The following is a 144,179-nucleotide window of genomic DNA, read 5'->3' as shown; positions in this document are numbered from 1 at the left end:
GTCTCACATGAGTCTGACTGATAAACCCATGCAACACCCCAAAATATGGGAGCTTGTATTTGGTCATGGGGTAAGAGAGAAAGCATCATAATAAGCGTTAAACCCCAGGCTGAGATGGAGTGGTACCATGTGAAAACCAGAACGGTGTGCTGAAACCTTCAGGATACTTTTGGAGCCCACCTTGTTCACTTGCTGCCCAGAGAAGATGGAGGGATAAATATTTACTGCCCTTTGATAAAAGCTTCCCATTGCTGACTTGTCCTTTTCACCAAGTCAGGGCTCTGCCACCATTGGTTGTAGATGTCAAATTTTTTGGCACTTACATGCAGTGCAACTGCCCTCCAGCAGGCACATGGGTTCTGCTGCTGCTTTGGATAATTTTATTTTGATGGGGGAATCAGCATGGCAGACAAGAGGCAGGGACAGACTGCCCAGGACAGACACTGGGGTGTGCTCAGCTGCTACAGGCACAGCCCAGGCAGCACCAGCTCCTGGTGAAGGAAATGATGCTTTGGGGGGAAAGAAACAAACAAAAAAAAAACAAACCCAAAAAAACCCCCCCAAAACAAAACAACAAAAAATAACAAAAAAAAAACCTATCAGAGAGGAAGGAAGCATGAGAAATAAAATGAGCATGCATAGAAGGACTGAAACAAAGCAGAGCTCCTTCCAATGGTATTCCCCTAGCACCCAGAGGCAGCCACAATTGAGGGGAAATTGGGTGGTGGTGTCTTTCAGAGATTTATCCTTTGAGGAGAAAATCAAATTGATGCATTTCCCAGGGTAAGGAGAAGCCTACCATCAACACCAGAGGAATTTGATCATAGCAGGGACAAGAGAAGAAAACCCTTTTATTTTTTTACTTGATTTGAGGACATGTCTTTCCCTGAAAAAGGAAGGGAAATTTTGTTGTTAAGTTACATCAATGCTCTCCTGGGGTCCAGTAAAAGCCTTCTGCTGGCACCCATGACCTGGGTATGGGTCATTTGGGATGCATCACAGCCCAGGAGAGCTCCCCTGGCTGGGTACAAGCCAAAAACATTTGGGTGCCCCATGGGACCCTTGTGCTTTACATTTTGAGTCTGAGGAGGCTCAGCCTGTGTGATTACTGTGCAGGGTTTTTTTGGACAATTTGTTGTTTTTCTATGGAAATGGAAACTTTATGTCTTGCTTCCAGAGCCGGAGCAGCCTTCACTCTTTGACACATCCCTTGTTGCCTTGGCACTTTTCTCAGAGCTCTGTCCTTGTATGTGCTACAAATTACTGCTTATATTTCTTCTGATTTGTGTTGGACAAGGTGAGGAACACTCAGATTTCACCAAGGTGTGTAACACACCAGGGTTAGAGCAAGAAAACTCTGCTTTAGACAACAGCAAGAAAACATCTCTATTATATTTTCACTTGCCTCCAATTCCAGCTTTTCAAACACAAGGCAGAAAGCAAGAGGGGCTGGCCTGCCTCAAAAACAACTCAATTTCTACCAGCAGTGGAAAGCTGCTTCTGAACCTTGCTTTTGCAATACAGACAAGTAACACAACAGAAAGCTGAACCACCACTGAAATATGGTAAAAGAAATAAGGTCCAACATGTCCTCAAGAAGGTGTAAAAGAGTGTTTAGGCCCCAGTGTCTCTGGACATTGAGCCTGTGGGAGTGGATGCAAAGATAATTTAGCCAAACCACCCGGCCACCTCTTCCCCCATGCTTCTTTACCCTCAAGAAATATAGAAAGAAAAAAACAGTTTAAGCATATTATGGCAAATTCATGGCTCTCATTAGATTTTTATCTAATGAGAGCCAAACACAGGCTATTCATACCCCATGGCTGAATCAGAAAGCTGCTGCAGGTCAAGCTGGTTTCTCATGGAAGAGCTCTGCTGAGTTTGGTCTCGAAAAGGATTAAATTGCCTTTGTGCACCTTCCATGTGGCTACACCCTGCTGTGGTGAAGGGAAACACTGGGCCAGCAGTTTTCATATTCTGCCTTGAAATTCAGTTTTGCTTAAATGGGTCCATTTTAGAGGCAATTGAGCTCATGTCAGAGGCACATTTTTAGCAACGTCATCGTTCGCAAAGAGCACTGGGGAGGCTCAGCCACAAAACACACATTCACCCAATGTCAAGGATGCCCAGCACTAAAAGCAAAGCAGCTCCCCAAAGGCACCAAGCTCATTTGCCTGAGGCCACCCATTCGGGCTGCTGCAGGCGGCCGGGTTCCCAAACAAGCACGGGGCTGAGGGAGCAGAAAGGATTTTGCATGGTTCATGTGTCAGCCACGGCTCGGAAAGGTCAATCAGTTCTTCAGTGGGACTCAAAGGAGAGAGAAAACTGCAGCTGATTAGGGGGAAGGGGGGGGAGAAGGAATCTGCGGCCGTGCCAAAACCTTTGTAAACAAACTTCGCTGCAATGTTGCAGATGAAAGAGCAACGCCTGGCGAGCGGGATCCAGCTCCCAGGCATAAATCAGGAGCCGCTCCAGCAAAATCAAGGAAGTCACGCTGGCACAAGCACGAGAAGAATCACCCCCTCCTGCTGCTGAACAATAGCCCTGGTCCCCCAAACACGATTCCCCCCTCCCACACGGGAGCAGAGCTCTGGGGTGGCAGCACGGCCGAGCGCCCGCGGTGTCGGAGCAGGCAAGGCCCCAAAGGCCAGCCCGGGTTTGGGAAGCCAGGTTGCATCCATGGAGCAGCAGCCAGTTCAGGAGGAGGGGGCAGTGGATTCACCTCCAGCTTCTGGATTTCCTTTGTTCCTCCTCTCAAACAAATCCCCTACACACACAGGGATAGGGCAGACAGGGAAAGGGCGGTCGTCCCGAAAGGAGATGAGCAGCAGCACAGACTGCGGCTCGCTAACAGCACGCTGAGCCGCAAGCCACTTTTTACACCCTTTTCAATAAATATTAGCTGGAGGGGGCTCTGCTTTTCCCACTCTCCTGCCAGCATGGCCTCTTATTGTTTACTCTCCCCCAGCAGTCCAGGCGTTCTTGTTAATGTGCTGTGATTGAGTACTTGGGAGAGGATGGGGTTTGGAGTTCGCTCCCGGCTCCCTTTGGAGAGCTGTTTACTCTTTCGTGGTGCCCATGGCCCGCTGAAGACAGCGCTCCTTCCCTCACCCCTGCTGCGTCCATCTGCTTTGTCTGCCTGTTTTCCTGCTGCCACCGGCAGGCAGCTGGCCTGCGCATTTCAGCTGGCTGTTCCTAAACCCCTGGAGGAAAAAATAAAATTAACCCCGTAAAGAAGGAGGCTGGGAAGGATGGGGAGGAAGGAGAGAGAGGAGCAGCTCTGCTGCCCAGCACTGCTCCCCTTGCACAGCTGCCTGCAAGGACTGGTGCCAGCACAGGGCTGAGCCTCAGCTGACATCAGAATGCTGCTGGCACTAGGTGAGGATTTGGCTAGGGTTTTTTGTCTTGTTTTGCATTTTCTACCTCCAGCAGGCAGCATGCAAGCACAAGGTTTTAGCTCTTTGTGGGTCCTGATGCTGCTGCCTTGCAGCAGAGGGTTTCAGACTCCATTTCTCCTGGCCTTGCTGTTGTGGGTCTCTGCTGATTCCCTGGCTGAAGACAGCCCTCAGCCACACCTGACAGCCCAAGTCACCAGCAGGCACATTCCCCATCGTTCCCCTACAGCAGCCCAAAACAAGAACATGACACTCAGATACCATGGGGCCAGAGCTGCTCCCACATATTATCACCTCCACTGTGCTTCTGTCAATGCCCTACCAAAATCCTTCACATTGATGCAGCCAGTAGGAACTCACATTTGGTCTCAGGGACACCAAAGATTTTCCAGTACAGCTGTGACCAGAGTCAGTCAGTACAAGCCATGGGATGGCAGTCTGTGAGAGCAGAGATATCCTGATTGATGCCTTTTTAAAGCCTGTTTCTGCATCCCCCTGGAAACCAGACCCTTGGAGTTCAAGTGAGGGCCAGGGTGTCTCTGTGGTTTGCAGCATTACTGGACACACCAGGGCTCCCCCGTCCCTCAAGGACTGTGCTCTGCCAGCAGCCTCAGAGGTTGCCCTCTGACCCATGGGGATATTTTGTGGCAGAGCCAAAGATCACATGGAGTCACTGACTACAAGCTGACCCTGCGGGGAAGGTAGGAGACATCTGGCATAAAGATGGAGCAGTGCCTGGAGAGCCTAGTGAGGGTCCTGACATTTGGGTACCAAAAGGGGCCAGGCTTTCAGTTTGTCTTTCATCAGACCCCCTGCTACCAGAGTATCCAAACCCTTTGGTCTATCCCAAAACCCTCCCAAACACAGCTCATTTCTGCACAGTCTGACCTGATCTGGGAAGTATTTAACCACTAAAAGGCAGAACTGATAAGCAAGCTAACATGATAACCTGCTGGGTTATGCAAATACATTCCTGTGTCCATGCTCCCACCAGGCAAAAAAAGCCACTCTGGGCATAAATACACATGTGACACATACAGAAATCCCCACAGAACTCTCCAGCTGAGGGGTACTCACACAGAGCTTTCCCCACATCTCCCTCCTCAAGCTCTGAGTAGCAACTGGGGCCATTCCTGGCTTGCATTTGACCTTCCTCAGCTCTGCAGATATAAACAAGGTCTGCTCCTCTTTGCACACAACACTCCCATCTAACAGGAAAAGCAAGTGGAACCAGAAGTTAGATACAGTTGTCAAGCCAATATTATATGCTGGGGAAACCAGCAGAAGTTGCAAATCTCCAGGGTAAACTGGAAGCTCTCTTGCACACAGGCTCCTGTGGATAAGTAGGTATCCAGGATTTAGCATCCCCCAGGGACCTCAGCTACTAAGTCTGCTCCCTGGGGAGTCTTCAAAGCATGTTTTCTTCTTCTTCACACCCTAAACCTGTGGGAGGCAGCGGTTTTAGCCCCTGCTCAGCCACACCTCTGCTGCTCCAGGAGCCAGCTCTGGCAGGGGCTGTGCTTGGCACAGGTAAAGCTGATGCCAGGTGCACATCGGCAGGGAGCTGCACCTCAGGATCTCACACGTGCTCGCTGGAGCTGCAACCAAAACCCTCTGCAAGATGTGCCCTCCCACTCCCCACCCACCTCTGCAGCAGCAGCTGGGAGAGCAAAGCTGCATCGCCTGTCTGGCACGTTTGCCCTCATATCCCTTTCTCCAGGTGTGCACAGCTTTTTTTTAACATTAAAGAGAAATGCTCCGGTGCTCCAACAGAAAATAGATACCCCTCATTTATAGTCATAAAAGTCAAAGTCTCTGTAAATAATCATTTCATGGATGTTCTGCTGTTGGTCTGGGTCCATTAGAGACACTTCTTTTTCTTACCTTCATTTCCTCTCTGTTCTTCCAAGTAATTTGCTTTGCTGGTGCTGATTCCATGCTGCTGCTCCTTGAAATAGATGTAGGTGAGAGAGGATGAAGATGTTCACTCTCCAAAGCCTCTGACTGTACAGCAAGGAGAGAAAATGCCACCTGCTACCTGATAGGGACTAATTTCCTACTAGGAAAAATGGTTGCTAAACATCTGGCCCGACAGCTGACTTCCAGCAGAGCTGTAGGAGGCAGCAGAATATGCTGGACTGGAGAGCCTGGCCACAGTTCAGCAGTACCAGGCTGCCCATGGTGATAGCAACAACAACAAAAAACTGATTTATCTTAAGCCTCTGGTTACCAGAATCCTCTGCAAATAACATGCAGGGAGCACAACAGTGCCTGTATGTAGAGGAACACAGCACAATGAGGATTTTATGCAAGCCAGGACCTCAAGCAGGTCTGATGGAGTTTAGCCCCATCCCACTACCAGGTGCAGGTGCCTGGATCTTCCAATACTAGCCCCTAGCTAACATAGTAATAGCCACTCTTACCCTGACTGCAGTGCAGTAACTCCTGACCTGAGGAGAAGGTGCCCTGAATGTTCCTTTTTCTCCCCAGAGCCTTTTGACTGCTAACAAGTTAGCTGTGTTACTGGTTCCCTTCCAGGATGGGATTTGGGGTTCTACTTTTACCCTGGGCTCTGTTCAGGCTGTTTCTGGGAGCCCTGGTCAATCATCTTATCCCAAATACCAAAGGGCACCCAAGCAGCCCAGGATCTGTGAGCTGTGATAGTGAAATAAACTAGAAAGAGAACACACCTTTTGCATTCCAGGGAATCCACCACATTTCCAAAAGTGAGTCCAAAACATAGCTATGGGATCTTTCTCACACAAGGGAGCTGGAAGTGGACCTGGATGCTAGAATTCTTCCTTCCTGGAGGAAAGGAGAGAACTTCACTTTTGAAATGGTGTGGAAATGTCCAGGGGGCAGAAGCACCAGCAGTGGAGGGAAAGCCTCAGGGTAGAGCTGTTGTGCAGGGCAGTCTGTATTTTGCAATGTAGCTTCACACTGAGAAATTAATTATCTTGAATTATTAAGCAGTGTGTTGTGAGGAGATACTTTTAGGAGAGAGAGAAGATAAAGGAGCCCTGTTCATGGCCACAGAAGAATGACAGCAGGAGGACATCTTGGAGCTCAGCCTCCTGCTTTTGCTTCTTTTTCTAAGGCACGCATCAGAACAAGACACATGAATTCCATCCCAGGTGAAGAGCCTGATCTGATAGAGCTGTTGTGCAGGGCAGTCTGTATTTTGCAATGTAGCTTCACACTGAGAAATTAATTATCTTGAATTATGAATCATTTCTGGTAAGCAGTGTGTTGTGAGGAGATACTTTAGGAGAGAGGGAAGATAAAGGAGCCCTGTGCATGGCCACAGAAGAATGACAGGACATCTTGGAGCTCAGCCTCCCCACAATGAGGATTTTATGCAAGCCAGGACCTCAAGCAGGTCTGATGGAGTTTAGCCCCATCCCACTACCAGGTGCAGGTGCCTGGATCTTCCAATACTAGCCCCTAGCTAACATAGTAATAGCCACTCTTACCCTGACTGCAGTGCAGTAACTCCTGACCTGAGGAGAAGGTGCCCTGAATGTTCCTTTTTCTCCCCAGAGCCTTTTGACTGCTAACAAGTTAGCTGTGTTACTGGTTCCCTTCCAGGATGGGATTTGGGGTTCTACTTTTACCCTGGGCTCTGTTCAGGCTGTTTCTGGGAGCCCTGGTCAATCATCTTATCCCAAATACCAAAGGGCACCCAAGCAGCCCAGGATCTGTGAGCTGTGATAGTGAAATAACCTAGAAAGAGAACACACCTTTTGCATTCCAGGGAATTCACCACATTTCCAACAATGAGTCCAAAACATAGCTATGGGATCTTTCTCACACAAGGGAGCTGGAAGTGGACCTGGATGCTAGAATTCTTCCTTCCTGGAGGAAAGGAGAGAACTTCACTTTTGAAATGGTATGGAAATGTCCAGGGGGCAGAAGCACCAGCAGTGGAGGGAAAGCCTCAGGATAGAGCTGTTGTGCAGGGCAGTCTGTATTTTGCAATGTAGCTTCACACTGAGAAATTAATTATCTTGAATTATGAATCATTTCTGGTAAGCAGTGTGTTGTGAGGAGATACTTTAGGAGAGAGGGAAGATAAAGGAGCCCTGTGCATGGCCACAGAAGAATGACAGGACATCTTGGAGCTCAGCCTCCTGCTTTTGCTTCTTTTTCTAAGGCACGCATCAGAACAAGACACATGAACTCCATCCCAGCTGCAGAGACTGATCTGATTTTGCTCATTTCTTTGGTAGTTGGGTGAAACTGAATGAGGTTTTTTAGCAGTCTGACAACAGAGAATTGGCATTGTCATCATGAAGCATGAGAAAAACCATGAGCCAGGTTTGGAAATTGTGAGATTGGCTTGAAAAGCAGAAGATCTTTTATTATTATTATTTTTGCATCTGTTTAGAAACAATGCACATTCTTTGTCTTCAGCTACAGTTCACTGAAATGTCAGGGTCTGGCTTTTAAGGAAATCTATCTTTTTCAGCCAGAAGGAATATGAACATTTTTTTTCTCATTAGTGATTGTTGTGCAGTTGTATGACACTGAACTCCAGGCTTTGGGGTGGGGGCAGAAAGCTCCCAGCACCTTTCATGGGGCTTGCTGTCAAATTAATCAGTGAATTTGCTGGTCATTGACATGCATATAAATGCAGGCCTGACTCGTGCTCCCACCGTGCCTGTCCACTCATAGAGTTCACCTCCCGTGCTGCACAACTACATGAGCCAAAAGCAGCCCCTCAGCTGCCAGAACAAGAGACAGCAGATGTAAAACTTGGGGTCTGCCTTCTCATTTGTCTTCAGCTCTCACTAAGCAAAGTTATCCCCCTGCCCACTCCAAATTTCTAAGGTTTGACTTGAGCCTTTGGACATAAGCACACAGCCAGGGTGCTCAAGTGTCAAACACTAGGTGGTAAAACCTTTCTGCTTTGAGATAAGTCTCATGGCTTAGAGTCCTCTTGATGAAATGCAAAGAATTAACACCAAACATTTTTCTGCACGAGGAAAACCTATCCCCTGATGCCTCCTCCTGCATGTCTGGTGCAAGCAAGACTGGAATCAGGCCATTTATCAAAGAAATGGGCAGTTTCCCCCTAGTACTGCAGTGGAAAAAAGGCCATCAGTTTGCATTAAAAAGAAACCACAAACTTGGTACAAAGCACTCAGCCATGGAAACGTGCTTATGCGGCTCCCAGGATCCCTTTCTCTCCGTCAGAATTCGCATGAAAAGCCCTCTCGCTGCTTTCCGTGTCAGCATTAACTCTTCCAAAATGATTGGCATCAAAGGTAGCAAACAGTCCCTGCTAACAAAAGCCCCCCTCTGCCTGCCTGCAGCAGCCCCCCGCCCGCCGCCGCCCCGCTCCCCAGCGCTGACAGGTCCCATTGTGCCGCTGTCCCACAGCAGCTGCACGGGCAACAAAGACATCAAGGCACAGGGGCAGGGGCTTGTTGGAGTTGTGGGAGGAAACACAAGCAAAGGAGAAAAGTGGGGCTGAAGGGAAGGGATCAACAGTTGGTGACTTACCGGCGCGCTCGGAACACGTGAGAAGCAGCTAAAACCTAAAGGTTTTCTGCAAATGTACCTGCACAGGCATTTCTGCCTCTGATTATCCACTGCTCTGGCTTCCAACAGCACCAGAATCACTCAGCTAATTGCACTGTAAAGGTAACGGCCTATGAAATTTTTAATGGAGCAGATTGCACTCATAATTTTTTTTCCCTCTGTGGTTCAATATATTTCAATATCTTTTCTCTCTTCTAGCATTTGATTCAGGATGACGGTGGATTTATACATTGCCATTCTCCTCGCCATAAAGCCTGAACTGCAAGACGGGTCCTTTTTCCAGCTGGATCCAGGCAGCAGAGGGCCACAGCTGGATGATAAAATGTTCTGAGGAACATTTGAAAACACATCCTCACCACCAAATCGCCAATAGATGCATGGAGCAATCACTTAGCAGTAACAGAGCCTGGGCATCCCTCTGCTGTGGCATAGCACAGGGTGAGGACAAAAGGCAGTGATCCTTGCTCAGGAAGGTATGGATGCTGGGCTTCTACTGCTCCTCCAGGAATAATAGAACTGGGGAAAGGAAAGGGAGAAAATATTTGAAGAGTTAATGCTAGGGATGGAAATAAAACAGTATTTAAAGCAGGATGAGGGTAAATTCTAAAGGTAACGCGGACCAATGTGATAGAAAGCAGCAACAAGAGCACCAGTGGGGGCCAAACTCAAGGGAAGAATACAGCACCTTTCTGCAGAGCATTTAGGTACAAAACTCACACATCTCACATCCACTGCCAGCCCCCAAAGCTGACAACAGCCATTGGCTGGTGGGTGGCTGCACCTCTCGAGCAGAAATGAATCCTCCTGTGCTGATGCTGATGTCCAAAAGAGCATGAGACATCCAGCTACAATCACATCCTACAGACCCATTTTACCCACCCTTATCCTCAAACCCGTGAAGTGCCACCTTCATGGGATCAAGGATATCAGCATCCACCTTCTTTCTGGGTTCACCACTCATCCAGGATCCAGGCATTCCATTGCCTGAGTTGCCTGAGGGACACACTTGGGGTTCGTTGCTTGCCTAGTGACAAAAACCCTGCACAAAGCACAGCCCTCAGGATCACACAAACACACAGACATGGCTGAAGGAGGAGAAGAAGGAAAGGGATAATGTGATGTGTTGGAGCTCTGCATATGGAGCAGGGGGAGCCAAGAAGCTCAGGGATCCACAGATGTTTTTCATAAGACATCAAAATGAAACATCCTCTCAGCTGTTTCATATCAATATTGTGAAATTCCTATTCCCTCGGAGATAACAAAATGGTCCATTTTCCACATTGCCTCAAAAAATTCCTGGGTGAAAAATCCCAGCACCAGTCAGTCCTAAATATTAGCAGACAGGCTGGGAATCATCTCCAGTCAGTAGATCACCTACCACGGTCTCACTGGGTTCAATCCTCCTAGAAGAGATGGAATCCCCTTAGTGGACTACATCACATGAGAAAAAGAGCAAGCAGAAGAGATGGAGGAAGAAGCCCACACCCCAAAATTAACAAATATCCTAAGGTGCCATAAATTACTTGGTTTCTTGACTGAGCCCACCCTTAAAGTGATCATCCATGGTCTGCACTGAGCAGATCATCATCAGATGAACAACCTGTGCTGCATAGATGCCACCCCCTCTCACGTCTGCAGAAAGTATCAATTTTAACAGTTTTAGGGGAAGCTTTGCTTAGCACTGCTAACTCACACAAACACATACACTATTCAGATATATCCTAATAGACAGCTCTGGCCCATGACATTCCTGCAGGTCAAAATTAAAATAAAAGGCAGAGACTCGGCATGCACCTCTGGTTAGACTGCTGGCTTGCTCAAGGCAGAGGCTGCCTGCAGTTAATCAGCCTTCTTTCTCCACTAACTGTCACTGCAAACAAAGGAATTAGCAGAAGGTCTGTAGGGAGCATTGAGATAATTTGGCTGGCTGAAGAAAAGAGAAGGAAAAGAGAAAGAAAAGCAAAACGAAATTACTGAGAAATTTACTAGCACTGACCTCTCCATAAATATTTAGATATAATCATCATTACCTTGGAGTAAATTAAGTTATAAACAGTCTCCACAATTGCACATGATGAATGCATATCGGCATCAGAGAGCACTTTATTGCAAGTTAATGTGGAAACAGAACACCTCAATCAATCAGGATGCAGAAGAGCTGTCTGATCATATCAGCCCATCTCAACCTATTCATACAGGACACCGTACACTTGCTCACTCACACACATCCACCTCCCCCCCCATTCTTATTATATTAACAAATGCATATGGAGCTGTGTTACATGGAGCCCCAGAAGATGGTAGGATGTATGTCTGTGGAGCTGGAATAACGAGGGATGTACAGTACGTGCCCTCAGTGGTGGTGGTGGTGGTATTATTTATATCACAGTAACATCCACGGTCCCCCCCCCATTCTTATTGTATTAACAAATACATATGGAGCCCCAGAAGATGGTAGGATGTATGTCTGTGGAGCTGGAATAACGAGGGATGTACAGTACGTGCCCTCAGTGGTGGTGGTGGTGGTATTATTTATATCACAGTAACATCCACGGTGACTGAGGATACGGCCCCCCTGTGCTGAGCTCTGTGTACAAACACAGCCAAAAGCCATCTGGGTAGGATTCATCTGACTAGACACAGATATCCTCAACAGGGATGTTGAGCTAATCACCATCAGCTCCTTTCACAGCCAGCCGAGGGAAATCGGCACTTCCCAAGTGCAACTTTCCAGACCTATTTTAGACATCCAGTTTCAGAAGAGATGAATCATGCCCTGGACTCCTTCGGCTGCCTTGGCTCCGTCCCCACAGAGCCTTTGGGAGCCCCGGGTGACTGCTGCTGAAGTCAGCACCGACACTGCGGATGCCAGTTTGATGAGACAAGTCCCATCCGCTCCGACCGAGAGACTTGAGGGTTTAGGAAAAGCAGACAAACACATGGCAGGCGAAACGGAATCACATCTGAGGTATGTTTTTGGATGTGAAAACATGTAGCCTCCCTGGGCTGATGACTTCTCTGGCTTTAGAGCTGGGCTGCTGAAGAGTGGAGCAGAAGGAGGAGAGGTTGCAGAGACCTGTGCTGCTCACACCTCCCCTGCCCCTTCATTTTCAGTGTGAGAGCTAGAGATGACAGTCCCTGAGCTGTGCCTTCCCTTCAAGCCACAGAGGCTCATCCCCTGGCCCTGTCTGACCCTTCCTCTCCAGCTCCTGCCCACACCAAGCTGGGGCAGTTGTGAGTGCAGAGAACATTATCCAGTGAGCTCTGCCACGGCACTGCCAAACAGGGACAGGCTTCAGGAATTGGCTTCTTCATGTCACCTCCCCATCACACATTCTATTGCCACCTCCCAACACTCCAAAACCCAGATGTGCCACACGCACAAGACTAACAAGGGGTTTTCATCCTACAAAGAATAAAGGGAGCTGGTCTAATGAGACAACTGATGATGAAAGCCTTTCTCAGGAAAGGAGCATGATTAGAGATTATTAAGGCTCACAATTTCAGCAGGGTCTTTCAAGAGGACAAAGACTTTAACTGGAGGGTACATGTGCCTAAACCTCTTGAGCAAGTCACTGAAATAGGTCCTAACACTGTAAAGTGCTGGATTTAGGTCAATTCAGGGCATCAGTGCATCATTCTGTGCTAGTGACCTTAGGAAAAACTGGCTTCATTCTGTTTTTACTTCAGGGTTTTCTCTTATGAGGAAAACTTTCATATGAATTTTCCACCATGCACTGGGATGTCCAGTTCACAGTGGTGCTCAGCTTTTATCTGCCTTTACAAAACATCAACAATAGACAGCTCAACAGGTGAAAAGTGCCAGACAGAGAAAATAATTAAAATGCAAACCAAGTGGGCTGAGAAGGTATTTATAGCAAGAGGTGAAAGTGAGACAACATAGCACTGACTGTCTCTATGCTGTTACAAGGTGAAATAAAAATAAATAAAAATATTTCTGTTCTTACCCTCCTTGTTTATAGTCTAAAAAAAGTAAATGTTGGTCTGTAGCTGCCTTGTTCCCTACGCTGTGCGACCTTTCAAAAAGAGGTACTATAGATGCCTTTGCTGCTTTTGCACTAGCCCTGTCAGATTCTTCCTGGGACAAGACTCCTTCTTCTGTCAGTGCCTTCTCTCAGTGCCACAACACTGACCCTTAATCCGATAATTACCCGGCCCAGTAAATTATTGCAATTAAGGCCAGCTCCCAGCTGCAGCCTCCCGGCGGGGCTCCCGGCACAGCCCAGCAGAGTGGCCAAGCCCATTTTGCCAAACAGCATCTCATCCCCACTGAGACTTAGTCTGAAGGGAGAGAAGGAAATTGCTGAATCTTTCAGTGCAAGGCCAAGATTTCTATAGATACCAAAATCTTTTGATGGGCTCAGATCAAGGGCTTTTTAATTGGGTGAAGAACATTAACTAGTAAATTTACTGACTTCTAAACACAGCAAGACCTAGGGCTTCAGATTGCCATTGTGCAAGGACAAAGCAGCTTTCAAGGTCTAGAGAGCTTTTTCCCTTTTCTGCCCTACCCTCAAACACGAGAAACTATCTCAGTTAATTGTGGAGATAGTTGGATTATTGGATGGTGCAGTGGCAGTCAGACACAGCTTCTCTTTAGCTGAGAGAAGCATTCAAAGGGGTCATCAGGGATGATTATCTCTGAAAGGTGAAAAGGTCTGAAAAAAACACAAGGTGTTGCTAGAAAACAGAAAGATCAAAGTTAAAAGCATTTGGATGGATAAAGTGGTTGCAAAGATTATTACTTCTTAATATATAAATTACTCAAATCATTCCCACTTATCTGCCTTCATGACCATATGAAAGAGGAGACCAAAGGCTTAGGTCCCAAGACGTTAAATCCTGAAAAATCCACCCTGTAATACATGAAGCATTTTTCCTGGAAAAACTGTCTGCAGACCAGCAGCAAAGGCTCTAAAACATGTTTGTTGTGGAATCAGAAAAAGAAGAGATCAAACTGCAGCAGCTCAGCAGAGAAGGATTGCTGGAAAAGCAGAAACTAAAAATGTAATAACAGGAAGATGAAGACAAGAGGAAACAGCTCACCAAAGGGAATGGCTTTGCCAGGGAAAGGCAGCAGAGTTTATGGCCCTGCTCTTTATTAGCTGAGGAAGTCGACGCACGCTTCTGGGGAAAAAATAGGAAAGGAAATAAAAAGGAGTTTAAGATTATTTTGATGGCTTGAGGCCAAATTCGTAGCAGACCTGAGTTGTGTCTGGGGATCTCTCCTCTATTTCTAACATTCCCTGATGTTTTCCCACGAAGTGATGGCTGGGAGGCTGGCAAGCACCGTGTTTATGGTGTGCCACTCTTCATCCTTTCCTGTGCACCTGCCATCCTGCCAGCCCACAAGATCTATCCAGCAGCACTCAGCAAATGTCCAAACCATCCTTCACTTTCACAGTTCCTAACTCACATTCCAGAGATGTGGGCAGCCCTTTCCCCAGCTGGTCATTGACACACCATGGCTACATTTTTCTGCCCAGAGACAACACTTTGGCCAAACTGTGGTGTCCTTGTTGACCAGGGACAGTGACCTTAGAAGCCAGATGCAATTTTTGACCATAAGTGCAAAACATGAGAAGGTTGGGAGTGTGCAAGGAGCCCAGGGAGGGAGAAGAGGGGCTTCAGCCACAATGTACACTACCCAGACAGCTCCTTTCCTGGGAGCAACAGGATGGTATTTTGGAGAGGTTTTAGCACCCAGGGAGAGCTACAAATCAATAGGCAGCTTTTGGACAAGTGCAGCAACATCCTGCTTACCCAGTTTTCCCACATCTGATCAGGAGATGCCAGAATATTTTGACATGAAACTTGTGCAGGGATGTAGATAGGTGGGAGCTACGTTTCTAACTGTGTTAGGATCTAACAGGATGGCAGCCTGAGCATCTCTAATGGCCTCAGACAGGGAGAAAAACTTTGCATTTCACTTTGTAGAGCAGTGACAGAGCAGGGCACTTAGAGAGAGACTGCACACGTTTGCATATTTCTGTGCATGGCTACAACACATTATGCCCCTGGCCCCTGAAAGGTCAGCCTTCACAGAGCACAGTGAACAAGGTGACAGTCCCACAGTGGTACCTGTCCTACATGCAGTGCTTGCAGCCATCCATTTTTGCCTTGGCAAAGTGAAGCCCAAGGTGAGTCAAGATACCTCCTAAGTTAGGAACAATTTTCAGCCTCTTATGGCAGGGTGGCACATCACTAAGGCACACAGACATTTTTTTTTTTTAAATCCTTCTTAATGGGGTTTATTGTGCTGTCCAGAAGGATGGACCTTGGTGCAGCAAAAGGTTCTGCTGGCCTGTTTAGCATAACCTGGAGTTTAAATAGAGAAGCAGCATTTCCTGCATCAGCTCACTGCTTCAAATCTCACCTGAATCCTGCATCATGTATGAGACATCTGCGCTGCACGCTGGTGGAACAAATCTGTCAGCAGAACAAACGTGCAGAGACAAATCTATCCCTGTTCCAACAGCCACGGTGTTAACCCAGGGGACACTTTTTGACCTGCCAGAGTCAAATGGGACTCAGAGCAAGTAGGTCCCTGTATGCATCTTGGAAGAAAAATGAATGACTGAAATAGCATTAGAGGAAGCAGGAGTGCCTGTTCAGTGTGCTGAGGTACGCTGGCTTGGCCGTGGCAGTCACACTGCATTTGGATTCAAATTACCACCAATCAGTTATGCCCTATACAAATCCATCCCTTAGCTAAAAAAAAAAAAAAAAAAAACCAGCAAAAACAAACCTTCTTAAAACCTATCTTGTGTTATGCCTTCAGGGCAAATTTGCTTTTATGAGCATGAATAATTCATGCATGTTCATTTATTATTAATTAATATTCCATGAACATGCATGGTTTATTCACCCAAACAAAGCACTGTGCCCCAACAGTCTCCCTGCAGCCTGGCATTAGCTACACACCACAGCCCAGCTGACCAAGGCATTCAACCAGTACCATTTATCACCTCTTTCTCTCTAGAATCCAGAAAGAACATTTTGATCTTTCTTGCTAGTCACTTACTTTCTCCTTTTCCAGAGCTGGAATAGGACAATTCAGCCCTACTGAGCTTAAATATTGGGAGAAGTTGAAAATGTGAGCAAGAGGGAGGCAAGAAGTTTGATTTTTTTGGTATGCTGTGCCAGACCGTACCCACTTCCATTTTGGAGAAGCAATGCCATGCTTACTAGGTCATCATAGGATCACTTGTCAGCTGGACTGTTTGGGGGGAATTATTCCTCATTCTGTGCTGTGTCACCAATAGCCACAGCAGCATTTCCCACATGGAACTGTCTTCTGTCAGAGATACTTCATTACTGATATGGCAGAAATGCCATCAGCCATATGCCCATGCCAACCACATTTTCCTGCTGTGCAGGCATTTTGCTGAGAGCACACAGGGATCCCCAGCAAAGCCAAGAAACTAATGAAAGTCTCTTCCATTTCAATATAAATCCTCATGTGCATTGACTCTGGCATCAGTCTGCACCATGGAGGGGCAGCTGGATTTTTCTCCTCAGCATCCATCCTCTAAAGAGCACACAGTTATTGGATTTTCTCCCAGTGCTGGATCTGCACCCCAACACATGAGCAAGGCCTGCAAATCCAGCACAAATCATGATCCATAGCTTTCCAGAGGAACCCCAGGTGAGCCCCTTCAAGCCTGGTCAGACCTGACACTCACAGCTCTCTGCAACCATCACCATCTACAGACTAGCAATCCACATTTTTATGGCACAGGCAGAGCAGGATTACTAATTGCCTCACAAAAAATATCACCTGCAGATGTCACCCACCACTGTCCTCATCATTGTCTCCACACCAGATCCAGGAGGACTTCAGGTGTAAGTAGACTCATTTGGGTCAAATCACCACCTGGATCTTCTTTTCCCTCCCAGACAGTGTTCACAAGACCCCCCACCAAGGGATGTTTAGCTCTTGAGTCTTCACCTGATAGGAGCAGCCCTGTCACAAAGCATTCCTGGAAGCTCTGTTCCTGTCCCAGGTCTCAGAACCATCCCTACACTTGCATCCTCTGTGTTACAGCCATGAGAGTGCAGGACCAAGAGCTGGATTTCCTTTATTTGGGCTAAACCATTGCAATCTCTTTATATGGTGCTATGTGAGTCCTGATTTTCAAGCACAGGAATGCCAAGAGGAAATAATAAAAAACTCCCTGTGTGTTAGACACTGGAACAGCTTCAAGTCAAGAGTTAGCTGAAGCAAACAGGAGAGACACGATTTCAGCATTTATTAAAAGCAGAAGTACAGCACAAAAAGAGGGAGAGGAGAAAGCTTTGCTTACAGGAGATGCTCACATGGTAACTCAGCACCATGGGGTACCAACCAGAACGATTGACAGTCCCTTGGTATTTCTGAAGTGGCATATGGAAAAGGAGAGGAATTAAAAACAACAGTCTAGTCGGTTGTAAATAGTTCTGGGTCCAAATCACATATCCAAAGCCAGATAAACCCATCTCTGAGGGCCTGGAGCAGGGAGTGGAGAGCAGGCACGAAGCACCCCATTTCCCTTGCCTCTCTGTAATGGCTGGAAGGAAAGAACTGGCCCAAATTCCTCCAATTGTGGAGTGTTTTAGACCTGGACATGAAGTGCTTGATTGTAGTGAATACCCCGGGCACTCTCCTATTGCCTCAGATTGTTTTACCAATATAGATAAGTTCAGAAACACCCTAACAGTTACAGACAATTTAACACACAGGGACTGCTCAGGGAAAACTTAAAACTGTCATAATTCATCCTCCCCTTCCCCCGGTCCAGGAATGAAAGATTAAACCTAGGAAGATTTATTAAACTGACATTTTAATAGAATTTTTAGACTTTCCATGTTAATAGTTTAAATATAATTGAATTCCATGAAAGAGAGGAATACAGGATGGAGCTGGTGTCCCCCAACAATAAGAATGTTTTAAACACTGGTGCATATCACTAATGCATAATTTAGTCCTATTTGCATGGCCCTTAGAACTGGGAGTAACGAAAACACAAATCTAATTAACAGAGTGAAAGAAATGCCTCCACCAGCAAACTTCATCACAAGCTCCACTACCACACACCCACCCTCTGCAAGTTACAAACATGAAACAGATGGCAAGGAGGAGGAAAAAAAAAATAAAAGACATCACACATCAGCTCTTGGAGAGGAAGAGGGGAGAAAAAAAAGAGAGAGAAAGCAGAAGGAATAGGATGGATAACCATGCTACTTGACGATGCAGCATTTAACTTGCTGAGGGTGGAATAATTCTTGCAGTGTCTCTCTGGTTGAAGCACTCTCCCAACTTAGCTAAGTAGATGTACTGAGTGCAGTGGAGAGTAAACCAGTTTCCATAAATCCCAGCAGGAGTCCGTTTCACTTTATAAGATTCATGTGAAAAATTGAAAATTCAGGTTTTTCCTAATGCATCCATAATCAGCAGGCTGAGCCCTGCAGGTCCCCAGAGGTAACTGATCACAGCACAAAGTAGGGTTTCACAATCATGCTGAGATTCTCCACTGCATTTTCAAAGGTTAGACATTAATTCCTGATCAATACAAGGAACAGCAGGCTGCCCCCTACCCCCACTCCCAGAATTGTCTTACATTATTAACTGAGCCTTGGCTTTGTCCTGGAATTACTTAAAATCACAACTCTGAGCTGTAAGACACAGAGTCCCTCCAGATCCAGAGCAGAGGGGGGTGAGAAAGACCTTCCCCAGCACCTTCTTCCCCCATGCAGAGACAAATCCACCCTGCCCTAGGTCTGACAGCTGAAGGTAAACAGGATTCATTGTGCTTAGCACGACACGTTCAAAAATAAACACCACAATCTGAAGTTTCTCCAGGTCTAGTTGGACTCTGTAGAAACAGGTCATTCCAAATTAATCTTCATGTTGAAGTCTACCTCCCTTAACAATGTGCCACACTTATTTTTGCTGGATTTCTCTGTGCCATCACCATTACAGATTGGCATCAAGACATCTCCCTTTAGAGCTGTAAACAAACTCAGTGTTTCCCAAGCACCAAGTTTTCCAACAGAGTTAAAAATAAGGACAAAAAAATAGTCCAAGCTACTCAACAGTTTTTGTCATAAAAAATGTTCTGGTTTTCTCCAGACATGCATGTTGGGCTGTCATTTCCTTTCCATTCAGGTGGTGGCTGCTGGTTTTGGTGATGGAGTTTGACATGGGCTAGGTCAGGGACAGGGTGCAAGATGGTCCATCAATCAGATTTAGAACCAGTTTTTGATTACTGGTCATGCTGGTTCTTACCATGTCTCGATTTCCCTCTTGGTAACACTCCTGCAGATTTGAAGGCTTCAGCTGCTAGCTGTAAGAGGTTCCTGGACTTCAGGCAGCATTTTGGGGAGATATTGGATACCTTCACAGTTAGGCAGGTTCATTAGCATGCGCTCATGGTCTCATATTTTTTACTGCCTCTCTGCAGGGCTCATTTATTCCACTGAAATCAAACACAAGAATTCCCCCAAGGCATCCTTGTCAGATATGAAGTGACTGGGCTGCACAACACACTCTTTCCAGGTACTGCAGCAGGTACAGGGAAGCTTACAATGGTTTTTGGTGTCGTATCCATTCATTATCAAAGGGGAAATTGATTAATATCCACTTTTGCTGAGTTAGAATCTCCTGATGGCTAATGAGAGTGAATAAAATGTTATGCAGATTAGTGGCTGAGAAGGGAATTCAGAACTGAACTTGAATATGAAATAGGTCATTAGTACAACACATCTTTAACATCTGTTGATTGTTTCTAATGTTACGTTTGTGGCAGAACTGTCTGTGTTGATATTTAGTGAGAACTGAAGATGACTCCACACTCATGCATGTATACCTTTTGAACTTTGTGCCACACTTGATGTCAGGAAGCAGGAGTGATTCTGGGCAATTCCCCACTCCTGAATAAAAAGCACCATTTATGGCCTAGATTGCTGTCTGATCACCTGCTCAAGACACCTCTGTGTTATGTGTGCCTAGGTGGCTGTGCAGAGTGTCTCATAAAATATGAATACTTCTTCCAGATAGGATGGTGCTTAATGTGCATTTACTGTATGAACACTTATAGGTTTCTATTATTATTTATAAGTCTACAGTGTGAGAAGCTTTTCTGTAATGCTCAAGAAGTGACAGTTTCCCTCTTGCCAAGGACAGGCAGAGAAGAGGACGCATCAAGCGAAAGGCAAACAGCAAACACCATGTATAGACAAGGAAAACTAGATATTCTCTAAGCTATGCAGGCTGTCTAGGTGTTTAAAAGGAATTAAAATTGGAATGGATTTGAGCTTTGTGGGCTTGGTAGTGTAAGGTACAGTTTATGTCTTGTCCTTTCAGTACAATCCAGTTTGTCTGGGCCCCTGCATATGGGCTTGTTTGGGGCTTGGGGTTTTTTTTCACAGGTTGAAGAAGGAGTGATGAAAGTCCTCAAGTAAAACAGGAAAATCTGTCTTTCTTTGAAGATAAGCTGCCCCAAAGGGTCTCCAACACATCACAAGACAGGAGTGGCAAGTTAATGTCGGAGGCAGTGTTTCAGTGGTCTTTAAAAATGAAAAACTAATAATGTGACCAGAAAAAAAAAAATCCAAAAAAAAAACAGTGTCAAAATGAGGGGAAAACAGAAAAAAACAGTGTCAAAATGAGGGAATGTTTCTTTGTGGGAAACAGACACTGGGATCCACAGATGTACTCACATCCCTCACCTCCCCTAAGGCAGGATAGAGACCTCCCAGGATGTCTCAGTCCCATAGGAAAGAGTGATCATTACAGGGTGTTTTAAATCAGGGTCTGCAAAGAAGAAACCATTGAATCTTGTGACATTCAAAGGGGAGATGGAAGGGGGGACAAAAAGAAGACAATTTCTTTGCTACTTTCCTCCTGCTGAATGGTTCTTCAGCTATCCATGTGAAGTGGGAAAGGTGCAAGAGGAGAAAAGTAGGCCATGTGCAATAAGCAAAAAACTGTGAGCAAGGCTAGAAGTGCAGGATGCAGAAGTTTCAAGCCATGGTATTGCTGTGAGGTTCAGTTTCTCTTCTCTGGGGGGACCACCAAACTCATCCCACCTTCAGGTATTCCAGATGAGGATATTTCTCTCTGGCCAGAAATTCTGCCCTTCCAACATGAACTTCCTGCTTCTATGACCTACTTTTGACAATTCTATCAGAAGTTTCTACACAAACTCTGCATAGGACAGCAACAGGAGCCCCCATTTAAATAAGGTCCTTCCTCAGAAGAGGAAGTGGTAAAAAGGTGGTTTGTTTCCCCATTTTTGCTTTAAATCCTGCACTTCATTTGCAGCCCCTGTTTATAAAAGAAAAAACAAAGCCTTGTGGCAACAGATTGTGGCCCACCCAAGCCATGGTCTGGAATTTTGGTCAGCAGTAGGAGAGCAAAATACAAAGGTTACTTCAAGATGAGAGGCATACCCAAGGAGAGCACAGTCAGGGAAACTGCCCAAGCACAGAACAGACCATGCTTCTTCAGAAACAAAGGCACGGAGTAGCAGGGAGACAGGGATACTGTCTAAAATTTCAGTGAGGAGAAAGGATATAGCACAACACTTTCTGCTGAAGGCCTCTGCCCACCCCAGCCATTCTCTGTGTAGTGTCTGTACTTGCTTCTTAGGTATAAAAAGTCACTCACTGCCTGATGTAGGAGCTCTGAAACAAGAGACTGGTGTCTCTGGATGTGCAAAGCCTGCTGTGTCACAAGTCAGGGATCACAAAGCATGCTCTTTATCAGAGCAAGCCAAGTGAAAAGGGAGCAGTGCAAGTTCTCTGGGCTTAGAGTTCTCCAAGCAGAGGAGTCAGGGTGTAGACATCCTCATCAATGTCCAGAATGGTGTTTTCACACCTTTTTCCAGATCAGAGCCACCTCTATAAACAAGGGGCAAGGAAAGACAGTAGGAGTTTCCTTATCCAGTGTGCACTGCAGCCCTCTGGACCGGAACTCAGAGCTGGTGTAAGGAATGACAAACCACAGTGGGGTAAAGAAACCTGGAAGCCTTGCAGCTTAACCTCAGCTCGGGGACTGGAGGTGCCTCAACATCAGGCTATCAAGAGTCACCAGATTTACTGAATGAGGACCCACAGCCCTTACCCAGACCCCATTCATTACATACTAATAAGTGCTAAAATTCACCCAAACATCTTCACCTCCCTTCTGCAAGCCACACTGGTGGGCTACTACATTTATTATCCCATCACAATTAACCACTTCTGATTAGTTCAACTAATTACTGGGTGCTAGCAATTACTCACTGACAGGCCTCCTCAGAGCCTTTAATAGCTGTTCCCACAAGAGCAAACAGGTGAAGGCCAGAAGAAAAAAGCAAAACAACTAAACAAGGGGGAAATGAGGGAAAGAATTAAGAAATCCCTGGGCAGACCCAGGTCCTTTGAGATCCAGAGCAGCAAACAGCCCAGCTAATTAGCATGCCTGTTGCATTGCCAGCATGCACGGAGATTTTCCCTCCAGCCCTTTTTCTTGCAGAAGCTCATGATTTGGGATTTGTCCACAATACAAGCACTAGACAGGATATGTTTGCACATTGTCGTTTCAACACTGCAATGTCTATCAAAAACGCTAAATCATGCCTGGGTAATTTTGTTTAGAGGGTGAATTTTGGATCCTAAGCCACCAAATGGAGGCATTTTCATCATAGCTGACTGAAGACCTCTGACAACAGGAGGATTAGGAGAGAATGGAAAATATGACAAAAGGGTAGCCTTAACTGATTTGAAACACACTTCTTTTATGGATAATAGAGGAAAAAAAATCCTTAGAAGGATGCTCTACATGTTGTAATAGCAACTGTATGTTTTCTGTTTCAGACCTTGACAGCAGAACTTAACAGAAAATAAGTTGTTAATGACACTCCTAGAAGCAATCTTTATATGTATTAAATTCTACAGCATGCAGGGAAAAAAAAAAACAAAAAAACCATAGCTATTTATCTGATGCTTAGAGAATGCTCTTGCTCCTATTGTCATTGAATTTTAAGGGGTTTCCATAAACAGGAGAGCATCCAAATAGTGTCTTTGTTTCCAGGTGCTGCATGCTTCACCCCCGTGGCTGCAGCACCTGGAAGGTGTCTGGTTCCAGACATCCTACTCCAAACACTTTTGAATTTAATAATACTGACCTAACAAGCTTTAAGGGAGGATTTCAACGAGTCCACAAAGCACTTGTGTTAACTTCAAGATGGGTTTTTAACCAGTAGCCAGTCAGCCACAGACAATATTACCACAGATTCTGAAGTATCTCAGCACCCCAGAGACAGTCTGCAAGCACAGCTGAGACTTTATCAGGAGGTCTGTAAGCCTGGGGAAGCTGCTGGAGAGCAGACATTAAGCAGCCTGACAACAATAAGCCTGGTCCAGTGCCTTATCCCTCCCTTGCTCAAAACATGATTTTCCAAAATGATGAATTATTGTTTTCCAAGTAATGGTTTTGCACTGGGAGCACACACTATTTCCCAAATTGCCCTTGCAGTCTGGAAAGACTTCAGTGAACATAGGGGAATGTATCCAACACTTTGAGCCTTGCTGTGCTACCAGTGATGATGAGGGGACTGAGCACGCTTGTGTGGAGACTGGTGGAAAACATTATTCCCATGGTAGAAAAGTTTCCTGAGCATAACACCTTGTCCCTGGGGTGTTGGGTGTCTGTGTGGGGTGGGGTGAATCTTCCTCAAAGCCCACAGATCCAGACAGGATCACCTGCACACCACAGATGGAAGAAACACATTTTAAAAAATTATTACCCAAGTGCCTTCCCTGCTTGAGGAGGAAAGGACAATGAGCATGGTCAGGAGACCTCTCCCACCCTGACAAACAGCACCGTGCAGGTGTTTTCCCTTTCCAAAGAAAAACAAGGCAGGGAAGAGGGGGAGGGCCCAGCTAAAGTTAAATTGTGCCATAAAACTTTTTTCTACAACAAACCGATTAACATCTGACTCTGCTATAGAACTCGAACAATGCTCAAGGCTGCAAAACGCTGTCTGAAAAGGCAATAAAAAAACAATGGTCAAACAAAGAGCCCTCCCAAGGCAGGAAGGGCCCCCAGACAGCCCCTGCCCAGCCGTGGTGTGCTTTCATGCTCGTGCTGAAAAGGTGCAGGAAAGGTGTTTATTTTCAGAGTGAAATCTTTCTGAATGAGGTTGCACTGCAGAAGGGCAAGGCACATGATGGCATCTCCTTGTACAGGATTTACAAGAGCCCTTTGCTCAGAAACCCACCCCAGGTTCTGCTTTCTGCCCTCAAGGCACTCTCTGCTCTCAGCTCAGCCTGGGATTCCCTCCTGTTCTGCTCATGTGGAGGTGGGAAGCACATGAGCATGTGTGCAGCTGGCCACACAGCCGTCTCCAGAGCTCAGCCAAGCTCCCGTACCTCCAGTTCTGCTGCCTTTCTGCAGCTACATTCAAGGTATGCAACTCCCATTCTTCTGCGGTTCTGGATGAGTTTTCCAGACCCCAGGAGATTATCCTGTGAGCTGCATGAGAAAAGACTAAGTTTTAACTCTTGCTTTTGCTAATACATTCACTGCTGTAAATCAGCTGAAGTTCAAACAGCCATGAATATCTGTAAGGTTAGATTTGATACTTCTAGTCAGCAATAATTTTTCCTGCAGACACACATGCACATAACACTGTTTTTTCCCTTCAGAAGTCTTCGTACATTTCCTTCACCTTTTTGTTCTTTTCTGCTTGTTTTCTATGATCAGAGCAGACAGCACATCTCCCACAAAGCCTTTTGGAGATTTCAAGAGACATGGAGCTCCTGGAGAAGCTCCAGTAGAGAGCCACTAATTTGGTCAAGGGTCTGGACAACCTCTCTTATGATGAAAGGCTGAGAGAGCTGTTCAGTGTCACAGAGAGGTGACTGAGAGGGCACCTCATAAATGTGTACAAATATCTAAAGGATGGCTGCCAAGAAGACAGACCAGTCTTTTCTTGGTGGTGCCAGCAATAGGAAAAGGACCAATGGGCAGAAACTGATACTGAGCAAGCTCCGCCTGAACATGAGGAAGAACTTCTATGCAGTGACCAAGGACTGGAACAGATTGACCAGAGAGTGTGGAGGTTTCATCACTGGGGGTATTCCAGAACCATTTGGACACAATCCTATGTCCTCTGCTTTGGGATGACCCTGCTTGAGCTGGGACATTGGACCAGATGACCTCTGTGGTCCTTCCAACCCAACATATTCTGTGATTCTGTGGTTCTGTGGTCTTGCTCACTCTCCAGAGTACAAGATGTTTTGGTGTCCCAGGCTCAAAGAGAACTGATAATTTGACTTGATGATCCTAAGGATCTTTTCCAACCTTAATGATTCTGATTCTATGAGCAGGGCTGGCATCCAGGAGCAGTGGAAAAGGTGAGTGCAGGAATTTCCAGAGAGGTTGCTGTGAGAAAATCAACATCAGGAAGGAGCCTCTAGGAAAGGGAAATGTCAGACCAGCTTGTCAGTCAGTAGGGAACGACGGACAAAAGTTCCTGCCATGTTTTACAGAGACTTTATTTTTTTTACCTGCAAGAAGAAGCTCTGGCTCTCCCACTCTCACAAGAAGGCACCTACAAAGCATCTTCCACACTCCACCAGGCAGCAGAACAGTGGTCAGGTGTGACCAGCCTTGCAAGAGCCACCAGAAACCATCCCCAGCCATTGTGAGCAAGTCAAGCAGTGCAGGACAGGGCCCGTGTTTGGGGCTGTGAGCCTGCAGAGGTGGGGCTTGGTTCAGAAGGGAGATGTACCCAAGGGAAGCCCCACTGCTCCTCTGCACCAGCCCTGAGGAACAGGTGGCCATGGCATGGATGTCCATGCTGGTCTGGGATGTTTAATATCAAATCAAGAGGGAATTAATTAAGGTGCTTGGGTCTGTGACTGCTTTACACTAATTCTGGATGGTATGGAAATGTAACCCACTGGTTTTGCCTTTATGAGCAATACTTGGCTTGCTCTGTTCCTGAGCTTGTTTCCTGTGCAGTGTATTTCTTGTGCTGATAAATATTTATGCTCCATGATTTTGATTTATACAAGGGGTTTAAATATTGTAAAGCTGGATATAACCAGCATAAAACAACATAAAACAAAGCACCAGTATCTGGAATGGGGTGGACTAAAAAGGGATGGCTCCTGCAGCAGCCAAATTTTACCCCAGAAATGACCTCTTCCCCTCCCAGGAGCAGCACAAATTGGCAACATCCCCCTCTCTGCTTTACAATTGAGATTCCCAACCTGTGTGTATCAAACAGGAGAGCTGTTTGCAGTATTGCCAAGGTTACTAGAGTGAAAACATTGCAAATGGCATTTGCATGATTGTACTTTCAAATCCTAACTTGTAGCAACAGTGCATTTTAAATGAAGGGGATTTATAACTCAAACCAGAACACTAATCATATTCTGGAGTAATAGGATTTATTTGTTGGTTGTTTGGTGGTTGTGGGGTTTTTTCAAGCTCAGAGGCAACAAGCTATGTTCATGAAAAGGGGGCTGGCTGGGCTTAAACCCTACTCCAACAACATTTTGAAAGGATTAGGAAAGAAACATGAATGTGCTCCATTTTCAATATGTGGTTCAGAGCCTGTGTAGCCTTTAATGCCTCCCTGCTATGAGAACATCCTAAATTGCTGAACGAGTTCAGACAATTACCATTTTAAATGTGAAACTCAGATCAGCACAAAAAAGAAGGAGTCGTCTGAGGATCAAGAATGGATGTTTAACAGCACCCAGATGTTCTCCAGCTATGAAATTCCTTACCCAAAGCACACTGGGCACATTCTGAAGCAATGCTCAGTCCTCCACCAAGGCTAGGATTTACAGCTCAATATCAAGTCCAGCTAAAGCTAGAAGCAGCTGTCATGTTCCCCACAACACTGGATTTCTGGGACAGGCTATTAAGGTTCTGGAGCACCTGACTTAAAATCATGAAATATTTACAGGAGAAAGCTCATTTAGGCTGTAATTTAGGAGGTGCACTAAATCTCATGGCCCATATCCTTACATGGAAGAAGTGGATTAAGTCAGTGCACACCACCCAAAGAGCTTGATTTTAATCTCCATGCCCTGCTCACACCAGACTTACGGGAACAAAGGTGCTCCAAGAGGGTTTGATGGTTACCAGAAATAGGTCCAGAAAATTCCCTGGATTTTTGACAAAAAGGAACTTTTCCAGACATTTCTGAAATATCCCTGTAAAACACATGTTAAAGCCACCTTATGGGGCTTGTTTTAATATAAAAATTCTTAGTGGTGGGCTGTTAAGCTGTCCTGTCAGACTTAGAAAACCAGGAGTGCTGTGTGGTCTGTTTCTGCAGCCATCTGAAGAGATAATAAACCTCATCTGGCCACTGAGAACTTCATATAACATGTCACTTAAATTGCATGATCATATACTTGCTGGCAATTGATTTTAGACTAGTCAAAGGGTGTCAATTTAAGCGGTTAAAACCACCACCTAAAATCTCCAGTTGTGCTTGGAAATTCTGGCCTTCAGCATATTCAGGCACACACTGATTTTATACAGTGTGTGTATATATATATATATATATGTATAATTTCACACACACACACATTCATACATCTATAAATGAAAAAATTAATCTGAAATATGTCGCCCCACAATCTGTCAAATAAAGCTGATATAATAAATATGTCACTTTATTTAACAACTGATGCTGAAGAGAACTAGGCAGGATGAAAGAAATGAAGACAGGGCTTAGTAAAAACACTGAGGAAGGCAGAAATTAAAGCAATCAATCACATTCTCGTGGAATGTCTACACCACTCGAAATAATATTTTATTGTCTGCTATTGATTGGATGCCACTGAACAAAATTACAAACAATGAATCTGGTGTTATAAACAAGAATTACAATAAGAATAACTTATTTCAAAGCCTTGGCCATACACTGTAGACTTCAGGGTCCTGGGCATCTGCTTTCTATACCACCACAACCTAAGGGACATCCTTGCTCCCTGACAATGGGGAGGCCACACTGCAAAGGTGCTGAAATAAGGGAATACTCCCATTTATGCTCTCCTTGGCATTTTAAGCATGAATGTTTAAAGCTTGCAAAATTTGGCAGGATTAGAGGACCCCACTAATCGAGACATGAGAGAAGTGGCACTGTTTTTTTTTTCAAACAGTGAGGTCTCACTTTAGGAAGGAGAAGGAGAATACCTTGAATTTTATTCTGATGCAATCATAGGAAAAATTAAAGAAATTATGCTGAATCAGAGACTAAAGTTGTGGTACTCAGCAGCCAGTACCAGGCATCATTTTGGAAATGAAAGAAAATTTCCTCCATCAGCCAGCATCCCCAAGTCTCTTGGCAGGTTCCATGCCCTTGCTCCAGTGGGATGCTGCCACTCTGATCCATGCAGGGACAAGAGACATGGGTCAGGACACAAGATGAGCCTGATGGGGAGAGCACAGGACATGTCTCATCCTCTTGCTGCTCACCAAGCCACAAGTTACTCATCAAACACTTCACTAACAGCACCAGGACAACCTGGGAAGAAAGGTGTTGTGTTTGCTGAGCACTGGTCTGAAAGATTCACCTCCAGAGAGGATGAGCTGATGCAGCAGTGAGAAGTAGGACCCACAGCTGCTTCAAAAACCCCTCTGAGCCTGGCTTGTTGTAAGGAGCAATGAATATGTGGCAGGGGGTTTTTAAGCAGCTGGAAAGTCCTTTCTCATCCCCCTGAAGCTCAGAGGATGATAAAACATTGTTACTAAAACTTGTAGAAAAATCAAATTAGCCGTTTAGATAAGCCAGTCATTCCTGATGCTATCCACACTCTAAAATAAAAGTGGGCAAATATGAATGCAAAATGCTGGATGAAGGAGCAAGCAGAGAGGATGGGATAAAAAACATATTTCCCCTTCCTGCATTGTTCTGTGATGGCACTGGTTTGTCAACATTAGCCATTTACAGACACATGCAAATGGCATGAAAACACTGGACGAAATCCATCCACAGTGAAATTCATTGAGTTCCAGCAGGTCTATACTGGGTTCTAATTAGGCTTATTATGTATAACCAAACATAATTCTAATTGGCAGCTTTGATTACACCCCACATCATTTTTGCTCTAATTTACCCACATGGGGCAAGAAAGAGTTAACACACATGTCTGGCTCCAATGGTGAAATGGTGACAGCAACAGGAGGAAGAGGGAAAGCCATCCCTTGAACAACGAGCAGGAATGGAGGTGGAGGTATTCCCCACTGAAGAAATATTTATCCTGCTGGTGTGCTGGAATCAGGTTGTGTCTAATTTACCTTTATGCAGCTTTACCTACCAAGTAGTTTGCCACCCACCCCTGCAATATCCAACCTCTATACTCGAAATTTTATGGAGTGGGAGTCCTTATAAGCATTTGGGGAGTAAAAATTCTGCTTGGAATGTGAGGAAGAGTGTGTTTGTGCATGGGTGAGATTGCAGTTCAAGGGATTTGAAGTTAATAATTATTTCCTCCCATCTGCCTCATATACTTCCCCTTCTTTTATAGACTCTACAAGTCTCAAATTAGGAGACAATCTCAAGCTTACAGGGATCAGCAATTCCAACCCCACTTTTCTGGGAAGGAGAAGTACTTCCAAGAGTTTCCAATTAATGTGGATGAGAGTTGTGTAGACTGAACACACCCATCAACCAGTTTGGAAGGAAAAGCTGCTGTCCTCATGAATTATAGTCACTTCAGAAAGATTGGCCTAGATCCCCACCAGGGTGAGATTGTCTTTGCAGGACTGGGACTGCTCGATAGAGTCCATAGGCAGATCCATGTATCCTGTGGATGTTTTGGGCCCAGAAAGATGATGGCCCCAGGTTGCACAAAAGCTGTGGAGGTAAAGGCACAAGTGGTTGAAAGACAAGATACAAAGTGATTAGTGATGCTCACTCCCAAAACTGCAGAGGTTTGCCCCAGATTTGGGTCTGGCCAGCATCTTGATTGATGCCTTTGATGAAGGGTGGAGAACTTGCTTGGAAAATGCCTCCTGGGATCAAGTTCTAAAGGGCTGCAAATGTTCAAGAGGACAGGAGCAGAATTCAGAAAGGTCTCAGACTGAAAGCAGCAAGAAAGAAATCCAGAGGAATGAATTCAACCTCCTGCCTGGACATCTCCAGGGCACAGGAACAACAAGAGGTGCTTGTTCGTGGTCTGGGGGACAGGGAAAAGGGCCACAAAGAGCCAGCAATGAGAGGAGCATCCCATCAGAGGTATGATGCACTGACTGGAGGGGATCCACAGGGAAGCACATGAACCTGCCATGGCATAATGGGGGTAATCCCCAGCTTTCCTGTTGTGACTCCCTATCCAAGACCAGGGAAGCCTCTGGGCTCCCTATTGAAGACCAGGGATGCTTCCTGCTATCAGGTCAATGCACACCCTACAATGAGACCAATTTGTTCTTTGGCCACTGCTGAATTTCAAGGTGCAGCTCTGGCTTTGGGCCCAAGCCAGGCTCTGCATAGGAGGACACCACATGTCCATGGCACGGTTTTCGGGGTGTAAAACAGTGCTCTGCACCTGGTTAGCAGCGATCCTGAGTGCACAGAACGAGCATTTAGGGGGTGGAAGGAGCCTTCAAGATGCACAAAGCCAAATGTGTCCAAACGTGAGCGAGGGAAAGCAGCAGGGTGGAGGAAAGCCATCTGGCACCCTCTAGTGTGACACTCTGAGAAAAGCTCGTCCCTCCTCACACAGCACTGTTCCTCACAGCCTCTTTCCTCACCCCCACACCGACCACCCGTGCCCGCAGGCTCCATCTCATCAACCCCCTTTAATTACCATCCACTGTAGCAAGACACGAAACTCATTAGTGCGAGCGGCATCTCCCGGTGATGAGCCTGTCGTGTCCCAAGACATCCAGCGCGTGTGAGCCCGATCAGAAGGAGATGCACAACCCAAAGAGGCTTTAAAGGAGATTTTCAAAGCTCTGGGGACCTGGCGTGGCTGAGGGTAAAGTGCCAATGCCAGGGCATCAGGGCCACCATCATTCGCAGCACCACTCGTGCAGGGTTTGGCATGAAAACAGATGTGTCCCAGGGCACATGCTGGGAAATTAGACCTGTTGCTGTTGGACAGCATTACCTGGGAGAGAGCAGATTCAGCTGACTGTGTGGTATCTGGGGTGGGACATTTGTATTAAGAGAGTCTAAATTAAAAAAACAAAACCGCCAAGGACAGGCCAGGGTGTCCCAGTCCAGCCCGTACCCAGCAGCGTAGGCACAGCCACAGCCACCCAATCACATTTCATTTTTTATGATTTGGCTCTCAAGTCACTGGAAGAAAAACAACTTTCTTCTGTTCCTAATCACCTTCACTGTCCTGCAGTGAACTTTTGGGTAATGTATGCTGTGTCATCGGAGCAGCACTGCTCCATGAATGGTAAACAGGCACCCTTGTGTTTCTCAGGATGACGATTCCCAACCAAGGAACCAACACAGAGCACAGGAAAGAGGAGATAAAACACCCCAACCCAGAGAGCGCCATCCCCTCCAGGCACTGGGACCACCTCACAAACACTATGGAACAAAATGTCCTTCATTCACAGGGCTTTGGCAGCAAAAGGGTTTTGGGGTCAGGCCACGTGGCAGTGGGACAGTGGTTGGTGGCCTGATCTTCAGCACCTGTGATGGTGTAGGTGGGATGTAGGTCCTGGAAGCAGCTGCAGCTATCAGAGACAGGACAGGGCCAAGTCCCAAAAGGCCATCTGAGTGGTACAGCAACTACATTATTGTGAATGTCCCTGTTGTCCTTGAAGACCTGGAATCTAGCCAACCTGTGTGCCAGTCAAGGTCACCCCTGCCTGACACATCACTGCTGGCATTTTGATGTGTTGGAGGTTTCTGTGATCTTCATAGAGTTTTGTGTTTGGTTGAGGGCCTGCTTGTCAGCTCAAAACTGTATCCTCATCCCTCATAGAATCATTTAGGTTGGAAAATACCTCTAAGATCATCAAGTCTAAACCTCAACCCAGCACTGCCAGTTCCACCACTAAACCACGTCCCTCAGTGCCACATCTACCCATCTTTTAAATCCCTTCCAGGATGGTGACTCCACCACTGCCGTGGCAGCCTTTTCCAATCCTTGACAGCCCTTTCAGTGAAGAATTGTTTTACCACTATCCAATGAAAACCTCCCCTGGCAGAAATTCAGAACATTTCCTCTGGTCCCCTCAAAGACACTGACACTCACCTCTCTACAAGCTCATGCTCTTCCTTGTCCTGTTAGTCCAACACCAAAGGACTCTACCTGGGTAGGGGAAAACCAGGGCCATGTGTCTCCTGCATCACCTCTTGCATCCTCACCACCCTCCTCCATGTCCTGTGCTACTCTGAACCAGGAGGATATTTCCTATGAAAACCAGCTGCCAGTAATGCAAGCCATGGATCTGGCTCAGCTCTGGGAAAAGCTGGATCCAATTTTACAAAATCCATCTCACAAGTAAGTTCATCTCCTATAAATAAACACAAAACCTGGAACATTTGCCTGGCCCCTGAAACAAAAGTAATTTTGCTACACGGCTTAAATTTTTATTGCTAGTTAGTGTAAGAGATGCAAAAACACAAAAACACAGGCTGAGCCAGGATCTGTGCAAGCTCTCACAGGCAGATCAGCCAGTGTTTCCCCTTAATAACCTCTACAAAGCCTCTTGCCTGTCATGCAAAATTGCATGGCCATTTTATGATGTGGACACATGTTCACAGAGCCCATCCATGAGACAGACTGATCTCAACTGATCAACATATTCACAAAAGAGTGATTTACCCCTCCACCTCTTAGAGATGTAAGATTTCTTCTTAAAATCAACTATCATTTTGAAACCAGAGACTACCTGAAATTAGTATACTGAGTTCAGTGAGCTAAAGGTATCAGAGGTGATTCAAGCCATGTTCAAGGCTTCAAAGTTATGACCAGATCACCAGCCCCCATCAGAACCAGCAGGTTTTTTGGGAGGCAGGGCAGGAGGATAAACATTAAAACAACTCCTTTATATCAGCCCGACACGTGATGCTTGAATCTTTCTGGGAACCCACAGAAAGATAATTTTGACATAGAAACATGACAGAAGCAGTGCTTCAGAGGGCATCACTTTGAAAACAGGTCTGGCTGGTTCTCTATCCTGCCTGCCACAGCAAGAACTTAAAGAGTAGCAAACAGACAACTCAGTGTGTAAAACTGGATTGTATTTTCTACAAAACAGAGAGAAACTGGTGTCCAAACCTGATACTTTATCTATGTTAGTGCAACGTCACAGTGATCCACACCCACAGCTGTTCAGTGCTGCTGCAGTAGGAGAAGTGACACCCAAATCAAATGGCACATCTTTCATCTTCCCTCTGCCCTTCCCAAAAATTTTGAAGAGTCATTAAAGGAAAGCTGGAGGGCAGGCCATTGCTCAAGATTAATTAATGCAGCTCCCTTGTGGAAATTGCATCTGGCAAAGGCTTGGCCACAGGACCTCAAGGAGGAGGAGAAGGAGAAGGAGGAGGAGAAGATAGAAAAATAGACTGTTTCAGTTGGAAAGTACATACAATGACCACTCTTTTCAACTCCCTGACTAGTTCAGGACTGACCATGGTAAAACCTGTTACTAAGGTACTGTCCAAAAGCCTCTTGAGCACTGACAGGCTTGGGGCATGGACCAAATCTCTGGAAAGCCTGTTCCAGTGTTTGAACACCCTCTCAGTAAAAAATGCTTCATAATGTCCCATCTAACCTCCTCTAGTGCAGTTTTCAACCATTCCCACAGTCACTGGATCCCAGAGGGAAGAGCTCAGTACCTCACTCTCCACTTCCCCTCCTTAGGAAGCTGTAGAGAGCAATGAGGTTGACCCCAGCCTCCTTTTCTCTGAACAGGACAAACTCAAAGCCCTCAGCAGCTTCTCACAGGACATTCCCTCCTCTGCTTTGTTGCTCTCCTCCAAACACATTCCAAGACCTTCACATCCTTCTTAAATAGCAGGGCCCAGAATTGCCCACAATGCTCCAGATGAGACCACACCAACACTGAGAAGAGCAGGACAATCACCTCTTCTGACCAGCTGGTCATGCTGTGTTTGAGGCACCACAAAATGGATTTTGTCTTTTTGGCTGTCCAGGCTCACTGCTGACTCACAGTCCACTTCCAACCAGCATCTCACTGTCCTCACATCTCAGCTGGGAAAAGAGGGTAGTGCTCAAGCAATGGCACTTACCTGTGTTTGTACCATTAGGGAAAAAGATTTAAACACAGCACGTCCTTTATTGGTTTCAATTACTAAAACAGAGATAGATTTTCCCTATTATTCTTCTTGCTTTTTCTTTAGCCATTACTTAGTTCAACTCAAACTTACTGTTAAGTGTACTCCCGTCAATGCCGGTCAACAAAGCATTTAAGCACATGCTTAACTCAAAGCAGAAAATTAAGGGACATTCAGCAAAACTGACCCATACACCTCACTTTTTTTCTCTGAAAGGGGCCCTCCATCATTTTAAAAGCTGTATTTCTTTTCAGCATAAAGTACCACAGCCACAAAAATCAATCCACTCTGCTCCATCAGTGTGCATCTGTCACTCAGCTCCCAGCACAGGGAAAAGCAGAGACACACAGAGAAAACACTCACCCAGTCCCTTTCCTTTAAGAACAGCCAAGAGTAAAAAGATGCATAATTTAGCAGAACAGTTTTATTTGTGAATCGGGTTATTTTAAATGTCAGCTGAGGTTACGTTCTTGTCTTCAGTTGCTGCTGGGTGTTGCTTCAAAGTCATTCTGAGTCACTGCTCTCCATCTTCATCTGCTGATGGGCCCCCAGGTAGTGATGGAAACATAACTTCCCTTGACATGGATAACCTCCAATAAAGGAGCGCCTTCCCTTTTGACACGCTGATTAGAATGAACGAGGGGAGGCGGAAGGGAAGAGGAAGGTGACTGCAGCTCTTGAAAAGCAAAGACAACGGGCCACATCCTGCTCCCTGACTCTGTGCCATCAGATTCACTGCAAGTTATTTGCAAAACGGCAAGAAACTCATTAGATTGCTGCTAGGGCTATTGATGGAAATGCAAATCTTTACCTACAAGACCTTATTCCACAGCAAATTAACAGCAGGCTGGGAAAAACCAAAAATCTGTATTCTCAGGGCTGGGAGTCTGTCAGAACAAAGTAAAATATCTATTTTTCAGATAGCAGTCAAAAAAAAAAAGAAAAAAGACAAGGTCTAACTTCATTCAGATTTTCCATTAGTTGCATCAACATTGACTTAAAAGAAATTCTTCTGTGTTTCCATGAGTCTGAATAAGGTGAGGATCAGAGCCTGAGAGTTCCATAAATTGGCCTGGAACCATATGAAAGGGCTGTGCCCAGAGAGACACAGCCTGGCTGGCAATTTACAAGACCAAGGGAAGTCTCCTCCAGAGTCCGTTTTGTTTTGGCTTGACACAAGATTTGACCTGAGCCATTAATTCTTGCCATTATCTTCCATGGGCTTTGGATGAGGCTCCTTATAGTGAATTCAGCTTTGGCTGCCCAACGTGACACCTCAAGATATCATCGAGCTGAGAAACCAGGCAGAAGGTTTTCAGAAAAATCCTGCCCTGGTCTTCCAAGGGATCCTGCTGGGATGGCAACTGAGCCTCTGCATTGTTCCCAGAAAGGCTATCTGCAGCCAGGTCACACAGCCAGAGGCTTCAGCTCTCTAAGAAAGAGCATCAACACCCCCCATCTCACCCCTCCACAGGGCCTGCACTCACTGTCACAAGCTCATTTTCCACCGAGAGCCAAACATTGTCATTTACACCAATAAAAAGCTGAATTCAGCACTCTTTCCATAAAACGGATCGTGAACCCTTAACACCACTTGCCTCTCCTTGGAATAATAAATTATGAGGACAAATGGCAGAATCATTATCAGTTTCAATATCCAGTCATAAATAGTCTTGTAAGAACACTCAAATGATGGTGTTTTATTGCATTAGATATCACTTGCCATTAATTACAGCATGAAACTTTTCTACTTTGATGAAAAGCATTTTAGCCAGCTCAGTTATAAATTTAAAACAGTCTTAAAACAAAAGTCACCCCAAGTTGTGATGTGGGGATTTTTTAAAATCTGTAGATCTGAACACAAAATAGCTTTTTTGTCTTGGAATGACACAAAAGACAGGTTTTATACAAGCTATTTTATTGCCCCCTCATTCAGCTTCAATGCTTTCAGCAAACTAACAGTACCCATGATTGTGTTTTACAATAACATTGTTGGCAGCCAGATTTCACTGTTACAGATACTTCATAGTTCATTTGGTTTAGTGGGGATTTTCTTCCTAATGATCAAGTGGCGTCGTGAATCAACGTGATCTAGTTTACATTTCTGCCCTGTTTCTTTTGTTTGGATCATTTCTCCCTCCTTCTGTTGCCATAACTCACCAGGCAGGACAGAATCACAGCTGGCTGTAGAGCAAGCCTGGCACCACCAGCAGCTGCTGGGTCAGTCCCCAGAAAATCTGGGATACACACAAAATCTCACAGAGAGACAAAAATCTCACAATTTCTGCCCGAGAGCTAAATTTTCAAGCCACTGTGGGATCTGTCTTCAGATTTCCAGTTCAGAGGGATTCAGGCTGAAGCAATTTACCTTGCTGCTCCATGGCATCGATCACAATTTGCATTTGTTTGCAAAAGGGATTAAAGGGATTATCCCAACCCCAATCTGGGCATGGGCAACCTTGCAGCCACCACAGCCAAATTCCCCAGAGACCAGAATTCAGAGCCTCTGCTCGTGTGAACAACAGTTTATCTATTATAGCAACACCTCTGAATCCACGAATGCAGTCCCAAACCCAAATGCACTGCAGTAGTTGTACTGGATCCCATACATTTCTCAGTAAATATGGAGAGCGCACTTTGTTTTCCTTTCCCAACCCTTCAGGAGGAATTATGGGTTGCCCAGTATTTAAATTATTCTCATGAGACCTGGGAGACCAGGGTTTGACTCTTGTCCTACCAAAGGACACTTTTCCCAGGAACACAGGAAAAACACCCAGTTTCTCAGAGGTGTGGTGGGAATCTGCTCAAGCTTAAGAGAGCTAAGTTTAGGAGTCAAAATCCTGTAACAGTAAATGCAGATCAGGCCCCCAGATTCCACAGTGACTTCAGGGCCTTCCCATGCCTGAAATGATCCCCAAGGAGTTTTGCTCTTTGACCTTCATGGAGACAAAGGTGAAGCTGACCAGTCTGCAGTCTTCTTAGGCCCTCCTTGCTTGAGGATGACCTGGACATCAGCCTCTTCCCCAACCACTGGGGACCTTCCATAATCACACTCACCTTTCAGAGATCACATTGAGCTGTCTTGCAATGGCATCAGCCATTTCCCTCAGCACACTTCAACACATCCCACCTGGTCCCATGCACCCAGGGATGCCCATTTTGCTTCACCAGTCCCTAAACTGATCCTCCCCTATGACAGATGGCACCTGGCTCTCCTAAATCCTGCTCCTAGGCACAAAAATAAAGAGGTTTGTCAGCAGACCTTGCCAGTAATGACAAAGGTAAAGAGCACCTCAGCTTTCCCCATGCCCTTTGTCACTAGGTTGGCCAACACCTTCAGCAGCAAATCAATATGTTCCCATTCTCCCTTTCCTGGTGATTTACTTATAGAAATCCTTATTCCTGCCCTTCACACCCTCACCAGCTTCATCTCACTTTTGGCTTTTTGAATTTCATCTATGTTAAAGCATATCTGAGATCTGAGGACAAGTGACATTGGCCAAGACTCATCAGCACCTGTAAAAACAGATGTCATTGTCGCAAGTTGACTGTTTCTTGAAAGGGTGACCATTTGCTTTTTGACACAAAAGTGAGAAATTGAAGAAAAACAGTCTAACTGCTCATTTAAGGCAGCCTGTTTTTTCCCTTCTGCTTAGCCAGTTAAAACCTCATTTGACAATCTGAGAGTTTAGCTCCCAGTGCTCTTGCTTAAAATATAACAGATGGCCTCTAATAAGTAAATTGAAAAGTGCAAATAAGGTTAAAACAATTTTTCTTTATTGAATATCATTAACTTCAAGGCTGTCCACTTTAAAATGCTAATTAAACCTCACTTCCTTTTGCAGGGTTCTAGTGAAGAAAGATTGCCGTGAGGTAAATTCCTCTTGTTTGTAGAGGACCAGCCCAACAAACTGATAGCAAACTGGGCTATTACATGTCCCAAGATTAAGAAGTAGAGTTGGAAGCTTTCCATTATTTGTTCCTTCCTTACTTTTTCCTTCCCACAAACCAAACACAGTCAAGAAGGAAGAGGTCAAGTGTGAAAACCTGCTCTGTCCACAGAGCAAACAGTTTCTCTAAAGGTCACTGTTGGACCAAACCAGTTTTCACACAGGATTTCTAACACCTTGTTACACCCTACAGCATGTTGTGCTGGAGGTGTGGGGCTCTGTATTCCTGGCACCACACACAGAGTACAAGAGGTCCTTAAGTGCCTTGCCCCCACCTCGCTCCTAATTTCCAGTGCAAATTTATTCCCATCAGTATTTGTCACTTGCCCATGTGCCAACACTGTTCTTTGGCTTGAAGAGCTTTCTCCACCCCCAACCTGAAGGATTTTTACTGAATAACCCAATATATAAGTTTTACTGAAATCTCAACTTCTTTGTGCTTCTGGCAAAGCAAGTTAAAGTTTCAGCCTCCTCTCCTAGGACAGCCCTTCCCTTCCCCTGGTCAAGGTACAGCCCCTCCTTCACCTGTTCCAGTTTTAATTCTTCTTTCTTCAGCAGAAGAGAGCAGGTCTGGCTGGGTCTTACCAAAGTTCTGCATGAGCCTATGCTCCATCTCAGCTGGAAAGGCACACAGGCAAAGTCCAGGATAACATTCACCTTCTTCATGGCCAGGTCATACTCACAGTAGTCATCATGTAAAAAAAAAGAGTATGTTTTTACCTTTCACCTCCTTTACTCCTGCTAAAGTTGAACTCTGTTCTAAGGCAGATCCAGGAGGCACCATGACTCAGCCCCCAAAGAGAGCCTCATGCCCAACTGATGCAAAACAAAAAACTTTTTGGACAACAGCCTCAGGATGACAGCCTGTCACCATGAGCAGGGAGCTCTGGGTGCTCCCCCTGCTTGGTGGATGTGACCCCAGGTGCCAGTTTGCAGACCACTTTTGGTAGCCTGGAGGAACCTCAGGGAGGGAGAAGCTTCCATGTCTGCTGTAAACCTGAGCTGCTGTAGAGGAAAAAAGCCAGGATGCATCAGGCCAGAAAAAAAGATCCTCTGAGTACCTGGCTCTCCTCACCAAGAATTCCTGAGTCCAGATGAATTCTCCTTCCCCATCTAAACATGGTCCTCAGTCATCTGAGCAAGTTAATTTACTTTGTCAATTAAAGATTCAGAGTATAAATTACAAAATGCAGAACTTGATACAAATTGCCTGTCCAGTCTCACCTCAGTGATTTCTCATCCAGACAATCTGGCTGAACATTAGCATCCTTCACTTCAAACCACTCATATAGATATGATTAGATATATTATAGATAATCCAACACTGCCTGTCCAGCAAACCTGAATTACAAAAAAGTTTCTGGGCCAAGAGGAAAAGGAAAAGAGCCTTTTAACATTTACCCTGGTTTTTATAGGAAGGCCTTTGTCCCACAGAGGCTCATCTTTCTTTCTGTGGAAGCCCATGAACTAGGAGGGTTGACAACAGGCAGGGGCAGTTGCAGCAACACTTGTTTAACCGGTTCATTTATAAATCATGCCAAAACCACACACAACACAGATCAACACAAAAAATCTGTATTCACTGGACAAGCAGCAAAATGAGTCTGTGCTGAAAGGTTTTTGGGAGAGTCTGCCAAACACAGAATCACAGAATGGTTTGGGTAAGAAGGGACCTTAAGATCATGTAGTTCCAATCCCTTTGTCATGGGCAGGGACACCTTCCACAAATGGAAAACAACAGCTGTATTTTCTCAGCCAAGAATCACTCTGAGAAAAATAAAATACTTTCACAGCAAGGCAGGGCTTGAAATGAAGTTTATTTGCTTATTCATTCAGTTGAACTCTCTGACTAAATCACATATTGGATTAGCTGCATTCAATGTCTTCTCTTTCCTCTGCTTGGGTAGGTGTTCCTTCTAAGGGACAGCAATTGCAGGGAGCCAAATAATTTAACTGAGAAATGGAAATTGGGAAAACATATTGCCACCTTTTGACAAGGTTTTTCTTGATTAAAAGGGTGTTTCTGCTATATGTAACTGTCCTCAAGCAGAGCAGTAACCCACCAAAGAAATTATTCCAGGAGTGACAGGGGAATGTCCCACACTAACCTAACAAGCTGTGACAGCCATGTGAAGAGATGCTCCCAGGTGGCATAAGCTGTGATATCAAAGTTGTTACACAGCATGGCTTCGATGACTTTTTAAGGAGAATTCCATCTTCCAAAACATCAGTATTTATCAGACCTGGAAGAGAGTTGAGGTTTCAGGAGGGTAGTGCATACATGTCAATCAGAGAGAAAATAGTGTCCTCGAACAGCAAGTGGAGCAGACCTTTGTTTTCCTTTGTTTTCCTTTCCTTTCCTGTGCAGACCTTTGTTTTCTTGTGCAAAGATTTTCTCAGTCTTAAGGGAGCTGTCTTTCACTGAACCAGGGTTCTGAGCTTGCAGGCATAACACAAATGCCTGGGAGAGTCCAGCTTGAAGGGATAAACACAAGCAAGGGCATGCAAATAAAGGACAAAAATCAAGAATGTGAGTACCAAAGCTCCCAGACTGTGTCTGCTGGATATCTCCATGCAGGTGCATGGAGAGGCAGTGTGAGAAGATTTGGACAGGTAAGTCTCATGAATTTGACAGTCAAGACAGAGCAGTTGTGGAATAAGGGAGCTTTCCAGCTGTAGAGTGGTAAATGGGGACAAATCTCATCTCCAAAGTTGAGACAAGCCTTCAATCAAGTCTTCAGGAGTTTTGGCACAGGAGAAATCAGTTTTTTCTGTCCTCTTCTCCACACCACTGCCTTTCAACTCAGCAGGGAGAAACTGCTCACTCAGGAGACAAATCACCTGATCTGTTGTAGACATCTGCCACAAGGTAAGATGAACAACAGCCAGAAACTCCTCTCCCTCGTGGTCCTCTCTTTGATTGCTAAAGGAGCCCATATGACAGCAGACAGAGATGTCTACACTGGTCAGATGAATCCCACACCTGAATGGCCGGACTCCTTTTGGATGATGAGATGCTAAAAGAGGAATGACAACCAGATGGGTGAATTACAGAGTACTCTGCCAACATACACCAAATAAAAGCATCTTACGAATGTGTCACAAATACCTGTTATTAGAGCAAAAAGCATCTCACATAATTAATGATATCCCCAAAGTAGTCAGGCTGGTGATTGAACATCATGTCTAATGGGCTGATGGGCAGGCTGATATGTCAGAGCTGACTCAGTGAAAGACTGGAATCAGAGATTGTAGTATCCACAGTAGTAGTGATAGTATCCATAGGCAGTGGCAGCTGCTCCTTCACCCTTCCCTCAGAGTATGTGCTTCAAGAACACTGAACCAAGTCACAGAGCTCCCACAGTGGTTGAGACATTCCCAGAAGCCTGGGATCACCACAGAAACATTGTTCTGTTTGTCAAGGCCAACTTTTAGAAGTGGCAGAGAAGCAGAAGAACAAGAAAAGCAAAATTACTCTTGGGGCTGGATTTCAGCAAAGTGTCATGTAAGAGAAGTTCTCAGCATCCCTCAGAAGTGGAAACAGCCAACAAGGTAAATCATCTACAAGAAAGGGTAGTTATCTGCTGTAAAAGAGGAATAAACTGGTTCTAGGGGGAAAAAATAATCCAAAAATATTGCATTCTGGCAATGTAAGCTGTGATGGCTAAAATCTAAACCACTTGAACTGACCAACCAGAGGCTTGATCCAGACTGCAAAGTACAGAGGGTGAGCAGGGATTACCCAAAGAATTCATTCAGACTTCTTTTGCCTTGCACATCACATAGTGCTTTTGACCTGCACAAAATGAGATTAAAGTAATAAAGAGGTAAGATTCTTCAGTGCAGACATGATTTTGTACCAAATTTGCACAGGAGTATAAAATTTCAAGCCACATGGAGTCAGGACTACAGTCACCTTCAGAGAAGCTTGTTAGGGAAATGCTCCTCACAGAACAGTGATACCCTGGTATCAGATGAGTGAAAGTTCTGCCTATTTTCTTTTGCCATTTGTTTGGCCATTTCAATTTGCATTGAAATGCAAATTTAACATGAGGGTCAAGATTTCACCAAAACCAAAATCAGAGAGGTTTCATGAAAAATCATCAGCCAAGGAGAAGAAAAATCTGAATTAGTCCCTTTCTCCTAAAGAGGAGATTCTAAACTGGCCTGGCATTGATGACAATACCAAGACCAGACAGTTTAGGTCTCTAAAATTTTGGTCTTTTTTCCCCTCAGCCCCTAACCTGCATGCAGCAGTCTGGAGATCAAGGTAATACAAATAAGGATAAAACAAATTATTTGTTCAAAGTCCTGCTTTGGCTTTTTGTGGCTTTAGATACATCCTTCACTGCACTGCTCTGTGATCTGTGGTGGTAGCTCAACTCCAAAGGAAAAGCAAGCTGCAAAACAAAAAGGTCCCCCCGGGATCACACACAGCAGTATTCAGCTCAATTACTTATTAAAGCACCGACACAGCATAGATTTTTTTTTTTCAGTACATTACTTATTCAATCAGAGCTCCAATTCTCTCAGACTGATCCCTTAAGAAAAAGCAAACATCTTTCCCTGTTTGTTTCCAGCTGCATCACAAAAGACTTTAAAGACTTCAGGCTGCAAAGAAAACTGTTTGTCTTTGGGTTGTTGCACAGCAAGAGCTTGTGGGTGAATCCAGTGAAGCTCTGATTGACTGGTGAGAGCACAGGGCCATCGAGCTGGGAAAGGTGCTTGGATTTTTCCATGTAACTCCATGACCCACCTCTAACCTAGAGTAGCTTTACCTGTGTGGGACAGGAGCTGCAGGCAAGACAGTGGGGAACAATCTCTTTGTGGCAATCAAGGGTTTGGAGTTTCTTTACAGGAGGTAAGATCGATTTTCCATCAAGTTATTCTAGACTGGGAATAGTTCATCAGATATTTAAACACAGAAGCTGAACTTTCATCTAGGCAAGATGGGCATGCCATGTTGCTCACCTTGAAGAACAGTAAGGTCCCCTGAGGAGGAGGGAGGGAATCAACCTCTATCAAATATTTAGAGGTAGAAGCTGTTGCCTTGCCTTTAGATTTCTCTTAGCTAAGCTTTAAGTTGTAGAATCACTGAGGTTGGAATACAGCTCCAAGATCACTGAGTCCAGCTGATACCATACCCCCACCTCTGCTCCAAACATCCAGAGTACCATAAGGTAGAGAAGCTGGCAAAAAGCCACGTGGTTTTGGAAACCAAAGGGTACCACATCTTTCCATCACTTTTTTAAAGGGATGTGAGAGCAAGAACCTGTGTTTCCTTGGTGAGATAATGTGCATTCCTAGAAGGACAAAAATAAAAGAGTAGTAGAAGTCTTACAGCAGAATTTCTTCAAAGGACCTTTCAAGGGGGAGATTTATTGAGTCTTATTCTATCAGACAGTAGTCAGTGAACATGTGCAACTTGGGTGAGCTGGGAAAAAAATGAGCTTGTCTATAAATTCTTGTACTCCAGACACTGTTCCTCAGAGGCCAGCCCTAATAAACCCTCACCATAGCAATACTATAATTCAGTGGTGGCTCACTCTTCAGAGCCCTGCATCCCAGTCTTTTCTCAGGGACTCCTGCAGCAAACACACCGTGCATCAGCCTGCCCTGAGGACACAGTGCTTTAATGTGGAACATGTCAGAGAGCTCCAGCCCAGCCCAACAGACAAGGAAATGTCTCCTCTCCCTATCCAGAGAAGAGCTCAGGCCCAGAAAGTAGTTAAATCATCCAGACAATATCCTCCTAGCACCACAAAATACTTTGCTAGGAGCCAAGATATTAACTAGAAATGTTCTGCAATGTGCTATGAGCTGGGAAATGTGACTTTTAATCTTCCTCAGCTGAGTAAGAAACTGATCTTGAGCCTCCCATTTCACAAGCAAATAAAGCCAGAAAGCTACAAGAGACAATAATCATCTCACCCTGACAAAACTAATGAGCTACTCAGGAAACTGTCACCAAAACTGCACAGAGCTGAAAGATGTAGAGAAGGCAGAGTTACTGAATGCCTTCCTTTCATCAGTCTTCACCAACAAGACCAGACCTCAGGAACCTCTGACCCAGGAGCCATGGGTAAATGAATGTCAGGGGGAAGACCTTCCTTTGGTCATCAAGGGTCTGGAGAATTTCTCTTACAAGAAAAGGGTGAGGAGCTGGGGCTGTTCAGCCTTGACATGGACCAGGCTCTCCTTGGTGGCACGCAGCAATGGGACAAGAGGAAAGGGCAGGAACTGATGCCCAGAAAGCTCCACCTGACCATGAGGAAGAACCTCTTTACTGGGCAGTGACCAAGCACTGGATCAGATCACCCAGAGAGGGTTCAGAGTCTCCCTCACTGGAGACATTCCAGACCCATCTGGACACAATCCTGTGCTGTGTGCCTTGGGTTAACCCTCTTGGAGCAGGGAGCTGGGACCAGATCAACCCTGTGGCCCCTTCCAACCTGACCCACTCTGTGATTGTGACCTCCCCAACTCCTTCCCTGTGTGGTTAACTTTGTTTCTGCCTGTAACCTGGCAGAACTTCAGGCTAATGATGATGGTAATGCTGCTTAAACTAGCAGACATTGTTTAACTTAATTAATCCTTCTGCATTTCTCCACAGCCTTGCTCAATGACAAAACAACTGCTGACAGTGGAGACCTGCAAGAAATATTATATGTTTTAGCACTGTACCTTTGGACCCAGAATAATAAGCACATAAAAGAGATATATGTGTATTTCTAATGCCACCTTTTAAAGCAATTGCTTAAAAGAATCCTGCTTTAGCAACTCGGAAATGTAATTCTTGACCTTCCTGAGTAATCATGCTAATATCAGGAGAAGTTGCAATTATTCAGTTGTGCAAAAAAGAAGGTACTGTTTGTACTCAAAAGTGGAGCACTTAAATATAAAGAGAGACCAAAGGAGGAATGTGAGTATTCCCTGGCCACTCCAGAGGTGAGTCATGGCAAAGGGTTCCCAATCTCAACAGGATGTGGCAGGGACAGGGAGAGTGCTCCTATGCCCCCAAAATGTGAAGAACACGAATTTGAGTCATCCAGCTCCAGCAGGGCACAATCCAGATCTCAGTCAACAAAGAGATCCTCTACTCTCTACAATTCCCTGGCTAATTCCCAAGACACATTACAGCTTTACAGGAAGGGAAGAAAAGCTTCATTCACTTTCATTAAACAATCTGCTTTATTCCCAGGAGAAATTTTATCCTAAGGGAAAGATACCAGCTCCACAGAACGCAGTAAAGTGTTCCCACTTGCACAGGGATGTTCATTCAAATTCTGCAACTTCCACACACCTTTGCAGAAAGATCTCCTGGCTCACATTTTCTAAGATTTTTTTAGCTAGAGGCTACTTAATCTGGACTAAAACATTGGGAGTGAAACAGCAGCAACAGAGCAAGACAATCAAGCTGTTCTATTCAAGATCTCCAAGAAAGAAATGGGATATTGGGAGTGTAAGAAAAACTTTGTCTTCTTGCCCTGTGGAGAGCAGAGCATGACACAGAATTTCACAGCCATGACAAGGAGGAGGAAGAAAGAAACTCCAAGCTGGTGTGCAGATGGACTGACTCTGCTTTCTGAAGCAGAAAGGAGGTGTATGAAACTTCCCATGTTTGGTCTCTTTATGTTCTTTTTTGCAAAACTGATGTCAAGTAAAACATTGCACAGTGGTGTCTGTATCACACAAGATCTCAGTGCTTTCCACAATCTATAAACCCCTGCCATATCATGCTTTATCACACACCAGGCTTTCCATAGTATCATGTGACAAGAATTTCCCTTCGCAGAGGATCCCAGGGAGTCTTTAAAGACTTTAATCAACCTCCTCCACATATTAAAGAAAGATGGAATTAAGTCAGTGTGCTTATGCTTTCTGTGTAGGCAAAGATATAAACATCTCCAAGTTACAGATGAACAGATAGTCTCAAAACATTTAAGCAAGAGAAATTGAGGAATTAAGATATTTTGTTAGACAGGTATGCAGAGGCTGGCATGCCAAACACACAGAATCAAAGCTGACAGAGATGGGTAGAGTGACTCACATTCACAAGGAACTTGACTTTGTCACCCAGCTCTCCCAAAACAGCAAGCACAGTCTGAAAAGTGCCTAAGAAAAATTGAGGCCACAAACACACAGAGCAATATGATGCTTTTTTAATCAGGTTTTCAATCACAATGTAATTTTTTGCCCACCAACACACTCAAACACAGACATTTTAAAATTATTTATCTACAAAGAGGAACAAAATGATTTAAAGAGCTCCAGTAAATTCTGAGCAAATCTCTTCTGATCTTCTCCTTGGGAGTCTGCTCAGACACATATAAATTTTATTTGCTTCTATTTCACAAGACAAGAAGAGGCTGGGTTGTAGATAACCTTCTGTTCAAGCTCAGCATATCTTTTCAGAAGTGGACGATAGAGCTAAAAAGGAAAAAGAAATAAATACGTCTGATTGAAAAATTAGATTTTTAAATTACACTGCAGTTAAAAAGCATCTTCAGACATGAAAAATGCAGCATCTTCACAAGTATCTGAAGGTTTGGGCTGGTTTTTCCCCAATTTGCTCATGAAAGTGCTGCAGAGTTTTCCCTCTTTAAATGTCACAATCCTTTTTACCATCACCTTTACAGCTTAATTTTATGGCACGCACAGGTTGTGCTTGTGTGACTGGGTTCTTGCTATAAGCAGAAGCCATTACTTCCAGCAGAAGCAGCTCAGCTAAAGTCACCTCTCCCAGTGTGACATGCCCCCTCAGTAATAGCTGTGCTAATCACCCAGGCAGAACTCCTGTCCTTGCCTCCCTCCACTGCCCCAGGATGGATCACTGCCTCTGTCTCCTCCTCCTCTGCCTCGCTAATCTCCCCACTGCACCCTCCAGCACAGTCAGCTGGGTCCTCCTTGGCCAACGTGCTGACCAGGGCCTTCTAAAATTCACTTCACACTCCCTCTCAGACTCCTGTACCTGTTTGAGCTGCTTCTCTAATACACATCTTTCACAGCCACAACCTTTCCCATCCCCAGGCTGCTCCATGGCCATGTCCTTGGCTCCCCAGACCCACAGGGACAAATGCAGACCCAGCTTTTATCCACAGCTACACCAAGTATCTGAGTATCTTGTTTGTATTTTCCTAGTTAGAATTTTCCAGCAGTTTTTAGCTACAGTATTGTTACAACCATAAAAAGAAGAACCAAGACTCAAATGTATTCAAAACCCCAGACTCCTGACACTTTTGGATATGGGTGAGATCCATGACATGAGAAACCCCGAATAAAACTCTACTCTGGCTCCAACCAAAAACTTCATCTAGATCTTGGAGATGCACCTTTCTCCTTATCTCCTCCCTCTGGTGTTAACTGTCCCTCTAATAAAATCAGTGCTGTGACAAACCATACCAGGACAGCTTTGCACATTTGCTGGCTCCAGCACAAGGAAAGAAATGCCAGGAGCCAGTGCAGGGTCTGGTACAGGCTTGAGCAGTCCCTAGGAGGATGCCATAAGGTCACATCCCTGCCACAGTGAATCCCAGAGGCTGCCAGTCTGGTCTGCAAGCCCTCTGCACTGACTCATAATCAGGGCAGCCTCACTCCCAGCTCCAGGTTCACAGAGGTTATAGAGCCATAATGAATCATAGCCAGCAAACTGAATTACTGCTCTCATCAGTAAGAGAGATCCAGCATTTCAATGCATTTTATCCTTTTCAGGACGGCCAAGAACAGTGTGTGTACATGTATGAAAAATTCAGGAGGAAAATGTTTCAGGTGTAAACTATGGGGATGTAGAGACCAGCTCCTTCCTGGGCAGGTCTCTGTACAGTCCTGCAGTAGCCTCAGTGTCTGTAACAGCCACACTTTCCCAGATTAAAAATTAAAAAAAAAAATCACAAAGTTTACTCACCTAGGAAATAAAAAACAGTGGGTTTTTGTTTTCTGTTTCAGCTGATGGCAAAATACCCAGTTTGTATGTTTCCCTTCTGCTGAATGATAGTTTAAGATAGACCAGTGAAAACTGGATTTATCTCTTCATTCCCATTTCCATGTTCCATAACAGCAGGTGGAAGTGACTTAATGGACAAATTCTGCAGATGGATCCAGTTTTGACCAATTCCTTCCTTTTTACAAACCAGATGCTATAGAAATTAAAGTTTCATTTCTACATTTCTATAACAGAGTACGTATATGAAGGGGTAGAAGAGAAGGAGCATGCACAGCAAGTGGAAAGAAACACTGTTCATTAGCCAAGACACCAACCAAAAAATGGTTTTTAAAGCCATCTCACAGTGACTGAGTCTTACAGTGTCTTCCACTGATTAAAGCAGAGAATCCTACTCACTCCTGCTCTGCAAAAGATTCATTCAGTGACCCCAGGTCAGGCATTTAACATGTGTGTGCCCCAGCTCCTCTTCTCCACAGGACAGTGATACTGAGTTCCTGGAGGTTTATGCAGATTTATGGGGTTAGAAAATAAAATGCACCACTATTATGAAATGTCACATTACTCAGCATGGTATTTTTAAGTAACTACATGAGGGCCTGGAGTGTTCAGAGAAGTACATATATATATTCTTCTCATGTTCCCAAAGAACATGAACATATTGCTCTCATTTCTGGTAAATATGCACATCAGAGTAAACAAAACATTGAGTAGGCAACTATGGCTATACTGGGAGTATCAGTATTTCAAATAAAACCAGCTCCTCTATTCACTGAAGCATCTGTAATGAAGACTGGCTATTTCTTACTCCACTATTCTGTAAATTTGATAAGTGCTAAGTGCTTCTCAGCAAAGATTCAAACACAGCAAAGCTGAATTGGTAAGTGAGCTCAGGCATTGAGAAAGCAGGCTCCATATTATTTGCCCATCAGTATTTTTACAAAATGCACACAACGCATTTACCAGAAGGCTGGGAAGTATTATTGTTAATACATCACTCTAAATTAAAATGTGTCAAAATAAATGAACAACCACATTTACTGACACAGTTTCTTTTCCTGTTTATTGGACTTAAGCACTTAGCTTGCTAATTGAGAAAATTCAGGCATTTGCAATAAGCTTCTCAGTCATTAGTGTAAATGAATCCTGCATTATGGACCATAGGAAAAAAAATTGCAAACAAACAGTTAAGGATATTTCCTGTACTCTTTGGGGTAAAAAGCTGCACTGTTCAGAGGGATAAGCAAAGCCTTAAATTCCTCCTCCTCAGGGAATTTGGCTGTAATACCACCAGTACATCACAGCTGATAAGTGCAGCAGTGCCACAGGCTTTCCACAAGCAGCATTTTTCATGCCAGCCGAGGTTTGGGGCTGGAGCAGTGCAGCTCCCATGAACCACAGGGAAGAAAAGCCAAACAGCACCAACCCAGAGCATGGCCTGAGTGTGCACCCAGGTGTGTCTGTGGAAGGTGATTCTGTCACGACTGAAGTGCCTCCACAGAGCCTTGGGCAGCTCCCCCTGTGCAATTCTGGGAGTCTCTTTCCTGAGGCAATTATATAGATATGTTTTCATAATTGAGGTCCAAAGGGAATAAAGGACTCTCAATAATGCATAAAAAACCAAGGACATAAATTCCCTCTCTGCCATAGCCTCAAACCTAATCTATCAAACCATGATATTTAATAAAAGTAATTACATGTATCGCAACACAAACCTTATTATTGTCCATAATTTAATTGTCCTTGCTTAATTATGGCCCTTTCTCCAGCTTATCTTTATAGCCTACTCCACAACGTTGACAGTACTCTGACTGTTTCATTTACAAACCCTAAACTTCCCTCCTGGGACAATTTGGGCACATTCTGACAGTCCCACAACTAAAGAAAATGCTCATGATTAATAATACATTATTACAGGGAATAATTTAACTTGCCCTCTCTGAAAAATGCATTTGTACAATGCTACCTTGTTCTCTAGAACAAACCAAATGTTTCATCCTGTTACTACATCTCACCACATTACCAGCCTATGTACTCAACTGGGCTTTTACTGTTTAGATTGTCCCTGCCACCTTTTAAGAGCAAAAGCAGCTACAAATTATTACTACAAGTGACAATCCACATGGATCCTCCTATCTCCTGCAATGCTCTGTTAGCCAATCACTGGAGCAATTCAAAATTTACAAATTACAAAGATGATGCTGATGATTATCTAATTTTAATCTACCCGAGTACATTTAATCTACCCTGAATAGATTAAAATTAATCAGTCTTTCACAAACACTTGCTACTTTTGATATGTTCCTTTTTTTTAAAACCAAAGTCAAATTACTCATAGAGATTTGCTGAAGAAATCAAGAGTTCTTTTATTTTTCAAATCATAGCAGTTGTTCATTATTCTTAACAGAGAAAGAATACTCATAAAGCAGAAACAATAAAACAATGTTCTAAAGTACTCTGAAGACTTCTCCAAGGAACCACACCTGAAACAATTACATACTTTACCTCAGATTTCCATTCTGCAAGCCTATCTTAATCAGTTTAAAAAATTATTGGCTACACAAATCAACTTAATCAAACTTCTATCAATACCTGTTATATTTTTGTGGTTGTATTATTATTACCTACTTTGCACTAAATAACCAACCTAAACCAATTCTAGAAAACAACTTCCCCCCTCCAAAATCTAACTCTAATATAATTATTTTAAATCAATAAATAGGTAATTATAACCTTCCTGAGTAATAGGGTCATTTCTATAAATCCACCCACTTACAAGGCAATTCACCAAAGTCAAGAAAACCTGTTAGGTTTACATTTTCCCTTCCTGAATTTTTGCAAGATTAATACATCTCAGCAGAGTCAATAATGCAATCAAAAATCTCACATCCAGAGGTAGTGAGCTGCTCTATGCCTTCTCCCTTGAAAACCCCATAGGACAATATCACAACCAATCTGGCACTCTGTCACACATCTTGGGTAAACACAAGTGACCAACTCCCAGACAATCATGTTCTCTCTCATGTTTTATTTTTGCTTAATTAACCAACTAGCCAACCATCCCTGCTTTAATAGATTACTGAAATAGATCTGAATTCTAATGCTAAAATAACAGATTATTTCTGTCTGTTAACATCTATTTATTGCTGTAGAATCTCCTGGTTATTTTTGTCATGCTTAGTGCTTCTGATTAATCTTTTTCCTCGGGGAAGAGAGGAGGCCCCAAAGAGGTGAAATGACTCTTTAATTTTTGCTATGCTGGAAAAAAAAGGAAGAAGGATTAATCAGATTAACCCACAGATGACTGACTTGAGCTAGTCTGGTTGAGTGAGTGACCAAGGACTCTCACCACAGTGGTTCCCACCAGAACACCTCATGACCCATTTGGGTATTGACAGAATTAGAAATAAGCTCAGATTAATACCCCTATCCTACAAAAATACTGGGAAATCAGGTTCAGCTGAGAGACTTGGGGTCATACCCACAGAGAGGGATTCATCCTCTTTGAAATGGTCTCTTCAAGGCACCATGGTCTGCTGCAGGACAAAGTCACATTGTTGCCAGACAAGTTGGAACTTTTGAGACTTCAGTCTCCACTAAGTACTGATTCATCGCCCACCACAAGCCCTGTGTTCCCCATCTTGTGACTTTATTCCATTTTACCTGCCCATCAGTTTAATTGAACCAGAAGTGCTGCTTTGTGCGCCCTGCCCTTGCTTTTTAAAATCACATTCATTATCACAAATGATCCCTCAGAAATCAAAGAAACGCTTTTTGCATTTTTGGCTCCTGGAAACCCCTGCTGTGGGCATAAGCCTTGGCAAGGAAGGAGAAGCTACATCAAACTGTCCCATCTGACCTCTGTCTATAGGAGGTTTTCCTCTCTCCAATGATCTAACACATTGTCTCCAACCTATACCAGGAAGAAAGGATGAAACCAGAGCAGATTGCTGTGTTATGACCTGTTTTTTCTCCACCCTGCCAAGATCTAGCTGTAGCTGTCCAAAAAATGTAAAGAAGTGGTTGGGGGAATTTCGCATTGGTGAGCCAGACTGTTTCAGAAGAGCTCCTCAGCAAGACAGGACTTAACCTCGGGATGACTTTGAAGTTTATAAAAAGAACTATCATTTAAGTGAAAGGCTCTAACCTCAACAGAATGAAATTGGATGGACAGGGAGATGCAGCTCTGTATGAAACAGAATCAAACTGACTCATTGCATTATGAATTTTTACTGCACTGTTCATGCTAGCACACTGTATTACTGACAGGCCCTCTGGCTCTCTGCAGTTTCACAGCCATGAAACTAGCCAGGGAATCCACCATCAACTGCAAAATTATAAGGCAGAAAGAAAAAAGAAATGGTGTGTAATATGTAATTGCAAGAAGCTGATTTTAATGGAATGAAGCTGGAAATCTAAGCTAAAGAGTAGGAATGGTTATTCCTTCCCATGCTGTTTGGCCACTGCCTCCCTGTCATTCATTCCTATCTACTGGGGCAACAGTTCACTACTGTACATCATTTAAAACCAATAAAAGAGGTGTGCAAGGAGAGCCAGGTCCAACCATGCGGAAAAGGAAAGTATTGAGAAGGAGATAATTAACTCTTTTAGCTTCCAGGCCATTTTATGCAGAGAGCAAAACAGAAAGAGGAACTGAATTCCCCAGTGGTCTCTCCAGTCAGGTTCGCTTGGCCCCTGCAGGGGTACAAGGTGCTTGCAAGGCCCCAGTGAGTGACAGCTGTATTCTCTGCCCTTGAGTTTTATAGCTGAAGCAGCACCAGGGGTCAAAAGCAGGTCTCTGAGCACTCCCCACCTCCACCCCAGCTTTTCAGCACACAGCATTTTGGGGAGGAACAGGGCAGCGACGTGAGGTTGAATCAGACACCAGGGAGCTGCTCCTGTGCTGTGCTCCCTGCAGAGAGCTCCAGCTGCAACACACGTGGCACAGGCCACTGCTGTTAATTATTTTATCTTTTAAAATGAGGGGGGAAGGTTGAGTAAATGAGATCAGATCAATCAAGTTTAAATTATTCAATGTCTTAATATTTCTGAAGGGGACTTCTATTCGATTACTGAGCTCCTCCATCTCCGTTAATAATTAAATAATACGCTGGCAGGCATAATGCAGCATGATCATTTCTATTATTACTCACAATGATATCTGGTGCTCCTCTACATATGTAGCTGGGAGTTAGTAGTTTTGGCAGATCATTAATTTCCCAGTTTAAATAAAAGCTTTAAAACCTTGTTGCCTGTAGTTAGGCCACCTCCAAATCTCATAAATGGTGGAGTGGGTAAGGCTGTGCTGATGTAAAAGAAGCTTTTACACAGCTGAAGACCTTGGTGAGATTCACCTTTGTTATTTAAACATGTGTTCTCCAGGAATCTTGCTATATTGTATTGTTTATTTATTACTGCACATTATATTTCAAAAGCTGTCGTAAATGAAAGCCTTTGGCTGAGAGTGAGACGTGCAGGGCTGCACTGGAGAGCCTGAGACAATGATTCCTTCCTTGGTTTTACAAGGGCTGGAATCACATAGTTACCAGCAATGACTCTCCACTCTGCTTTGTCTACGTGGGCCATAAAGCACAAGCCTCACCTTCAGACGTGCTGAAACTCAGGACCCAAGGCCTGTGCCTACTGAATCCTGCCAGCTGCCATGGTTTCAGAGGAACTACCAGTGATTATACACAATTGCTGACCACTGTTTACAGTCAGGAAGGATTTTTGGAGATGTTTTCCAAGAAGCCAGAAAGGACAATCACAATCCTTTTGTCCATGCTGCTTGCTGCAAACAATTCCAGATTATTTTGTCAAGATTATCTGTTACAACCTGACTGACTTGTATTCAAATTCAATCTATTTTATAACTTTTTCTGTCCCTTAAGGAAGATATTTTACTCTCTGATCACACCTTGTTAGGAAAATTCATTTTCACAGACCTGAATGGTGGGATCAGATTATTGTGTCATTACAACACCAAATACCTCTCAAAATCAAATCTGTCTTTACAACAAGGAACATGAACCATGTAACCAAGAGTTTCCTAAATTAATCTATTTTACCAAAAGAATTAACAAACCACTACATTTGGAAGCAGACAGGAAATGAAAAGAAAAATGGTATTCCCAAACTTGCTCACCTCCTCAGCCCCTGGGGTGGGTGTAACAGCCAAACTGGGCTCTGGAGCTAATTTCACAACATCAGCCAAGGACACATTCCTCTCAGCTACAAGTCCTGCAATGAGAATCACAATCCTGATCAATGCAAAAAAAACCACCATGAGGGATGTGCCTTGACTCCCTGGCAAATTAATACATTATATTGATCTTCCCTGGTCAGGTCAGCATTCAGGATTGAAGGATAAATGGCAGAAGATCTTACATTCCTATGAGCTAGCCTGGGAAGTGGGGAGACTCTGTGATTGAGTTTTTGCCAATCACTCAATTTGTACCCAGGGGAACAGGTAAGCAGCAGAAATGCTACTCAACAATATCAGTAATTATTTATGGTTACAACAGTACAGTAAACAGCAATGAAAATAGGTGGAAGCAAGGGATTCAAGGACAAAATGTGACTAAACATAAAAAACGAAGAGAAATGAAAACACTTTCAAGAAAATATGCTACAAATTATTAAATATATTTATATGTAAGGAAGCAGAATAATAGGAGAGTTCTGCTATGACAGCATTTTGCTTTGTGAGCAAATCACAGCATTTCAGGAGCTCCCTGCACACCTGCTAAGACCCCCAGGCTAACTGTGAAACACCCCAGATGCACACTGCAATATTATTAAAGAGCCCTTGCCATCAGTATTTCATTTATATTAGCAAGTCCTCACTTTTCCTCAATTCTTTTGCCTGGCCAAGAGTGAGGCAGCTGAAAGCATCAATCAAAAATGCCATTTAGGAACACACACAGCAAAGCCCCTGGGGCTTGGCTGGCAGAGGACGTGAGCCCAGGAGTGCCTCCATCAGCACGGCGTCCGAAATCCTCGCTCAAACGCTCCGTCAGCCAAGCCTCCACATCTCACATGCCAAGCTGGCAGAGGGAACACACATCTCCCACACACAAAATATCTGCACAAACTTTAGTGGTGGCTCCACATTTCACGTGCATTCAAGGACAAGGATTTTGCCTGCAGGGAGGCTTCTGAAGCAGCAGACTAAGTTTGAGTATAAAGAAAAACAATTTGGAAACTCAACCCACAAGATGCAAAAATGGCTTCAAATATAAAGATAATCCAAGTGTTTCCAGCGTCCTGCAAAAGCCTGCTTGGCCTGACAGAATCCTTGTGCCTTTTCTGGAGATCAAGAGGAGAGCATGCTGTGTGCATTAAACACACCAATTCAGGTTTTGGTCGTGCAATTTTCTGTGCTGTTTTCAAATGCAAGAGATCGTGTAGTCTTTAGATGCTATAATGTGACAGCAGAATTTGCTTCTAAAATTAAAACTTGGCTGATTTCTTCTGATGGCTGGTCCTATCTTTTCCATGCTTGTTGCAATCCCATGGTCTTACATGAACTTGTAGAAAAGTTACCCATCTCTTAAGGCCCAAATCCTAAAGATTCAAATTAAAAAAATTAAGGCTAACTGAAGTTGACCTAAACAAGGACTTCCACACTCCTTGAATTGTTTAGTTGTAAGATATTAGAAACCATTTTAAAATACATGGATAAAAATTAATGGTTGGGATTCAAGTCTTAAATAGCTGATGGCCCACCTTTAACACACACCCACATGCATTAATAGATACAAGTTAATTAACATGTAAATCCATGTTATATTACAGTGAGTGATGTAGTACAGCAAGCAAGATGACTGGTCGGCCTAAGAGTATCCCAAGATTCATGCGTTTACAAGAGAAAGTGCATGGAGCCCAGGATATCTTGCAGATCATTCAACTTGATGTTTAAAAGCTGGAAGATAAATATAGGTTCGATATTGGCCAGCAGTATTATAGGTCTTGTTGTCCCTGCCCTCACTGATCTTTTTCGCTAGGATAATTTTTTTGTTTGGTTTGGCCATTTCAGCAATGCAGTTTACAGCCCAGTCCCCAAACTGGGGCAGCAGGCTGCACCAGCACCTTCAGTTGGCTGTCTTCTTCCATGGATGTAACTACTCAACATGTGAAGGTCCTAGACCTTCCCTGGACAGTACCAACACTTCCCACACCCCATCCCTTGGTTGAGAAGTATCCACCAGGCTTGGAATTACAATGTAAATTATATTCTCTGGCCTAATCCGAGTGTACTAAGAGCAAAAATCCCTCTTTGACCTGTGTGACCTTCCAGTCAGATGCACACAGCTTTACTCCCCCATCATGCCCAACAACATTAATCCCAAGTATTAAGCAAGTGAAATCAAACTCCCTGAGTGCTCACAGGAGCAGCCTTACCATGGATTGCTCTGTAAGCACTTCCCAGACAAGCAGAGTTGGCTGTGTCGATGGTGAACACGGGCGCGTTGAACACGTCGGACAGGACCTGAGGAGCATCAAAGCATCCATGAAGCACAAAGGGGAAAAAAATCCTTCATCACTGCCCAGGAAAACGAGCAGCCGTCCCAAGTCCCAGCCAAGCACTCAGGAACCCGTGGAAAGAAGCACTGCAGGCAACAGTGAGGCCTGAACTTGTCACACCACAGGGTATTGGTAATTCTGAGCTAGAGATGTAACTCTAGCCAGGAAATGAAGCCCCATTTCTCCCCAGATCTCTTGGTTACAGTCCAGAGGAGCCCTGGTTCAAGCATTATTCCTCAAAAGCTCACACAGTCAGACCATGCTAAATGTCAGGGCAAGGTGACCTGCTCAGGAACCACATCTGGTGCCTGTTTGCTTTCATCCTGTGAAGGCTGATTCAAGTGGGAAGGAAAGAGAGAAGAAGCAGTCACAGCTCCTCAGTTCTAAACTTGGATAAAAATAAACCTCCAGCAATATGAAGGCCTGCTAAGCCTTTCTTCACCTCCACCATTCCCATCCTATTAGGGTCAGCAGGGAGAATGACACAGGAGCTGATTGCGTAGTCTCTAAATTTCCCAGTTTTCCTGTTTTTAAGGGAACCTTAGCTATGAAGATACATTGAGATATTTGGCTTGAGTAATACAAATAAAATTTTACAGGCAAAGAAATTATTATGGTATCCAACAGATACTAAAGTTATTCGACCATGCATCATTCTGCATTGAAATCAACACCATCAGCACCTGACATCCCCTGGGTGCATCTGCTCTTCCCCACAGTTTAGGTTTAGAAAAACAATAGAGAATGGGAAAAATTAATACATATTTGGATAGGGACATAGGAGGTTTAATAACTCCTTTCCAAAAACATTTTCAACAAATGCTTTCCATTCTTGGACTGCAGATACAGATAGCCCTTGGGCTGAGCAATGCAAGAACCAGGAAACAATTCAGATATAACCTGTGCTGGTTTTATTACTTCTGCCAAAGGGAAAAGTGTCTCTCCTGACTTAAATCCATACAATTGAGTCTAAAATAAAGCCAGTATGTCCAGAATTCCAAACCATTTGGATTAGTGCAAGGCAACCCTGATCCTGGAATTTATAACCCTGCTGTGGATGGACCCCAGGGCTTCATAAAAAATTACTAAGAAATTCAATCCATACCACCTATAGATATATGTAACATGTGAAATTTCTAAAGGATTTTTCTTTCTCTGAAATTTTGTGGAGAATTTTCAAATCAAAAGTTTTTAAAATTGCAGATTTTCACAATTTAAATTAAGGTGGCCATTTGCTAACTAAAACCCAATTTAAGCCTGAGCTTATACACTTAAAACTGTCTTTTGGTAAGGCAGAAAAGTCAGGATTGGCTAATTTCATTTGTAAGCAAGCATTGAGCAGCACATGAATGCTAGAGGAAAAAAATGAAAAATAAATAATGGTCATCTATTAAAATGTCCTCTGGAAATTGTAAGGTCACAGAGCTCTAGTCCCACTGCCCATCCTACCACCCAATGCTACCACTTTGCTTCAACACATTCCCCATCTACATCTTCACCTCATCTCTAGCAGGCATTTCTTAAGTTTAAATTGTACAATCTTTTGGACAACAAATTTTTTTTGTATCTCTGAGGAGCCTCATACAATGCAGCTTTATACTGATTGCTAAGAAGTGCTGCAATACTACAAATAACATGTTAACAAATAACATTTTTTTACCACGATTACTAAATAAAAATTATTCAAACTTCATATATTTGGTAAGTCATTTGGAACTGTGGTATCTCTCACAAATAACTTTAAAAGAAACTGTTAGAGGTTCTACTGCTTAAGATAATTCACTCTGTTCCATGTGGTCATTAATCAAGCACCACATATGTTATAAAAAGCTTCCTGGAACTGTAGAGAAAGCTGCCCTACTAAATTTTTTTTTAACAGATTTTCCTAAGTTATCTCCTATGTGGTGTAAAATGTAGGAGTTCCTGAACGTTGATTAATTAAATGATAGTCTTTTGTAGCCCTGGAACAAATTATCCAAAATTGACCATGATAAGGGTGGAAGCTGTTATTCTTTATGCAACTGATATGGTTTCTGAGGTTTTGATTAAATTAAAAAGAAAGATCCAATTAACCAGTGATTGAATTAAGTGAATGACACTGTATTGATCATATTATTTTAAGGCACTTCTAATGAATTTTAAAACCAGCTGAATTGTTATACGTGAAGAGCAAGAACCCAGCCAGAACTCTCCCAATCCCATGATTTTTCAGCTGTGTATGTTACCAAATTATGTATTTTAAGAACATTTGTTTCTCTGCCTTCCTTGCACAGCAAGGAGATCCTCCTGGCACCCAGACTGAAATACAGCTTTAAAAACAAACTCATCTGTGAACCCAATGTTTCCTGATGTACCTTTAGCAGAATTACTCCTGTAAGGACCAATGTTTTAAGCAATTAACCAATCAGTTAATTTTCCGGTGTCACATTCTTAGGCAAAGCAACCAAAGCAGATGAAGAGAAGTGACATCTGCAGGCAAAACATGCCAAATTTGCTGCTCCCCAATCAGCTGTACAGGCAGCAGTTACACACACACGTGGTTTAGATGCCTTAGGAGAAAACAGCTTTTTGCTTTTCTGCTCTTCAACTTCCATTTAATCCAGCTCAGGTTTTGTGGAGCAGAGAATTGACTGCAATTGCCAAAGAGAATGGTGTGCAGCTGAGGCTGGCCTTGACTCTCTGGAACTGACGGGAAGGGACTGGAATCTCCAGAAAGCATTTCACCCTGTGTTTGGAATCTCCAGGAAACATTTCACCCTGTGGTCACTATGTGATAGATGAGCAATGCGATGGTTGACTCTCACAATTAAAAGGCAAATATTTTAAGTTTTTTAGATTTGTAGTTATGTTTTACCCCACTTTGCATTGTTATCACAGGGTAACCTGGGTAGTGAAACATTTCACCCTGTGGTCACTATGTGATAGATGAGCAATGCGATGGTTGACTTTCACAGTTAAAAGGCAAATATTATGTGTAAGTTTTATAGATTCATAGTTATGTTTTACCCCCCTTTGCACTGTTATCATGGGATGGCCTGGGTAGTTGGGAACTTTGGGAGTGTTGGCTCATTATGGCAACAACTGACCTCAAGCTGTAAGAAAGTGATTTCCATCACTGGACAGCGAAGAAGGAGTCAATGGACAAGACTTTGGAAGGGGCTAAAGGGTTAAAAGTTTTCCCATAGTGGGAAAAAATCCTTTGCTCCTTGAGTGGAGAAGGAGTCAATGGACAAGACTTTGGAAGGGGCTATGGTGGGAAAAATGGTGGGAAAAAAATCCTTTGCTCCTTGCTGTATTATTTTCTCTATTCAGTTTTCTGTTGTATTTTTATAAGGTTTTAATAAACCTTTTAAATTTTTGGGAGTATCACTTTTCACAGCCATCGCCAGTGATAAGACTATCCCAAGATTAGAACTTCTGGTGTCCATGTCTACCTGCAGGTCAGTGTTGGAGCCTGTGGTTAAAGGGGAGTTGGTCAAGGCAGCCCCTGGAGCCCAGAAAGCTCCTGGGATCACCCAGAAGGAGATTTTACATTTGTTAAGTTAAAACAACAGACGGGATCTCCCGACCACTGCAGGGCTGACAGGTAGTAACCAGACATCCCCTCACAGATGAGTGGATTTGGGCAGGATGAGTCCCAGCCCAGATGTCTCTCTCTGCACTGTCAAGGCCAGGTGAGAGGCCTCTCACCGTTTGAGAGCCAGGCTTTGCCAAGTCTCAGTGGGCAGAAGCAGAGAGCACACGGTTCTCTGCTCTCCACAAGATGGATGAGGCATCTTAGCCAGGCTGGATGTGCAGCAGCAGCAAAAGAGGAGGTTGGGAACAAACAACAATCCAGCAAAAGTGTAGCCTCCTTCCAACAAATTATATGCTGCTAATAAGTAACACAAAGGGGGTTGAGGTTCGTATGAGGTTGTTTGGTTTTGTTGTTGGTTTTTTTCAGTGTTTGTCACCAGCATAATTCCCCTTCAGTTGAAAGAAATCAATGGTTCAACTTTGACCTGAATGACAAAAGTAAATAAAATCTCAGGTATTACATAAGAAGTTTCTTTGTGATTTCTTTGCTGATTGATTTGATTTAAGTGATGAGACCTGGAAATCACCAGTGCTTCAGATACACAATCATAAAACCAGTCAAGTGTGAAAAAAACTCTAAGTTCAATGTAAAATTAATACTGGGCTAAAGGTTTTCACACTAAACCTGAAGAAAAACCCCAAAGATCTGCAGCAGATTCACAATTCCATATCCACACCTTCCTGTGCAGATGCAGTGATTTGGATTCACTACAGCAAAATAAAAATGGAGATGTAACTGCAAGCTCAGTTCAGAACTTAATTTTCTACTTACCTGTAAGATCTTTTTATTGTGGGATGCACCACCAGTAGCCAAAATCCTTGTTCTAGGCACTGCAATGCAATAAAAAGTACAAATCAGACTGACAGTGCATATGGTCAAGATTTGTTCTACTGAACCAAGCACAGTGAGAACAAGGAGGTGGGAGTCAGAGTTCTCTCTCTGTACCTCTAATTTACCTTCTGTAAAAAAGGAGATAACACTAATTACCCACTTTTCCAAGGCACATTAGAACTCTTCCTTAGAAGAGGCAGCATAAATGTTGCAGATCTATTATTATTGTAGTGCTATCAATGTCAGGGAGATTTGCAAAGGAGATACAGAGTAAGAAAGGCAGTGTTATTATATTACAGCTCTGGTTTGTGGTCAGATTGGTTTGGCTCATAGCTGTATATATACAAACTGACAGATAACCTTTAAAATCAGCAGTATTTTCCAAACTTATCTCCTCATGACGTTCACAGTCAGAGTTCACTGAAACCTGGGCAATCCCTGTGTGCTTCAATGACAAGGAAGTGTGTCAAAAGGCAATTAGAGATGGTCTGAATTGCTTCACTAATAAAAAAATATCCGAATCTTCATCCAGTGCAAACCCACAGCTTTGGGGGAGTTAAAAACACATCCTGTGTTCTTTAGGCTGGTGCCTAAAGAAACCCATCCTTTCTTCTACATTACTGAATGTCTGCCTCACCATTTATTTTTGTGTGTGCTCCTCTGGAGCACGGCATGCAACAAGCCACTGAGCTATCCATAGGAACAATTCAGCAAGGAATTATAAACAGAAATAGTCCAAATGTTCTCATTGAAGTTCTTCAAAGGCTTAAAACAAAATAAATGCATAAACACTTTGATATCATACATTAAAAAAAACTAAACACTTAATTACCCTGGTTTATGACAATAATAAGTGATACCATCATGTATACCCTCCCAAAAGGGAAATTTCACTGTGGTTATTGTTTTGTTATCTTAACTTCCTTTTTAATAAAAGCTAAAGATAATTTATTTCTCACAAGGCAAAGTTGGGCAGCTTACACTGATGCCCTAAATAACTTATTGTCATTTATCCTTTCAAGTATCTTAATGACAAAAGCCCTGAAGACAGAATTAGAAATAATCAGAAGATGCAGCTCACCACACCATTTCCAGACCCCCATCTGGGTGCTCAGGTGGAGCCCAAGACCCAGACAAAGCATTGCATGGGGGACCCTATTTTGCTGATAAATTTAATTTTATTTTCCTCTTTGGAGGATATTCAGTGATGCACAAATTGGGTTTTAAAAGCCATTAGGATCTCTGTCAATGTCAGTAAACAAATAAAACAAACAGCAGAGTGATTCCTCAGGGAAAACAAGTTTCAATTATACCAACACAGAGTGACAGATTCCTGCCAAGATTATCACAACAACATAATAGCACAGAAACCAGTGAAAAATAACTAGCAAGCCTCTGTTCCTAGAAACCAAACCAAACTCTAAATTATTTGCCTGGTAGTCACAATTCTGTCTTGCTAAACCTTGTTAAGAATATAAATTCTTGCAGAACTACCACATCCAATGTGAAAACACCACATTTCGGAGACAGACAGCAGGACAGGATGAGAAACAAACACACAGGCTGCACTCCCCAGCAGCCCAAACCAAAGAATAAGCCAGGCTTGCTCTCCAGTGCCTCTGGAAAGGGGCCAAGGCCACTGCTGGGCTCCCACCATCAGGAAAGAACAGTGGGCAACATGAAAATGCCAAAGCCAAACAGCAACCACCCCTGTGAGAGCAGCAAACACAGCTCAGCCCAGCTGCTTCCTGCACTGCCATCTGTGTGCCAGCTCTCTGTCTCAGGGCTTCTGCTCCACAACCTCCCAAATGTTTGCATTTGGAATCCAGGAACGGACACGAGACTTTCTCCTTGCTAGGTCAGCACCTTCAGGTTTTGGCTGCGTTATAAATTTGTGTCATCACTGTAATTCAAGCCACTTCTATATCAATAAATTATCAGAAATATAGGGGCAAATTTACAGTGCATTTTCTAATTGATACAGGCCCCACACAAGTAAGCATTTACCCCACTATCAGTTGAGTTAGGTGTCTTCCAAGAGGCCAAACCAGATCTTAAGTCTAAAATTGTCTAACATGCTGCTATCTGCACACCCTAATCCAGACTAATTATTTTGCAGCAAAACACTAAGAAATATTTCAGAATATATCTAACCTACTTGATAAAATAAACTAACTTAATTTACTCTGTGGAGTTTCTAACATTGGTTAGACAGCTCATGTGCTAAATTGGATCCACTCATGAGTACAAACATCCACAGACACACAGTAAAAGCACCCAAAAACCTGTGCTGAAGCTACATGAAGGGCAAAGCCATTCATTCTCCTCCTCTTTGAGTAAATAAGACAGCTCACTCCACTGAAACACATCCCAGCAGGTTATAGCCAAGTGAGCCTTAGCCATCACTGTGGGATGACAGACTCTGAGCTGCTCTACAGGTGGGACTGATCCATCCAGGCCACATGGAAGCAAATCTCAGGTGAATGTGGTGCTCTGCAAGTGGCCAGAGCAGAGACAACATCATTCCTCCTTAAGTTTCAGTCACTTCTTGCAGACAAGGATTAGGTCCCTAAAGAACTGCTGGAATTTGCTGAATTTTAGGTTTACTTCTTATTTCAGTCTCTCTCCAGAGAACAAGGAAAATACATTGATCACTGATTTCAGGGATTGTCTTTTTAATGCCAATAGTGTGTGCTTTACTGAACAGTGGACATTTGCTCTGAGATGTGTAATTGGATACATCTTATAAATAAATAAAGCAAGCCCATCATTTATGTATAAAAGGCATTAACAGAGACATTGTTCATCCATCACCAGCAGTGTTCTCAGCCAGCTGTGTTTGAATCTGTCAGGAGCTACCATCCATCCCCTACAGCACTGCACAAAGAGAACTTCACAGTGTTACTAAAAAATCCCCAACAACAACAACGGTAGCAAACATAATTCAAGAATTCAATTCTTTAACAGTTGAGAGAGTCAGATTTAAACATCTTTTAATTAAAAGCTCTCTGCATACTACCTAACCAACCAGTTTATTTCCTTCTTATTGAAAAGCTAATTATTTTTTAGAGAGCTGATGCTGAATTTTAACCCTGTCTAGAAAGTGTTTGCAGCTGCACATGGCATGGTGTTGTTCTGCCACATGCACATCTTCTGGAGATCCATTGTCTTCTGTGGAACCTGGTGACTGGCCTAACAAAACAGAGTTAAAATAATGGTTCTCACTGGACAGGAGGAGGGAGGAAGCCTCAGGTAAAGAAGTTTGTTTATGTGGGAAGTCTGAGCAAAAGGCACTTGCTCACAAGGCTGAGAAGGCAGCACACTCTGTGGACTACACACACAAGAATACTCATTGTGCCTTCCACGGAGATCCAGCAAGAACTGAGTGATGTTAAAGTTCATCTCCTGTCTCTTGCTTTCAGCCAAAGTGTTGCTTTTATTGAAAGGGACATAAGGAAAAGGAAAAAAACTGTCACTGAGAATAGAGAGAAATTACAATTATATATGTTCAGCATTGTCAGTGGTCCCAAAAAAACTGCAGTCCTGCATCATTGTATATTTACAATCAGAGAGGAGGGGCAGGCACTGATCCCTGCTCTGTGGTGGCAGTGACAGAACCTGAGGGAATGGCCTGAAGTTGCGTCAGAGGAGGTTTAGGCAGGATATTAGAAAAAGGTTCTTCACCCAGAGGGTTTTTGGGCACTGAACAGGCTCCCCAGAGCAGTGGTCACAGCACCAAACCTGACAGAGTTCAAGTGTTTGGACAATGCTCTTGTTCACATGATGTGACTCTTGGGGATGGTCCTGTACAGAACCAGGAGCTGGACTGTGATCCCTGTGTGTCCCTTCCACCTGAGGGCATTCTGGGATTCTATGATAATAAATAGATAATAAGAAATATAATTACATTGGCAAACTCACACCTGTCAGAAGGGTAACACTAATAATTGTCACCAAAAGTCTTCTGCCACATCAGTCGTGCAGGGAGACTGGACGTAGAAATTCAGCCTCCTGTCCCACCAGGAGTGGGTCAGGTCAGTCTGGTGACAGATCCAGATGCTGGAATTGGTGGGATGACTCCTGACCTCAGGGCTTTTGGGTCTTGCTGTATTTCAGCAGGACAGAAACGGTGGGTCTGTCACTGTGCCACTACAGAATTTTGCTGGTTCGTGCACCTCAAAGTCCAAAACCAGATTTTGACCTTCCATTTTGAGGCTGAAAACCCTTCAACTTTTTCATCTAAATTTTCAGTGCTACCCACAGGCCTGGTTTGTACCCCAAACTCCAGGCACATGCTGACTTTCAAAACTCTTAAAACACAATTCCAAGAATTCATCCAAACAGCTTCATAACATCTTTCTCATCACAACTGAATCCATAAATAAAACAGAACAATAGAACGTGTATTCAAAAAGCAGCTGATTATGCACATGAACCCACGCCAGTTATAAGCATGATTGCAAAATAACTGCAATTTACAATTTGCAAGCAACAAGAAAAGCCCCTCCTTTATTTCTCTGATTAACTTCAAAGACTATAATTTTTTAAACAGTATTTGCTAGCTTTTCATTCAAGGAAAAAACAAAAACTAAAAAAACAGACAAAACTATATGGGTTTTTTGTCCCATTTATCAAACAAATATTCAAAAATCACCCTCCTTGCTTATTAACTCTTCCAAAATTCATGTTAATCTTCTTTATTCATATAAAGATGCTGAAATTTAACTCCTGCTATGGTAAAATATTTTTCTTATCTAAACCCTTTGTAAATATGGGTTTAGATAAGAAATAAACCCTTTTATGTCCCTGAGACTTCTAGGACTGGGTCCTAAACAATATCTACATGAATGTGGCAAAAGTAATGGAAAATGGAATGCACCCTTTTTCTCTTTTCCCTTTTTAATTTAGACAAACACAACTGTCCAAGTAAAAGCCATTTAAAAATTATTTTTTAGAAGTGTTTCTGACTTCCACTTTGAAGCATCAGCTAATTTATTACTGACAAAAGCAAGCCAGGTTTGCCATAGAGGATGGTTGCTTTTTAACTGGCAAGTGAAGTAGTTTTTATATGTTTTGTAACGTGCTTTAATTTCACTGAGGTTTGCTCAAATGTTTGTCAGGAATTTTCCAGACACAAAATTTAGTCTTATTGTTTAAATGCCTGGGGAAGAAAAACAACTTTTACAGATAGAATTGATCATCAGCCTCTAAGGCCACTGTAGTAGAGCTACCATTAAATCAGCTGTAATTCAACAGAGGGGGAAAAAAGCCTGGATTTTCTCAGCAACAATGACAAATTTGCCTAATATTCTCAACATTTATGCTACTTACATATATAAAGTGTCTACAATGATGTGGGGGAGACCAGGCATGATTCTTCTTGCTCACACTGCTGCAAGGCAAGAATAACACCACTAAAATGAGCAGAGGAGCAACAACCAAGTTGAAACAGAGTTAGAGGAACAGTTTAGTAACCAAGGCTCATGTGCCACTGATAGTCATAGGCCACCTCATGTTCTCAGGAAATTGTTCTTCACAAAGATGTCAAATTTTGCTTTCCTAAAACCTTATTTCAATCAAGACAAAACTTTAGGATTTCAGAACCTGAAGCTTGAAGACACCAAATCATTTACTGAAAAACCTCCTAGTCTAGCTCAGATCAGAGATTAATTTAAAATTTAATGTTCACCCAAAGCCTTCTCCTTCTTGATGGATTTCTGGAAGAAATAAACAAAGGAAAACATGCACATAAATTACCTCTTAAGAGCAGTTTAAATTAGTGCAGATCACCCCCAAAAAAACCACAGAGCCCAAGAGGTACTCCAGAGGACACAAAATCTACTCAAGATACAATTCAACTTCATTGACTGCAGCAGAATTATACTGCAGGGAAAACTTTGGTACATGAATGGTAAAGACTTCTTTGGGAACAAGCAGATCAATAGTCATAACATTGTTATAACATACATTGACACACTGGCAACAAGACTTCTAAAATATTTGCAATTCTTGTAGAAATACTGCAGAGCTGCAATTGCTTATCAATTCACAGTGATTTTTAATTTATTTTTTTTAGACACAGATCTCTATTTGGCAGAATATTATGATGAAGCCTGGGACAAATTCCAAAGGTAAGTTTTTTTTTAAAAATCCACAACTCAGCACTAGAGCTTACAGCAAGGGCAGGAAAAGCAGCAGATTCAGACAAATTAATTTTGTAGATAAAGGTTGCATATTTTGGAAAAATATTTCTTGGAAGCTTTTAAGTAAAGAGATGGAAAAAATGGCAGAAGGGTTGGAACTAGATAATCTTTAAGGTCACTTCCAACCCAAGCCTTTCTGTGATTCCATGAACACTTAAAATCTGTTTGGTCAACACTGAAAATGTATTGGGGGAAGTCCTCTCCTGAAGACATTATTACTAGAAGCAATTTAATGTACTTTGCTATCTTTTGCTTGTTTAAATTTTGGGTTATCATCAATTCATTAAAGCAAAAATAAGTAATATATTTCATGAAGTAATAAGGCAAAATGGATTCATGAACCAATGTAACTGCTTATATCAAGTTTAATTTCTTTATTTTTTGGCCACTCAGTTTTCCTCTTTTGTTACCCAAGGTTTGGATATTATAAGAACTGTGTGTTGAGGAAAAATAACCTCAACAACTATTCAGCAGTTGTCCAAACATCTGTAAAGTAGCCAAGGCTCCAATTAAAGGCTTAATCCAACAAGAACAACCTGCTTTGATTTACCCTGTTTTCACAATTATTCATGAGACTCTTGGCAATATCTCTACCTCCACCTTCCACTGCAGAGTTCCTGTTATTCAGCAAATAAACAAGAGATCTGGAACCAATGTGACAAATTAACTGATTCCCAAAAAATGTTCTGAAGCAGGTGAAAACAAAACCTAGGAGATGCAAACCAGACATTTTAAATCTGGCCATCACATCCAGTTTTTTAATAACATACCTGCAGACAGCTGCTAAATAGTAAAAGATCAGAGTGGACCATTTGCCTAAATGAGATCACATAAATTACACACACTGATCCCAGAGTCCAGATCTGTAATCACTGAGCTACAGGGACCCTTAGAGAGACACAGAACCTCAGCTAAAGTGACTGATAATTTGCTGTGTCTACTGACTGTTTTCATGTTTAGTACCTTTAAATAGTTGCACTCTTCCCATAATTTATATTTTTCATCTTTAAATGTCTAGTCACTTAATCTTTGTGGCTTTAGCCTTCCAGTTAAAACCTTATTATTAAAATTAGGTTTCCCCTTCACATGTTGGCACTTTACAGACCACAATTAAATTACATCTTGTATTTCTTTTCAGTAAGCTAAGGATATTATGTTCTGCCACTCATTATAAGGCATAATTTCAAGACCACAAACCACTGATGCTTAGTGCTGCTGGTCTAATACCATTGCCTTGGTCTTCACCTCTGAAACCACTATCAAAGAAAAGAGCAGAATTGGTAAGAGCACTAAAAATGTCTGTCCTAGAAGTGACTGATTGCATGTTGTCAGATAGCCTATCCAGATATCTACCAGCTTATAAAAACTGATAAATCACAGAGCACCTTGCACTGGAAAACTGCCTGGAAGAATTTTTGGAGGGAATGTTGTGGCTCTGGATGTCTGCAGCTCCAACAGGCAGTGCCCTGCAGTGCCACATGAGAGGAGTCCAGCACTGTCCCAGCACAGTGAGCCCAGGGCTCTGGAGAGCTCTGCACTGAGCTGCATCCCAGTGCCTCTGGCAATTCCTGCTGCTCAGCTCCAGGCTAAGGTGGGGCACTCACCCAGAGACAGGCACATGCAATATATGCTCCAAAATTAGTTTTAATAAAAAGGTTGCTGCTGCCTTAGGCATTCTCCACTGACTAAAACCAACTTTTCAATGTGCTCTGAAGGCAGCATTGCATCATAGTTCAGTATCTCCTCAAAGTATTCTGACACATGAGAAACTTGTGCTTGAAACTCAGCAAAATACACACCTCCCACACATATCACAGTTCTGATGTGTGTAATACCACATGTGGCTTTACAGGTCACACTTCAGTAAATAATGCTTGTTACTGAGTTATTCAGGAAGACAAAGAACACAGTTTTTAATAAAGATTTGTCCTCGTACACCAATATTCAGCCTTGAAAATCTTCTAAGGGAAATAGAAAATTACATTGGCAAATCAACATATGACACCATCCATCGAAGGTTAAAATGAGAAAAGCAAGCAAGGAGATAAATGAGCCACCCAAGGTCACACAAAATCAGAAGAACAAGCAAGAATAGAACAAAGGCCTCTTCATTACTGAGATCACAAATGCATTCAATTCTGCATTAGTTAATCTGCAGAGTATGAGCATCAGTAGCAAGACATGTCCACAGGAGAAAATATAATAATAATAATGAGCTGCAAGTTCAGCAGTACCTAAAGGCACAGGATATAATTAAAAGGCATAGGGTGCAATGACCTGACCTTGAATGCCACTCAAGTGATGAGAAAAAAGAATGTGCTGTCAAGTATTTTGATTCTAGAGAAGCCCAAAGCACAACAAACCTGGGGGAATTATCAGTTTGGGATCTAGATTTGCAAAGCAGATCTCTACCAGGTCTCAGGTCTGCTCTTCCCTCCACACCAGCCTTTGTGCCTTATCAACAATGGCAATAAAAGCCTCTGGAAATGCAACAGAAAAGAGTTGAGCCCAAGCAATATTTTATTTTTGCAAAGGATAAGCCTGATAAAAGAACAGAAAAAAACTCCCAAAAACAAGGCAATTTGGGTGTTTTCTTTAAACATTTTTTCAAAAGAATTATTACAACTGTTTTGGCATCCACAATATTGCCTGTAGCTTTTCATCTCCTAGTCCAGGAAGGCTGGTTTGTGTTCATTTAGTGTCTGCTGAAGAATTTTTCTTCTTGATTTTTGTCTTTCATACCTCCTACTCCTCTCAATAGATATAACCTACAGGTTGGAAAGTACTTCACAAAAATAAAATTAATTGATAGGAGGGTGTAACTGCTCGCCAAACAAGAGCTGAGATAGCAGAAAACCTGTTTATTTTGTTTGTTCAGTTAAGTTCCATATATCAAGACGGGAAGAAAATAAATTGAGGCAGTAACATTTTTTCTCCCTAAAAGCTACACCAGACCTACTCACAGGAAAAAAATCACACTGACCTGCTCTATGTGACTGTGCTGAGTTACTTCACTCCTCTGAACTCATTCTTCCTGTACCTAAAGAACACAGCACTGGGGACCACTTGTACCAGTTGGGTCTCTGAGCAGCACTAAAGCCTTCTGTTATTAATAAATCTCCTCCTTTCCAAGTGGATTATTTATAAATGAATTCTGTGACCTCTGGCAGGCCAGAACTAAACAGAGAATACAGTTTGTTCCCATTTAGCTGAAAAACAAAGGCTGTGGAAAGATGAATAGAGAGAAGCAATTAATATTTCCTAATAATTGTCACGGTGAATGGGAGAGCTGCTACGTTTCTCAGGGTTTCTGCTCAGAAAGGTTCCAGGTAACTATTCATTCACAGGGCTGGGTTCATGTAAATCAGATGTTGTTGCCAAGCAACTATAGGTACTAAGGAATGAAATACAGTCTGCAGAAACCTAATAGCCTGGAGAGAAAAAGGACTACAATCAGAGATTTATGGCATATATAAAAGGGAAAGAGTCATTCTCCCACACACAAAGAACACAAATACTTTATTATAAATGTCCTTAGCATGTTTTTCTAAGGTATAATTAAGCAATAAAATTCCCACTACACCCCAAATCAAACAGGTAAATTTCTTTTTTTTTTTTTCTTTTTAATGTTTTGCTCGTTAAACTTTCTAGAAATAGATCTTGAGAAATTAGCTACCAAGACAAAAGGTAAAATTTAACCCAAAGATCTTTCTTTTACCCAAGAAAGGTGTTAGATATACAGACAGCACTGCAACTGCCAATCAGCTTTTCACTTTGCCTTCTTATGTTTTTATACCATGCTCATTAACATTGCATCTGATCATCAGAAATTCTCTTTAAGCTTATTAAGATTTTAAAATATTTTTAGCAAGTTAATTAGAATACATTAACAGAGCTCATCTGTGTTCACCCATCATGCATATTTTATTTCATTCAGGCAAATTGCTTTTAAATGAAATATTAGATCTAGGAGGGGTACACTGTTGGGTACTGAACAATAGAACCCCTCAGTACAAACATGCTCTCTCACACACCCTAATAGCTTCATGCCACTGAAAAGTGGGGACTTTCTGATGACAAAGGGCCTTTTTAATTCCCGTTCTCATTCCAATCCCCTGCAGCTGTGCTGTGCATATATGGACGTGGTGCATCATCCCTGTACCTGAACCATCCTCTGTTGCCCTCACATTCCCTGCACAATCAATAAAAGGACTAAAATTGCAATGGGAACCAAAGCTAGGGAGAAAGAAAGAATATTTTCAGCCCCTCACAGTGTAATTTTTATAAGTCCATGTTTGGTGGGTTTGTTTTTCTCCTGCTGATGGTGTCAGAGGATCTCACTTGGTCCAAAGGCAGGGGCCCAGGCAGAGGCTCTGGCACAGGTTTCTGACAGGCTGGGGTGCACATGGGTTTGGCAGAACAACCAGAACAGCTCACAAAGGATCAATCTGAAATACCCTGAACCCTTTGCTTTAGCAATCATTGGAAATGCCACCCTCTAATGTGCACTCAACATCACTAAGTATAACTAAATAATAATTTCTGAGGAAAAAGGAGATGACAAAAATGATCTTGGCATGTTTTTGGCATGCCTCTTGCAGAATTTTACTCAAGTCAGATGAAGTCCATCACTGGCCACTGAAGCTTAACTACAACTCAACTAATAATAAGATGTTCCTCAAGCTCCTAATACACCTCCACTCAATGTAGCCAAATAAGACATCTTTGAAATTATTCCTTTATAGCCCAAATACCTCCTCTCTGAGAAGGGATGGAAAAATCACACTAATTTCACCAACAGTTCTCAAGTTAAGCAGTTACTTTTAGAGATCTGCAAAAATAAAAGGATAAACAAAGTTTGCCAACCTCATACTTGATTCAGATTTTGCACTCTCACTGCATTTCAATTAACCTGCCACAGATTGCAGAGCTGACATATTTGATTCAGATAGTAAAGAAAACAAAACAAAACAAAAAAAAAACAGGTCTGAATCCTTTGATGAGTGATCATACAATCTATATCAAAATACACATTTAAGTCTCAGTCACCACACATTTCATGATCTGCATCATTAACCCTGTCTGGTTTGAGGGATTTTGATAATCTTGTTGACAATCTATAGCAGTTTTTTATCTCCAAGGCACTGATGCCTTTTAACCAATGATCATTATTTAGGAATGCTTTGTGCCTGTAGCCTTCCCTGTGATGTTAATCTCCATAATTCAAGAGGCTGCTCTTTTATAAACTGCTACCATACTCCCATGTTTCCTTCCACTGATGAACCCCAAAATCAGGCCTGTTTCATTTAGCATTTGGCTGAGCACATCAGCCATGCTGACATGGGGATATTTTAAGCACAGCTGAGCAATTCTATGGAAAGTTCTTCCAAAGGCCAAGAGAAGAGATCTGTCTCAATGGATGGAGTCCCTTTTCTCTGGATAAATCACCGTTGATTGCACTGAACCCAAACCCACCCTGCCATAACCTCTTCCTCCTATTTCTACATTTATTAATCAACTCACACATCAAAAGCATAAGATGCAGTCTGCACTTTTTTCTCAAGCTTGACCAACCGGTTTCATGTTTTATAGGAATTCTCAGCCTTTGACAGCTGGAGAAGAGATTTCACCTCCCTGCCACAGAGCTGGAGTCCAGCAGCTGCCTTGGCTGCAGGGATCAGCTGGGATCTCTCTACATGCTGAGTAATGAGCCACACAATCCCAAAAACAATTTTCCGGCATTAAAAAACAAAAACTGCCTTGGTTTATTTTGTAGCATTTAAGCAGAGATATGTCCTAGCCTAAGAAAAGGGAAAAAACCCACATAGAAATCAATATAAATTTCTAGTAGCACCTTAATTGCAAAGAGTAGAGCTTGAATGAGCAATGAAGGCAAACCAACATTTAAATGTCATTTAGAGTGACCAAAGACACTGAAATATGTATACAATTAAGGGTATTCTCTAGATAAAGGAGTGGGTAAAGTAAATCATGACTACCAGACAATGGTACAATAAAATGCAATTTATCAAAGCACATTTTTGTATTGGCTTACCCTGGCACACACTCCTTGTTCCTACAACAGAAACAGTGACTCATTTACCCAAGCCAGCACAATTTTAACAAACCCTTATAAAATCACTGCTAGAGCTGCATCTGGAGCACAGCTATGCTCAAGCTCATCTGGCTCAGGATTTTAATGACAACGTGGAGCTCTCCACTGCTTTCAGAAACTTCCCTGTTAGCCCAGCCCTCCCTAGAGTAGCCCATAGTGTGTTATCCACCCCAATCCCCATCTGCCTCTGTCACCCCTCCAGAGCAGTCTCAGCTGTCTTCATTAAAAAGCTGAAAAACTACTCCTGTCCATTCCCTCTCTCTTCCCCTTCTCCCAAAAACACAGCACAGAGGACTCAGGGCCAGTTCTTTCCTTTGAATTTTCTTCTGCAAAGGCCAAAAACTTCCACTGCCTAAAACCCAGCCCAAGCTAAGTATGAGACATCACTGAACAGCCACTGAAACTATCAATTTTAATATTTAATTTTTTTAAATTAATATCATTATTGTTGTTAAAGTAAGAGGGTGCTCATATTTTCTTTTCAAATGCAAAAAGATAAGATTTTCCACTCTGGGTATATCCTCTGGGTACCTGAGATGTGGTTCCCCAAAATGCAGCTTACTCTCTGAGTCCCTTACACTACACCACATCCAATCCCCACATAAAACAGCAGTCAACAAAAATGTCCAACATCTTTTCCCAATTCCTCACAGTTAACACATTAAGTGGCAATAAAGGGTGCAATGACTTTCCAAGGGCATGTACCTGTTTAATTATTCAAACGAAAATTGACTCAGTCACCATGGTATGAAACACTGAAATATGCAAACGAAGTAAATTATGGGGGAAAGCAACAAAAGAGAAAAAAAGGGATCATGGTGAGAGGAACATATGGGGGCAATTCTGATCATCCTGTGTCTCTGAGTTTCTCTATATACGTGTGTATAAGAAGGAAAGCTTGTGAAGGGACAGAGAAATTATTATTTACTCATCTCAGTACTCTGACCAGGGTCTTGAAACAATCTAACCATGCCTAGAATTTCCTAAGAGAGTGTTATTTTCACCTATATACATGAAGCAATTTCAGAAAAAGGAATGTTTACACCTTTCTAGACAATCAAATCTTACTGCTGGGAAAACACTTGTTTCAACACAGGCTGTATAGAACAGAAGAAAAGATGCAGGACCTGATCCATAAGTAGATCTCATTTATTCTAAAGTAAGGGTCTGAAATAGCTCACTAAAGTAATAAGACCAGGTTAAGAGAAAAGTATCATTTCACCAATTCTAGCTATTTGTCCATAAAACATGAATATCCCATTAAAACAAAGAGCATTTGATTTTACCTTGGACCAGAGCAAATGTCTTTCCAATCAAGACATCCAGTGAATTGAATGTCTCTTGTAAGCAGGTGCTACTGTGTTATATTTTCATCCAAACTGCTGAGAATAAGCCAGAAGAAAATGACAAAGTAAATTGAACAAGAAAGTGTCTGATCTTGATGAATAATTCAATGATGCAATGCAACAAATACTGGTTTGTTTTTTTTTCCTGGTAAAGGCAGTTTACAACTGTCCTTTGCTTAGAAAAATGACCTTCTGATGGTAATTATACTTTTGTCTTTAGGCACTGGATGACAGTCTTAGTAATGCTCATGATTCCAGTTCACAGCTCTGCTGCTGATCTCAAAGCACTCCATTCCTGCTATATCATCTAATCCTTTTTTAATAACATAATCCAACTGCTGAAGAACTTCAACTATAATTTCAGGCACAGTGGTCACTGACAGTTCTTTAACTATTCTGGTCACTTTTCTGAAGTCCTAAAAGGCACCAGAGAGCCACAGAGCCACAACCACCGTCCACAGAATTCACAGAATTCACAGAATGACTGGGTTGGAAGAGACCTTCAAGATCATCAAGTCCAACCCAGCCCCAACAGCTCAACTCAACCCTGGCACCCAGTGCCACATCCAGGCTTTGTTAAACACACCCAGGGATGGGGACTGCACCACCTCCCTGGGCAGCCATTGCAGAACTTTATCACCCTATCCATGAAAAACTTTTTCCTGATACCCAGCCTGTATTTCCCTTGGTGCAGCTGCAGGCTGTGTGCTCTGGTTCTGCCAGTGCTGCTGCAGAAAGAGCCCAGCCCCAGCTGAGCACAGGCACCTTTCAGGAGCTGCGCAGAGTGAGGAGGGCAGCCCTGAGTCTCCTTTTCTCCAGGCTGAGCACCCCCAACTCCCTCAGGGGCTCCTCACAGGGTTTGTGTTCCCAGCCCCTCTCCACCTCGCTGCCCCCTCTGGATGCACTCAAACATCTCAATGTCCTCCCCAAACTGAGGGGCCAGAACTGGACACTGGACATTCCCATTCCCTGAGGAACTGCTTGGCTGCATGGATAACAACAGGCAGAGGAAGCCATCACTGCCACTCCTCAGCCAGCACAGACAGGAGGGATCCTGGCAGGATTAGGCTGTGACACACCAAAGCTGGACTTGTTGTAAGAAAAGATTCTGATAGGATAGCAAGACACGGGAATAGGTTAACCACCATTCCCATTCCCTGAGGAACTCCTTGACTGTGTGGATGGCAATGGTGCAGACACAGAAAACCTTCACTCTGCCATGACACAAATGTCACTCTGTAGCCAGGACTGCCAGAGCCACAGGTCCAGAACAACCATGGCCATACAGCCCAATGAAAACAGAATTCACCAGGAAAGGGCTGAGCTGAATGCCAGTCTCTGTTCCCAGAAGTATGGCTTTTATTACCAACAAATAAAAAAGGCAAATAATAATTCCCCTGTAGCATCCAGTGATGCCTTGTGAAGGCTGACCTAGAACAGAGGCTGGATGCAGCTAAAGAATAAAGTAGGGATTTATTAAGAGCCCTCCATGGATCCACCTTGGGCAGCACAAGACCCCAGCCGGCCTACACCCAAGAGGAACCAAAATGGTCACAAAATGGACAACTGCTCATGGGGTCTCTCACTTTTATGAGTTCTGGTTCATTTGCATATTGGAGTTAATTGTCCAATTACAGTTTTAGCCCATCAATCCCCCTCTTTCTTTTTTTTTTTTTTTCCTTCAGTCCACATTGTTTGTGCTCTTGGGCCTGAAATTTGGATCATTTGTCCTTGGTGCCCAGCTAGAGAAGGAATTGTTTTGTCTCCCTGCTCTGTGCAGAGAGCTCACCATCCCCTACTATAAAGCTCAGAACTACACACTAAAGCAGTACAGAATCTGAAAAATATAAAAGCTAAAACCTGAGGCATCACCAGAATAAAGACTGTGTTGGAAGAGCCCCATCACTGGGGAGATGAGCTCAGCCTGGTGATAACCAGAGAAATCCCCCCTAGGGCTGTGCCACAGCACAGTGTATTCAGGTTTTCTGTAAGCCATTCTTCATATATCAATATTAAAACAGGGACTTATTCGCTAGAAGGTCATGACTGAGAAAGGCTCATTTTGCCTTTTCTCATTTTGCCTTTCACTCATTGGGCTCCACATCTCTTCCTTGGTGCACAATCTTATTATGACAAAAACATACAGCAAATAATACAGTCTGCAGTAGGTTATCAATACAGCCAGAAAAACAACAAAATTAAGAAAAAATTAACCCTACTAAAATCTGTCACACTTGACATAACCAAGACTGTCTTAAATACAAGTAAGGACACAGGCACTCAGGTGCCTCTTTTCTGTCCCCTGCAATATTTCAGCATTTCTTGCTCATGAATACTCAGATTATATTTGGCAAGTTGGCAGCACTTCTTAGCACCTAACGATCTAATAAAAGTTTTTTTTTTCTCTGTGCTAGACAAATCTGCCCACCTTCAACCTCTGCTACCCATAAAACAATTTATTCAAGTACCTTTACTCTGAGCACAGTTAACCTTTGCAATGTACAAAAGCTTCTGTGCCTCATAAATGAACAAAGAGCTCTTAATGAACAAAAAATACTTTCCTGACTAAAAGTTTAATATTAATTCTGGGAATACAGAATATAATATTACTACCCATATATTGTACATAATACAGAATATAGCTCATGCATCTTCTTTTAAAAGGTTTCTGTTTTCAAATTACCATTGTATAAAATTTCTATACACCACAAGGATACTTTAGTTCACTGCAGATTTACACTAGGAATCAGAAAAAGAATGATCATGAAAAAGAAAAAGCCCACTCACACTAGTTAAAAAGCCAAGGGGAATGTAAGGGGAAAAACATGATTAATTTTGTTTTCTTCGTTTCAAGGTTGAACCTCAAAGAACCTTAACATCTCACACATGGGTGTAAGTTTTCAGTGCATGGTCCATGAACTCCTGGCAGCCCATAATGTAAGAGAAAAACATTGGTTGCCAAGGAGACTTGAACTCACCATGCAAAAGTCCAGTCCCACACTGAAAATTTTAGGGATCCTAGAAATGTGAAGTTTGAAAATCAATGATCAAGAGGAAAGAAAGCGGCGTGTGAGCAGTTTTCATCCTCCTTTCCCCAGTTTCTTACAGGGATGAGGGATCAGAACTGGACTGGAAGGCTTGAATTCACCAGTGTCACACTTCTCTAATGTAAAAAGTGCAGACATTTTACATTAAAGCAAATGCTGGCTTTACTTCTGTATTTTTAGCTGTATGTTAAATGAAAAACTGCACTGAATTCTGCAGTAACACAACTGTTGATCACACTCTGTTTGGTAACAGAAGTCCTGTCAGATATTTAGCCTTAGTTACTAAAAACTATCTTCAGGGAGTACAAACATTTCCCCTCTGGCATCCTGTCAGTCACAGCAAATCTGTAAATAAACTGTCAAACTCCATTCCAATCATTCCTGAATCTGCAAGAGGGGAAAAAAAAATAGTAAAATTGGTGCAGCTGGTTGTAGTCCCTGTAGAGCAGAGCTGATTTCACAGCTTTAATATGGTTCACTACTTCACAGCCAGTCCGATCTGATATACAGCATGCAGAAATGAGTGACACCTTTGCTAATCATTTTCTTAAACTTATCACATGTGGAGGTAATAACAGATGCAATGACTTTTCAAGGGCATGGACTGGTTAATTTTTCAACAGCGAATCGACTCAAGTTCTGCAAAATTAAAAATCCACTAAGACACACTGTCGAGCTATCTAAATTATGGAAAATCACACAAAAAGGGAAAAACAAAGGTCTGGTCATGAGAAAGACAGTGTTAGACCCACTCTTTACACGGTCTCATGCAAAGTAGGGACATAGCAGCAGCAAACAAGCCAAAAATCTAAAGAGAGGAGCTGACTTCAGCAAAGACTGACTAAATGAAATGGGAAACCCTATGTACTCTTACCTGGAACACATCAGCACCTTTGTTCTGTAACTCATAACTTATTAAGTAATCCTGAAAGAGTTGGTCAAGAATTTTTCTGCCAGATAATATTTGGTGGACCAGAACAGCTAACTGAGGAGTTTTTCAAGGCCACATTGGAAAATGTGCTACTGAATAAAGATCAGAAAGACAGTAAATGAACACTATCACCTTGTTGCCTATGGACTCAGGACATAAATCCCCTTATTTAGAGCAGGGACAGAACCTGAACCAGGATCTGCTTTATCCTGCAGATTTTCCTTCACCATCAAGTTAAACAAAGTCACACTCTCTCTCTGGACTGGTGAATATTTCATAAGAGGCAGAATAGCCCCAAGCAGAAGACAGACTGACTCAAAAACCAATAGCAAAGACACTGGCTTGATTTATGTTAACTTTAGGTTCAAGAATCATTTCTGTTATCACTCAAAAAAGGGATCTCAGTCTCCTGAAGGAGATGCATCCTTCATGTTTCCTCACAAAAGCCACCTAAAACATGAATTTAACTATGAGACAGTTTGAACAGAAACTTTGAAAGCACATAATTTCCTGTGAAATAGTCTCCTGAAGGAGATGCATCCTTCATGTTTCCTCACAAAAGCCACCTAAAACGTGAATTTAACTGTGAGAAGTTTGAACAGAAGCTTTGAAAGCACATGATTTCCTGTGAAACAAGACCACAAGTGTTTGATTGCAAATGCTCTCTCAGTCTCCCTGCTCAGGAAAGCAAACTTTACATGCTGAAATGCACCATAGGAAAGCAAAGAGCACTGAGGTCACCGTGACTGCATGAAGTTTGAAGGCAGAAAAAACTAACATCACCCCCTTAATTAGGGTTGCCATATGGTCAGATTCCTGCTTTCATGTTTCCTTTCTTAAGCTCAAATTTTGACTGGCTGGCAAGGGAGGAATACAAAATGCATCAAGGTTTACCATATGGGCCCTGGTCTCCTGTGCACTACCTGTGTCAGAGATGTGACATGTCGAAGACATCATGCTCACCATGCCAAGGCTGCATGGCCTATCAGCTACTATTTCCTTCCACAAACTCCCAGAAGAAACCATGGGAGCCCTACCAAGCGTCTTCCATTTTCCTACCACACAGAAATGCAAACCATATGCTTCAAAGTTCACAGAAGCAACAACTGCTGCTCTCCAGAGCTGAGTGTCAGCCTGGTTTATTCTCCTCTGCTTGTACACAAACTTCTCATCCAAGCTGCAAATAACCCTCTGTGAACCTGAAAACTTCAGAGATCCAGGTCTGGACCCTTGCACATGTTGGTGTTCAGGGTCCTTAGCAGATCTTTCATCTGAGAATTAAGCACCAAAAAAAGAAATTGCCAGGTCTGAATCTCATTTCCCATTTAACAACTGGGGGAGTTGATAATCCCAGTCTAAAAATAGTCAATTCGTGCTCAGAACACCCTTGACAGATAGGAATTATCAGCATCCTGATTTCAAATGTGAGAAAAATAGAAGATACTCATCTAGATGAACTAGGACTGCAGGCCAAGTCTCCTGAGGGTCAAAGCAGCACTGAAATCACCCCACGTTTTCACTGTGAGCTGCAGCCATGGCTCTGCTTGACAATCAATGAGACATAAAAATCCAGCCTCTACACGTCTTTCCATCCAAAAAAAGCAACATTATTTCAATTTCCAATAAGAAAGAAAATGGTTTATTGGATTGTCCTTCCAGTATTAAAAAAAAAAAATACTTTGCATACAGAAGTTTCAGCCCTGGAAAAGTCCACAGTGAAGTACATCCCTCCCTGGCAGACAGCACAGCACAACACAGCAACTCCTGACATGAAATGAACCCTAAGATAACACCTGACAAAAAGGGGACTTTAAAAAGAATGCAATTATCCCAGTGGGAATTGCACCAGGGCACCTGTGTTAACCCCCCTGCCAAAAGTATTTTGAACTCTTTAATGGCTACAGATGATAAGGAAAGTCATGATGAGAGAAAGTCTGTGAGGCAACACCTGCAAAGTGAAATATTTTTAAGAAAAATGCTTCAGATACAGAGAGGGAAGTAATTAAAAACCCAAAGAAAAATGTGTACTGCTGTCTTTGTTTTCACCCAAGCTGAACTTCCCCTGGAATTGAATCGCTGGCTCACTGGGGCAGCTGGCTGACATCCTGAGCCACGAACAGGAAAAGCTTGTCTGGGAAATCAGCACAAAACTCAGGCTTGTTTGTTTGGAAAGGAGCCCGCAAGTAAACACACACAGAGACACAGACAGCTAGGGAATAGGACTGGGTGATGAAGGACCAAAATCCTCCCTGCTGACTTTGCCTCAGTCTGATTTGCTTTCAGGAATGGCAGGTCCATGAGGCCAGGAGGGAAATCCAGAGTAGAGAAAATTCTCAATGGAACTGACCAGGTTAGGGAATATTTATATAAACTGAATGCACAGAAGTCCATGGGACCTCCTGGGATGCACCCCTGAATGCTGAGGCAGTTGGCTGATATAATTGTGAGACCACTCTCTTACCTTTGAAAGGTCATGGCAATTCTGGGAGGCTCCTCAGGACTGGAGGAAAGCAAATGTGGCTTCTGTCTTCAATAGTGGCAAAGAGGAGGACACCAGGAATTACAGGTCAGTCAGTCTCACCTTGATCCTTGGGAAGATGGAGCAAAACCTCCTGGAAACCATTTCCAAACATACAAAGGATAGAAATGTGACTGGCATTAGTCAGCACAGCCTTCTAAGATGAGATGACTGGTTTGATGGATGAGGAGAAAGCGGGGGATGGTGTTTATCTCTATTTTAGCAAGCCTTTTGACCCTGTCTCCCCTAAGATCTTCACTGACAAGCTGATGAAGTACAGACTAGATACACAGGCAGTGAGGTGGACTGAAAATTGGCTGAACTGCTGCACTTAAAGGTTGTGAACAGTGGCACAAACTCCAGCTGGAGGCAACTCACTAGTGGTGTATCCCAAGGGTCAGCACTGGTCTGATACTGTTCAATATTAACAACCTACATGATGGGACAAAGGGAGTCCCCAGCAAGTTTGCAGGTGACACAAAGCTGAGAGGAGGGCTGACACACAAGAGGGGTTGTGACCACACAACTGAGGTCCTGGCTGCCAGCAGCAGGACCTCAGCAGGCTGGAGGAACAGACCAGGAACCTCATCCAGTTTAATAAATGGAAGTGAAAAGTTCTGCAGCCAGGAGGGAAACACCCCATGCACCAGCTGGCTGAAGATCAGCTGGGAAGCAGCTTAGCAGAAAAAGAGCTGAGGATCCTGGAGTAGAGCAAGGCAAACAAGATCCAGCCCTGTGTCCTTGCAGCATCCTGGGCGGCACTAGAAAGAAGAGGATGAGGAGCTGCCCACCACAGCAGGGCTGGGTGCAGGATGGGAAAGGGAGTGCAAGGAATGGACACACTGGAGTGAGCCCAGAGGAGGAATGCGCAGATGATTCAGGGACTTGAACTTCTGGCATCCAAGGAAAGGCTGAGAGAGCTGGGACTGCTCAGCCTGGAGGAGAGAAGGCTCACAGGGAATCTTATCAATGAGCATAAATATTTGATGAGGAAAGTAAGACAGATTCTTCTCTGTACTGTTCAGGGATAGAACAAGAGGCAAAGGGCACAAACTGAAATAGAAAAAAAATCCTTTCAAACACAGACTTTTTTTAAAAATTGTGCAGTGATCAAATACTGCAGAAGGTTTCCCAGAGAGACTCTGGAACCTCCATCCTTTGAGACAAAGGGTAGGTTTATATTAACTATGAAGAAAAAGTGCTTTACTGTGAGGGCATTAGGACACCCTCTGGTTGCCCAGATTTGTGAGTGCCACATCCCTGGAAGTGCCCAAGGCCAGGTTGGCTGGGAGTTGGAGCAACCTGGGATAGTGGAAGGTGCCCCTGCCCATGGCAGTGAGGTGGAATGAAATGACCTTTAAGATCCCTTCCAACCCAAATCATTCTGTGATTCAAACCCAAACTGGACACAGTCCTGGGCCATCTCTTCCAACTGGCCCCTATTTGACTAGGAGAGCTCCTGAGATCATTTCCATCCTCTTCCGCACTGTGATTTGAATTACCCTTAGTATAACACTACATGTAATTCCAAACAGTGCAAAATATCCTAAAAAAAAAAAAAGACTACTTTGCAAAATCAGTCTGGGTGAGATATTAATGTACAAAGATCCATTTTTCATCATCATATGCTTCAGTCTGCACAGACAAAAATAATAAGTCGCACGTAAGGATCTACTTTGAAATATATAGAAACTAAATAGCTGGGGAGCAAGGAGTTAGAGCAACACAGAAATGTGGTCATATGCCTCTAATTTAAAGTGCATCTTCAGTAGATATAATGAAATCAGGACAGAACAAGCTCAAGATGACAAAATTACTTAAGAAAGCACCATTATGAAGGTAATTTTTTTGACTAGTAAGTAATGACACTCTTGAGGACATCACAGCTATTCTGGAGAGCAGAAGTTTGTGAAAGTAGCCATCTCGGCTTTGCAGGAGCCTTTGACTCCATCCAAGTCAACTGATTTCAGGGTGACTTGGGTGGGACCACAGCAACATAGTGCAACTTTGCAAGCTGTGATGATCTAGTCCTAAAGACAAGAACCGAACACATTTAGAGCTGAAGACCTTGAAGACCGCTAATTTACATTTTGAGATCATACAATTGAGATAATTTTCTATCCCCCGTTGTAAGCAGAGAACTCTTCATATTCAAGGTCCTCATACATTTAATCAGAAAAACAAGTGGTACATCCCAGCAGGCATAATACTATGGTTTTTAAGTGAGTAAAAAGGACAGAATATGTGTAAAGGACACGACTAAATTAATTTTCAGAACCTCCTCACTTCCAAGTGCCTGGTATTTAACACTGTGATAACTCCAGGGGGGAGAGTTCCAGGAGGTCTGTAACTTTGTAAGGAGGAAACAAAAGGAAGCCTTGGAAAACAGACAGACAGACAGACACATTTACTTGACACGCTCCCCAGAAGCCCTGCAGGCTTCATCAGCTGTACTTGTAAGGCCTTTGAAGTGTGGCTGTTGCTCAGCTTGTAAGTCCCTTCCTCTGGAGCTCAGGAGCTTGTGGTGTTATAAGCTACTTAAGCTCCTTAGTCCAGATCTAAGCAAACAGCTTGACGCACTTACAAGCTTCACTCCCTCTTATTCTGAAGATGTTAAGCTGCTTAGCTTACTGTCTTCAACTTTCAAATTCCTACAAACCAAATCCTACCCATACACCACGAATCTGCCTTTTTTTTAGCCTGATTCTCCCCTCTGCTGAGGATTCTGAATGTCTTTTGCCAAGTCACCAGTAGAACAAAATGTTCTTTTATAGCTTTGTTCTTCCAAAGTCATAGCCAACACCTGCATGCCCATTGCTTTGGTAACTACCACTCTGCCTTTCCAGTATCCACAGATTACTCCATATCAACCATATTCACCTGTTCTAACAAATCTCTTTCCATTAATAAAGTCTGTCAAATATTTCAGTTAGTATTTTTTTAAAAACCCTCCATTCTGGTGGAACTCTCTCCTCGTTTTTACTACAAACTTTTGTTTCAATAGGAACTGCAGAAACCTTTGGAAGAAATTCTGCTTTTATATAAAAGATGCTTTTCATCCAAATCAAACTGGTACCAAACTACCAACATTTACAATTAATAATCTTACAAGAGAATCCTTAAACTTAGAAGTACAGTAATGGACATGACACATTTTCTAGGGCTGAAATCATTAAAACTTTGTATCTATAAATAAAAGATAGGGCAGACATTAATAAATCTTAACAAGTAACCACAAAGAGGACACAATTCCATTTTAATCATAGCACGAAAATAAGCTACTGAGCCAAGTGTGGAAGTGCTGTTATATTGACATTAGAAATGTAAAAAAAATAAGATAGAAAGGCTTAAAATGCCTAGTTTTCACTGAGGATATTGATAGAAGCAACACACTGGTGAAAGGCAGGCAATCATTACATGCTCTAAAACAAAAGAACAAATTATATTGCAAAGATATAGGAAAACCACAGCAGTGAGTGTTGCCATACACTAATGAAAACCTGAAGCCAGAGCAGAGAAAGCAGTTATTTGTACCAACTTGTAACATAATCCATATGTTATCACATCAATACCAGGACCACACAACAGCCCCCTTGCCAGGATGATGGCAGTGATCAAAACACACACAGAGATCTCACAGACTGCCTGGACAGGCAACACAGGAACCATGACACACTACAGTTATCCCTACATTAGGATAAACTAATAAATGTTAGGCTAAACATCATGCTCACATCTGCTTTATGCTACAGCTTCTCAAGAACCCTAGCAAAAAAAAAACAACAACTCCAAGCAACTCTTGACTTAAGCACAAAATCCATGGGTTCTGGAGGTCAACAAAGGATGTTTAGAACAAATCATATGTTGCCCAAGCAAAAGCTGTGTACAAACAGAGTGCTCAATTATTATAATGTTACCTGTTGAAAATATAAATAGTTTACACAAGCATAAATTTCCAGCAGGTATTTAGATGAGGTCCTTCACCAAAGTTTCTTGTAGAAAGAAGGCTGCCACAGGACAAGAACAGAAGTGGTCTCACAAATTAATGAACATTTTTTAAAAAGACATGACACAAAGAGTAGAAGTGATCCATTTTCACAGCTGCTATTGAAAGGTAACCTGGGAAAAAGCTGAGAATTGGACAACAAACCCAACACTGAAGAGACCTAAATTTGCACACCCAACAGGCTCTGAAGCATTATCTTTGAGTAAAGCATGGTAAATTTAAAAAAATTTCATGCAAATACTAGATCAATACTCAAAAAATAGAAAAAGTAAGCACATTAATAAGTTTTAGAAAATGAATAAAGCCAGAAACAGCAGTTTGCCTCCAGTTAAATAAAGGTGAGTGTCTGTTTGAATACTCAGTGCAGCACCACTCTTACATCTCAAAAAGAACATAGCAGAAATGGAAACGATATAGAGAGACACAACAAGGCTGATCAAAGGTGGGATAGCTTCCAACCAGACTTGAGTAAGTCCTGATGACAATTATTCAGCCAAGAAAAGAAATGGCTGAGGGGACACCAGGAGGAGGCCAGCAGAGCACAGGAAGTCTGAGAGGATAAATACAGAATAGCTGTCCTCTGTTTCTCATAGTACAAATCCTACCAAGGTGCAGATGAAGTTATGAGGTGCTTAACACAAACAAAAATCAGGGACATCTCACACAATGCACAGCTCAGGTGAAGTTCTCAGTGCTGCAGGACACCATAGGTGCCAAAAACCTACATGCTTTTTGAGAAATAATGGGGAAAAGTCCATCAACAAATGTTGCATAAAAATCCCTGAGGTTTGGGAAGTTGCTAAGCTGCAGACCAGGAGGATGTTCAAGCCTTGCATGTGTGTGAGAGACTGGCCACTGTCAGAGCAAGATTTTGGCCTAGCTGTGCCTTCAGCCTGACCCAGGATAACAGTTTTTTGCCTTCACAAACAGCAGCAAAACGATTTCATCTCTGAGCACTCTTGAAAGAAACTCTCCTTAATTCCCTTTTGAACAAAAGCCTGCAAATCAGGTCAAGCCAGAGGTGATCCAAAAGACTTTCTAGCTGGGAAGACACAGCTTGCACAATTTTCCTTTCCCTGTCACAAAAATATATTAAAGTATTTTACATCGGGTGTTTAAAAAATTCACTATCAATCCAAAAAATAAGGCACCTTTAAATCTTGTAAATAAATATTTGATTCTACCAGCCCCAAACGTCCAAGTGGAGCATTCCCCCTCTCAATAATTTTGTTTCAAAAGTTATAAAAAGACAAAAGTCTTACAACTGTAATTATATTTATCATAATTTTGGAGATTGCAACAATCTTGACCTTTTTACCCACGTGCTAATGCAACTTCACATTAATCTTCTCTGTTTAGCAGGAGTTATCAAATGCCATATAGCATGCAAACTACATCTTGATTGCTGAGAAAACATCTCTTTGCCAAACATTATTTAGACAGACACTGAGGTTTCATTGACTTGAGAGGTACCTAAGCACCTTCTTGCATCAGAAATATCTAATCCTGACAGCACTGAGCCAACTGAAGCCAAAACTCTGGACTTGAACCCCAAAACTTCAGTCCATAATATCCCACCCAAAGGGTGGCTGGTCAAGATGCTGCTCTGTCTTCTTCCACTGCCATGAAGGGTAGAACACAATGCAGAGAGAAAAGGAAGCATTCTCTGTTTGTCAGAAATAATTAAACTTGTCACTGACTTTCTGCAAAACTCAAAAGCCATCTGGGAAAAGAGCAGTGTGTCTCCACATCTTGTGAGTGACAAGGTCAGAGCACCCCTCACTTCCTTGCTTGCATCTCCATCACTGACTCTGTTCATCATGCTGTAAATTAATCCATAAAAATTTGGATGTAGTACCTACTGTAATTAGCTCTATCTGTCCAAAGAAGGCAAAATGAGACGGGGTGGCAGCTGAGGGATCCAATTGGCTCATGGCTGCAGAGTGACAGAACTAGGTCAATTTACCAACTTTATTCAGGAGGAGGACAACATAAAATTAGCCTTGTCGTGTTACATTTCCCAGACAAGGTTTCAAGACCTTCAGTTAACAAGAGCTCACTAATAAAGTGGTTTATATTTATACTCCTCCTTGTGATCTCTTTTTTATGTATCCCATTACAAACTCTCCTCTATCAGTTTATAGACATTGTCTCACCTTTTTCTGCTGTGTACCTCAGACAAGAGCACCTCACCAAGCTGCCATCAGCCCTCCTCCTAAAACCTCTTGTTCTTCATGCTGAGTGAGCCCAGCCACAAGGCATTTTGGTGGCTCTTGGTTCAGTTTGTCAATAAATTTCTTACGTTAAGGGGCCCCAAATGAGGCACAGCATTCCAGATGTCATCTGCTGGGCTGCTGAATAAAGGACAATAATTCTTCTCCCTCCACTGCCTGGCTGTGCCTCTGTTGGTAGAGCCTGCACGTTCTCAGCCTTCCTTGCTGCAAGAACACACTGCTGGCTCATTTTTAGCTAGACCTCCCACATCCTTTTCAGCTGAGCTTTCCCTCAGATTCCTATCAAGGCAGGGAGTCTATGTGCCCCAGGTGCAAGACTTGACATTTTTCCTTGTTGAATTTGATGAGGCTCCCAACAGACCATTCCTCTGTTTAACATGCAACTTACATGATTTATTCAAGTCACAAGCATGAGCTTCTCATCATCACAGCAGAGGATAAGCCTGGAGATAGAGCTGAATGTGTAAGACAGGATTAGGTGTACACTGGGTAGAGAAGTGTGTTGCACAGCTCACCTCTTTGGCCTTTTCTCATTAGATCACAAGACCTCTCTCAGTGTTTGTGCTCACAGTGACTGACACACTGGGGGTCTCGCTGCTGAAACTTCTCTGTTCTGAGAGACTCACACATCCCTGTTTGGGGGATTTCTGACAGGAATTGCTGAGCACACACTGGCTCACAAATGACACAACTCAGGTTTATCAATGGCTTTCAGGAGGAGGTGAAAAATTCAACTTAGGAACTTAGAAAACTGCTTCAGAATATGCCTAAACACAAGTAGCATCATTAATATCAACAAGTCAATGAGATTACAATGTATGCATTTTAACCTAGGTTCACAATAAAAACAAAAATAATTGGTCAGACTAGAGGTAAAGTCCATTTTTATAAAGGTATGTACATTTTCTTCTAAAAGTGCTTCCTTAAGTCACAGCTGCAATTGAAGCACAGGGAAGCTTCATTGCCATTGGCTCCACAGAAGCTATTCTATAACTAAAGAAGCAGCTGAATTTTCACCAACAATCCTGCAGAAAGTGTGTTCCCTTTTGGTTTTGCTTGCCTTCTAAATTTTCTGTGAACTTTGGAAACATCTCAGGAGTGGCCATCTGAACTTGCAATGGCAAATAAAAAAATACAGGAGACCCACACAATTAAGTGTGAGGGAGAAGCTGCCCCCACTGACAAGTCAAGAAGTGCATGTACTTGTATTTATGCAAACCCATGGATATTTATGGGTATCAACCAAATGTGTCCCAAGGTAAAATAATTTCTGCTGTAAGATCAGAATAGCAGGGATTCCTGTGTAATTTTAAAAAACAGTTTCAGAATATTTAAAGACTGCCTTTCCACCAAAATACACATCCTCAAATAACTTCCAGGGACTGTTTATTAAAATTATTGGTAACATTCATACACCTGGGCATTTCCTTTGCATCACTGTCAAGACTAACACATCAGATAACTGCTGTGCTTGCAGCCTAGAAGCACTGGGGCATTTCATGCATGAGCAGCACTAGGTCAGGAAGAGGTTAATGTGTGGAAACAAAATGGATTTGGCAAGAAGGAACAGGAGGAAACAGTGCACTTCAGCAGAAGAATATGACATTTCAGCACATGAGGATATTAAAACATCAGCTATTTTATTTCTAGGCAACAAGGGATGTGCACCACTATATGCTCCATATCTTGGCAAACTGAGTGTTACAAATTTCAGAGAACATGGAAGGGAATAACAGAATAATTTCTCAATACAGCATGGGCTTTGGATGAGCTGGTATCCACCAAGGATCTGGAAATGTCCTTTTTATCTCTCAGTCACAAAACAGTTTGAAACATTGTGGGGAGGAAACAGTTATTCCCTTCCTGTTCTGTAGCTGAACCTAAATCAAGACCTGAAGTGTCAATTTACCCTCTAGAATCTTTTGTTGCAGTTTAATTTACTTTTCCTCCAATGTAATCCTGGTGTCACCTTACTGTTTAATATTGAAAGCTATTGACAAAGGAAATGCTGATTCATGAAAGTGAGATTTTGCTCTAATGTATTCATGTGAAAACAAATGAGCCTCTGCTGCTACATGGTTCTTCCTCTTGCTCACATTTCATTTCAGCCCTGATAGAATTTCAGATGGGGTGAGTGAATCCTTCACAAATGCTGCAGCAAGTTTTTCTCAGCTGTGGGCCAACAAGCAGAGCAGAGCACTGGAACAGCTGCCCAGGGGAGGTTGTGTCTCTCCCTGGAGACATTCCAAACCCACCTGGGCACATTCCTGTGTCACCTGCTCCAGGTGACCCTGCCCTGGCAGAGGAATCAGACTGGATCATCTCCAGAGGTCCCTTCCAACCCAAACAGTTCTGCAATTCTGTGAACAAATTTGATTTCAAAGAAAAGCCTCACATCCAGGGCAATAAGAATGCTCCTTGGAGTGTAAAAGGGTACAACCACTTGCAGACTGAAGCAGGGCTGACTCTGAGCTTACAGAATCTGTTTATCTGGCTTCTTCCCTATTCATACAGCACGTTCTGCTTCATAGATACATATTTGCTGAGGCTTAATCCTGATTAAGATTTATATTCTAATCCAGCACTGCTTATCCTCACTATTCATAGCAGCTGCACTATTCATAACCCAGTGCTTCCATTGACACTGACTTGCAGGAGAAGCAGCACAAGCTCCTGTTGTGCAGCATGGTCAAACCTTAAAGGTCAACACCAACCACATTTCCTCTCTGCCAGTGCTTCCAGGGCTTCTCCATAACTGATTTCCATTTAAAAGTGTGCATCGAAAATAACCCCTGCTTGCCCTATCAGGGTGCTGGGATCCTCCTTCTGTGCAGGTTGCTGGTGCCACAACATTCAATACAGTTCAAGTACAAGATGATGCCATTGTAACGTGGTCCTAGAAGGCCAGAGGATCATTCTGGAAGTCTAGTTATCCTCTGACAGCAAAAAGGCCCCCAAGCCTGGAAGAAGTATCTGAAAACATCTATGTAAGAGCAAATTCAAAAATCCTCAAGAGGAACAGGCCAAGCAATGTCAACCTCAAAAACCACAAGACATCTCCTGGAAGGTAAAGATCTCTTTCTCCAACCCAGAAACTCCTCTCTACACACCACCACTGTGAGGAGACACCCTCCAGCTGCCACCACCCTCAGCAGCAATGCCAGCAAAACATCCAGGAAGTTTTCCAACCAGAATGGTCTCAGAATTTCTATTCCCAGCACAGATGAGGGATGACCATGGGAATCGAGTGGGATGAATAGGCTACACTGACAGATAAAAGCATTTCAGAGACTCATTCTGCACCCACACTCCATGGATTTGTGCAATGAGGAGCATTGGAGGAAACCAAGAAAGGGAAGCATTTTGCTAATTGTATGGTAGCAGTTATTGAGCATTCAAATGCACAAAACAAAGCAACATGGCAAATATCCTTAGGGTCCTCATCACGATGCAGAAAACAGGGGATTTTAATTCTTTCCAGTAAGAAAACATTATGGTGTCTTTTAGTGCCTTCACAGAACCCTTTGAATGGCTCTGGATGCAGGATGAATCAGAATTCTGAGAAACTGAAACAAGAGGAGGAGGACAGAGACAGTATGGGAAAAGGATTGGCTTTCAATAATACAATGGGCAAAAATGTCTCTGGTAACTGGCTCACAAAACATCAGTGCTCAATGTCTTGTCCTACTCTGCCACATGCTCCTGGCACAAACATGAATATAATAACTAAATTCCAGCATTGGAACCCCATCTCCCAAAGCCAACCAGCACTTGAACACACTGGCTATGCCCACCACATCAGGCTGAAACAGAGCAGCAACCCCTCACAAGCCTCTATCACATCAGTTCCAGGAGTTATTCTGCCAGGAAAAGGTTAACCATGGACTGAAGGGGAATCAGTTGTACTTGCATGGTTATGGTGCTACTTGCACTGCTCACCTCATGCACTGGGAGAAAAAAGAGATCTCTGTAGAGTGAAACCAGAGCAACTGCTGCAAACATCAGCTGCCACCATTGCTCTGCCAGCACCCTGCCTGCATGATTCCCAAGTGCAACAGTGCTTTCCAGAAGGCTGGAAAACAGTGATGAGGTCTCATGTTTTTTGAGGTCTCATCTTTGCTCTCAGCCAGAGCAGAGGCAGCTCTTCCACTTGGGCTGGACACGTGCCTTGACACCACCAGAATAAACTGAACTGAGGAGCACACTGAGCTGAAAGTATTTTTTATCACTATACTGACAAAGCTAAGAGCACTTCTGCATGGGGGGCTCAACAGGACAGGCAAGCTCTTCCTCAGTGTATAATAATGAATCTTGTCTCAGCTCAAACAGGAGCTCTGGAGAGCACCTGAGAAGCCCCATCCCCTGATGCAGAGCCATGCAGCACCAGGAGGGATGCAGAGGCACAAGCCTGGCACAGCTCAGGAATGTGGGTCCCACCACGTGTGCCCAGCTTGCCCAGTCATGCAGCCAGACCTACCCTTGTTTAGGGTGTCCTCTCCCCACATGGGACTGTCACAGGGAGGTTTGGCAGCTGGCGTGCTGCATTTCACCTTCCTGAACAGCTTCAGAGGAAAACAGCAGCTTAAAAATGAAAAATGAGCTTTTACACAGGCGAGTACCTTGGCTGTGCACAAAGCAGGCAAGCCCAAAATGGCACACACATTTTCCTCTTTCCTCCCTGGATTGCTACTGATTCCAGTCAGTTTTATAAATACAAAAATTATTTAAAAATACAAACCAAAGGATAAAGAACAACTTGGATCAATTCACTTCTGATACGTGGAGGCATGCTTCATTTATTTTGGATGTTTTAATCATAGAGAGAGAGAGATATCATGTGAAACGAGCATTTTCCTCGCTAGCTACCAGTATTTAAAGTTAGCAAAACAGAAGCCACTGAACATTTATTCAGGTGAACTCATGTATGTAATGGAGTTGCCTTCAGCAACTCTCCCTCAATCCTGGGCCTCCTGTGACTGTGCTACCTACATTTATCTTCCTCTGATGATCACAGCTGGGCAGGATTTTCCAACTTTGAACCAGAAAGCCTGCATTATGCACAGTGCTAACAGCCCAAACAAAGAGGCAAGAGCAGCAAGAGGTTTATTGTAATAGTGGTATTTTCCAAGCTCTTATCGAACAAAGCATTTAATCTAATGTATTACACTTAATGAAGAGTCAGGAACTTGTACTGCAAATAACAGATCAGATATAATTGGAATTTGCTCCGCACCACTAGCCTACATATATCAATAAAAACAATAACCACATTGGATTTTGGGCTCACTTCATTTGCATTTCTTAATTTAGTGTTTAACTAATTTAACAATAGTAATGATTTAATTCAAATTACAATCTCAGGAAAATAATTTTAAAAAGCCATTAAAGATTTCATTAAGTTCCATCTAAATTAATTTTAGCTTTCTTAATATTTTCAGTAAATTATTTTTTTCTCTCACCACTGAGACAAACATGAAATTTCCTTTGTGCAGTGAAGCTTTAGACAAACCTTGTTAGATTTATTGGTATTATTTCAAGCAATTAATTAATATACATTAGGGTTATTTAGAGGAAAGGCACAAAAAAAGGCAGGAAAATGGATGAAGCTGTTTTTAAAACACTGCATTCAACTTAGGTAATTGTTCTTTGAGCCTTTTATGTGAAGCCCTTAGGTACACACCATCCCTTAGATCACTTTTTTCATAATTTCATGGCATTGCTCCAAAGCATCAGATGTACATGATTATTAAAGGAGTTATTACTTGCAGTTTACTTATAAACAGAGATCCACATTTTCCAACAGATATGCCAGCAATTTCTTATTCCAATTGTCATACTTAAAAACAATGGCTTCAGATGTTCACCTCCATTTCAGTGGGTAGCAAGCTTTTGTGTACACAAAATTAAGTGCCCCATATGAGCTTTGTATCACGTTCTCTGCAGTAAAACTGTTCATTTGCAGGTAACCTTAAATCATTTAACCAGAAGTGCTCTTAATTTGAAGAGATTAGTCAAGCAGCTCTTCACTTGTACATTTGTATTGCCATTATAATTAGAACTACTTCAAAACAACAAAAAGTTCATTTTTGACCAGAATAAACACAGGAAAAAAAATATCAAGAGCATTTTAAGTGAATAGATGCTTTTGAAAATATCCTTCAAAATCCCTCAGGCTCTGTGACCAGTGACCACCTTCATTCCAATGCTACTCACAGGGCTGCTCCCACACAGGATAAAATATACAACATTTCTGTATGTTTCAAGCATCCCACCAAGACAATGGCTATGTGCAGATAAATTCTGACATCTGCCCTGCTCAGTAACAGATGCTGGCAATGGAGAGGGAAGGAGCTGAGTGACCACTCCTGGAAACACAAAGAAGGGATACACTGGAATGGAGTCCCCAGGACATGGACACCTCCAGGGCACAAAGCCCTCTACCAACAAAGCCCATTGTTAAAATGCAACAAAAGTGATACCAAGCTGTTGAAAATAAGATATAAGAACACCCAGAGGGAAGCTGCTAAATGATGGAGTGCCTTGGCAAGATAGACAAGCACGTTGAAACTTTGGCTACCAACTTTAGAAACTGAACATGTTCATGAGTCAGTTCATTTGTTAGTGTTACTGCAAAAGTGGAAATGGAAAAGATTTCTATTTGAGAAAGATGCAGCTGATTTCTACAACCAGGAGCTAATTGAACTTTCATCCACCAGAACTTCTGAAAATGTCTAATAAATATGCATTTCAGAAGAATCCATGGAAATAGGCACAATCAGAGGTGAAGCATGAGGTGCTAAGCCACAGTTTAGGAACATTTCAGATAAATATTGACACGTGAAATTATCTGCAGTAGAGGTATTCTCTAAAGAACTAATTCACTTTGAGACACCATGAAAAATAAAAACATTACAAATCTACCCTTTGCTTGTATGTATATTCATACTTCTATTTTTAATTTCAAATTTCCAGCTTTCAGAGATTTCTTGACATTTCTTATTAATCTTCAGTTATTGTCAAATGGAACACAAATACTTTAAAACCAACAGTTTTAAACCAGAAGTGGTAGAGAAGTGGCCATTTTTAAACTCACTTTCTACTTGTGTAGTAATTGATGTACAATGCTCAGCAGGTACTCCTGAGTTTAGTTTTACTTTGTCTGATGCTGTACAATCACTCTAACTGCAGTCAGAAAAAGACAATTTCAGATTCAAGCAAACTTTCTTTGTGTTCTTTTATCCATTCTTTGGATTTTCCAGCTAGGAAAGTTATAGCACTGACAAGCTGGAGGTCACTGCAAGACACTGTCAAGTCCAGCCTTTTGAACATCAAAGAGAAAAGTTATATCACTGTCCAGAAGCTGGGATCAGGAATTTCATGTCATCAAGGGACTTAATGCTGTGGATGCTCTAATCTCACTCTTCCATGCACCCAGTTTTCTCCCTTGGGCTGGCCCTGTCAGTGATCCCAAATTCCAGCCTCCAAGTGCAAAGGCAACACATTTCTGTTCTTACCTCAGAGAGAGAACTGGAGAAGTGCACACTGCACTTGAGAGTTGTTTTTCATTAACTTTTCCTTTTGCCACCTTTTACACTTGGACTAAACTGAGGTTGGGAAAACCTTGGGGCTGAGACATGTCATTTTATACACCCCACACTCACCTGTGCTAGTGCATAAGTTAGACACACCACATACAGGTTAAATAACATTATTGTTTAAAGAATACCCTTCATATGTGTTCTTGAAAACCATGGGCCAGAAATAATAAAAAAAAAAGTTGCCCAAATTAATTCCTCATGTCTGAAGAGAATTGAAGTTATGCAAGTAGAAAGCAAAATAACTCTTGTCCACAATTGTGTGAACTTTACTTGGGTCTTACTTAAACAAGAAATGTGGGAGGTTGTTGGCTATTTTTTTTTTTCCTTGAGGTAATCTGGGTAAGAACTGAGTAGCTGTCCTCTAGAAATCAAAATCTGGATGGAAACAAAGCTTTAGCTATCCAAAATTGGTTTTGAAATTTAGGCAGTAATGTCTTTTTAAGTACGGGAAAATTGCCTTGCCTAATTTCATGCAGTCATCACAGCTAAAAATCACTGTATGTGCAGGCAAATAGAGGGAGCAGGGAAAGAATGGCTTGTCTAGTAGGAATCCCTGTTAACACTGAAAACCTCAGTTTTGGGTTGATGCAGTGAAAACATTGAGACACTCAATGCCCAGGAGTGATGCATAACCTGAGATGTGTAAAAGAAGCTGAATAATCTTAAACCAGAAAAAAAGAGGAAAAACAGCTAGAAGGACTAGGAACGTCTTGGGAGAGCTGATTAGAGTTCACTAACAGGACTGTCACATTTGAGCAACAAAAATGAAAATACAGGAACACACCAGGAGAAAGATTTCAAAGTAATAAATATGTAGCATTTCACTAAGTGACAACTACAGTAAATGTAGTATTTTACAAGCAAATGATTATGAAAACAGGGCTTCATTTACAGTGATACCAGAAGCTGCTATGGGTATAAATGATTACTACACAGCAATGTTATATAGCTGTGAATCAGATTAACTTCTTTTTCCTGCAGATTCCCGTGTGACTGTGGTGGAGTGGACAACTCTCATCTTTTAAACTCACTCTTCTGTAACATAAATGATCTCTTTAGACCAGTACACCTAGTTTTAGGGTGGGAGGCAGGGGAAATATTGTTCTTAAAACTGCCAGTGCTAAAGAATTCACTACACCACTGTCGATTGCTGCTGTTTGATTTCAGTTTCTGTTAAAAATCTGCACCTTCCTTGTCATTTGAGGTTTGCCTGCTTTCAGCTTCCAGTTATTGAACCATAATGTTTCTGTCTGTAAGGCCCAAGAGTCCTATACTATCAAGTTTCCTTTCCCCAAGAAGGTAGTTGTAGACTGCAGTCATGTCATTCCCTTGCTAATCTAATTGGATTTAAAACTGTAGATCAGTCTCAAAAAACAAGCAATAAAAGGAGATTTAGTAGATAACCCAGCTGATCTCCAGGTCCCCAGCTTCCAGAGATCCACAAAGCTCTAACAAACCCAGAAAACTGACAGCCTGACTATTTTTCTGAGCACTGCCTGTACAGTACGTCCACTGACAGAGCCATAAACAATCTCTCCTAACATCAGGGCACAGGAATTGAACCATTTACATACTTGGTCTTTTGCTGACCAAACATTAAAAGCAATTGTTCAAAGAATGACAACATTTTATCATTGTGTCAGAAAAGAAAGACAGATAGTACCCTTTGCAATCTTTTTATTAACTCTTCAGATTTTCTGTCTTCATTGTGTTTCCTGTATATGTATGACAACAATAAAGCAAAATAAAAGCAAGACAATAGCCACTGCATGAAAAATTCTAGAGCACGTAAGCAGCTTCCTTATAGCACATGAGGTCATTTCCTTCAGAGACATTTTATCTAACCCTTTAAAAATTAGTTAAACTAATACTTTACTCTCCTGAGCCAAGTAATAATAAAAAGCCATTTTTTCGTGAAATACTTGGTCAGGGAATTGGTAATGAGCTAACCAACCTTTCCAGATCACTGGCTTAAAACCAAGCCTTGCTTGATCGTGCCTTGAAGGCTCAGCTACGTGATAAAAGTCTGATGCTCTGTGAAAAATAAAAGTGGATAGAGTCAAGTTCTTGGCAAGCTATTGCCCATCTCAAACTGGCACTCTTATCAGGCAGAAGTTTCATCAGAAAATACAAATATCCTCTGCAGCAGAATGACTGGCTTATCTGGGAGGAAGATCCTGCCCTCTGATGAATTTCAAACTAATTTTTGAGCCAACACTCCTCCCTCAAAAATATAGGTTTAAGATGTAATGGCAAGGCATTTCTGTTTGTACTGCATGCCAAGCAGCACACTCTGCCTCATCTCTGTTCCACGTTTGAATCTGGCTGTTGCTGCTATTCACTATTGTTCCAAAAAGAATACTTCAACCTGTCACTGTCCTCTAATAATTTTTAAACTGTTTTCACAAGCTTGCTGAAGCAAAAGGCCCCTAACAAAGCCAGCACCTTGTGCTGCTGAAACACCATCAGCACTCTCAGCAGCAAACAGCAAGAGACAAGCACGAAGCCAACACAACATTTTAGTATTGATTTCTCCAAGAAATTTAAATCCCACAGGGCATAAACATCAATTTAATCTGTATGCAACTACAAAATGGCCTCACTCCCAGTGTTCCTTATTTCAGCCAAAACACTGCTACAACTGGAGTAAACACACACTCAGCAGTGCAGGCAAAGGCTGACAGAACAAGTATCCCCACGCTCCCAATAATTCACAGGAGTTTTGGAAAGCACAGTCACAAATTCCAGACAGTCAAGGACAAACACCAACAGGAAAATCTGTCTCACAGCCAGACACAAAGGCATCCCTGAAGCACCCCAAGGACCACTGGCATCCTGCCTTGCTAAGGAGAGCCACTTCACCCTCCAATCCAACACTTTGTTGTGGAGTGACAGCCTCAGGTCTCACCTTTGGGTTTCTGTGCCTCCACGTGACAACAGGAACAATGAAAAAACTGCTCCACATTGTTCTAAGTGATAATTTGGAACAAGGGAAGTGGTGGAGTCACTGTCCCTGGAAGTGTTCAAAAAGCATGTAGGCATGGCATTTCATGAGATGTCTTAGTGGGCATGGTGGTGTTAGGTCAACTGTCAGATGTGATGATCTTGGAGGACTTTTCCAACCTTAATGATTCCTTGATTCTATTTTCTGAGCATCCCTGACTCCATCAGACTGTCTTCCCTGCAAGAAAAAAGCCTCACATTACTGCTACCTCCAGCCTGGTGAGAAGAGCATCAGAAGAAAACACCACCAGAAGAAAAAGAAAATTCGTCACTTTGGAGTTTGCCCTCATGTAATCTTAAACTGAGTTCTTCAAAAATGTAAGTCCCCCCTCTGGTCCCTGAGAAATCAGGCCCAGCATGCTCTGACATTCCTCTTTTTCTCCTTAGCACTGCAGGGTTGCTATTTTTTTTCAAGAATTCACCCCATTGAAAAAGATCATTCTTACAGCACTGCAAAGCCCCAGGCATGTCAGTGTCACCCATCCAGCACTTCAGCACCAACACAGTCTCTAGAATTCAAGGCACCAACCTCATTTGTGAGTGATGGATTTATGTAAGAAACTATAAATTACACAATAGTCACACACACAGGGTTTTATGGACAAAGGCTGCACTCATAAAATGTGACACCTTCTACCCACCTGCCCCTGCTGAGGACAGTTGGGTGGCACAATCAGATTCCTAAAGGTATAAAGGTGACAGAACAGCATATTGGGCAATTGGAGTATTATGGACTCACTGATAGGCACAAAAACATGAAGAGAGAAAGCTCTGTCCAAAGACAACAGCTTCAACACAGACCCCACACCAGATAATCAGCCTTCCATAGCAGGATTTATTAATTGCTGCTGCAGTCCCACAAAAGCTGACTTAACACAACTCTAGCACACTCCTGATCCAACATGGGTTGATTCAGGGCTCAGATTACCATTGTCATGAAGGTTTCTAGAGCAGAATGTAATTTAAATATCTATTGACTACATGTGTGATCAGCACAGAGCCCTTACCTGTGTGCTGTTTTCCTTCAGCACATGTCACACACATCATGGCATATTTACTTCACCTCTCAGTAAGGTGGGGGATGGATTTTGCTCCCAAAATTATTCAGTTTTGTGGGTTTTCACCAGGACAGCCTCACTACGTCCAAGCAAGGACCATGGCAACATTCTCCAGCCAGTGTCAATTTTAGGGTGAACTTTAGGATTGCTTGGTCAGAAATAGAAGCAACTCTGAAGAGATCATCAAGATTATTGAAGTATATACTGGCAGATCAGTCTGTACCACTGACAGCTTTACAGCTGCTGTGATCACCTGTGCCACTGAGCTGCAGACACTGTCATTTCTCCACAAAGTTACCATGGTTGTGACTTCAGAGAGTCCCCTAACCATGCAGCAAGAATGGCTCTAAGTCCAGCCTCTGAACTGCAGTTTTAAGCTTGGCTTTCCAAGGGGGATGGCTGCAAGCAGTAAAAGGAAGTGAAAAAATAGAAGGTGTTTATGATACAATCAAAATTCAGGAAAATAAAGGCAGAACAGCAAACCCTCACCTTATCTTTATGGATCTCTGAATGGGAGGATGTAAACAACAGGGACAGACCAAACTTCACTTGTTTGTTTCTAGATTCAACACTCAGTCCACCCCTTAAGCACATAAGCAAAACAGGATACAGGGTGTTACTGAATGATTTCCTCTGAAACCTGATTGAGAAAGATTAGAGCAATTAGAACAGAGTGACACACACTTTGAAAGCCCTTAAATCACAATTAATATAAGGTTTAACCTTTCTCCTAAGGATCATCTGGTGACTGTGTGCCATTTTCAGAACAAGGCTGACACGTCCCAGCCTTGGAGACAAAATTCATGAGACAGAATCCCCTGCCCTCTACTGGCACCAAAGCCACACTGAAATCTGAGCTCATGTCACAGGCAGCACAAACAGCACCTGAGGAGCTGTTTTAAGGGATATTTTAAACTATTATTTGTCATTTATATCAGATTTATAATGTGCTGGACACATCCAGCTGGGAACAAAAGCCCTTTCAGCATCATTGCACTCCTTCCCACAGCATCAGCCAGACTGAGGATCCAAAATACTGCTCCTTGCAAGATAATATATTCATTAACTGGAAGCTAATTCTAAGGGATTATCTAATGTTTGTCATGTTCACAGTGCATAACCAAGAACTCTATGTGGCAGGTTTTTATTTGTTTGTTTTTACAAAATTCTCTCTCACGTACACTGTTGCTTTTCTGATTACAGCCATGCAAACTGCATTTGGCCCAAGAACAGAGAGGCAGGTTCAGAGCTGCCAAAATCATTTTCCAGCACCTTGGTGCCAGAGCTAGGGAAATTCTTAGCCAGGTTTCTGACTCATGTGCACCACTGTGACAGCACCACACAAACCTCAGGGCACACCAGCAAGGCATTTGTTGTGGCTGACCGTGCCACCACATACATTTCTCTCACACTTTGATTTTATGGGTGTCATCACAGAACATTCCAGAGCTTGTGAGCACTGCTTACTGTATTCTCCCAGCAGTGCAAACAGCAACAACAACAAAAAAAAAAGCCAAGATTTACCCTGCTGTGATTATATTTCTGAATGTAAATCAGCATGATTCCTGGAAATATCAAAGTAAATCCCCCATGTAGGCAAGGCCTAAAAGGAATTGAATAAACACAAGGGTCCTGACTGCATATTTAATCCAAAAAATAAATAAGCTTTTAAATCACATTAAAAGGAAAGGGGAAAAAAAAAGCAGCCTGAAAAACAGCAGCTATTAAACAAGAGAAAGTCTGGCAATGCTGGAGTAATTCCCACAATGCTCATCCTTACCCTGAAACACATTGAGAACACACCCTGTTTTCAGAGCTGTCACACAACAAATGCAGATGTGAGCCTGCCATCACTACACAAACAACAGAGTATGACATTTAAATAATACCACTAAGGAGAAGTGGGAGATGCACACAGCCTACACTATGTTCAGCAGTTCTTTTTTAAAGCAACTCATCTGTTAAGTTACCAAATAGCTAAAAGGCCCTAGGGATCCAACAAAACAAAAGTATTTAATATTCCAAAGAATCCATAGGAATATAATCCAATCACACCTGTCTCCTTTTCATTGTAGGCATCTACAGCATTTTAAAAAAATACTAATGAAGAATTCTTAAAGCTTATTAAGCCACATCCTAAAACTATTTGGATTTTTGGCTGTCCTACTCAGCCTAAATGTATTTACAGATAATTTATCCCCATTTGTTCCTGTGTCAGGGTTGTCTGATATCTCAAATAGTTCTTCTCACACTCTGGTGCTTGTCTAACCCCTGACATTTACAGACTGCAAAACTATCCTCAGCCATGAGCTTTCTAGGCTATATAAGCCAAGATTTTGGTGCAGCAGAATCTAAGAATGAAAGATAAACAGGTATTTTAAACACAGTCTATTTGAAACTCTGCCTGTCTCCATAAATAATCTCCACAAATAAATACAGTTTCAACTATATAAGAAAATATATAACACAAAAACCTTTACAGCATAAATTTATGAGGTGGTGCTGTCAAGCCTTGTGATTTGTTCCAGTATCTCTGCATTTTCTCTACTTTCAGCTCCTGGAGCTCTCTCTTAAAAATAAACAATAAAAATATTCTGTCCTTCATGATTATTGATAAAAGCCTGGGGGTAGGAGTCAAGCAATGACTTGTGAAGAAGGAGGTCAGGATGTAAATAAAAAAATACTATGATTTTTAAAAATAAAATATTTATTTAAAACCCTCCAGATGAGTTAATTCAGCATGTTTAAGATACCACTGGCTGATACACTGTCAGAAACCATCAATAAAAATCTTACAGGATTGCCTGTATTATTTTTGTAGAATTGTACATCTAGTAATGATCTGAACCCACTTCTCTAGGTAAAGTACTGGCTGACTTTGCTGTTCCAATGTGCTAAAAGCTATTCATACCATAAATTCTAGGAACCTGGATCTCTGGCTTTCTAAATCACAAGACAGGGAAAGGACTTCTACCTTATTAACAGAAAATTGAGCTAAAGAGGTGTGTGACAAATTTATGGCAGATCCAAGAACTGAGCATAGATTTCAGATTTTCTGAGTTAGTCTTGTGCTTCAGGCAGAAGGCTGGTCTTCTTTTCACTTAACAAGCTAAGGCCAAACTCTTATTAAAAATGGACAATGCATCTCAGAAACAATGAAACAGCAAAAATGAAAAATAAGTCTTCTTAGAGCTAAACCTCCTTGGTCCTTCTAATATTAACACCTGCAAAAACTTGCACCTAACACACCATCAATATTTTTTCTGAGAGGCCAAATTCAGAATTCATACCAGTTTCTGTATCCATCAGGCAGGAACAGGGATCACAGCAGTGACATCACTGCCTTTGGCCTCCAGTGTCATTAGTTCTCATCATACTTACAGACTTTGTATCCCAGCTTTTCAGCATGAATCCTCTTGGCCATGAACTGCCCTTCAATCAGTGCTCGTATTTCTACTTCCTTTGGAAACCTTGGAACCTGTACCAAAGAGGGAATGAATTAACAGCTCCTCCCCCAGCATACACTGCCCAGCTGCAGAGTGGTTAAAAACACAAGACAGGTTTTATAGTTGATTATCTTTGCCTTCACCCTGAGGTCTGCTCTCATCTAGACCCAGTTCTTCACCCTTGCACACAAGATGGACCTGAAGATCAGGACAGAGAACACAGCCCATATCCTCAATGCTGCTGGCAAATACATCAAACTTGAAGTTGATGCACAATGGGAAGAAGTTTAGGGCAAGTTGTAAACTCTTCCCTAAGCATTTCCCATCAGCAAGAGCTGCTTAGGAATCAATATCTCAAAAACATAAAATTAAAGCAATTATATAATATAAAGTTGTATAAAATTCAGATGAATTAAGCAATGTCACAAAAATCTAAATCTCTTTCTGTCTGCACAAAAGTGAAACTTGTTACTACAGGACACTAAACAACATGATGTGGATTCGCTGCTTTTTCTAAGGTAAAAAAGAAGCTTTTTATTTTCTGATTCTAACATTTATAGATTTCTAAAAGTGACAGTGGATTGGAGGGTGACAGTGCCACCTCTCCAATGACACTGGGCAAACTAACAGTCTATCCAATTTCTCCTCCTCCATAAAAGAATGCAAAACAATAAGTTATTTACATAAAGTGTGTGAGAAAGTTCATTACAAGAATGTAAACATCAGAAGGTTTAAAAAAATTTTAAAAATCAGGGCAACAGAAACCATGTAATCTCTTCATTCATTTGTTTTGTTTCTATCTATAACATTTTTCTGTCCTTTCATCAATGAGGCACCAGAAGCAGGAGACTATTGAACTGCACACAAATAGAGGGAATCCTTCACATGAAGTTGAGTTTCTCCATGCACTGCAGTAAGTGCCTACATTTGTGTAACAGCCAGAAGTGATTAAGCATTCATTTAGCAGCCAACACTTAAGAGAGTAGAGCTGCACTGCAAACAGCAGATAGCATCAATCTCTGTTCACCTACGTGAGGTCTAATCGACTGGGAGTCATGATTGATCAAAGACATCTCCTGAGTTTCAGTACCACCCAGAAAGCCAGGCATTTAAACAAGATCCAATCCTAAAAAAAAAACACCCCAAAGAACTTCCCATAATTTAATTTCTATTTCATTCCACTTGCACTTGAGCCTGTGTTTACTTAAATACCACTATGTGGCTTGTAACATACTCCAAGTCATGCAGGACAGCAAAATGAGGTCTTTAAGCTCACACATATACAGACAAAATATTTCAGCCCAAAGTTATTACAGCCCAAAGTTTCAACACACCCTTATCTGTGTGTCTAAAACTTAAAAAACAAGGACTAAGTCATGTACATGTACTAAGTTCTCAGTAAGCTTAAAGTTAATCCTGTCTCAAAGACAGTGTTGGTTTCAGCAAATCCATATTTTCCAGTAAAGAAAGTATATAATAAAAAAAACACCATATAAGTTCTAGTTCAGACCTGGCTGGGTAGATGCTCTCAAGCTACAGACCAAATACTTCCTTATGAAAATCATTCCAGGGACTTGCATCAATAAATGAAAATGGACAGCAAATATTTCAGGCAGAAAGAAAAAAAGTATATAAAGGCAAAGATTGGAAGCCTTGACAGCACTCCTTCAAAGTTTGAGATATTAACCAGATTATTACTACCTTTTGGTTGTCTCTGTTGAATCTGTGAATCCCAACTGCTTCAGGAGTAATTTCCATCACATCAAAGTAGAAACCTGCATCAAGGAACATTAAAGAGTGTCATGTTTGCTCCCAGGCCAAAAGTTGGAATCTTATTTCTGCACACAGCTGAAATGATAATAGATGTTTATCATGTATAAACCACACAGCCTGTTTCTTTACTAATTTCAGTCCACACATCAACTTCTTAACAATGTTCTGAGCCACATGATGGGGGATTCCTGGGGCTCTCCTGTGCTCTCCTGTGCTCTCCTGTGCAGTGCCAGGAGTTGGACTTTAATGATCCCAGTCCCAGTTGGACTTTAATGATCCCTTCCTCCTCAGGATATTCTATAATTCTATGATTCTCTCACTTTACAAAGTGTGGATATTAAATATGCCAAACAATGTAATAAACACCAAGCACAACAGAGGATACACCCACCACAATGCACACATTTGCAAGTAACACAGCTCATACATAACACATACTAGAAATAGTCTGAGTAGGTCATATGCAAGGGTGAAAGGAGGGGAAAAAAAACACACAGAAAAAATGGGAAGTTGGTAAGAAGAGTACAGGAATACTGGAACATTTCATACCCTGGATTAGATTTCATGAGCTTATTAGGAAACATCAGATATTTTAAGTCACGAAGCAGAGCTGGTCCCTGAATAGTTTTGATGAGATCTGAAGAAATGCTGTAATGCTTTGTAGACAGCTAGACAAAGATTTCTTTGGATTGGTCAGAAAAGACATTCAAGAAAGGAGACCAGAAAAAAATGAGGACAGAAAAAACTGAACAGAAAAGGTAAGAAATGAGGGAGAGTTTATGAGGTTCTAACCTCGGGACAAAACTGTGCAGTCCTAGCAGACCTGTGATTACTGGCAAAATAAAACCCAAAATAACACTGTGCTTTAGCACACATAACCTTTCTGGTTAAACATTCTGCAAAGTTGCCAGTAAGCAACTCTGTGTGCCACAGATCTGCAGGGGAAGCACATCCCAACATTCCAAACCTGACCTCCAAACCTCCGCAGAGGCACCTCCCCACACAACAGGGAGCACACGGAACAAGGAATAAAAAAGGGGGGGTATTTAACCAGATATGCCTTTATATACTCCCCCCAGGCACTCACATTATGGAGATTACTGCATTTTTTACAGATATATCCAGAGGTTATTCTAGTACATATATTATTGAGGATGACTTCCATGAAACACCCATTTAACAGAGTGAGATACTCAAGTGAATATACTATAACACAAGCTTTAAAACTTTAAGGCACTGTTCTGGTTCAGTAACAATATTTTCATCAACTTCCAATTTTTTTAATATTGTCTAAACTGTCTGGCTTTGGGGTTTTAGAATAATTTCTTCCCATTTTCTAAAACACTAGAATTGATTCGTCTTCTAGTGAAAAGAGATTCCTGGTCATTTTAATACCCCACAGAGAGCAGATTTGACCGACAACATAACAGAGCCTTTCTAAAAATGAAAAATCTAATCTCACAGTGTCAAGAGGCTCTGTCTTAAATTCACTTTGCTAAGGAGTGAAGCCTTCTATAGCTTAAATATCTACATGTAAAAACTTTTCTGCCTATAATTTTTACATTAATTTTACCTATATCAATTCACACCTGAGATGATGGTGATGATTTCATACCCTGCTCTGCAATGGGTCCATTTTAATCTTGATTAGACATGTGCTCACTTTTCAACAGCTTATTTCAGAGCTACACATTAGACTTGTAAAATGTTAAACTGTGGGAGAGAAAATAATGAAAAGCTTCAAATCCATGAGTTTAATAGTATTTTTAAAGTATTTCCATCATCAGAATTTTGTTACATTTCATTTACTAACCCTAACATGGGGGGAAAAACAGAGATGAAGTGATTCTGTGACACACACTAGGGAAAATGCAGGAAATCTGAGCATCCCTTCACATCATTGCTTTGTACACGTGCATGAACAAGATTCTAGAGTAATGAGAGAAAGAAATAGTATGGAGGTACTTAATTCACTTGGTTTGAGTCTTCAGAAAAAGAAATAAACTTTAATGAAAACCTCCTTCAGAAAGTACTGGTTTTAAACATTCTACAGCTGTGTTATTAACACCCTTCCAGTGGCCAAAGGAGATCCATAAATACAATTTTCTTAGTCAGTGAATATTGAAGGAAAACACTGTGATGACACTTAGGCTGTCAAAAGAGCATTTCCAAGTACACATCAGGAATTTCTCTTGCTCTAGTTCACGTAATTCTTGACCTTTATGATGACCCAAGTAAAAAGGAGACACAACACCTACTGCAGTATGTGTCTAAGCAAGCCCTCAAAGTCCCAGCCCTGCTAAGGCTCATACCCAAGTTTCCACTGTTTCCAGCAACAGTTGATGATAAGGCTTTGGAGAATTCATCCCAGGAGCCTGAAGCACAGTCATCTCTGATCCTCTCTCTCATCAGAGAACCATTCTTAAAACTGAAACACACAAACACACCACATACATTTTCCAAAACATTTAGCTCTAGATTTTTTTAAAAAAAAATTAAAATATTTTCTTCCTTTACTTGACATTGTTGTGTAGTTTATCAGCTGAATTAAAGCTGGGCAAGTTAAAAGATATAAACACTTCATTATGGAAAGAGATAGAGAAGGAAGAGCAAGATAAGAGAAAACAATTCTTACAGGAGGTGCTGGGGAGCAGTGCAGAGATGGGGATATGTTTTTCTCCAGTGAGTCAGGTCAGATCCATGGCAGGCCAAGCCAAACCCAGGCTAGCTCTGCACAGCTGAGACATCTCCTCAGAGAGGTGCCGTGCCACCACTCACTCTGAGAAGACTCTGCAAGGAGCAGCACGAGTGTCCCCACGTTGCATTTATGATTTCAGGAGCATTATACCTGTATGAAACCAGCTTGGGTCCAACAAGAATTATGGTGAGGTCTAGCCCTGTGCCAGGATCTGGCAAAGGAAAGCACCACAGCCAGTTAGCAAAACATGCAGAAAAATATGCATCTCTTCATTTTTTATGGTCTTTGCACAGTTCATGCTGTCACCTTCTCTGTGAATATCACACTCCTGCAAAATACTGCAGCACTGGACTTGCATCCAGGGGAAGCAGTTTGAACACTTTCCAGCGCAGAGTTATCAGAGCAGCTCAGCAGAAGAGGCACAGAAATATCAAAAATGAGGGCAAGAAAATCACTGAACTTGCTCAGTAGCACCAGCTGAAGCTATTTGAGTTTTCTATACAAATACCCTGTCTGGTAGCTCAAGCATTCATTTTCTACTGAGAGTCCCCTATTAACTCTAATATTCTAGAAATAAAGAGCCTTGGTGCCAAAGGGGCAGGGTCAGCTCAAAAATGACTGCACAGAAGGAGCAGGAAGGATTAACTCAGCACTGCCAAGGCCACCACCAAACTGCATGTTAAGCTGCAGTGAAAGAACAGCAGTGTAACATTTATTCATAAAAATGCCTCAGTATCTGCTTTCCTATTATGAGCAGGTTGTTTATATAGCTCTTTTACACAGCAAAAGTAAAGAAAACATTGGGTGGAAGAAAAACTCAAATGTAAATTAAAAACAGAGCAAACAAACAAAAAAAACCCCACACAAAACAAAACATAACAAACAAAACCTGCTGGGAAATAACAAAACAAAACTCAGTAATTTCCAATTGACATCTTGGTTTTGAACTCAACTTCATGAACACTGCTCTCACTGTCATCTACTACTGTGCAGGTGGGATTCAACACTACAGCTCTGGGGCAGACTTGAGCTTTGCTGAAGTTCTGAGTTTCAAGCATCTGCAATCCAGGGCATTTAGACACAAAATTTATCTGTATATTACTTGCAAATACTTGCCAAAACACTATGACCTGGATTGGAAATTTTAATCCAGAATACAGTGGTTCAGTGAGGGCAAACACAGCTCCAGTCCACCTCCTTGGCTGGCAAGGGGCCAAACTACTCCCAAATCACAGCAGCCAAAAGCCACCATGAGGATCAATTTCTCAGCTGGGTTTCTTGAGATCTCAATATTTTCCTCAAGCACAGCCCTAATGCATCCCTGAACAGCATTGATTATGCTCCTCTCTGGAAAGGGAATCTTCACCTCCTCCATCACGACCCCGCTGGAGCACTGGAGGAGCACAGAAGTTGCACAGCCTGGTCAGGCTTCACACATTTCACATTCCATCTCAGCAGATTTGTTCTTCCTGCACATTAAATGCATCACCTGAGGTACACAGAGAACTGGCTCTATCCGTACACCGAAATAATTTCAGCTTTTTATTGCCATGAGAATTTATCCTCCACAACTGTGCAGTTTCAGTTCCTCAGATTAAACAATAGGAATGCTATAAGGTTGATGGAAATGTTTCAGCAGTAGATTGCCATATACCGTAGAGAATGCTGAATGTTCTATTCATTATCATTTCACAAAAGAAATAAAAAGCACTAACAGAGAGAAAGAAATATATGTTATCGATCCCAGATGTAAAAAAATAAATTATATTACCATAAAAGGGCCATATATGTTTGAGAATCAACAGGATTGCAGAGAATATGACCTTCTAAGGCAGGAGTTGGCTCTTGGATCCACAGGAACAATGTGTCACTTGTGCCAAGGCTAATCTGGAGGGAAAAAAAAATAATTGAAGCCTTATCACAATGTGCATGGAAAGCAATACAGAAATTAAATTAAAACCATTTGTTATTGCCACTAATTGTTTTTAAATTACACATTAAGTCAATTGGATTTGTGTTGAAGCTAGCTCTGACTTAGGCTGTCATGCCAGTGAAATACATACTAGATGGAGACTTAGGTTTTAATGTCTGGAGTGTTAGTTAAAAATAGTCACAAGAGTTTACTTAAAATCTTTCAGGCAGCTTACAGATTGATAGAAATAGAACAAGCATGAGTCCAATAAGCAGCAAATCAACACCAGCAGGTATATTTAACTGGCAACCTGCAGCTATTTACATTTCAAGTATTTCAAGCATCCAAGGACAGTTTTCAGGAAAGTGTTTTGACTTACTGCAATGTCTCCTTCTTGAAGTCTCATCCCTGCCAGTGATGCTGAAAGCAAAAAGAATACCAGGTACAAAGGTAGTTCTTTGACTCAATTACAGTCTGTTACCTGAGACATCATAGGACATTACAAACACCCTCCCAAAGTACAATATAAATGGCAATATGCTCCCAGTGGCCTTGGGCTATCCACCATAAAAGATGGGCAAAACTTTTGGGTGAGGGTGGGAATTTTTTAATAAAATCAAAATGCTCAAGACAAGACAACAGAACAGCATGATTTTTCTAATGGTTTATGTATTCAGGTTTTATACACAGTGGACCCTTGAGTAACAACACAGTTTAGAGGAGGAACATTTCTACTTCCATCACATTATTCACATTTTTATTGGACTAAATTGAATTTGGGTCTCTAGAAGAAAAACCGGACTTTTGGGAAATGCAGAGATTCAAACCTTCATAAGCTACTGTAATATATGTAATTTTCTTTACACTGAAACAGTCTCCAGGATTCAAGAAACTGACCCTGAATTAACACTTTCCCTTGTACTTAGATTTATCAGTCTTACAAAAGGTCAGTTCTAAATCTGAGAGAAAGTCAACAAGGTCCATCTGCACCTTTTTGCTTGAAAAGATACAAAAGCATTTTTTAAAATTCATATTCTCTAAGCGAAAATGTTAGCAGTTCATAGTAGGGACAGTTTCTCATAACAGAAACTGAAATTATCAAGAGGTAAATGAATTCACCTCTGATTACTTGGCAAAAGAAAATTAATTTGTCATATATAGCCTATCCAAGATATTTCTATCTCAAAAGAATCAGTGATGGAAGGGTGATGGGAGGAGGAATTAATGCTGATAAAAACAATATTCTGTCATTTTATAGGCAGCATCTGAGAACCAGTGAGATAGATTTAGAATTTCAGTACATACATAATCATATCCACTGAATCTTGCACAGTTAATCATCTCACCTGGATTGTCTCCTGTAAATGCTACTATTTTACAGTCTGGGCTAAACCCATAACGTTGACTATAATATGGAGAAATGGGCCCCTAAGGAAGGAAAGAAAGAGAGGAAAAAAAGCTAAAAAAATGGAATGCAATCTTGCAATATATGACAATATATTGTTAACACAGAACTGAAAAACCCTAGAGCAGCTACAAGAATAATTTCTGAACATTTAAGGTACAAATGAATATTTTAAAAATTTTTAATGCTCTTTTCTCATTGTAGTTGTTGAGAACCTCACAGGAATACCCTCAGATTAGATTTGAAAGCAGGCTAGTAAATAGGAGCATTTTAGCTTTGGGTCTTTCTTCAGTCATTCACATCAAGTACCATAAACACATCTATCTGTTTTGCACATATACATGAATATTAATAGCTAGAAATTAGAAATTCAATGCAAACATAAGAGGAAATACAACATTAATATACATCACAGCATCAAATGCTGGAATATGACCCCTATTATTTTAGAGGTCAAGAACTGTATTCTTTTAAGCCACATTTGATAGCCATTGAGAAAAAAGCAGACGAAAACTACCCATAAAAAACACAAGAACACCTATAAGGATTTTTTTTATATGTTCCTCTCCATTACAGATCAGCAGTGAATTCAGAGGGCTCAGGTGATGGGTATCTCCACTGCCTCACATGTGCACAGCTAAAGAATAGCTGCTTTTGTGCTGGGTAGCAAGACAAAACTCATTTACTCAGGAGATGTGAGGCTTGATTTGATTTCACCATTATGCTACGTGAACTGAGGAGCTTTAAATATCCCAAATTATTCACAAAGATTACCTCATTAACTCTGCAAACAGCTTAAAACAAGATCTCTGTTGAGAAATGCAAATGCAGGGTTCTGTTTCTGCAGCAATAAACACCCATGCACAGTTCTGCAGTGGCCAGGTGCTCTGGGGGATGGGAGAGAGAGGACCCCAAAAATTCTTATCATTGGAGCATCTACCAAAAAGTCTCTCACACAGCCCAGGGCATGCAAGAATTCAAAGAGACCAAAGCTGTGATGGGTGCCAGTTTCCAAAGATCTGATCAACACCTTCAGAACACAGCTGGAAATATTAAAGCAGCAGCACTGCTCACACAAATGCACTCCATGTGCCATTGGCAGAACTCCCAGCAAAGTTGTTGCTTACAACTCTTCTGGCCAGGGACATACCAGGACTGAGTGGGATGCTACAGGGCATCCTAGTCTCTCCTCTAATCCAGGGGCACAAGCATCAAGGCAGGGCTTTGACCATGCCTTTTCCCAAATCTGCAGCAAGTTCATCCCAGAACCTACAAGACAGATCAAAAGAGGAAGTGCAGAGGATTAAGCAAAGACCGGAAAATTCCAACAACAGAAAATTTACAGATGTATATTTTACACTTAAAGAGAACATTTTCAGTTCTTCTAAGAATGAAAGATACTGATAATTTAACCTCTGGAGAGATTTCACCTGAAAAAGTAGCAGAAAATGCTTCTCTGATGTACAAGGCACTAGGCAATTCAGTCATTCACAAATTATTAGTAAAGACAAGAATATCAATGCCTCCCCATCAAGTCCCTCCCAGATCTTCTACCAAGTAACTAAAAATGATGAAACAATGTCCCTTGAAGACATGTTGTGCTCAGCAGAGACCTAAAAGTGAAGAAATTCTCCCTTCAGTGGGATGGCTTTACATTACTCCTGCCTTTGAGCAGAATATCCTAATCCACACTGACTAATCTTCCTCCATATCAACATTTCCCTTTTCAATTTTTCAAATAAAGCCTCTAATTTTGAGGATAATTTGGTATCCAGATTTGAATACCAAAGCCATGATTTTCAGGCATGCTGAGCAGCTCAGCTGAAATCTGCAACACCTGCAAGCGTGCAAACCTCTTAAGGCCAGATTCTGTGAAATTAGGCTGCTAAAAGCATAAATAACTGATTTGCTCACCTGTTTTCTCACCAGAACTATCATTAGATCTGAGAAAGGACTTTGCAGTTTTGGTTTGGTTTCTCATTGCTCTTTTCTCACTGTTTTTATTGCTGGTTTAAAAGTTAATTGAAGTTGGTTACTGGCCAAATCTATATAACATACTGAGCACTCCACACCCCTGGCTTATGATTCTAAGATGCCTTTAATTGCACATTTCATTAGACTTGAAAATCTGTATTTCTGGTTAGTGCTGCTCGGGGACAGAGTAGTCTTATTCTAGATTAATATCAACTTCATTCCAAGGACTGCTTAGCCCTCAATTTATTGATCTCAGAAACACAGCCACATCCTCAGCTGAGCGCAGTGGAAAACTTGGTATTTCCTTCTGTTCAATACATTTTTAAGTTTTTCAAATGATAAAGATGGTGAAGTTGATGCCACATGCAGTGCCTGTGGAAGAAGACCTTGCTTGCAGTGCTGGGATGCTGAGGTGGAAAAGGATTCAAATCCCACCTCAGCTCATCACAAGGCTCCAGCAGTGCTTCTGCTCTAAGAGCCTTCAACACACTCTGCTGCTGGTTACACAAGCACAACTGAGCCCAAACTATCAACTCCTGGCAGACTTTTTCATACAGGCTTAAAAATGGTCTAATAGCATTTATAAACAAACTTTATCTATTTATCAGTACAATCCTAAGCATGCCCAGTGTTGTCTGGACCTAGTGCTCCACACGGTGCTGTAAACAGAAAGTGCTGCACACGTGAGCTGAGACGCTGGAATAACCCAAGCCAAACAGCAGGATATTTGGATTATAATTAAAAACATTAAAATAGAATTAATTTTATTCAAAACAATCAACCCTATTTCAGGCAAGTTAAACAGATTTAAAATATTTGGCCTATGATGAAACAGCAGGAATTCTGACAGAGCATGAAGTGCAACAACCCTCCCACAGGCAAAGGATCCCTTTTCTGCCATCAAAATCACTACTTCACACCCAGAAAAGGAAAGATGGCAAGATTTACTCCAGCATATCTCATGTCTCTATGAGAGATCACTTTTAAATCCAGCCATCCCCTCCTTCCCAGAGTAAACTGTGCTCTGACAAGGTAAACTCAGCCCAGAGTCACCACGGCACTTTTCAGAGGTACAGGGTGTGAGCAGTGCTGTGTTCCATGCTCTCAGGCATAACAGGACTTTCTACAAGGAAATACAAAAATCTATAAATTTTCCTGGAAGAGTCCATTATTTAAAAGGCCAAGAACCTCTTCACTAAACTAAAGCAGTGAGGAACAGAATCTTTCAATAAATAGGATTTTTCTACAGAAGGATTAGCTGTTGTTTTCTGCAGGTTTTTGTTTGGGTTTTTTTAATCCTTCTCAGTCCACGTCCCACAAACCAAGAGAGACACTTCACCAGAATCCTCCAGTGCAATTCTATAAGACATTAGGGCAGCCTTCAATTTTCCCTACATAAAACAGAAAAGCTTCTAATCTTTCTAACTGAATGTTTACATTATACAGAAACAGCACTTCAGTTTGACTGGTAGATGCAGTGGCACGAAGACTTTCATACGCCCTGAGAAAAGAGAGGTGCGGCAATTTGCCCCAACCTCAGAAACTCATTCAAAAAATGTGAAACAAATGTTTTAGAAGAACTATTAATCTGTTGGGCTGGATTCATCGTGTCCAGCTGTGGGCATGGGAGTCTCAGTGGAAAATAAAAATCATAAATAAAAATGAATGCTCCTCTGATTATACAAGGAGTGATTCACACTGAGTTCCTACCTCTAGCACCTCTGCTCATGTTAAGCACCACAAAGTTTAACATACAAAATCAGTAACAATCTGAGGAGTGAGGGGAGAAAACAAGCAAAAATCAAAGGCAGCCCTTTGACTGATCACCCCGTCAGCAGTGAAGGTCAACAGCCAAGGCCATGGCACAGTAAAAACTGAGGAAAGGATCAAAACATGGACTAATAGATTTCCATATTTCACTGCAAACATCACTGGCTTTTAGCACAGAATGACCAGGAGCACAAGCAGGACTTGCTAATATTTATTACAAATATAGAAGTGATGAACTCTTGGGGGGAAGGGGGAATACAAACACTTCCATTGCAATGACCCAGCGATGCAGACTAACTGGTTGTATTAATCCACAAAGTAAAGATCAATATTTGCATACATTTATAAGCAGTTAAGTGCATCTGTTTCTGCATTACAGCACTCTGGACTGGCTTTTCAGTGAGCTAAAGCCATGAGAAGTGTAACTGCTGATGCCACACAAGCTACAGGAGGAGTAAATTCAGCCCACCACACCACTTTTGAAAAAGCTTCAGTCCAACACATCCTTTTTTGGTGGAACAACAAAAAACAAGTGTGCTAAGCTACAATTTGCCTAAGGCTCTTGGAAAAGCATTTCAAAAGATAAAGCTTCTCTAGGTCAAGGGCTGAATTGCTGTTCTTTAAGGTGTCTTCTAAAAGAAACAATGCCCCAAGTGTTCAACTTCTTAGGTCCCAGATGTATCTTACTTTTAACATCTGCACAATATAAATAAAAATCATTCTTCATTCCACTAGAAGGTAATTTCATTTTTTAAATCAATCACTCAGGGTGCTCAGCCATTCATAAGTGATTTGAACCTTAAAAGATTGGACCTTTAAGAAGAAAAATAAAAAATCCTGAAACTGAATAGCACATTTCCCACAATAACCTGCCAATTTGGAGATAAGTTATTGTGTAGAGCTAAACAATTTGACAGGGTCTTTTAAAGATGATATGACCTGAAGTTAAACCTACAGAAATGAAGAATAGGTCTATTATATGAACATTATTTTGAGAGATGCATTTTAAACTACAATACACAGGTGCTAAGTAAAAGATCAAGTGAATTGCAAGAAATTGTAAGTGACAAGAAAACAACTTTTTCAGCTGCATCCAAATAACTACTGCATCCACTATACTTATATTTTATTACTGGAATTAGAATTCTCTCTCATTATATTAACAGAAGAAAGGAATGAATGAGGAAAAATATAGCTTACAATGCCAAAAAATCTTTTGTCTTGTAAAGAGAACTGTAACATCCTGCTTAGTTCTCTTATTTCACACAAAGATTTAATAGTCTTACAAGCTCTGAACAGCACATAACATTTATTCAGGTTCTGTAAATACCCACAGGTGTAACAGAACACAGGTTCTCCCGGAACTGTTTGAAAAATGTGACTCATTTTCTAAGAAAATTTTCCAATTAAGGAAATTTTCTTTTTCTTTACTTTAAAATATTTTGTTTTCCAACAATTTTTCATGTTCTGAAATTGCAGAAGCATGGCTTTCCTCTACTTGCTTCCAAGCAAGAAAAGGTAAAGTAACATTATCAAAAAAATTAAAAAACCAAACACAAACAGGAGATATTTTTAATGCTTATAAAAATAAGCATTATTTTTAACCATTCAAATCAAAATTAACACTTTACTGTCATTGAAAAATAAAAATCCAGTATGTTTCTTTATCAGAAAAAGCACCCAAAGATTTCACTATCTCTCTTTGAAATACAGTAGGTGGCTGAGCAGCACAACTGCTCAGTATTTGGACTTGCTGAGGAGCAAAGTGCAAATCTCCAAGGAGTTATTGTTGCCAATAATACACCAAAAAAATTAAATAATAAAACTCAGCTGTGCCATACTTGGCTAAAAGGACAGGACCAGAAAACAGATATAATAATCTCACAAATGGTATGAAATAAGCATGGATTGCCTTGCCATTTCTGAGGTCTCGAGTATAACTGGAAGCTCTGATAGCAAGTAAGTTGTCCACTAGCTAAAATTGAGGTGTCTTGTCTTTTCCTGTAAGATTTGATGGAATAACAAAAGAGAAAAAATGAATTGGTCTTAACACATGGGTGTCAACCATGTCTCTGTAATGCAAAAATTCTGTAGAGAATTGTTATCCCTTGTTATCTAACCTTTCAGCTCTGAAATATGTCTTCTCTTAGTTTCAGAGCAGAAATCAGAAATGCATTTTAGAAATAACAGCCGAGCTCCCAGGAAAATGCTTTTCTTTGTAACTGCCATTTTAAATTGCCATTTAAAAGCTGGATAACTGAGATAACACACAACAGAAAAGAGAAACAGTAGTCTTGTCACTTCTTTGTCTTTGTTATGATGAATGGAGAGATATGGAAGATTTCTTTTTTCAGCTGGGTTTAGTACATTTTGCTTTATTTATGCTTTTTTTCCTGGTTCATTTTGAAAATATACTTCTGTTGTAGATCCATACTCCAGTTAGGTGGGGAAGAAATCATCACTATATACAACATGTTCACATCCTGTGCATCTCTGAGCTGAACCAGCAAAACCAAAGAACAAATGTCAGAACCCTGAAGTTTTGTTTAGGATTCCACAACTTTCTGATGCCTCTAGAAGATCTTTCACCTCTCCTTTATACATCAGAAAAAAATGAAAAAGCTATAATTGCATTTAAGACTCTTTTCTGTGGATCCATTTGATAGAATTGGGAATCAGTATGATGGGGAGAGATGAGCATAGCAAACATCAAAATGAAAGGAGTAACTTAGCTTAAAATCTAATATACTTGTCATTAAAATTTAAAGATTGAAAACAAACACCAGGCACCTTGTCTCCCATCTATGTAATGTGGGGATGGGAAGGAAATTTTCCTTGTTAAACTTACTATGAAAAAAGCCCACACTTACCATCACTATAATCAATGGGTGCATAAGTTCCTAGGAAAAGGGAAGCTGCAAAGCTGCTGACCAAAGAGATTCTCTGCAAAAAAACCCAAAAACAGTGAGAACTAGTAAGTCACATCAGTATTCACTTCAAAGAGAGTAAGTAGAAAGCAAATAAAATAACTGGAAGCAGCAAATGTTAATAGATGCTTAAGGTTAGGCCCAGAGAGCACACAAAAATACACCTAGGATTATTCAGTTCTGACCATCCCAGTAATACAGCACATATCAATCTAAAAGTAACTTCATTATAAAAACTGTTAATAGCTCTGCCTTCTGAAACATGCAAAACACACCTCGTATGTTATCATATTCTGTGTTAGCATGAATCCACAGCTTCAGACTATCACAAAGATTTCAAAGAAAAAAAAAATCTCATTTTCAAAGAAAAACCCTTCCTAAGGAAAAAAAAAATAGCACACACCAAAAAAACCAAAAGAAACCCAAAACCACCTGTGTGTTATGACAGGGGAAATGCTCAGAACCCTGCTCTGCCCCACCCACAGCACAGGTCTGTAAGTTTTAGAAGCTCTGGCAAAGCTCTTGGAGCACCTTTAGCACCTCAGTGTGACCTCCTGCCTTCCTTCCAGCTGAGACCCCAGACCTCCCTGGAGTTACTCCAGGAGCTGGAAATAATCAGCTTGGAACTGAGCCACTGCCTGCAGCTCTGCCTCAGGGCATGCTCCAGCTGCATGACACCCAGCTGGCCAAAAATGGGGTAGGGCTGGCCAAAAATGTCCCATATGACACTGATCCACCACAAACCTTCCTCCTCTTCACCTCTGCTGTGTGAACTACCAGGTTCACCAGCCACCACCAGGCTTTCTGCATGATCAAGGATTGCCTGATCTCCAGAAGCTGGCACAAAGGCAGACAAATCCCTCATTCTGTGCTGTGACTCACTCAGAAGAAATGTGGTTGTCACCCAAATAACAAAACAGAATCAAACCTCTACAGGTGGAGTGAGCCAGAAATGCCAGGTTTTTATTAATGATCACAAAACCACTGCTTCACAGCATTTGAGGGCAGCCTGTAGCCAGAGATCTAAGAGGTGGTTGTAATGGCCAGGAAATTTAATGATGTATTTGCTCTTTGTGCACCTCTCCCCAAGAATACAATCCCATTGTGCTCAGATAACAAAGGCCTACCTTCCGTGGTGCCCCAGTGGGCACTAGCTGCCTGAAATGGAAGGAAAAAAGGATGAAGTTAAACTGTGAATCAGCCAGCCAGTTTAGCAAGCTGACCTACAGAAGCAAAAGCATCCACCTTCCACATGTCATTGGGACTGCCAAGCTGTTAAGTGCTCCTTGAGGGTCCCCAAGAGCAGCTCTGGCAGAGATGTTTTGTGCTTGAATGCATCTTGCATAAGCTTTATTGCTAAAATTTGCCATCAATTCAAACAGCCCTCAAAGTCTGAAATTGGTTTAACCAGTTGTCAGTCCCACTTCCCCCCAGTAACATATCTTTCTCTAAATTTGGTCTTAAGCTTATGATCAGACAGTATCAGTGTTCTGCTTCATCTCATACCTTACTAGTTACAATAAGACTGTTAAAGAAAAGAAGGAAAAAAAAATTAAAATCAAGCATTCTCCAACAAAATACAGAGTCAACACTGCAATTCACTTTCTCATGAAATGAACTGCTTCATACAGGGGTGAGATTTAAATAAATAAACCCACAAAAAAATTAATGCTATCAAGAACTGAAACCAGGTCTTCCTTACTCCCCTTTGTAAAAATGGGGTCTATGTTTCTCCTTTTCCAGCCAATGGGAACTTCACCAGACTGCCAAAACTTCTCAAATATGATGGATGGTGGCTTAGCCACTTCATCCACCAATTCCCTCAGGACCTATGGAAGTATTTCATCAGGTCCTTGTGCAGCTTCAGGTTCCTTAGATGGTCCTGAACTTAATCCTGTCCTACACTGGGTGGTTCTTCACTGTCCCAGCCCCTGCCTTTGCCTGCTGTGACTCAGGTGATGTGGCTGGAACTCTTGCCAGTGAAGGTCAAGACAAAAAAGTCCTTGAGTACCTGGCCTTCTTCACAGCCTGGGTAACCAGGCCTCCCATTTCCTTTGGAGAGGGAATACATTTCCAAAATCTTCCCTTTGACATACCTATAAATTCTTTTCTCCTTGCCCTTGATGTCCCTGGTCAGATTTAATTTTGTCACGGTTTTAGCTTCCCTGAACTGATCCCTAACTGCTCAGAGGGCCTCTCTGTATTCCTACTGCCTTTATTTCCACCTTCTGTAGGCTTCTTTTTTGTGTTTGAGTTTGTCCAGGAGCAATTTGTTCATCCACACAGGCCTCCTGATGTTTTTGCCTGACTCAATCTTAGTTGGGATGCACCACCTCAGAGCTTGGAGGAGCTGATCCTTGAACATGAACCAGTTTAGGAGAGCCTGTATCCTTCCATTCCAACACTCCAGGAGGCATCCCTGTGATGCCAAAAGGATCATAACCCCCTAATTCCTGTTTATTCACCACGCCATGTGTGTTTTCCAAGATATTTAATCTGGACCACCAATGAAGCTGCCTTTGCTGGCTGCTGCTGTCCTTCAGGTGCTCTCCTGCTGACCTGCCATCCCTCTCCAGGCTCTGGGTGTCTCCTTCTGGCACCAGCCTGATAGGAGTGGGAAGGTCTGAGGTTGTCCTCCCCCAACAACTTCAGTTTAAAGCTCAATTCACCAGCTCAAGAAGTATAACGCTCAAAGTAGAACTGATGTTGGGTTTTTATCTGCCTAACCACTAATAATTTAACAGAATTTTAAAAATTCTATTTTCATCTTAGTTTCAAACACAAGAATCAGAATAATCTTCAGCAAAAAGATCTGTAAAAACATCTGCACAAAATAAATTTTAAAAGACTTTCAACCATGTTTTCCAATAAAGGAATTGAAGTTAAGCCAACCTCAGTTTGCTTGTAGACTTCAGGATTCTGGCTGTAAATCTTTGCTATCTGGTTTCCTGTAAAACGCTGAGAAAGAAATGCAAATGCTTAGAAACACAAACCCTAAATGGAGTCAATAATCATTAACTCTGTGTAATGAGTTCAGAACATTGCACTTTGGATATTTAATTTGCCTGATGCATGATGAAAGTCAGTGCACAGCAGGCAATCTGCACTAAACAGGGTATAACACACAGTCTCATTATGAGAATTTTGTTCACCTTTGAAAAAAAAAAAACATGTGGAAAAGCATTACTATCCATAATTTACATTTCAGAAATGACAGTTCAATGGAATGAATCACACTTATTCTGTGCACAGGAACCAGCACAATTCAAATGCTGCCTTCAAATCCTTGAAAAGGTTTAAGCTACACAATCTATGTGCCTGCCTGTGAGGCAGGTGAATTGAAATTAAAGCAGGAAGTTTCATACTCAAAGCAGAAACTCCAGCACAGGCTAAAAACAGCTGTAAGAATATTTATTTTTCATCCATGTACTATGTCAGATAATCAAAAAACCTTTTAACACTGAAACCTTAACATTTAAGAAGTGAAAAATAAACTGTTAGTGGTATGCAAAGTCTGATTTCAACATCGGCCATAAACCTTGCATGATGATTCAGAAAGAGAAACACCAGTTTGTGAGGTTAAAGCCTTATTCTGATGAATTGAGTATGAGTAGCCAGGGGCTGAGGTGCCTGCAGGGCAGCCCTGCTCCCACTCCAGAACTCGTTGTCACAGTTACAAGGAGGGAAGAGTCAGGAAGAGCAGACAAGTGACAGCACAGCTCTGACAGTGTCCCAAGCCTCTGAAACACTTTTTAGGTCAACAGCTGCTTGTCAGCTTCCAGGGAATATGAAAAGGCCAATCTTTTAATTGCAGAAGTAAGCTAGAGCATGATTCACAAGTAGGTGGATGGATTTACCCCAAACAAACCTGCAACACAAACTGGGTTTCCATCCCAATAGAAATGTGGCCACACAAGATGCTCCCAGGGGACAACGAGGCCCTGAGACTTTAAGCATGGCAACCCAACACTGCATTTTGGGAGCCACTGGCCAAATGCTCCAACTGCCTCCTGCAGCAAAATTTCCAGAGTTTGGCTCATTTCACTGTGAAATTTCTGTATGTCCCTTTGTGAGACTAATGCAAAGCACAGTAAGGTTGGAGTTCCTTCAGAAGCTTTGTCTTTCCTAGGTAATGGCTGATGGTTACCTGCTGCAGCTCCCTGGGGTGACAGAATTGTTTCCAGCACAGCATTCTGCTGGGAACTTCCTCCCCATCCATTCCTCACCTCATATGCCCGGGAGCCAGTGACACTGGCCAGGTGCTGGGCTCCCCCCAGGGCTTTCTCCAGTGCTCTGCACTGGGAGGCTGTGCTGGAATCCATCCAGATGGGACTGTCAACGACTGAAAAACAGCCCTGCAATGAAGAACACCCTCTGTTAGCAAGTCTGGTCTCTGAGAAGTCCCTGCTAGAGTAATGACATACAGCAGCCATAGGTATCAGCTCCCAGCTGAGCTCTCTGACGTGCCTTCTGCCCTGCTCTCAGCAGTTCCACAAAGCAGATATTGGGTAAAATGTTAGTTAGTGATGAAAAGTTCAACCCAAACTTTGCACCAGAGGCGAGCAACATTCTTTTTCTGCTGTCACTTCACAGACCCTGCAACACATCCTCTGGTAGCCAAAACCCCAGCCCCTTTTAGAACTCCTCCACAAACCACCAGATTATCTTCCCACAGCTCTGCTAACACATTTCTCCTTAATGCATGGCATAACCACCTGGAAATACAACTGTGGATTAATACACCATTTATTCCAGCATTTTTATGCCACTTCCATGAACTTTGCACAGATGAGACAGTTACAAAACTAATGATTTAGCACATTTAACACAAAAGTCTCCCTTTCAACATACATCTGTCCTTTCTGACACTGAAGTAAGGGAAGAAGGGTCTTCCAGAGGAAAGCTGAGTCCTCACAATTTTTCTTTTTAAATAAAAGCTTGTCAAGTGCGTGTTCAAAGCTCACCAATCACACACATATTAAATGTTGAGGTCAACAAGTTACTTGGTTAGGATTTTAAGTCCACACAACATTATACTTATATCCTTTTGGAAGCAAGTATAAACTGGTCTTTTTAAAATATATATATTTTCTTATGAAATAATTTGCACATCCTGCAAGGAAACTCAAGTACAGTGGTTGTTTTCACCACAATTTATTGTTAATATATTAAAAATGTAAAATATTTACGGATTTTTTACAAAAGTATTACATTTTCTAGAAGAACAAAGAGGCAGTTACTCTGACACAGAAAGTTCTGGGACACCCACTGGCACCTGTAAGCTTTTAAAGCAGAACATACTGCCATTCAGGAGAAAAAGAAGTGTCAAAAGTCCTACAACTGAAGGAATAACTACTACATTTCATTTGTGCTGCAGGGGCTTGCAGCCCAGCCAAACAAGAGGAAGAAAAGCAATGTGTAAGGATCAGAAAAAGGACAGTGTAGCCCTCCCTTCAGAGCTTTTGTGCACCTTACCTTTAGTGATTGATGTAAAGGTAGTTCAGGTGATGCATTCTTTAAAATGTGGATGCTTCCTTTTTTCCAGTACACACTCCCATGTTGCTGTAGGAAACACAGAAAGAGGAGTTGGAGATGCCCTCCCAAGCTTCAAACTTCATACCCTGATCTTACATTCTAAGGAACAAAAGAGCTCTCACCAAATTAGGACCAAAAAATGGCCCATTTCAAACCAAGTGTCTCATAAAAATCTCTTATTTAAGACTGAGCAAAGCAGACACTAAATCAGAATATTATTTTGAATTAAAGAATTTTCTAGTTGGAACAATTATTGCATTGTTAATGGCATTAGATACTTATTTGAGGGCTCTTTGATCTGTAGGCAGTCAAGATTTAGTTCTGTGCTATTTCAACAGAGCCCCCTTATCTATCAGTTACAAGCCTGTCCCCCTTGCTGAAGGGAGTAAAAGGGAATATGGGCAGTCTGGAAATCACCCCCTTTTTTCACTTGAGTAAGGTGGGATTATTTGACAGTCCCCAACTTGTGCTCCACTGAAGAATTCATAACAGAGCCTTGATGCCAGCTCTGATTTTCAGACACTTTACTCAGACTTTCAACAGCAATCAATGAAACATGGAGATAAAAGCAAGGGTTTTGATTAATTAGTCACAGATACATCAAGATGAATAACCTAAACCTCGCACGTCAGAGTTAGCTGTTGCTTTGGTGCTGTCCTCACCCTGAATATCGTCTGTGAAAGTTAAAAAAGCCTCTGTTGATTCTTTGGAGTACTAGGAGGAAACTGGCTAACTGACTAAATGTCAGGGTGGGTTTTGTAAACTTTTTTTAAAAGGCATTATGCATTACAGGCTAAATCATGGAAGCATTTTTGTCATTTCTGCATCATTTGGGTTTTGTTCTTTCTGTGCAGATCCCTGTCCTAGCCAACAAAAAACTGTTCAGTGGGATGTCACTGTGCTTTTAGCAAACTGTGCTCCTTGCTGGTTTTCCTACCCCATTTTCCACAAGAACCTGGATCTCCTGAAATTCAAACTGAACATAGAATTAAAACAACATGAAGCCAAGCAGTTCTGCACAATGCTGATCTAAACAATTGCACTGCAAACCTCATCCTCCACTCCCACCATCTTCTAGTGATTGCTCTGTGTGCTTCGGGTGTCCAGTTCCCCTGAGGAATGTCTGTGGATGCTTATGTAGAAGATTAGTTCTTATTTTATGCCATTGCAGTCTTCTGCCATACAATTGTTTAAATGTATCACTCAACCTTATACTTGATCAAAGAAATGCAGTAAAACTGAACTTTTCTGCATAAACTAACCTGGCCAGCACCAGACATAGCTCTGACTTGAGAGAAGTTAAAGCCTGAAGACTTCATCTTTTCCAAGATCATATCCAGAGCCTACAACAACAAACAGAATCAAGAATGACAGTAACGAGCTATCAAATTATGCATACTCACAATCTGGAATTAAACAGCAAATTCATGTCATCACTGATAAGAGTTCATTGGCAGATAATGAAAAATTAGTTAACGACTATGGACTTTTCAAAAATCTGCATAAATTAATTTATTAAGTGAGAGTCCATAAAAGAAAACTTGAATCACACAGGGGAAAAAATAAGATCTTTAAAGAAGCTGAATCACAAAGATCCATTCTTTGAATCCTAAATAAGAGGCAAAAGTTAAAGAATTCTAGTCCATTAAAAAGCACTTTAAGAGTGCTAGACACAAAGCAAGATTATCTTTTTTGTTCTTACTTTTGAAAATCTACAAAATCTTAATAGGGTACAGCCTGCACTCCATCCTACAAGACATTAGGTAACCTCACTACCAGTGCCAACAAATTCACAGATTCTTTAACATAAAGATAATTCAAGTGATTTTAGCACTTCAAGCACCTAGGTAAATTTTGTTCTTGACACATTTTCCTGAAGTTTAAAGCCTAAAATTAATCTGTCTTTAAATAGTTTAATTTAGATCAGCATTTCCCAGACTGTCTTGACAAATGGACCACTGCAGGACTTCCAAAGAAACATCATATATACCTACATAATCATATTACTAATTTAATAATTACAACAGTAATAAAATAGAAATACAATGCAATAGAAAATAATGCTGTACTTCAGAATAGACATCAGTGACAGTTACTGGGAACCAGTGAATAAATTGCTCTTTCACCACTTACCAGTTGCAACATCAATTGGTAAGCACAGCTTATTCTAAATGAAATAATAAGCTTAAGTAATATGGGTGCTACAAAAACACAGATTTAAGCAAGGCAAAGTGACAGCTGCCCCATTTGTGTGTGAAGGGGAAAAAAGAGTCTTTTCTCAAATGAAGGAAAGTCAGGAAGGAATTTCTCACACACAGAACGCTGTAATAGTAGAAAGTGAAGAAACAAAAAAAAAAAGCCATCAAAGTGTTAGCAATTTCTACTATGCTTATTGATAGCATTACTATTTGCATACCAAAGACACAGAACAACACTTCAAAGAAACAGAATGTAAGCAAAAGAACTATTTCTATTTGAGTGATGGGTTCCACTGTTGCTCACAATAAACTTTCATTTCTGTAGCAGCAAGGAAAAAGTTAATCCATATAAAGTTTGTTCATACCTTGACCCACATAAGCACTGGTGAAGTCACTGTCAGTCTGTCACTGTGAATGTAGACTCCACCTTGAGTCCTACAGAAAAACAGGATTTTCTCTTGGTAAATTCAGTAAATTTTTTCCCTGACAAGCAGAGTTCTTCAAGTTTATTAATGACCAAAGAGAATTTGCAATGCTTTTATGTTTAGAGCAAAGATCAGTGTTTGAAACATGTAAAAGCAAAAGCCAGCTCCTAGGAGGTGACATGTTTGACAGAATTGCAAAATAAGTAATTTTCAAGGAAAGGCCCTGATCCTGAAGATCTGTGATAGAATCCATTGCTGATATTGCTCATTGGCTGCATGTGATTCATAATTATTTCTGTCACAATTAGTGACTTGAACCTCAAAGATGAAGTTAAATTCTGCTGTTAAACTATCAAGTAAATAAATGTGTTTTATTGAATTTTGTGACTGGAGGATGACACTTGTCAATTCTACTCTATTGTTTAAGTAAGCAAATGCTGTCATCCTATCTTAACAACAGAATTTATCTCCAAATGTCTTTTAGATGTTCCCCTCATGCAATTTACATGGTGTTCTGAGAGCACCCAACCCAGTCACGTCCACAAGCCTGAAGTTCCAAAAGAAAAAGAATGGTTTATTTACATGTACTATTTTGGAGTATATTTTCTTAATTTATCTCCTGTTGGGAGCTCTTGTTATATTTACATTCAAGGAAGGCAAGAGCATATACTACCCTTGCAGACTGGGAAACATGAACATGGCATGACTTTTGCTGTGCCTCCATAAATATCAGTGAGACCACATAGGGCATCAGTCCCCTCACCCCAATCTCCAAAGTTTTAAATTACATTATCCAAGTAAAATATAAAATATAAAAAGCCTTACTTAAATTCCGGAAGGTCCTTATCAAAATGAACGTTATCTTCATAAATGACCCTCAGCTGTTCATCAATAGCAATGACTTTCAACTAGAAGATATAAAACAGGAAGTTAACAAAATCTAGCAATAATTTAATAGCACTGATGACTCATTTATAATAATTTAATTCCCACAGACAAAACGAAAAAAAAAATCACCTCAATCCATACAACTCACTGAAAGCAGGGCATACTTTTACATTAAACAAGTTATTATGTAAATTTCCAGAATGTTAGCTATTCAGCAACATGTGGGTTTGTTTGTTTGTATTTTCTTTCTCCTGCAATGCACAAGATTGGGTTACCGGCATGTGCTAAAGAACAGCAAACATGTTACCAGGCTCACAGCTTACTTCACAGTAGCCAGTTTCTCCAATTCCTCCAAAGAATACAGTATCTTAGATTAAAGATGTCATACACCTTCTCTTTTTGGCACCTCCTCTTTTTTCTAAATGAAAAAAAAAAAAATCACCTCAATCCATATACCTTGTCATATACCTTCTCTTTTTGGGCGCCTCCTCTTTTTTGCCTCACCTTACCAAGGAACCTCACGGACCCTTTAGGGTACCTTGAACACCTTTCCTGCTTCCCAGATGGTGAGAAAACCAAACTCTGCCCATTTGGCAAAACATTACAGAAGTGTATTTGGAGCTACTGCAACAGAAATCAACATCCCCAACTCCATAAAGCTGAGCCCTCCTGTAAGCATGAATTAGGAGTGTACCACAACCTTTCCTCATCTATCTTCACTGAAGTTCACCTAGTTCTGAAGAAAGGCAGAGGAGAAAAGCAAGAAGGAAGCTCACATTCTGTGCCTATTTCAACCGGGGGAGAGTGCAAACTGCTGCTAAAGGAACTGATTAAAAAAGAGCCTACAAAGACTGTCATCTCAAGGAGCTGCATTCAAATAACAAAGCCATCCCCATTTTTACCATAGTAGTGTAGAGCCATTATCTATGCCCTGGCACAACTCATTACCAACCTGCACTAGCTTAAAAATGGCTCTGACCCACTGCAGCTTAATTGGCTCTCTGCTTGCAGCATGTCCCCATAAAAACACTTGATCAACCTAACCTGGATGTGTCTTTTCAAGCTCCCAAACTTCAGCACAACCATAATGGTGATTTATGCTCGAACACCTATTTTTAACACGTTCAGGTCTCTGCACAACTCGGGCAGAGTTTCTATTCACAGTGCAGCAGTACCCGGCTGTGCCAACAAATCGGAATTTCAAGCAGAAACCTGAACACCCAGGCTCAGAGTCTTGATTCACACAAAGACACAGGGAAGCCAGGTTTGGGTGCAAATCCCAGGTCCTACAGCAGCAAGCAGAGGGGTCTATATGCAGTCTCTATATGAAGAAGGAACATAGCACTCCTCCAGGATTTAACCCATGCCTAGCAGGATGGGGAAGCAGGACACATTGGGATATACAACCCACTGCTTCAGATGGGGCAAACAGAAAGGGATGGAGGTGAAGGGGATATGAGAACAACCAGGTACATGCATTGTGTGCAGGCCATGGACATCTTGAAACACACAAGTCACTCAGAATTATTACAGCCATAAGCTAAAACACAGGAAGTTCCGCTTCAAAATGAGGAAGAACTTTGTTACATTGACTGTGGCAGAGCCCTGGAGCAGGATGCTCGGGAAGGACATGGAGCATCCCTCTCTGAAGACATTCCAAACCCATCTGGACATACTCCTGTGTCCAGGTGACCCTGCCTTGTAGCAGGAGGTTTGAGCTGGATGATCTCCAGAGGTCCCTTCCACAGACTGACAGAATCGGTCAGGTTGGAGGGATCATCAGATCCAACCCCCCTGCTTTAGGAGGCTCGTCCCTAAGGACCTGGCACAGGGTTCTGTGCAGACATCTATTGACCGTCTGCACTGACAGAGACTCCACAACCTCTCGGGGCAATCCAACGCTAGGGATTGTGTGATTCCGTGAATAATCTAGCATCAACCGTGCCCGGCTGCAGCGGCTGCGAGCCCCGGGCAGGGAGCCCCGAGCAGGGATCCTCGGGCAAGGAGCTCCGGGCAGGGAGCTCCGGGCAGGGATCCTCGGGCAGGGAGCTCCGGCCGGGCCCGGGCACCGCGAGCAGCCCCAAACCCGCCCGGGGAAGGAGGAGAGCAGGGACGGAAGGCGCGGGGAGGGGACGGAAGCGGCGAGACAGGGAAGGCCTGGTGCGATCTTGCTCGGTGGCGGCGGGAGCGCCGCGCTCATCCCCCGCATCCCTCGGGGCAGCCCGGGCCCGCGTTCGGAGCCGTGCCGGCAGCGCAGCCCCGCAGGGAGGGCAGAGCAGGGCAGGGGCGGGGAGGCGGCGCGGTACCTGCTGCGTGCTGAAATCCCAGCCCAGGTAGCAGGGAGCGGCCATGGCACGGCTCGGCACGGCACGGCTCGGCCGGGAGCCGCGGCAGGGACCGGGAAGGGGGCGGCTCTGCTGGCCCGGCCTCCCCGGGCAGGAGCGGCCCGGCCCCGCGGTTAATGAGGGCTCGGGGGGCAGGGAGCGGGGCGAGCGCTCCATCCCTCGCACGGAGGGGCCGGGAAGGGCTCGGGGGGGATGTGGTGGTGGATGGAGGCCGTGGCGGGGTGATGGTGCGTGGGATTGTCCCGATTCACGCACCGGGGCGAGGCGATGCTGTCCCTTCATTCCAGACTGCGCGAAGCAGGGAGCGGGGCGGTGACCCGCAAAAGGCTGGGGCGCAGGTCATCAAAAATTTACACTGTTTATACATTATAACAAATGACTTCCCCGGCATTTGAGTCCGTTTTGAGCAGGCAGTCCGTGAGCTGATGGTCGAGATTACCTGCTTATACATTATAGCAAAGGCGTCGCTTTTGTTGGTTACAAATTACGTGACTTTTCCCGGCATTTGAGTCCGTTTTGAGCAGGCAGTCCGTGAGCTGATGGTCGAGATTACCTGCTGCTGTGATCACTTTTCCCCCAGTTACTGCTCAGTTCTGCTGAATTCACTCTTGGTGGCTCTTGTCCAGCCCGTTCACCTCGGGACTATCTTCCCTTTTCCTTAAAACAACAAATTAGCCAAGCATATGAAATTCACAATGCAGTTTTTTCATCCTAACTGTCCAGCCACAGCTACTGGTTAGCAACTAAAAAATAACACCTGCAAGGTTTGACACAGACCCTTGTTCAAATCTTGAGGGGCTTGGGATGAGGATGATGGGGTGGTGGGATGATGTGGTGGTGGGTCACACTGTGCCAGTGTGTGCATGGGGCAGCTGAGCATGGATAACCAGCACCCATACACAGGGATCCCCAGGAGCAGCCCCCAGGCAGTGGGAGAACACCAGAGCTGCCATGCAGGAGCCACCCAGGGTCCAGAACCAAATCAAAGTGAGCAACATCAAGCCACGGTCCCAAAGGATTAATTAAGTTTTAATAACCTGTTACTGCAATTACCATCCCACAGCCCTGTTGTCGTATCACACTCTAATCAGCACAAACACACACAGCATTCCATTAAAAACCCCACTATTGTTACTTTGGCTGAAGTATTGTTTTCTAGTTTGCCTTTTTTTCACTTGGGAGGGCTGGGGAGGTTTTAGGGTTTTGCATTATCTGCCTGTGACAAGCAAAGTGGTATTCCTTAATCAAAAGGAGACTCATCTAAAATACACTTCCATTCTGCAATCAAGGCAGTATCTCAGCAGAGCCTTAATGAAGTCAAATAGGTTTTGCATGCCCAGGATCTTAATTTTTTTTTTACAGTACAAACAGTTAATTTGAGACAGCTCAGTTGGTCAGTGCATGGTGCTAATAATGCCAAGGTTGTGGCTTTGATCCCTGTATGGGCCATTCACTTAAGAGTTGGACTTGGTGATCCATGAGGTCTCTTCCAACTCAGAACGTTCTGTGATTCTAACTATAAAATATTATGAAATTTTTTCACAGACTGAGCATTTAAAAATATATCCAGTGATTTCTCAAAGCCTTAACACCCATAGGTTTACACTTTCAATACTTCTAGTTATTGTTATAAAGAACCATGGCCACGAGGCAGTGGTGGAATTTGCCTGCCCCTGAAGAGCTCATGCTGGATGAACCTGTCCTGGACAAAGGTCTCACTTAACCAGAGGCTGTGAAGGAAACAATGTTTTTGAAATGTTACCAAGAACTGTTTCCTCGGCTTAATTTATACCAGAAAACAAAGGATCAAATAACACACAGAGGCTGGGTTTTTTATTAATGCAGAATGTGGCTGGTGAGCCAGAGAGGAGAGGTTTGCTCAGCCTTTCATTGGCTGCACCGTCCCTGTAAACAATGACAGATTCAAAGGCTGAGGCTTGAAGCACTGCAATTTTCAACAGATTTGTAAAACAACAAGAAACTGAAGTCTGTAAGTCTGAATGTAAGAACGATTAATAACTTCTGAAAAAGAGAAATTATTGGATTTTAATTTTTTTAAAGGAGGTATTGGCTAGTAGAAAGTGAACCAGAGTTTATAAATTAAAAAAAAAGCAGTCTTGTGAGGATGAATCTTCAGCAATCAGGTCAGAATACTCTCAAAAACCAAGAAACTGCTTGACTTAAACAGCACAGAAAAGCTGGGACTGGAATAACCTCTCTTGTATTGCCAATCTCCTTAATTAGAAATAAGGGGCCAAGACAAGTCAGGAGGAGAACCACTGAAGGACAAAGTGAAAAAGTTATTGTTGCTACTTTCATAGTTCATGTTTCTCAAAAGAAAGGAAGGAAGTTTGTAGAATCAATGCCTCACCCAGTTACTCTGTTGCCCATCTTTTCATCAGGGCAGTGTTGTCTCAAATTTATTATTTGAGTATGGAAAATGTGCATTGCTGCTGTTCTTTCTGGACTCAAATTCATGCTTACAGATACTGCCATAGCCTCCAAAAATGTCTCCTGAAAGCAAAGAAGGTTTAGCTGTGCATTTATCAGTGAAGTTGCATTCATGCACTGGTGAGGTTTTAGCACTGACAAATCCAGAATTTCCAGAGGGGATGGACAAAATGCCGTTTATAATTGAAATGTCACCACTGCAGATTAACAGCTCGAGGCAAAGCACAGATTAATCACTCAAGACACATGGAGCAGAGTAAAGGGAAAAGCAAGTTTATTCCCCTTTTCCTATTAACTAGTTTCTGACCTGATGGAGAAGCAATACTTCCATGCTTTCCTAGGCCCCTGGCTGTTTAGATAAGTTACAACTAGGATGCCAATTAAAGCTATTTTTTCTTACCCCGCTGTCAGTTAACTGCAACTGCACATTTATATCAAAATTCATTGCAAAACACAAATTAACTGTAATCCACATTCCTACATACTGAGATTTTCCACTTTTTATTCTCAATTCCAGTATCAAAACCTGCCTCTGATCTCAGCTGCACCTGATATGAACTTAGATTTAAACACTCTCTTCAGCTTTGCACAGGAGAACTCCTCCAAAAACAGTGATAGCCTAAATTCCAGGCTTCATTATCATCACATCATCTGAGACATGCAAGCTAGAGAGAGCAGATAGACCAGACCTTTGCTCTAAATTAGGCTGACTGTATTGACAGCAGTCCAGCTAACATGATTTATACCAGCTACATAATTTAATGGGATGTGGAAGGACTCACACCTCCACAGGAAACCCATGGGCAACTACAAAGCTAACAGTCCTCCTGCTCCCAGAAGTAGATTTTGGGCACCTGACTAGTTATTTTAAGTAGCAGGCAGCCAAGTGTTTCTGAGCACCAAGCAGGTATTCCACATTGCACAGGTGGGCCCAGCAGAAGCAATGGGACAGGTAAGAGTCACTGCAAATAGAGACTTAAGTTACAAACATGCAATAAACCACAGCAGCCCGTGTCAGTACAAGCATTGTTAAGTCTGCAGGCACAATTATCCTCTACCCAATAAGAAATCTTGTGGCTTTTTAATTAGCCTCAGAAACACAAAACATAGTAAGCTGGGTCAGATGCAAACCAAGAAACCTGAGTCACCTGCGCTGGTGCTAATGAGGTAGGAGATGTTTACAATGTTAAGTTCCAAGTAACACAACACTAACACATTAACACATTGCATTAAAAAAAAATAGTCTCAGCCTGAGCACTGGACCTACCTGCTAGAACAATATCTGAACAATGGCAATGCCCTAGAGGTCATTCCCTTCCTATGCGGCATTGCAAGTACTCTTATCACAAAATCTCCAGCAATGTTTAACCAAGTACTGAAAATATAAAATACCACAGTACCATAAATTAAAAGATGAAGTTTTTGTTCTTTTTATTGAGATGGTATTATAATACCAGAAGTGTTTTTCTTTCCCTAAATATGTGCTTATCTGTTGAAGTTATTTTTGCACGTGATCTTGTGGTAACCATTATGTTTGTCCATTCCTCCAAAAGCAGTGGAAAGTCTTCACTCTGTAAGAATAAGAACTCAATGTTTAAATGGATCAAGGTGGCTGGTTTTTTACTGGCTCTGCCATGAACACGTGAGTGTGAGAAGGAACTCTGCTGCTGTGCTGGCTGCCCAGAGTGGTTGTGGAGTTGTGGAGTCTCCCTCACTGGAGCCATTCCAGGACCATCTGAACACAATTCTATGCAATGTGCCCTAGGACACCCCTTGAGCAGGGATGGTGGCCTGGGTGACCCACTGTGGTCCCTTCCAACCTGACCCACTGTGATTCTACAAAAGCACATACAAAGATCCAGCGAAATCCCTATGAACGAGTTCCACAAGAGGAAGCCCAAAGCACAGTTGCTGCATAGAGATTAAAAATGTAGATTATTTAAGTATAGTAATTACTCCACAAACTTACTGGCTGAGTTAATTTTTTGACACGTGCATATTCAATGTGCCAGGTGTGGTATTGCATTAACCAGCTAAGGCCCTTGACAGAGAACTCACGAGGAATTGGTGCAGGATTCCATAGAAAAGCACACACAAGCACATATATAATGAGTACAGAAAAGAATTTAAATGATGGTTCAATACAAGATCTCTACTATACCATCAGTTTTGTGGGTATTGGTCAGTTTGCAGTTTTTATTTGATCATGTGCATACAATCCTCCAATTGCACATCTATTGAATTCAGCAGATGTTTTGACTTCAGTGGGTACTGAATGAGGCGCTGTGGAATTGTATCTGGTTTTACATCCTCTAGTTTATATACTCTAGTTTATATACTCTAGTTTTACAGATGTAATTTCCTTGACTCAATTAGGCTACCAGTGATTATGAAGTGCAGTACAAAGTCCTCATGAGATTGCTGCATGGAAGTGAAGCATGCTTCTGAATAACAAATTATTTTTAGGATACTTTCCTTCTCTGCACAGACTTCAAATCCACGTTCATTCTCACAATAGAAAGAGTAGTCAGCCATCCTCTTTGGAGGACTATCCTAACTACAGTCATTTGCAAGGCTTATTAAAGTTAACTTATGCACCCAGCAGAGTTTCTCAAAGATGAATACCAAAGTGGTTTGTGTTCTAGTACTCAAAAGCAAATATCTGAGAAGCAAGATGGTGTCATCCAGATAAAACTTTTCATTAACAACACATTAACCAGTTCTTTCACGCTGTACTTGATTCTTATCAAACTTCACTTACAGATAAGTACATCTTATTGATTAAAAGCAATCAAAGATAAACTCATTCCTACTCCAACAATGCCTGAATTGGACACCAATAAGGGACAAACCTTGCTCTTTTCAGCACCATACTGGAAGGACCAAAAATCTTGCAATCAAAATCCTGTAGTTTTTAGGTGGAAAAATCAAGGCGGATTTTTAGGTGGAAAAGTTACACGTTATACAATTTGTTTCAGACCCTGCTTGAAGCTCCCACAGAATTCCTAAATGCTTGTTATGTCTCCTGGGAGGACAAATAACCATAGGCTGTTGTCACCTCCAAGAACTGTAGCTTTCATATTTCCATGGATAGGAAAAAGTCAGAAAAGTATTTGGTATAGAAGAGAAGGAGGCCAGGGGAACTGTGAGGGAAGATGTCAAAAGTTCATTTGTTTAAAATCTCTAACTGGTAGATACGTTCAGTTTCTTCTTAGATTTGCCTCTGCACATTGTCACTTCTAAAAGGGAATTTCAGAAGTTCTTGGTGGGCAAGGATAGCAGAGCTGTAAAATGAGCAATTCCTGACCCTCATTTTTGGAGGCTGGTTGTTTGCCCAGGAGAGATTCCAGTCCTATCAATGAAACAACCAACAGAGGGAGCAGCCATCTAACAAAGCACATTTCAGTATTTTACTTTACTTTTTGTAGCAACTAACACTCCAAAGGAATATGATCTAATCCTCAGCAAGACAGCGGAACAGAGGTTTTCAAATGCTGTTTATGCCAGGTACAAAAAGCACACACAGAACATCTGCTGCATTTAACTCCTTAAAAGCAGCACTGAATTTGGCATGCAGGAACACAGTAACTTCTGTTTGACCATATTTACCATCCACAAAAAGAAAAAAAAACAACAAAAACAAACAAACAAAAAAAAAACCCACAAAAAAAAAAAAAGTGGTTCTGCAAAGGAGACTGGGTAATCACAGGATACAAGGTTGGAAGGGACCTCAAGGATCAGCAGGTCCAACTTTTCATGGTAAAAGCATGTAAAGCACAAGGTATTTGGTATGAAACCCTCAGTGCTAACTTGGTGTGCTTGATTTAAGCCTTTAGAGACACCCAGGCAGAGTGCAGGATCAGAGATATTTGGTATATGCCTACCTACGCACACTACCTAATTATATTTCCCTAAAAACACAAGGAATAAAATGGGCATTTAGAATCCTGTCAAGGAAATGTGAAGAGGGACTACCTGCAACCCAAGCTCACCAAAACCCAAATTCACCAAACCTTCAGAGGGACCTGAAGGGTTCCTTCTTTTGACATACTTGAACCCTTTAGGTCTGAAAGCACAGGAAAGATCAGATCAGAGGAAACATCTCAAGATATTTCAAAAACTTCCATCACAGGATCCTTCACCCCATCAGCAAGGACACTCAGAGAGCACCAGAAATAATCTTGCCCCATCAGAAAGTCCTGTGCTCTACTCACAACACACCATAGCTGGGGCATGCTTTAAGGTTGTGCTTTCAAACAATAGAAATGTGCGTGCTCTTATCAAAAATCTCACTAAAAAGTAAACAATTACTATTGATTCTACTAACACTGTCTGGAATCCAAATAATAGCAGCCACCTTGTTTCTATCTTTCTTTGTGCTATTACATTTTCTAACAATAAAATAGTCACTTTCTTACCCTTCAAGACTGCACTTCAACAAGAATTTAAAAAGCACTACACAAAGCTAGAGAAAGGGGATTATCACAGTAACTTTGATTTTCCTTCTCAGTGCCAGTTAAAATCTACAGACATTTGTATTCTGTATTTTTAACCTCCATGAACAGTGCTGAACATGTCTAAAATTCAGCACACGAATATCATGAATAATATACCTCTAGTCTCAGGTGTGCAGTAAAACCCAGTGTTACAGGAAGTGCATTCAGTCAGTTAACCATTATGAGCATTTTTAATTATCTTTAAACCAACAATTATTCCTAAAAGGTCCTCCAAACAATTTTTAATAAAAAACTAATTTACTACACACAAATTAATTAGTCTGAGATAAAATTAGTGGCATCTTTTTAAATTAGATTTTGCAACCAAGGTCAAGGGCAGTAAACATCTACTTCAGGTTCTAAAAGACACAGCTTTTGGACAATGAAGTATTCTCAAATTTTGTTTTGCCTCAAGGAAATGAAGAATTGGTTCCATTGTGATGGAAGAAAAGACTTAAGGGAAATAGGGCACTTCAGACTTCAGTGGATAATCAAGTGAAAACCACTCAGATGATGTTTTGATCAGGAATTTGTTCAATTAAAAAATAACGAGTTTTGACACAAAACTAATCATGGCAATAAATTTTCAGAACCTGTAGTGCTGTTCAGAGATACATGTGCCAGTGCTTGAAAATGGCTTGGCTGCTTATACTCCTCAGCAACCCAGAGCAACCCAAATGGAGATCTCTAACGTGTCAGTCTCAGGCAAGCACAGCCATGCCACTCCAATAGTGCCACCTGCTGCACGCTGGGAAAGTGTACAGGGAACTCCATTTAAAGATTGATTGACTGATTTAAAAAGAAATCACATGGTGTGCATGCATGACAATAGGAATTTATTTTTATTTCTTAGTAATACCTAAAAGGAACTTGTTCCACTACACTGTAAGAACAGAACCTGTGGGTAATTTGTTTTCAAGTTTACCTCAGTAGCATAACAAGGATTAGCTGTATCAGCTCACTACACATCAAAGTCACAATTAACCTCACGTACGTTCTGATGTCATGGTGATTAGAGCTGCAATTCATTTTATTAATCATATCCTGGTGGCAAATTCTTCACAAAAAACACATACATATATATATATGTGTGTGTGTGTGTGTGTGTGTGTATACAGACACAGACACATGCCTTGATAGCAAAGTGTACCTGCACAAACACACATACACACAAACCCATACACACCTCCAGAGACTGATTGAATCACATCTCAAACCCTGTGAGCAGTTTTGAGCCTGTCACGACAAGAAAGACATTGCTGGAGTGTGTCCAGAGAAGAGCAACTGAGCTGGGAATGGGCCTGAAGCACAAGTCTGATGAGGAGCAGCTGATGGAGCTGTGGGGGCTCAGACTGGAGGAAAAGAGGCTCAGGAGGACCTTCTCACTCTCTACAGCTCCTGACAGGAGGTCATAGTGACATGGGGGTCTGTCTCTTCTCCTGGGTAACAAGTGGCAGGATGAGAGGAAATGGCCTCTCATTGCACCAGGAGAGGTTCAGATTGGATTTTAGGAACATTTTTTCATGGAAAGGGTTATAAAGCCATTGGGAACGGCACCTGAGAACATAGTTTAATGGTGAACTGGTCAGACTTGCTGATCTTAAAGATTTCTTCCAGCCTTAACAATTCTGTGCAGACTCTGCTCACAAGTTTTCCCTGAGAAGCAAACAAACTGCGATGTATATGGGATTGGCTGAGCTAATCCTGTTTGCAGTTCCTCCTCTCTGCTGTAGCACCTGGGCCCATTCCCTTTGTCTCACTGGCCATCTGGCTCCTTCACCTGCTTTGTGGCTCTGTTGCTCACCCTTGGAACTGCCTGGGAGGGGACTGACTTGTTTAAACCATTCACGTGTCTACGTGTGATGGCTTTTCTGTGATCCTGAGGGAATGGTGCAGCACAAACAATTAATAATCATTTCTGATCAGATACAAACTCATTACAAGTTAAATGCTCTTCTAATGAGAAGTGAAGCTCACATCTCAGAAGACAGAGCCTGTGTTTCTGGTTTAAGGATGCTATCCCAGTAATTCCTCCTGCCACACACAGGCAGGCTGCACAAGTCACTTTCACAGGAGGTCAGAGAGTCAAACAGTGTGACTGGAATTTTAAAAAGGTTGGGTAACTTTTATGACCATTAATAATGTTTGTATTGAATGCCAGCTCAAACTGTAATGAGGTTAATTAAATCTCCTGTCCCAATGTATAAGCCAACTGCCTGAAGGTCCAGAGGCAGACTCCATGTGACAACAACTCAGAACACTGGACAAACAAAGCAATTGAGGCACTGCTTGCTGGAGAGAACCAGGTGTTTGTCACTGCTCAAGGCAGAGTATCAAAGTAGATCTAACAAAGCCATGCTACATCAGAACAATTCTAACATGATATGTGCTTTTTCTGAGATAGAGAGAAGCCAACTTCAAGAGTACCCACAGAGTCTGACAGAGTATTGTGTTTACTGTTCTCTCCCTGGCTAAGGCAGGAAAGGACTACAGCTGAAGCAGGTAACCCAGCTGTAGGACACAAGCATGTTGGGAAGGCAGGGGTAATTATTAACAAGTCAGCTACAGCAGACTTACACATGTGAGCCTGCTGAGCCTTCCCAGAACTCTGTGCACAGCATAGCTAGAGACTTGTCACCTGCAGGCACAGAACCTCCAAGGGGATTCCCAAGATCTGCAGGATTTCAGCCTGATTCAGTCAATCATTTATGTGCAACCCACAGAACATGAAGGAGCAAGTGAACTGTCTGAGCTCAGGCAGCTGCGAAGCTCAAGCGTGTTGAACAATCTCAGCAAAGAGAACGGCTCCAACATTTCCAGCTCCTGCCAAAAATCACCACTGAAATCACGCACTGCAGCACTTTGGGCACACCAGCAGATTTCTGCTACAAAATGCATGCCAGCCTGCAACAAACTGAACTTTTACCCTTTCCCAAATAGGAAAGGGCCCAGAATTTCTGAAGCTGCAAGGAGGTTTGGGTTATCTGTCTTATGATATTCAGTAATACCTAAAACTTGGTCAAAAACTTGACTAAAACTTAAATGGGTCAATCTGCTGAGGGTTTACTACTTTTACTAGCTACAGAAGATTGTGACATTATCTTTAATATCTTTATAACTTTTAAAATCAATTAATACATACTCTGCTCATTTCTGTTGTTGTTTAATGGATCTTAGTAAATGCCATCTCTTTCATATATATAAATTTTATAACAACATATTGTTGCTTCCCAACCAGCCCCAGTATTTTGTTAGGAAACAAAACTTGGAATTTATTACTCAGTTCCCTGATACCATGTAACAACACACCTTCCTTACCAGAGTGTAACTGTTGTAGCACTACTGATTTTTGTAGCGAGGATTTAACATCCTGTCTGGTGAAGAGAAGGTTGTGCCGAGACCTCATGTCAACCTTCCAGTATCTGAAGGGAGCCTACAGGGAAGCTGGAGAGGGACCCTTCATCAGGATTTGCAGTGACAGGACAAGGAGTAATGGGTACAGATTGATAGAGGGGAAGTTTAGGCTGGATATTAGGAAGAAATTCTTTACTGAGAGGGTGGTGAGAGATTGGAACAGGTTGCCCAGGGAGGTTGTGGATTCCCCAAACCTGACAGTGCTAAATGCCAGGTTGGACAATTCCTTAAGCAACCTGATCTAGTAGGAAGTGTCCCAGCCCATGGCAAGGGGAGTTGGGACAAGATGGTCCTTAAGGTCCCTTTCAACCCTTAACATTCCATGATCCTATGAAATTCTTTTGTGCCACAATAACACCACAAACCTGTGCAAGTTTTCATAAGTGAGTGGTTATTACCAGTCTAACAGCTGTGGTTTATGTCCTTCTAGACACAAATTCTTCTCAGCCAGAAAAATAAAACATCCCCTCACAAGGTATCTTGAAAAGAGACCAATGGATAAATAAAAGCCTGTTGTCAAAGCGACAGGAGTGTTATGCATTCCTAAGAGAAATTACCACACTCAAGGCAACTTCAAACCAATAATCTTCCCTACAATTCCATTGACTTGAACTCAGTGGGTTAGAGCATGGTGCTGATAACACCAAGGTTGTGGGTTTGATCCATGGAGTTATGGACCATTTACTTCAGACTTGATGATCCCTGTGGGTCTCTCAGAACTCAGGATACTCTGTGATTCTGTGACTTCTGTTGTGCTTTATTGTATGCAGGGCAACCCCAACATCTAGGAATGATTGGCATCTGACTCCATTGATTCAGAAGGCTGAACAATTGCTTTATTAAAACTATACTATATTACATTAATACTATATCATTACTATACTAAAGAGATATTATATTAAAGAGATACTAAAGAATACTAAAAATATACTAAAGAAAAACCTGTGACCATCTCCAGACAGCCAGGACACAGCTTGGACCTAGCAGGCCAATTAATATAAACAACCATCACCAGAACCCAACTGAGAACACGCTCTCAGTAAAGAATCTCCATAACACATTCCACATGTGCAAAAACAACAGAAGCAGAGAATAGAGGTAAGAATTGTTTTCTCTTCTTCTCTCTGTGCTTCCCCAGGAAAAATCCTGGGAGAGAGAATTATGTCTCTCTCTGTTCAGAGAATGTGAATGCCACAGTGCTTGATGGAGGGTACCACATCTGGAAATGTTGCACAGACCCACCTGAGCCGACACTTCCAGCACAGGAGATTCACAGTTCTAAGTGTATCGCAGGACTTGAAGCCCACAAACCTGGAAAAACCCACTGTGGAACCCACTGCTGTTTCCTCTGGCCATACCTCACACCGTCCATTGTGACAAGTGTCCCCAGGGCCTGGGTTCCATGGGTACCTGCTGCTGCTGTGCCCGCAGCCCCGCTCCAGGCCCTTCGCCTCAAGGCCAGCAGCTTCACCTTGCTCCCGGGAAGGAGCTCAGGGAGCAGCCAGCTGGGTCCCCCAGCACCCCCCGGAGGCTGTGCCAATCCTGTGGGGTGCAGGTGGGTACCGGGGCTGCTGCAGGGTGATCCTAGCTCAGGGGGATGCACAGGATGCTGCTCTGGTGCCTTCACTCCCCTGGCCATGAAGGATGTGTCAGAGCTGTACCAGTGCCTTTCCTCCTTGCCTCTATTATCAGCCTGCATTTCTTAGCCAACCATTCTGACAATTCTCTGCCCCTTCCATCAATAGTCTGGCTTTCAAGCCTTATTTCTCTACTTGGTTTATGCTACACAAAAGGTAAATTGTCTGTAGAGAATGACATTTTAGTTACAAAACTTCAGTCTTATATTCAAAGCGGCTCTTTGGAAATACCCGACTGTTTACTCAAATTAGTTTTGAGACAGTGCTTTTAAACTCTTACCAAAAATGTGTCACTGCATGAGAATGAGCAGATGCACAATTGTATTAAAGCTACAGTTTAACTGCACAATTTTTTCACATACTACCTTCTTGGGCCCTTGATGGACGTATTTCAGGAACAAAAACTTGCAATACACAGCCCAGGCAAAGTGTTATACTTTACCTGATATGATAAAAGCCACAAGATTTTCAAATTTTTGCCTCATTGTGAGATAATAATGTAAGCATTAAGTTTTAAAATTTAGCTTACCACGCATTTTAAAAGTTTGCTCAGCTCTCGTTAACAAAATTATTATTTCTGTAGTTTATTTCATTTTCGAGAACAGCAGAGTTCTGAATGAGTCAGAATAAGGTGTTCCCATCTCCAGCCTCCCAATTCCAAGTGTTGCTGGTTCATATTTTTTTGACTCTGCACCCAGGCCTGAATACTTTCAACATATTATTTGAAAGGCAACAATAAACACAAAAGTATGAAAGCTTGATAAATCCTTCCTTCTCACCCCACTGCCCTAAGAAGCATCAGCAAGAATGTAACTGAAAGTTAAGGAAGGGAGAGTCAGGGGGAAAGACACAAAATACACAGGAAAAAAGAAAATTATTTCCCAGGTGGAACTCCTGGCCTGGGGATGCCTCCACAACAGCATGCATTTAAGAATTAGCATTGCTACATAAACCAGTATTACCCAGCCTTTTCTGTGTTTGGCTGTGTTCAACCAGGGTTTGTACTTCACTGTTTTTTTTTGGCAAAGGTTCATATGCTCACAACCTTAAGTAAACATTGAATCCAGCTATGCAGTCCTGATCCTGAACTCTTGTATGCAGGAGCTCGGGGCACTCGGCATGAAAAGAACCTGAGTGACATCCACAGCTCCAGTGCAGACCGGGCAGCTCCTGACACAAGGCACCGTGCTTGGAAGAAAGTCACTCCTTCATTTAGGAAGATTTCAGATGCTTCACGCTTGATTTGCTTTTTATTTTTTTTTTTGCCAGCACAATGAAGGAAATGTCCTGCTTCTGCTTGGCTTTTTCTTCCTTGTTGGAACAGATGGTGAAGGCTTACAAATACGTGACTGGTATTTTTTCAGTGACTCATAGCTCAGAGCCACAGGTTTCAGAAGGTGATAAGAAGCTCACCAGGATGGATGTAAGCATACTTGAGGAGCAGTATGACCACATAAAGCAGAAGCAAAAACTGCAACCACATATTATTGTATATAAAACAGGTACGCTTCTATTTGTAGGAAAAAAAATGCATAGGTAATGTAAAGATTATTTCTTTAAATCTTTAATAACACCTAGTTTGTTCTTTTTGTGTTCAGCTTCAAGAGATGTAGAAGTAAATATTTTTTCTGTCATTTTGGGGTTTTATTCCTTTTGCTGAAAGGTGGTTTTATATTTATATCCATAAGCTTCATGTCAGTGAAATATTATTATGTATTTGAAAGAGATGAACACATTTGAGGTAAGATTTTACAGGTTTTATATCAGTAAAATAAAGTTCTAAACATAAATAGTAACCCTTACAGTAACCATGTTCTTCATGTCTATGATAAGTGTATTTGTGCAATGTATTCTGTAATATTTCTGCTCTCTTGAATGCTTCCATCAGAACCAGCAACTCTGGGTCATCTTTCTCTTTTTCCCTTCTCTGTCTGTGTAAAGAAAGACTGCAGGAAGCAATGACAAATATCAAGTAACATGCACAAGTTGGGGTTTTGTTAAAATATAACTTTAATTAAAAGTCAGAGTGGGTAACTAAGATTCAGCTTTGAACAAAAGGTCCTGTTTTGAAAGTATTTTCAGAGCATATTGCTTGGAAAGTGCATAAATAGAAAAACAAGTAAGAATATGTATCACTCATCTACCTGCCATGTCAAGCAGATTTTATATAAGAAACTTGCAAATATTTTAAAGTTTTTAGTTGAATTACTGCTAACAATACTATACTGATATATCAGCTTTCCAAGTTAAAGTGATATTGAGAATACCAAGACAACAAATGAAGTTGTCTTCTGAATTTAGTTTTAATATAAATCCCACACTTCACTGACCTCTCATATAAGTATTTAGTTCAACAAGTGTAGAACTTGTTATTTCATTTCTTTACATTTTCCTCTATGTCTATCAGCAGTTCTAGCATTTGGCTGTGTCAGAATTCATGATCAAAACAATCAGAAAAAAACTTGTAATTATGAACTATACAACAGATTTGCTTCTTCAATATTCTTTCATCCAAATGTTTTTAAATGCTCATGTCAAAAGAATGAAAATCTCTGTGAGGAACAAAAAATATATATATACACAAGCTTATTTTATCAGGTATCAAAAAGCAGCTAATTTGAGGACAAAACAGCCCATCTAATCAGTTATAGCAAAAATATGTTAGTTAAAGAAAGGGAGCAAAAGCCTTTATTCAGATTAATTCAAATGAAGTTTCAGATATGATGAATGAAATTAGAGCAGATTTTTTGCAAGGCCATTTTTAGATGAAGATTAAAATATGTAAGAAAGTAGAACTGCACAGTTTCTGGGGAATTTAAAATGTAGTAGGGCTAAAAATCCACACACAAATATTTTTATACAGATGCACATTCCCCAAAACATTCACAAAACCACATAACCTGCTGCACTTAACTTCTGTCTTCAAACAACCTGTGCAGAAAGAATTCATGTCACTGTTACAGGCAGTCAGACCTTGGGCATTTTTTGTTATTCTGAGTTCTCAAGGTCCTAAAAGTTTATCTTAACACAGTCCTGTGGAAGCTGGGAAAACCTATTACCTGGCTCAGCACTGTGCACCTGTTACATGCATCAGTTTTCAGGAAAATGTGGAGCAGAAATGAACGTTGCTGTATCAGGACTGTGAAATTCCAGGCAGTTCCAAAAGGCAGTCCATGCATGTATCACTGATTTGGACTGGCAGGAAATTGTTTCCCCACCTAGAGGGTAAAATTATGGCTGGGCTGGGAAAGGGGTGGCAACAACAGCACCACCACAAACCCCACACACACAGACAAACCTCAAAGGCCCAACATACAAACCCTCATGGAAGGAAAGCACCTTCAGTCCCTCGTGGTCTTAAAAGTCCCTGCCAAAGGTCTTTGTTCTTACCAGTAAAACCCTGCTTTGCTCCTGCCTGGCAGAGCTGCTGTCCTTCCATGGAACCACGGGGATTTTGAGCACTGGAGGTTTGTTGCACCACAGTTGGAATGATAATTCCAAGTTTTCTGGAGGACTTTTTAGCTTTGTATGTCACTTCCAGTCTGAAGGAGTCATGAAATTGTGGACCTTTAAACAGAACTTAAGACACTCTAACTTCTCTATATTTTTGTCAGAGGGCTTAGTAACCAAGAAGTCACCTGAAAACAACTCTGTTCTGTTTCTTCCCCAATACACACTGCCACATTCATGTTTCTGCCCACTTCTGATTATTTGAGAACAAAGACCATAAGAAGATTTGAAAGGCACCAGTTAGGGGATAATACAGCAGTGCATTCATTA

The 144,179-nt window shown here is 42.0% G+C and overlaps 2 protein-coding genes across 4 annotated transcripts in view; one reads left to right on the top strand and one right to left on the bottom strand.

The window, feature by feature from the left end:
• Positions 1–46,318: 46,318 nt before the first annotated feature.
• On the bottom strand, positions 46,319–129,495 carry XYLB (xylulokinase). 3 transcript variants are annotated; one of them, XM_039712824.1, is made up of 20 exons: positions 128,363–129,495; positions 125,994–126,076; positions 125,109–125,178; positions 123,808–123,888; positions 122,486–122,572; positions 121,237–121,365; positions 119,903–119,968; positions 116,954–117,026; positions 111,490–111,608; positions 110,281–110,362; positions 109,314–109,354; positions 108,794–108,909; positions 106,637–106,752; positions 104,253–104,326; positions 102,487–102,583; positions 60,987–61,045; positions 56,516–56,603; positions 54,258–54,352; position 52,090; positions 46,627–46,811 (listed from the first exon to the last, which is right to left on the bottom strand). In XM_039712824.1, exons 1-20 carry the CDS (start codon positions 128,681–128,683, stop codon positions 46,666–46,668), a joined length of 1,944 nt encoding a protein of 647 aa, XP_039568758.1. In that variant the 5' UTR covers positions 128,684–129,495; the 3' UTR covers positions 46,627–46,665. The 3 variants fall into 3 exon arrangements, with proteins under 3 accessions (XP_039568740.1, XP_039568758.1, XP_039568748.1); XM_039712806.1 differs by lacking the exons at positions 46,627–46,811; position 52,090 and adding an exon at positions 46,319–46,602 and having other exon boundaries at positions 128,363–129,483; XM_039712814.1 differs by lacking the exons at positions 46,627–46,811; position 52,090 and adding an exon at positions 49,344–51,370 and having other exon boundaries at positions 128,363–129,492.
• A 12,019-nt stretch (positions 129,496–141,514) lies between these two features.
• The window catches only part of CUNH9orf152 (chromosome unknown C9orf152 homolog), a 5,894-nt gene continuing 3,229 nt past the window's right edge, over positions 141,515–144,179 (top strand). The window contains exon 1 of the mRNA XM_039711095.1: positions 141,515–141,901. Within this exon, the coding sequence (XP_039567029.1) occupies positions 141,673–141,901 (229 nt within the window). The 5' untranslated portion in view covers positions 141,515–141,672. The remainder of the gene's footprint in view (positions 141,902–144,179) is intronic.

Source organism: Passer montanus, unplaced genomic scaffold (assembly GCF_014805655.1).
Source record: "Passer montanus isolate IOZ18808 unplaced genomic scaffold, ASM1480565v1 scaffold10, whole genome shotgun sequence".
NCBI lineage: Eukaryota > Metazoa > Chordata > Aves > Passeriformes > Passeridae > Passer > Passer montanus.
This window is presented reverse-complemented; position numbering and strand designations above follow the sequence as displayed.

Excerpts from the sequence above, each read along its gene's own strand:
- XYLB (XM_039712824.1), bottom strand. The coding sequence starts at position 128,683 with ATGAAGGGACAGCATCGCCTCGCCCCGGTGCGTGAATCGGGACAATCC. Across the intron at positions 122,573-123,807 it reads CTATGTCTGGTGCTGGCCAG|CAACATGGGAGTGTGTACTG; the intron begins GTTAGTTTATGC and ends TGTTTCCTACAG. Across the intron at positions 111,609-116,953 it reads ACCCATTGATTATAGTGATG|GTTCTGGGATGAACTTGCTG; the intron begins GTAAGTGTGGGC and ends TCTGTCTTGTAG.